This window comes from Tasmannia lanceolata, unplaced genomic scaffold (genome assembly GCF_043159265.1).
Source record: "Tasmannia lanceolata isolate RefF3 unplaced genomic scaffold, GAP_Taslan_0.1 ptg000011l, whole genome shotgun sequence".
NCBI classification, from domain to species: domain Eukaryota; kingdom Viridiplantae; phylum Streptophyta; class Magnoliopsida; order Canellales; family Winteraceae; genus Tasmannia; species Tasmannia lanceolata.
Window position 1 is genome coordinate 27,509,456 of NW_027518688.1, and position 137,519 is coordinate 27,646,974.

The following is a 137,519-nucleotide window of genomic DNA, read 5'->3' on the forward strand; positions in this document are numbered from 1 at the left end:
TCAACCAAAGCAAAAGGTGGACTAAGTTATAACAATATGTAAGTGGGATACTTTGTCTCTTGTCCATCATACTAATGGATAGCAATTTGTGGGTAGGTTCCATTGTCTATCACACTGTTTACAAACCCCTGAAATAAATCACTGACTCACTGGAGTTGAATCGGTTTTACCTTGGCCAAGTTATGGTTAGAGTCTCCTACCAAGTCAGTCAAAAATTCATTTGATTAGTCTAAAAGTAAATGAGAAATTGGCCACATCAATTACTGACCTACTGTGGGAGCCCGAAATTGGGTGTCTACACCTACATTCGTGCCATTGTTTATGGTTTTAATCCAGAATAAATAGCCTCAATGATGGTGGAATCTAATCTCCCTTTTTTTCCACTGAAGACTGAAAAATGCTCACAAATGTCACAGGTAGTCTATGTATGGTTTTAATATACAATATATATAGCCTCAGTGAGGGTTGAAACTATTCTTGTTTCTTCCGATGAGGACTGAAAAATGCTCTCGAATATGAGAGTTGCACTCTTCATTATCATAGGTTACGTATTGGACAGATGATATTCACACTCCCATCTCTCTTTTTTACACTTTTTGATTAATGGATGTTGATTGCTTTTATGAAAATGTATCAGCTAATTATAAATATATAAAATAAAGAAAGGAGTGCCATTGTCAAAACAAGGGAGAGTGGATTTCACCTCCCTTTAACCTTTTTCTTAATTTACAGCACAATCAGAAGAAGAGGGGGTGTTATGAAGTAGATTGGCTTTGATACCAAGTAGAGAGATCCAGACCACCCAATGTGCAGGTAGTATTTAGGAAATAAAGGCAAGTAGGACACAAATTAGTGCACTTGCTGCCATTAGTGGGAGCAAATGGGGCCAACCCCTATGAAACTATAAGGAGCCCACTTGTATTAACAATAGTCCCAAATAAATGAACCAATGGGCGAGATGCACCATAATTTTGGTGTTGTTAATGTTATTGATGGGACCCACAACAATAAAAGAGGTGTTAATATCATATTTAGGTGGGCCCCATCTCTCCCACCAATCTGATGAATGAAGGACGTCGTCAATCCGCAACGATGCACCTTTTCCCCTCAATAATTTCTCCACAATTTGTTAAAGTGCAATCGCACACAGCAAAAGCTTGAGTGACCACGCGATCAAGAATAGAATGATAATGGGAAGCTGGGCCCACCTGATCCATCAGCTAGCTGAAAAGTCAAAGCACGTGGGCTCACTTCCAAGAGAAGATATTAAATTAAGGGAAATGATATTTACGCCCCCTTTTATCACCAGGGACACCCATTTGCCAGTGAACATTCACCTACTACTCTTCCCCGTTGGATCGTTTCATTATACATAGCACAGCAGCTGAGAATGTTCAGATAAATCCTGTCTTGGAATTTTTTACCACCCGAGTGAGAAATGGCGTGTTATTATTTTTTAGATAGTTTCTACATATTTAAGTGGAAAACCAATGAAGCTTATATGAGTTCAAATGTAATACTTAACAGGCTTGGACTTCAAAAATAGAGAATTGTAGTAAAAAGTATATAAAAATAGAGTAAAATTTATCATAGTTCAGCATCAGTTGAAGTTAATGTAAGGGGGAACAATAAGTTACATCACAATCTACTTTTATGCAATGGGTAATGCCAGTAAGGTCTAAAAAAATTAAAAAGAAAATATCAAAAAATCTAAATTTTAAGGATCTTTTGCTTTGTTAGAGTGTAGCCTTTTACTAGCCGGTTTGAGCTTTTCTGTTTTCTTTACTAATAAAGCATCACCATTCTTCAAGTAAAATCTACAAAGAACAGAAAATTCAAGGTGTGTACTCTGAACCAACTTAAAGTAAAACAACCAAAAAATATTGGATTTTAGCATCAATTGCCAGGAAGCAAGCACCCAAAGCTGGACACCATTGGAAAAAACAAGAAAATTGGAGATAGTGATGGAGAGAAGGGGGAGGGGGGGGGAGGGGAACAGAGAGATTATTATACTAGATAGTAGTTATAAGTGGCTCTTTCTATGTGCTGATCGTGCCTCAATTATTTGGAAGTCATTGCATCAAACTCAAATTCCTTTTTCCTTTGTGACATCTCCACTCTCCATTTTTCTATCCTATCACCTTTGGTTGGCCTTGTCGTTTTTACATGCACTGATATATCTTTTCCAACACCATGCAATATAATATACTCATTTAATTGTTTAATCTATATATCTTAAGATTTTCATGTCCAGATATTTAAAAACTATAGCTTGCAGTGTGAATTGATTTCTCACGATATCATGTGATAAACTGGGAAATACTATGCTCAAACATTTATAACTATGTGATCATAGAACTTAGAATGTGATATCGCAAGCCATTGATTAGATAATTGGTATTATCCATGTTAGAGTGTGGAAGATCTCACCGTTGGATCATCTAGGTGATAGATGAGGCCACTAAGCTAGAGAAGTAGTTAGGTTAGATTATAATTTTATCATTATCACCTTCTATATTTGTCTTAATATCTTTCTATGGTCATCTTTTTCAGTTTTCTATATAAAGACTCATTATGGCTAATTTTAACGCATTCAAGATTATGAAGAATCGTTTCCAACCAATCCATAGGTGTGATTTTCTTATTGTAAACCAAATGAAGGGTCTGGATAGCACTAATGTCATGTGGGTGTGCCATTATCAAACTTCTCGTAATGTTTCAAATGGACATTTAGTTTACATATCTCCTTATAATATCGAATTAGTTAATATCGATCCCTTCTCACTAAAAAGCCACCCCGTTGCTATCATGCTCTCATAATCACAGATTTGCAATCTCAACTTTATAACTAACCCCTGCACTCATTAAGAGGAAAAGGTGGTATTTTTTATTAACATGAGTGGTTTGTGATGCAATAAACAAAAGAAGCAGAACTTTCTACGCTAACCCACATTAGTCAAATAATAATAAAAATAAGGGATTTGCTAGCGTCCATCTCATAAGGCATTTAGTGGATGGCCTGTTGCATGTGAGCGCAGCCACACAGGCTCACTTTTCAGCAGATTTTGTCTTCATTCACGAGGTGGCTGCTCTCACATGCAACAGACCATCCGTGAAATGCCTTCTGCGGTGGACACTAGCAAATCCCTAAAAATACTAATGTGTAAGGTCGTCTTATTTTTGGTAGATAAGCTGGGATACTATGTATCTCAACCTTGAAGCAGTAGGTTCAATCCAGGCTTACCTACCAAAAAAATAATAATCTGTAAGGATGGGAGATGGTATTTCCAACAACTTCTTACAATTCTAGATGAGTTGTATGTGCCAATTATAAAATTCTAAAATGATGAGAAGGGTGGCAGATAATAGAGAGATAATAGAGAGAGTGTGTGTGTGAGATATTGGCGCCACCATGTTTTGATAATGGGACGAACTCACTTTGTTTGACACTCCACGGTATGATAATCAAGATCATTGATCTGTTTGACCAAAAATTGAGCCACATATGTGTTGGGTTTTACATAGTATACGAGGCTATCAAATATGGACACATCATATACATGTATATAGAGAATTCAGGCAGTTACCATCGTGATCAAACAATCAATCGTTGGGTTCTCAAAGGGACATATGCTGTTGAAGTGTAAAAGATTAGATAACACCTTCTCCAACCGCTTAAGTTTTTGAGTAATTGGTCATTTCACGTGGTATCATAGCAAACTGCCTAGGTTCAAAACTCCTTGATCTTAAAAATCCACATGAAATGGCCAACCCAAAAAAAAAAAAAGAGGCCACATGTGAAGGGGAGTGTTAAAGTATAAAAGATTAAATAACGCCTTCTCTAACAACTTATACTTCTGGAGTAATTAGTTGTTTAACATATAAATGTAATCCAGACCGTCAAATCTTGAAGAACATTATGGAGACCATGTTTTTGGTTCTATGCCGAACAGACGACACATGTCTATAGAGGTCTACATAAATTAATAGGTTAGCATTCTCGGTGAAGAGGAATAGTTTTTCTAAGTAAAAGAAAGTATGGCGGCAAAAGTACAATTAGGGCCCACATATTTGGATAATCAAGACCATTCATTTGTTGGTCCCCGCCGTGGATAAAAATCATCTCCATAGGATAATCCTAATCCTCCGATTTATATGGTGTGAAATGGACAGCTCAAACAGTTAAAAAATGAATCAAATGCACGCATTCATATATATTTTAAATTGTGTAAAGCAAGATACACTTTAGGTTGAAATGAGAAGATGGAACCTTTTATTTGCAATTTAGGAATGTGCAAGACTTTTCTTTTAGGGATATTAAATTCCACATACTTTACAACCCCCAACCTAGAACTTAAAAATATTCATCATGATGTAGTGACCATCTCGGTCTTGTGGGCGTTTCTGTTTCCCTTTCTTAATAAATTCTTTTTACCATTCAAAAAAAAAAAAAAAAAATACTCATCAAGATATTTTTACGATCATGCATTCATGCAAGTATAAAACAAGCGTGAATGTCAAGCAAGGATTAGCCACGTCTTTAGATAAAAAGAGAGACCTTTTGCTGTCAATAAAGAAAAGGGTGTATTGCCTTTAGTCATCCTAACTTCTTCAAATTCCCCTATTTCTTTGGTTGCCGGAATTTTTTTATTCTTGGGACTTTTGTGGAATTTCCGCAGAAAACCCACGTTTGGTTGGTGGGTCCAAAATAATCCCAGGAATCAAAATAACCCGCACGAAACCCCAGGAAGGAAGAAAAAAAACTCCCAAGAACCAAAAATAATCTTGCAGAAGAATTATTTGTTTTTTATTTTTTCTTCCCAACAGTTCAAGCAACCAAACAAAAAAATTTCCCACCATAGTCCAGTCAACCAAACATGGGATTTTTATTTTACCGGGATACTTCCAGGGAGTTTTTTTTCCCACCAATCTCCCAGGAAGTTTTTTGTCCCACAAAAATCCCAAGAACCAAAAAAATTCCGGCAATCAAACGGAGGTGATATCCATGCGTGGCAGTATGTTTCTTCCAAACATACTGCCATGCATGCATGAATCTGTCCAAGCTATGAGAAAGGGAGTGCAAATATCATTCCACTTAGGTCATGTTTAGGATGCAGGAAGAACATTTCTTGCGGAATAAAACTAATTTGAAGTGCGGTGATTTAAATTAACCTTCTGCATGTGTGTAATCAGACAATGGAAACTCACAAAATTCTAGAAAAATTTTCCTTGCCCCAGCTTAGTTATCAAAAAAAAAAAAAAAAAAAACTTTTCTATAAATTTTCTGCAATAAAAACAGGCCCTTAGATAAAATAATGTTCTTAATTAGTATTAGATACTCCCGTCATCTCAACTTCGACAAATTCTATAATCTATGAACTATACATATCTACCAATGTCTTGTCTTTTGTGGAATTGCCACTAACTTCTTTTGGCATTTTCCACGCAACTCTTTAAATTTGTTATTTGGTGTTGCAATTCTAAAAGACTTGGAAAAAAGAAGAAGAAGAGATGTGAGTCGGTGGGGCAATTCCCACTTCGATAAAAAACAATAAAGAACATTCCATCATTGTATGACATGTTTGGCAACAACGAAAATCTCTTCCTGATTTTTTTTTCTTGGAAAACGATATTCTATGCTTTGACAAACCACTTTTTAGGTAAAAATTATTCCGGGTTTCTTGAAAAGTTTTTACCTGAAATAATCTCAACCTAATAAAGGCATTACCAAACCTTGGGAAAATTGTTTTCCAGGAACAAATTCAGTAAAAAAATTGCCAAACATGTCCTTATAGACTTGAAATTGATATAAAAAATGGCACATGCATGAATGCATGGATTTATGAAAGCATGAAGTTGTAAACAAACATTCATGAATACATACATATCTACAGGCATACATACATACATACATACTTCAAGTCGAATTATAAATGTATGGCACTTACATATGTCACGAGATAAAAAGAAGGGCTTTTAATTCAAATAAAGAAAAGGAAATGACTTTGCTTCATTTTCAAACCCAACAAAACCCCCCCTCAGACTCAAGCATCGAGTAGTGAGAGAGGGAGTACTTGTCTTTACTATGGAAGCAGACTAAAAAAGTAGTCACGCTTATTCTAAAAGGAAAAAAACCATTGAAAACAACAAACACAAAGCTCTAAATCAATCAAACAAAACAAAACAAAACAAAATCCCCAAATACACATGCCTCAATTATTTCACTCTCTCACTTCAAAAACCAAACACATAAATTCCTCTCCACCCCCAACTCAAGTGCTTGCAAAACCAAAAGGAGAAACAAAACAAAAAAATGCTACTCTTAGCAGCAATAGTGCTGGCTGTTGTTATGCAACTCATGGGTGGCGGTAGCAGCACGGCCTCCACCGGACCGGCCATCGACTTTCAGTACTTGAAAGTGCGAGAAACAATCGACGGAACAAAAATCCGGCCATCAGAGGTGATGGGTCCTCAAAAATTCTCGAAAACAAATGAGAAAGAAGTCGATCGGAAGTGGCGGCTGAAGTTAGTCCATCGGGATGAGATCTCGTCGCAGAATTTTACCGGTCATCGTCACCGTCTCGACGAGCGATTGAAAAGAGATGTGAAGAGGGTGGCGAGTTTGACTCGCCGGCTGACAGAGGGCGGCACCGCCGGGGTTAGTTATAAGGTGGAGGATTTTGGGTCAGACGTAGTGTCCGGAATGGAGGAAGGGAGTGGAGAATACTTTGTGAGGATTGGGGTTGGGAGTCCTCCAAGAAATCAGTACATGGTGATTGATTCTGGGAGTGATATTGTTTGGGTACAATGTCAACCCTGTTCTCAGTGCTATAGACAATCCGACCCGGTCTTCGACCCGGCGACCTCGGCTTCGTTTGCCGGCGTGGCTTGCGGCTCCACCGTCTGCGGCCAACTCGAAAACGCCGGTTGTCATGCCGGCCGGTGCCACTACGAGGTCTCGTACGGAGATGGGTCCTACACTAAGGGCACTCTCGCCCTCGAGACCCTCACGTTCGGACCCACTATTGTCCGAAACGTGGCCATGGGGTGTGGCCACAAGAACCGTGGGCTCTTTGTAGGTGCCGCCGGGTTATTGGGCCTCGGCGGTGGCTCATTGTCATTCATTGGCCAGCTCGGGGGCCAGACCGGGGGCGCCTTTGGCTACTGCCTAGTGAGCCGTGGTACTAGCTCTTCGGGGGAGCTGGTCTTCGGACACGACGCTGTCCCAGTTGGGGCAGCGTGGGTCCCACTCTTAAGGAACCCACGAGCCTCTAGTTTCTACTATATTGGGCTCGCGGGCCTTGGAGTGGGAGGGATACCTGTACCGGTGTCCGAAGATGTATTCCGGCTGACGGAATTGGGGGATGGAGGCGTCGTCATGGATACTGGGACAGCAGTGACGAGGTTCCCGGGGCCTGCTTACGAGGCGCTGCGTGACGCATTTGTTGAAAGCACAGTGGGCCTCCCGCGGGCCTCAAGTGTGTCTATCTTCGACACGTGTTATGATCTGTCTGGGTTCGTGCAAGTACAGGTGCCAACTGTGTCGTTTTACTTTTCCGGTGGGCCGACGCTGATAATTCCAGCAAGGAATTTTCTGATTCCGGTGGACGAAGTGGGGACTTACTGTCTTGCATTCGCTCCATCTTCTTCTGGGCTTTCCATCATAGGAAACATTCAACAGGAGGGGATTCAGATCTCATTTGATGGGGCCAATGGTTTTGTGGGCTTTGGGCCCAACACTTGTTAGAAAGTAGAAACAAGTGCTTATGGTGCTCTTACCTGTAATGGTAATAGGTAGTGAGTGAGAGAAATTATGTAATTGTATAAGCTCGTCGGTTGAGTTTAGTGGATTACACTAGTTTTATGTTTTGTAAGAAAGTAAGATTTTCAGCTAAGAATGGTCAATATTCCTAGTGGAAAGGCTGTAAAATGATAAATCCAACTAAGAAACAGTGAGTATTCCAAGAGGAAAAGTTCACAAATATATAAGATTAAATTAAGGAAATCTATATCTAACGTTTCATGGAAATTTTCCTTGGTCCTTGGAAAGTTTCAAGTTGGACCCTGAATATTTTTTTTCCATATAACATTTTTTGTATCAAATTTTTTACCCATGATCCAAACAGTTCCCAAGAGAGTGAGGTAGCTAGAATTACAAGATAAATGAGAGAGAGAGAGAACCAAAGAAAGCTATATCTAAGAGAGAGCTAAAACGAGAGGTTAAATAGAGAATTATACCAGTCAAAACATTTGTGTAGAAAAAGCTAAAACCAGAGTCAAAATTTCAAAAGGCAAAAAGGTCCATTGCTTGGAAACCAGAGCACCCATGTATGAAATGAGAGCAACAACCAAGAGAACCCTTTACCCATGCACTTCTAATTATGGGCCTAGTGAGTGGGTGGTAGGTTTGCATCACTTGCACTGCTCAACACTCCCTCTTCTAGTGGAGTGCTCTCTCTCTCTCTCTCTCTCTCTCTCTCAAGAAAGCTGCTATTGGGTAGAATGATGGGCAAGGGAGCCACGACCATGGTGGTTCATAAGCATGTGAATTCCTTAGTTGGATTTTTGGTCAGCTTTGAATGTGACCCAAGTTAGAGACATTCAAGCAATGACTTTTACAAAGGGCTCTGCTTTTGGTGTTTAAAGTAGAAAGACTTAGTAGCCAACCCTCCACATTTACATGTGGGGTTATATCGCCTTCTCCTAGGTTTTGCCATTTACCCTTTATCCCCACAAAAGGTAAAGTTTGGTGTGAAATTGGAGAAAAGAAGGGAATCACCAAAAGCACAGAGCTAACTGACACCATGAATTGAGTTTTGCTTTGAGATCGGTATTGTTGAGGGAGGGATATACACCGAAACTTTCCAATGAAAGCACTTAGAACAAATCATCATATCTTGCCCGGGTCTTGCGATGTCTTAGAGATTAGGATGTCAGAGCGATATACACGGAATTTTCACAACACAACACCTAGTCAAGTCATCAGAGGTGATAGTGACTGAACGGGATGGAGAATGTCATAGATTGTCACGTTAGATTCTCTACATTTTCCATGATATTTACACGCAATTTTGGATAGATACAACCCATATATATTTTTAGAATTCACTTTAATTCATGGCCTCACACAACTCATGTTAAGTTGTAGAAGTAATGAAAGCATAAGAATGGGTGGGATTCCCACAAAAGTGGCTAGTATTCCCACCTTCATTCTCTCAAGTCTCATCTCAGATAGGGGGAAACGAAAAGAAAAATCAAAGTAGGCCCCACATCTCTCTCTCTCTCTCTCTCTCTCTCTCTCTCTCTCTCTCTCTCTCTCTCTCTGCATTTCTTAGTGGACCCGCATTTCTTAGTGGACCCGCAATACACACAGCAGAATGCCTCACAGCCTAAGAGGAATTGGCCACATTTGTTTTCTGTCGCGCACGATACATGTACCCCGACCATTGGAGCGAGTGATGGGACCCATCACTCCTCTGTTATGGTCCTGAATGGGGACTTGCTTAAGTTTTGGACTAGGTTGGACATGGGACAAGTTTAAACTTTAAAGGGCTTAACCTAACGTGATCCATCAGCTTTGGAGCTTTTGGTGTATTGGTTAGGTACCCAACATTTGGTGTCATAGCAGCCACAACGTCCCATGTTCGAGTCACGGCAGGAGTGACCATTGGAAAGGACTATCTGAAAAAAAAGGCCAGAGTGAAAGCCACCACAGAATGGCTTACCGAGGACAGCAGATGCGGAAGCATGCTGAAATGTTATGGTCCTGAGTGGGGACTTGCCTAGGTATGGGACTAGGTGGGACCTAACCTGGTATGGGACAGGTTTAAAGGGCCTAGCCTAATGTGTCCCATCAGCTTTAATTGGAGCTTTTGTCATATTCGTTAGGTACCTAACATCCTCCTGAGTTGTGAAATGGCGGAGCTGTTATATTTCCATGGAGATTGAAATCCTTGGTTAAACTCAGATTGAATACCTGCTTAGATAATTTTATCTTTTGAATAAAACCCCTGGTCTTTGATACCATACTTGTTCACTCGGGTTATTCTCTACATGAACAAAGGTGATTTGGAGTCGCTGAACAGGGGCTTACCTTATCCTTGTATAGACTTGCTATCCTATATCATGTCCAACTTTATTTTTGGGAAAAATATCAACAAACTAAAATTGGTGATCAACAAATAAGATAATTTCAAGATGCTCTTCTACTTCTCATATATCTTAAATCGACCCCCTATGTGTCTATCTCTCTCCTCTTTTTCTCTCTAACCCCGAGGAGAGAGAGAAAGACACATAGGGAGTCGATTTAAGATATTTGAGGTCGTTTTATCACTGCCTGGTCTTCAAAAAAATTGTCACGAGTTGCGAGAAGGTAAGGCGTCCATTGGCCTCTATAAACTATGCATCTGTTGGTGTCTATTTTTTGCTTTTCTGCTTTTTGCCCTCAAGCATGGGAGACGACGGGAGAATTTTTTTGTGAAGTTTTCACTTTCACAACTGGTGAAAAGGGTGTGGAGGGGAAATAGGGTGAGGAATTATCATGTGCCAGAGAAAATATGCATGCAAATGCATGGACCTTGCTAGTCCAGCTTATTAGGGCATTTGATTATGCCATTATAATTAAACACGTTAACAGGAATTTGTTTGCTAGTCAGAGTAATAGGAATGATATATAAAAGATGCATGATAGAAAGGAATGGAACTCTTGCAATTGATCTTCATTGCTAATACACGAAAGAGGGCTCTTTACACTTTGCTCAGTCAATGATTGTTAGATTTGTTCGAAATATAATCTTGACCACTTGACTACCCATTGTCGTGGAACTTTTTACTTGATGGAGCTTGCCATGCACCCATTGAATGTTCCTACCTTGGAACGTTACTTGTTAACTTCTACATTGGGAGCTTGCAACAAAGACTTGACTACATTGGAAATCTACTCTTGTGGAAGTTAATGGCCTAGGGACTTAGCTTTTATCTTGGAATTGTGCAAGTCAAATATTTACTTTACATTGGTTAATGTGTTAGTGGTAACTTAGGGAAGCTAAGTTTAGTTAAGAAAAGCTAATCTCTGATTTGAAGTGTAGAGTATATTTTGGGCCATGTATCTTCTTCATTTGTAAGTCATTTTAGTGAAATTTGAAGTTTATTGAGTAGTATAACAACTTGGGCTTCTTTCTTTGTATGTTTGGAGTCAAGAGAACAATTTTCTTCTCTTGAATCACATTTTCTCGCTCCAACCTAGTTGGTTTCATCCCAACATGATTGAGGTGGTTTGGTACTAATAGGAGTAGGGAATTTTTTTTTAGATGCAATGGGGAGGGGAATTCTTTTTAGTTAATCGGGGAGGTTTTTTTTTTTTTTTTTTTTACTTTTTGACTTTTTTGGTGTGTGTGTGTGTGTGTGAGAGAGAGAGAGAGGGAGAGAGAGAGAGAGAGAGAGAGAGAGAGAGAGGTGTTATGGATATTAGGGAGCAAATAGATCGTTTTGTGGTTCGCGAATTGGAATCAAGATAATCCAAATGTTGTTTAGTTGATCAGAACCACCATCCAAGGTGATCCCATCCATAAGATTTGTCCGGTATAATTTGGGCAATCTTTATGACTTTTTAAATGGTCTGCCTATGTTTTGGATTCTTTGGTGATCGTCTATCTCCTTCAATTAACTCTTTCTTCGATTCCCAGTACTGGATTGCACGCTTCGAATACTTTGTTATGCGTTCATGTGTGATGAATTACATTTAGCAACTATAGTTAATTGTGAATTACATTTGGCCCTTTTGAATGTTGACTTGACATAGTTAATTGTGATCAAGATTTATGGTTCTTAGTTTTTCCCTCTTCCAAAGCGGGGTCTTGATTGGTTGCTTGTCCTTAAACTGTATCCCGAAATAGTAGGGCAGACCGTTTGGATTGTTAGATCCACCCAAAAGCAAAGATCCCACATCAAAAGTTTACTATGGTGTGGAAGGGCCTTTTTTTAACTGGTTAATCTTGATTGCTAAAAAAACACAACCCTGACCAAGGTAGTCAAGCGGCCTAACACAATACCAAAACTAGGGGTGTCAATGGACAATGGAACCAAATGATGGACCATCCGAGTTCCTCTAGGGTTTTCTCTTGGGTTTTTCTCGGGTCACTCACTTGTACGGTCTTGGTTGAGAGGACAAGGAAAGGGTTGTAGGTTTGTGGGTTTGGGTTTAATCCATTATAATTCTAGTATATTGTTTTTCTCATAGTGGAAGATCGTGTTTCTCGCACGTGAATGTAGGCATCTTGCCGAACCACTTAAAATCTTCGTGTTCATCTTGTGGCTTGTATTTGTCTTTACTTTTCCCTTTATTTGTGCATGATCGGATCGAATTTGCCCTGTGGATTTTCCCAACAAGTGGTATCAAAGCCGGGGCATGGTAACCCGAGTGTGCCCCCAAGGACGGAAAAATCCCTCGGAGAAGATCTCAGTAACCCTGGTGGTGTACTTCGGATGATGGAAAAATCCCTCAGAGAAGAACTCGTAGTTCACACGTTGCTCCTGCGTGGAGGGGCGAGATTATCCACGTTGTTGGGGGTTCCACGTGAAAGCAAAGATCCCACATCGGAAAAGTAATAGATGTGGATGGCCTTTATAAGGCTAGCTTTCAAGAGTGAGCTTTACCCGGGGCATGGACACCCAGCTACATCGTATGTGGCAATCAGATCACTTCATTCCTTCAAATGTGAAGTACATCAGCACCTTCTCAGTCATAGTCATAGATACACTGTAGCTGGGCATCCCAAGTAACGAAAAGGGGCGCATTTATCATTGTCCATGAAAAAACACGTTTTTATTGAGATTAATCCCACCCCGTCACAAAAATGTGAAGGACTTATTTCAAGGGATGCACCTAGTATGGATGTGAAACAATCTCTTAAAATATTCTACAAAAATGAAGTCTACACAATCCAACAAGCTTTATTTAGGAGTTCTGATGTGATGCAGTGCTAACTAGACCTGGCAAGAATTGACCCGGACCCGCGGGTCGACCCGGCCTGTAATTTCCGGGTCAGGGTCAACATTTTGTGACCCGTTTCTAAGTTGACCCGTGGGTGCCAGTAGAAGTGAAACAAAGTAGTTTTTCAGTAATTGTCATATTTCTATATCTTTCCTTTGTAGTTTTTTCCGTAATTATCATATAAATGTACCTTTTTTGGTACTTTTTTCATAATTTATCTACTTTAGAACACTTTGTCTATAATTTTCCTCCAGTTTAATACCTTATGATTATTATTGCTCGCCACATTTCCAGAAATAGTATTTTCGTGCAGTTTTCACCACCTCTACTAAGACAAATCTCTCAACACATACAATTGCAAAGGATGAGCGAGAAGTAACCTTTGGAGAAGGTGGCTAGCAAATACCTATAAAAATCTTGAAAAAACAGAAAAAACAAAAATTCATTAAAAAAAACCGAGTTACCCGCGGGTTGACCCGGGCCCGTACGGGCCGGGTCAAACCCGGCCCAAGCCCGCCTGTTTGCCAGGTCTATTGCTAACATGGCAGCCATGTTATGCCTTGGTGGCTTTGGTGGAGTTCCCATAGGTAGAGACCATATGACCAGTATGCTCAGCCGCTACCTATTCTTAGGGCTGCAACTCGAGCTGGGTTTTACCCGACCCGCATTGACCCGACCCGAAAATAGCCTGGGTTGGGTTCAAGTTTCTCGGGTTTCGGGTCAAGCCGGGTTGAGCATCCAAAAGCCCGCATGAATCTCAGGTCAAGCCGGGTTTGAAGGGGCCCGACCCGACCCGACCCAACCCGAGTTACATAAGTTATAGTATGTATTTTTTTTTTCTATTGTTAGTTAGAAGTTAAAAGTGAAAACCCACGCACACACTGTTATAGTATGTGAGTGTAATTTTTGCTTCTATGAGTTGAGTTGATTCAGCATTGTTTGATTGTAATTACAGCATTGTTTGATTCAAGTGTAACGTGAGTGTAATTACATCATTGTTTGATTCAAGTGTAATTTCTGCCTCTATGAGTTTCGTTGCCTTGCCAAACAAGAGTTTTCCTTGAAAAATTGCGTCAACGTGAAAAAGCCAAACCCAACCTGAGATATTTCTCGGGTAGGGTTGGATTCTCCAAAACCCGACGCGCCGACCCGAGTTGCAGCCCTACCTGTTCTTGGGAAGTTATAACAAGATTCTATTTCTCGACTTCATTAATTCCAATTTCCTGACATTCAAAATGTTAGGAAACTGGCGGAATTATGGGCGAAAATAGTGGGATGCTGTCAGCAACAGCCAGTTGGACTTGGTGATGGACAGCCCATCTTGACCTGCCACTCTTTTTAAGTCCACATAGATGGCAAGCGACAGAGATTGACCAACAGTTTACATCTCATGGAAATCAAACAAAAGTAGGAAAGAGGGTGTCTTGAATAATTGGGTTGGAGAAAAGAGTGTAGTTTGGAACAGAAAAATGATGTCCTTTGTGGCTATACTTAGAAAAATGGGTCACGCTTAAGAGTGTGACAATGAAGACTAACAGGCCAGTGAAGCTCTAATGACAAGTCATGTGCATCTCGCCGCCCACTGTAACTAACGGTGCCTGCGGGGCATTTACTCATGGTGACCCCATTGGGGCTGTCCACCACTAGAACAGAAATGTAATCCTTGGATAAGTTGTTCTTGGGATTAGCTATCCTGCTCAAGTACTATGTTTGTTTTAAAATTATCTTGTCTCCTGCTCTTCAATTTTGTTTCATAATATTATAACCAAGAGAAAAGGTTTGCTGAGAAAGAATGACATGCACAAAATCAAGAAATTGTTCCAAATATTTAGGATTAGCCTTAGCTTAATTGGCCAACATAAACAACAGAAGATAACAAGTCTATCCAAGTCTCGATCCGAGGTTAAAATACAATAGTCGACATAAACAGAGGATATCAAGTCTATCCTATGGTGAATAGATGTCGATGCCTATTAATTAGGTCTCTTACATCATCCTAAGGTGGATCTGCACTCGTAACGACTCCCCTCTATTGACAGATGCAAGGGCTCTCTTTATACAAGAGTCGGAGAAGAAGGGCCCTTGAATAGATCCATCTCATTTTTTAAGTCGGTTGAGAAACTGAATTCGGCTGCACTTAATGGGGCATCCATGCTCATGGGTTTCCAATGGCACCTTTCAGTTTAGCATTCGTCTGGCTTTTAATAGTTGAGAAAGGGGTAAAATGAAGTATGGGAGTGAAATTATTAAAGCAAATGAGGGCAAGACATTTACTTCAATCAACCTTAATTTTATTTATCCACTTCAAGGGAGAAAAACGCGGTGAGGCCCGATGACAATTGACAATTAACAATGTACAAAATTTGGATCAATCAAATGTGGACCCACACCATTATAATGATCCAACGGCGGTAGTTGAACAATGCCCGACTTGAAGCTCATTAGTGTGGTCACCATCAGGAAAACCATCCCAAAGGCATTAACATGTGACATGTGTCTTACCCGCTCTACTGATGTTCATGTCTCTTTTTGTCGTCTAGTGCCACCTCAGAAACCCACGCCACGTGCAACTACTCCTCACCACTCCTTAAAAAATTGTCGATGCCACCTCTCAATCAATCCAGCCTAATACTCGGAAGTTCAATCTACTAGAGAGACCTGCTAGGAAGACACACCCATGTCTAGGAGATCCCTGACCTACTAAAAAAATTCCTATTGGATTTTGATAGAAAAAAGGAGAAGATAAGGGACGGGACAAGCATTTATTAGATAGGGGCGTCATTATAACTGGAGATAGAGGGAAGAGAGAGAGCATTATTCCCTAGAAAATTACATGCGAGACTTACAAGGTAAAGTTGATATCACCTCCATTTTTCCACTAGCAACCAAACGAAGCATAACAGCCTTATATATTGTGCCACATTTACAACATCACATTAATGACTTTCTTCGTGATTAAATTACGCTTATGCCGTGATTTTTTTTCCATGATAAATCAGTGTCTCCGAGTGAAGATGAAGGTGAAGTGGCTAAAAATCCGGACACAAAAAACAGACTAGTGTCTCCAGCTATGAGAAGTGGAAAAAAAAATAAGGAAACAAAAAACTCTCCTCAAAATGGGAGACTTTTTCCTGATTTTTTGCCACTTCTCATCGCGGGAGACACTAGTTTCTTGTCTTTTGTTTCCAGATTTTGCCACTTCACCTTCATATCCACATGGAGAAACCGTTTTATCATGAAAAAAATTCTTAGTATTTTCATCAAGGAAAATGTTATCAGCACTACTAAATTTTGATGAGGGCACTCCTCACTTTATTAAAAGTACGATATGGCCCGCACCATAGGATGATCTAAACCGTCCATTGGATGGGCCACAGCCTCAATAGGTTATGACCCAAAAATCATTTCCATAGGTTGATCCTAAGCCTTCGATCTGAATGTTAGAGGGTTGATCTTAACCCCATATAGATCGGGGGGTTAAGATCAACCTATGGAAATGATTTTTGGGGCACAACCCATTTAGGCTGTGGCACATCTAATGGACGGTTTGGATCATCCTATGGTTCGGACCATACCGTACTTTTAATAAAGTGAGGAGTGCCCTCATCAATATACAGTAGTGCTTATCAAGGTTTGAAATTTCGACCGAAATCCGAACAACATGTACACCGAAATGGCCGAAACATACAAAATTTCGACCGAAATTTCAGTAATTTCGACCAAATTTTTGGATGAAATATTAATATTTTATTCATTTACAAAATTTCAGCGGAAATTAATTTCGGCCAAAATTTCTGCCAAAAAACCGACATTTCAAGCGGCTTTACCCAATTTCAACTGAAATGTCAAGATTTCGGCTGAAATTTCGGTTTCGCCTAGGTCCGAAATATATGCCGAAACTGAAATTTCAAACGATGGTGCTGATAACATTTCCCTTTAATAAATGAAAACCGCAATCTACACGGGTACACATGGCAATATTAAGAGGGCTGTTATGGACAATCCAAAAACAAATGTGTCTTCCCATCATTTACTTATCAAGATGTCCACGTCAACAATGCTGTATAAGTGATCCACGTGGACCAATCAGATATCCCCCGCGATCAACGCAGGATAAAGCATGTCAAATGAAGGGATTGGTTGGCACTCACCCTATATCTACCTATAATAGAAAGAGAGGACCGCATAAGTATGTGCCTTTGAGTAAAGTACAAAACACAAAAGGATTTCAAATTCAAGGAGAGGGAGGCCAAGGGGGATCCAACTAAGAGTGATAGCCGACTAAAAACTAGCCCCATTTGACTCTGAGATTTTGAGTTTGGCCTTTTGAGAAAGCAACGAAAACCCTTCATGTCCAGCGTTACTTTCAAGAAAATCAGGGCCGTAGAGATATTGACCACCACCTTGTCTTCCCCCTAACATATTTTACAGTAGTTAAGGGGAATTTTATCATTTGAAAACTTCGTGTATGATGTGGTTAGTACAATCCTCATTAGTTATTGAAGAGAAGGGAAAAAATGAGGAAAGAGAATGAATAGAGCTTGAGGGAGAAGCCCAAAAGAGATTGCTAAGAGCACAAAAAGAAATCCAAAATAATTATGAAAACCAATTTAACCTTCTAATTAAGAAAGGGAAATAATATCAGCACTCTAATGTTTTGATAGAGCGGAAGCTTCTTGTCATTTAGGGGTCGTTTGGATACGTGTATTTTAGAATCCATGTTTTAGTTTGAAAACAGTGTAAAAGAGGGTTCATGATCAAGCTCTTGTGTGCTGTCCTGACAGTGTTTCTTGGATTTGAAGTAAGAAAATTAGGTTTTAGAAATATCTCTCGCATCCTGAGATTTTTAAAACCTGGAAACATGGGATGATCTGCTACGCTCTTGCTGGCGGAAAGAAGGGCGAGAAATCAGAAACGACAGCTGGTCCACTTCTTCTCTTGTCTCTCCTCTACCGTTTTGAAGAAATCCCAGACTCTAAAATCCGCCTATCCAATTAAAAGGGAAAAGACAAGCCAGGACCACAGAGGTATCAAAACATTGCAGTGCTGATATCATTTCCCTTACAAAAACAAATTAAAGAAGGCATAAAATTTGTTTTAGAGCTTTTCCTTTCAGCCAGTCTTTTTTTTAAAATAGAAAATGAGCAAATATTAACTATAATATTCCCCTTTTTTTCTTTAATTAAGATCACAAGCAACTTTACAGCTATAAAAAGGAAGAAAGGATCAAATTAGCCTTGCAATTGGTATTTAATGAACATATAACAAATAATAATAGTAATGTTTCAACTTTTCCTACAATAGAAATAGTAAAATAGCATGAATAATAATTTTAATACTAATAATACTGTATTCGGTAATCTGCAAAAGAATAATAATTTTATATTTCTTTTTTTAATATTATATTTCTATAATTTTAGTGAATTAATAGGATATAGAGATTAGGGCTGGGGCATTTTATTGAGGATTTTAAGATAGTGAATTTGAATCCAAGACGGTCCAACGTTCAAAATGAATTTAAAAAAAAAACTCACGCGTAGACACAATCGTGGCCATGTGAACAGAATAATAAATAAATAATGCAAAAAAAAAAAAAAAATCATTTTTCCTTATATTCGTCAGACTATAAAATGAAAGGTCCAAGTTCAAAAAGACTCCAACCATACTCTTTGCTTTTCCCTTTTTTTACCCCCTTTTATCATTATACCTTCCACCCTGCTTGAAGGAACAAAAACCATACTTGATTTGGTCTTTTCTTTTCTTTTTTATTACTTCTGCCACCAGCACCACTCAAAAATCCATGTAGTTTCAACAATCCAACCCAAAAAAATTCAGACCCACTTCCAAGATGCAGAAACCTAGATGGGTTTTTCAGCTTTTCATCATCCTGTTTTCTGCCGCTTTGTTCTCTCAAACCCTAGCTCAGACTTGCTCAGAAGCAGATAGAAATGCTCTACTCAGCTTCAAAGCCAGCATCTTGGTGGACACTGCAGGCATTCTTTCTTCATGGGTTGGGGCAGATTGTTGTGGAGCTTGGGAGGGGATTGAATGCCATCCAACAACTGGCAGGGTCACTGGGTTGCAATTGCAGAGAAACCAAGATCAGGAACCTATCCTTTTCATGAAGGGTGTTTTAGCTTCTTCTCTGGGTAGCCTTCAATTTTTGGAGGTGTTGGTGATAAGTGGAATGAAACAAATCAAAGGCACCATACCTGAGAGCTTCTCAAAGCTGACCCATCTCACTCAGCTGTACCTTGAAAACAACATGCTTGAAGGGTCCATACCTTCAAGCTTAGGTGAGTTGCCCCTTCTCCAAAGCCTTTCATTGACTGGGAACCATTTGCAGGGACAGGTGCCTCCAAGTTTAGGACTCCTCAACAACTTGATCCAGATAAATTTTGGGAAGAATTTCCTGACTGGGACAATACCACCCACCTTGAAAAACCTTAACAAATTGCAGGCTCTTGATCTTAGCAACAACCTTCTCTCTGGTGGGATACCTGATTTTGTAGGGCAGTTTCAAAATTTGACCTACTTAGATCTTTCCAATAACCATTTCTCTGGACAGATACCCATTTCCATATGTAATTTATACAATCTATTGGACTTGTCATTGAGTAATAACAATCTGACTGGTGCTATTCCAAGTCAGATTGGCAATCTAAAATCTCTTAGCAGCCTTTCTCTGAGTAATAATCTTCTCACAGGTCCCATTCCAGAATCATTAGCGAAAATACAAAACCTATGGAACTTAAATGTTTCTAGTAACAGGATTTCAAATCCTTTGCCTAGTGAACTTGCCCTTGCAAAGGGAATCCCTTCTCTTTCGTCCATAGACTTATCCTACAACAACCTACATCTTGAGACTATTCCTGATTGGATCAGGAACAGAGAGCTAACAAGTGTCCATCTTGCAGGCTGTAACCTCAAAGGAGACCTCCCAAATTTTCCAAAGCCTGCTTCCTTGAATTCTATAGACCTTTCCAATAATTATCTCACAGGCTTCATTCTTGATTTCACAAACATGTCGAGCTTACAAAAAGTCAAGCTCTCAAACAATTTGTTGAGAGCTGATGTTTCAAAAATTGTGTTACCAGATGGATTTTCCTCCCTTGACCTACATTCAAACCAATTATATGGGTCAATTTCAAAGCTCTTACAGACCACCAATAGCTTTTTAGAGGTTCTAGATCTCTCAAACAACAAAATTACAGGGGGGTTTCCTGAATTTCCAGAAGGTTTGGGCTTGAAATGGCTTGATTTGTCAAGCAATCAGATTACAGGGCAAATCCCAATTTCAATTTCAAAACTTGTTGAAGTGGAGAGGCTAGACCTTTCAAGGAACCGGATCAATGGCACCATCCCCACAGGTTTTGGGCAGCTATCGAGATTAGATTGGATGGACCTCTCAAGCAATGCACTCACTGGCAAGATCCCAGATAGCCTCTTGGGTTTGAAAAACATCAAGCATGCAAGCTTCAGGGCCAACAGATTATGCGGTCAGATTCCACAAGGAAGACCTTTCAACATTTTCCCAGTTGCTGCTTATGCCCACAACCTGTGCTTATGTGACAAACCTCTGCCCCCCTGCAAGGGAAGAAGCTAATAACACTAAGCTGATGAGAATAAGTCAGTAGAGTGCTGACTCAGCAATCAAATATGACATCATCAACCATGTCGGCACTGTCAAGTGAGAAAGCAATGGGTCAACACAGGTAGGACAATATCATGCCACACCACATGTTAGGTAAGAGGGTTGGGATTCTGTCCATTGTGACAATTCAAACCTAAATCTTCTCTTCAATTATACTTTCCCAAATTTCTTTTCCTTTGCTTTCTATTATTGCATATCAGAGCTGTAAACAGTTTTATTTCAACGTAATTGAATTTCCACATGTTCACCGGCTTCTTTTCTTATTATATATTTATATGATGTAAAAGGGCACTGAGGATATCGAAGTTGTATTGGAATTCCATAAATTCAGCTACATTATTTGAGCAAGGATTCAAAGATCAGCATACAAGAGATCCCAAGAACTAAAACCAAATTGCATTCAAAGAGCTAAAACTAAAACCCATATTAAGAAACCAAATTGCATTCAAAGAAGATCCCATCCAAACAAAAAAAAATCTTCTGAACATCGATAGTTTCTTTCAAAATTTACAGAAGTAGGCAACAGACATTCTAGGGGAAAAACTTAAATGCCCTCTGGATAAATCTATCTGCTTCCTATTTTTCTTTATCCACCACCTGCCTCCTACTCTTCCTTATCTGAATCTGAACCCCCTTGTTCCTGCTAAAGAGAAATCCACAAGTAGTAAATAAAACATGTATAGAGGATGAAAGAAAATTCAAGTATCAGTATGTAAAGAAGTTCCTTAGCATACTTCTTTGTTTCCAGCATTGAATTTCTCCATTGCCTTCTCATACTCTGCTTTACGTTTAGCAGCTACCTCAAGGTAAGGTTTCTTTTCCTGATATTGAAACAGCAAGAAAAAGATTGTATCATCCAGCCAGAAAATAAAAGATATAGGCCCGAAAATAATAAGAAAATTGATGAAGAGACTCACTTCATCTGTCATAGATTTCCATTTCTCACCGCCTTCCTTTGCCACCTTTCCACCAATTAGAAAAAAGAAATACATATAACATTAGAATAAACACAAGTGCCAATGAAATGGACATATATGAAAAAAGAAAATTTCATAAAAAGAAAAAGAAATAAACTATCTGAGGATAGAAATTATACCACTGCAACACTCTTTTCATCAGGATTCGCCTCTTTGAATGTTTTTCTAAATCCATCCCTGTCATTAGATAATTAAATTAATAGAATGTAGATACATAGACAGATAATTAGAAAGTGTCTTTCATATGTATAACCACACATACATGCATATGTACATACAAATGCCCAAGCAAATGCATACATGCAAACATTTTTCTAGTAGTGTTGCAAGGGAAAGGTACTGCCTAATTGGTCATGACACAAATAAGCAAAGAAAAAGAGAGACATAGTGGGGGAAAGTGGTTGAAACCGGACTTCCTAATGGTTCAATTCGAGAGGAATCGTTACTCTCCTAAACAAAATTTCCTTTGTTGCTGTAAATTTCTCTTCCCCATTTCATTGCAATACAAATACTTAAATACAAACACAAAAGGTGTGGGACAACAACAATCCATTTACATGGCATAAGTATATAACAAGTAACCAACACCTACTTACATGACACATAACAAGTAACTAACACCCATAAATCTAAAATGCATAATCCTACAATAACTGCTTTGTAACTAAATCATATACATCATAATGTAGAGCAAGATGTGGCCGAAGAAAATCCTAGTTGACTCGGCACAACGCTGTCGAGAACTTGGTTGGTGCAGTTTTATTTTTTTTGTATTTTTTTATGAAGATAACAATTTTATTAAATAATAATGGATTAGATGTACACTTCAGGGGGTAAGTATTCCCCCATATAAAATGATTTCTAGAAGCTCCTAATTTGGCTAAGTGATCAACCAATTCATCGGCACTTCTAGGGCAAAACACAGAACGCGGCCAAGGTAAAAGGGAGTTGACTAAGGGTAGTCGACGCATTCGCATGGGAGTTTTAAAGCTAAGAATTTCATGGTAAATTGATAAAACAGACATTGAAACATAGAAATTCGTATATAAAGTGGGCTTTCTTAGGATCTACATACCACACCCTAGTGTAATGCAGGTTGGGACCAGGGGTTCCCATTATAATTTTCATAGCATCAATAAAATTGTCTAACTTTCAAAAAAAAAAAAAAAAAACATACTACACCATAGTCATTCATTACATACAGTATGATGTCTGGCATTTTTATATGAATGCTGAAAAACTTAATAATTTTGTTTCCCAGAAACTAAGGTTCATATGAAAGAGCAAACGCTGGAAAGGCAAGCAGGAATAGAAACATAAATGAGAGAGTAATGAGAGATGTGTACATGAAAATGAAGAAGGCTGTTGCAGGACGCTTAGGCATGTTAGGGTCCTTCACTTTCTTCTCCTTCTTATCTTTCTTACCCTTTACCTCCGAAGATCCCACTTTCTTCCTATCAATCAGCATTAAAAGAAAATGGCAAAGGAAAAGCGCGGAAAAATCCAGCAATGTTAATTTCCATCTTTTAACGTTTGGTCAAGGATAAAAAAAATGGCAAATGAAAGGAATACATTGAATAAAAATAAAAGTACCTCTCTCCTGGTTTCTTAACTTCAGTAACATTTTCCACAACTTGAGACTCTGAAAATGAAATTAAATAGGTTAAAAATCTTTAAAGAGAAAAAAAAAAGTGGGGAAAGTGTTTACAGAGAAATGAAAGTTATGAATACCCAAATTCATCTTAATCTTGGAATCGAGACTGCAATTGTGCATATCGATAAGGCCAACGGGAACGTCTTTGTTGCAGGCTTCGCTGTGAAATTTAGGGGAAAATGGCCCGAACAGACCCATTTCATGATTAATCCAGATAACTAAAAAGATAAAACGTACATCTATTTTAACAAAAACGTTTAGTGCAAAGGATTCTTGAAGAGAGGAGAGAACACAGGGAGAGATGAAAAGGGCAGTGAAAAAAATAAAAATAAAAGAGAAACCCTAAAAAAGACTGAAGGAATAAATACCATTTAGTGAAAGCGCTTCCATCCTTGGCACGTTTTAGGGATGTAGACTCCACTTCTACCCTCTTTCTCGTCCTTGGAGGGTTTGATTTCGAAGAAGAGGGCGCCATTACAGAGAGAGAGAGAGAGAGAGAGAGTGGTGAGGGTTCAGCAGCTTTTAAAGAGAGACTCGTGAAATTTGAAAATTTTCATTTGGCGGTGAGAAATCGCGCGGATGTTCTATTTTGGACGCGGATCGAGAATGTTAATTTCATTCAAAACCGTCGATTTGATTCTAATTTACGGCGCGGATTAAATCTGTTTTATTTTCCCGCTTCGGGCCGTACGGAATTCTCGTTAACTTGGCGCCGGTTTATTTTTGGGGTCCCGAAGGCGAACCGGTCGGGTTTTTTTCGAATGTGAACCGTTGGATGTGTATTTGTTGGAGAGAAATTATACTACAGTGCACAACCGTGCTGTCACGTGCGGCCAACAAATAGAGTGGGCTCACATTATTTGGGTGATCTAAACCATTCATTTGCTGGGCCTGACATAGATTGGATGATCTGACCTACTTATTTGTGGAGATTAGAAACTTCCACAGATCGAACCCAGTCAACGGTAGAGGTGCAACTCGGGTCAGTTTCAACCCGAAAAGATGGTCGGGTCGGGTTCAGGTTTTGGTTGACTTTTTCGAACCTGGGTTGAGTTTGGGTCGCGTTTGGTTTGAGGGTTTCGCAACCCGAACCGAGTGAAACCCTATGATTTTTTTATTTTTTTAAGCTTAAAAGCTCATGTCGGGTTGGCCTCAACCCGACCCAAGTTGCACCCCTTGTTAAGGGTCTTGACTAGGGCTAGCAATTTCACCCGGGAAAGCGGAGATTCACCACGCCCCACCCCGCTTGGGAGGGGATTCCCCGATTTGAGTGGGGAAGGGGATTTAAAAAATTCCCCGGTGCGGGGAAGGGAAAAGAGAAGGGGATGGAGTTGGCCCCACCCCGCATTAATGCCATTTTTTTCTTGTATTTTTTAAGTGTTTTTTTTTTTGGAAAACTACTAGAAACCCCTTGGATCAAAACATATCTACAAGATTCCCCCAAAATTTTCATAATTTTCATTAGTACAGTTTTGTCCCTGAAATAGCTTTTTATGTTTTCTTTTACCCATAATTCATTGGGCATTGTCCCTCATTATATTAGTATATTACCCTTAGAAATTCCTAAAATCTCTCCATCGAACCATTACTGTAAGGCAACATTAAATTCTTTGAAAATCTCCCTCCCCCAAATAAAGGCAACATATCTCTGATGAGTGATGAGATTTTATATGGTGTGCACTTGGATAGTCCATTATTTTTCAAAAAGTAATGTATGGGCTACGCCATAGGATGATCCAAACCGTCCATTTGATAGGCTACAATTTAAAAGTACTTTACAGGCCACACCATAGATCATCCAAACCGTCCATTTGATGGGCCACAACGTAAATAGATTGCGGCCCAAAAATCATTTCCATAGGACGATTGCAACCCTCCGATCTATAGAAGGTATCATAATATGCAATTCCTCTATAGATTAGAGGGTTGGGATTATCCTATGGAAATGATTTTTGGGCCACAACCTATTTACGTTGCGGCCTATCAAATGGACAGTTTGGATCATCCTACAATGTGCCCATCAAGTGGAAGGTTTGGATCATCCTATGCCTATGGTAGTATGGTGTGCTCATCAAATGGACGGTTTGGATCTTCCTATGGTGTGGCGCATACAATACTTTTTGGCAAGTGGGATTGGGAATTAGGGATCTGCTAGGGACTATTGATCAATTAAATGAATCTGAGAGCAACCACCTTTGTCCCCAGGTTAATAAAATGAATAAGACAAAATCTTAGCCTATGTGTGGGTTGTGTGGCTACTCTCACATGCAATAGCCAAGCCGCAACATGCCTGAAGTGATTGTCCCTAGCAAATCTTTAATTTTAAACCTAACATTTAACAAAGTAAAGTGAGAAAGTAAAGTGATTGTTCCCGAAGGACGCGGGGCGGGGAAGGGGAGGAGATGGGGATTAGATATTCCCCGCGGGGAGGGGAAGGGGAGGGGGGGAATTCCCCGCAGAGGAGAAGGAGTCGGGGACCCCAACATTCGGCCCCGACCCGCCCCGTTGCCAGCCCTAGTCTTGAGTATAGCTAAAAAAAGCTTTCATAGCATTAGATTGAGGCGCTCCCCCCTTCTTATGGGGGATGGGACCCACAGGGGATAGCTTTGATCGAGGAGTTGGGCTTTTCTTCACCGATGTATCGATTACATTTTTGTACATATTAACTCGTTGGTTCAGAAGATGGATTGGACTTCGTTCCTGGTTCATTGCCTATCACCAACGGGAGGAAAGTACCGGCTGAGAGGGAGAAGAAATGATCAGACTATAAGACTCAACTCAGCTATTACGTTAGCAGGGGGCAAACATTCAGGCCTGATCCGTTGTCAATTAAGACCAAAGGGACCTTATATTCATTGCATCAGACAGTGAGGTTGAAAGGTCGGACATGGTTGGATTCTTCAACGGATAGTTTGTCATCTGGGTAGTTTGTCATCTTTAAAAAATGTGCTGCTATTCGATCAAATATCAAGGCCTACATCGATCTACATGCACATTCACCGTATAAAATCTCCCATTTTCAATATCAGAAAACACGGGAATTTATACATGATGTGTGGCTGTGTAAACTCTAATTTTTCAAGAAGTATGGTACAGCCCAGACAATAGGATGATCCAAACCGTCCATTTGTTGGGCCACAACGTAAATTGGTTGAGCCCAATAATCTTTGCCATAGGATGATCCAAACCCTCCTATCTATAGTTTCTATAATGTGCAGTCCCTCTATATATCGGAGGGTTAAGATCATCCTATCAAAATGATTTTTGGGGCACAAACTATTTACGTTGTAGCCCGACAAATGGACAGTTTGGATCATCCTATGGTGTGGGCCATACCATACTTTTGGGAAACAATACCACAGAACATATAAAATCTCCAAAAAACACATTACCTGATTTATTTTTATAATAATAATAATAGGAAATGGTTTCAGAGCTCGAGCTCAGAAACCACGACTCCCATAGCTGTTTGTTCACCTCATATTTTGTATTTGGATTTGGAATTGATTTTTGAATACAAAACGAATAGATCCGCCAGCTCATGTTGAGGGAGACAGAGAGGGAAGGGGGTACTTCCTAGTGGAGGGGAGAGGTTGAGGAGCAAAGAGTGTGAAGGCAACTGCCAGATCTGTGGATTTCCAATTACTCATTTCCACAGCATATTTGGAAATCTAATCTTTTTCACTGTCAGTCACTAATTTGCAAATCCAAGGAATTGATCCGGATCCAAATCACAACGCAAAATGGGCTGCAAATCTGAGAAATCCAAATCAAAATCTTCTCGGCATCCAAACCGGCCCAATATTGAGATTGAGGTGGCTTTGATATTCCTTAATATGATATGGATGCATAGATCTCTTCCGTTTGGATGAAGAAACCAGATCTCTTGGATTTTCTTGAAACCTTGTGACCAAAGTTGGAACTTATTTGGATTCTAAAAACTCTCGTTATTGAGGACCAAGATTGCAATTTCAAAGTTGAGGAAGAAAAAATACATCACAAATTTAGGGGAATAATAACCCCCCTTGGGACGGATAAAGTAACCCCCCCCCCCCCCCCCCCGCTCTTTCCCTCAAAGAAAAACGTTATAGGGGTTGAATTTATCCTCAACCAACGAACCATTCTCACAGAAACCGTTGGGGGTTTGTGGAGAGGGGAGATATCAAATTTAATTGGCAGGAAGTCTAACCTTCTTCTAAACTGATCTTTTTACTACCTAGACAGATAAAGATATGAATAAAGAACCACCTTTGAAACACACAAAGAAATAAAAAAGACCTAGTTCCACTTCTTGTACTTATAACACAAACGGAAGGAGCATGAAGAATCTAGTACTGTAAAAGAAAATGGGAAAAAAAGTAGGGAGATATTCCTCAAACTCAAATCTGTGTGCTAGTACATGATGCCTCTTTTTCAGGCGAAAGAGGTCTTCATCAAAACCTCAAGATTTTTGCCTGTTGAGAATCATCATTAGGGATTAGCCATGCCCCATTTATATTTCAATGATACTGGTATTGGTTATTCTTCAATTCCAACCCAAATATCGACCGAAAGGGCTATTGCTAGGATTCGGTAAAACATGATACTAGGTGTGGACCCTTGATCTGAGCCCACGGCTCTAAGATCCAATCGGTTATCGTGGGCTACAAGGAGGCCCACTTTGAACGGATGATCTATATCATTCATGTACTCATCCTCGACATGGATACATCTTTCGCCCAATAGGCCACCCCCCCTAGAACTATCTTAATCATTTTAAGTAACGTCCATAAATTGAAGGTTAGGATTATCCTATGGGGCCCATTTTTGAGGCAATGGCTAATCAACGATATCAAAGCCGATACTTTTTGTTGTGATTAGACCTGCATGTCATATATCCGGCCCTTTGGGCTACTTGGGACACCCACCAACAGTGTATCAATGACTACAGAGGGGCTGATGTACTTTGCGTCAGAAGGATTTCAATAGGTTGATTGCCAAGTACAATGTTGCAGGGTGTCCCAAAAGAGGCGGATATATCACTTCCCTCTATAAATCTCCTTTATATAGGCTTGAAATTTAGTTAATATTATTTTAAACAAATGTGGGAGTATATAACAATGCAAAATTTAACTAAACTTCCAAGTTAAATTTGCACAACAACACAACCCATGCTCCATCATTGTTGCAAAGAGGGAGAAGAAAGTTGGACTTTATAGTCTCTTTCCTAATCGTCTCCAATGGTATTGTGTAGAAGATCTAGATGGTATTGTATAAAAGATCTAGATTGTTCATATGGTAGCACGGCCAAATGATATCGGTTAGACAGTGTTAACCATCCAACTCATTGGAATTCAGACAACAGTCCATGGGCCAGTCCCGAAGCCCAATACATAGAACGAACAAAACAAGACAAAGATGACCCAATGGGAATCCTAAGGCCCACAGTTCTTAAATTTGCTGGCCCTTAAAAGCCCAAAAGGCTCCATTAATTTCTACTACAGTAAATATTTTGTCAGTCCAATACGGTGACTTACGGAACGGAGATAACAAAAGCAGAACGATACCACAAGCTTAATTTCTCCCCGTTGCAGTGAAAAGAAAAACTATTCTTAATGGCCCAATGGGTAATCCTAAGGCCCACAGTTCTTAAATTTGCTGGCACTTGCAAGCCCAATGGGCTCCATTAATTTCGACTAGGGAATAAGGTAACTGCCCTTTGCAATCGCATTTCCTTTGCTGCCTTTGAAGTTCGAACCCAGCAAAGGTAAGGCCATAGCTCATTTCACTCTCCCAAAAACGAAAGAGCATTTTTGTAAAGCCTTGGTTCTCTAAGGCTTAGTGCTTGTCGCTCATTTTTGTATAGCCTTGGTTCCCCTTCTCTCGCTTGTTCCGAGTTGGGCTGGTTTGTTTTTATTGTTCTAACTTTTTCTTTATCTAATAAATCGGTAGGGGTCCCCATTAAACCCCAGCTTACCCATCCGAAAAAAAAAAAAACGAAAGAGCATTGTCGTGGTTTCGGAAGTAAGAATCAAATGCACGAGATGTATCCAAATGAACAAAACAGATGACTGAAAATTCAAGCACCATTAAGAAAGCCAAAATAAAAGCTGGATTTTGTGGACCTCTTACAAGCAAGAAGGCAAGGAGATTTCTTACAAACATTTATTTTTCAAATAGGCAAATACCCACAAAGGAAATCGAACTGGAGCTTATTTCTTGGTCAACAGGAAATGGCTTGGCCACAGCTTATCTGTAACAGTACTCTCTCTCTCTCTCTCTCTCTCTCTCTCTAAACTATCTACAGAAACCCAAATCTCCTATTTGTCTAAAACAATTAAAAACACCATTAACAAGCTCATAGAGAAGCGGAGGAGTAAAAGGAAGAGAGCCCAGTAACATCAAAAAGCTTTCTCTTTAATAAAATGCCCTCAAAAACTCCATTTACAAAACAAACAAACAGACAAACCTGGAACTGCCCAAGAGACAGAACACTTAGTACTCCTACTAATTCCTACTATATATTGACAAGTCAACAAAGGAAAGCAGAGCCACCCTCATCAAAATTAAGAGCATAGCTAAAAGGGTCATACTTGAAGCTAAACCTTCTCCTCGAACGCCCTTTCACTTGTCTCCGAATCTCAGCTCGAACCCTCCAAAACAAGTGAATGCATCGCTTTTTCCCGCAGTCGAATACCACAGTTGGTTCCAACAATGCTGATATCGTCCTCGTCCCCATTTCTAAAGAGAAAAAAAGTAAGAAACAAAAATATTCAAAGCTGTTGTTTTGAAAGTGTTGGAGAAACAGAGAATTTAAAAGGATGGGGGGTTTCTATATATAGAGAAGGAGAGTAAAAGGAGATGTGTTTTTGGTTGGAGCTCAGAAAGGGTGGTCACATGGCGTGGGGGTGTGTGTTTAAAAAGGTAAAAGTGGGTTAGCTTGTTGTGCAAGTCGAGGGGGTGAGAGAGCTTCTTTATCTTTTTGTTTTTACTTTTACAGTAGTGTCACTGCTGCTACGGCGCTGTCAAAACGAGGCTTGTGGTCACATAGAGAGGGGTGATTGGACTTAGAGGCGGTTTTTCAAAGAGAACAGTGTAAAATATAAAAAAAGTTTGACCTTCTTCTTTTCAGAAACTCGGTGTGAATTTTGGACTTTGGCCTAAGTTAATAACATCCACGAGTTATTATTGAATAATATATCTAAGTTTCTTCCCTACGGGCCACCCCCTCTGGTGTATTTATGAATACCTGATTGGCTTAATCAGGGAGTTTGGATGATCAGATAAGAGCATGGGGCCTCTCTCAGTAAGAAATTAAGGGTCCAGATCATTTTTAAGAAACACAGAGAAGATCAAATGTTGAGCGAGGAGAAATGGGGTTATTGCCTTGGGGAGCTCAAATTCCGGTATTTAAAATTGGGTTCGGGTTTTGTGGGCCGTTGATGGCAGGGATGTCCGGCCTCGAGCGACGAGTACGCCGGTCGCATCAGAAGGCAATTGGTAACCGAGACGAGAGGTCCCTATCAACTCTCTTTATTGTATTTACCCAATTGCCGCTCTTGATAGCTCTCTTTCGTAGTATAACAAATTCCACCCCTCTTCCCCCCTCATTCACTCGTTTCACCAGCAAAAGGAAAGTCCATTTATTACCAATACCCTTCAACACTTTTCCAAGACTTTGATTGGGTTTTAATTCTATAATTATTACTCCAATCTTTCCTTATTTTTGGCTTCTATCAACGTGTCTCTGACTGATCTGAACCGTTCATTTATTTACCTTCCGATGGCTCAAAAAATAATGCTGATCAACGACAAAAATTACATGCTCTTTGATGTTGAGATTGAATTATTGCCCATATTTTTATGCCACACAAGATTCAAAGCAATGTTTATCAAATGGACGGTTCCGATCAATCAAATCAGACCTACTATTCCATTTTGGGGGGCATCACTGTGTATTATAAATTATAATCATGATTTTAAATTTCGATCAAAATTTCGGATTTCAATCAACACCGAAATTGAAATCACCAGTACTGGATTTCGGCCGAAATTTTGAATTTTTTAATATTTCATCCGAAATTTGAAGAAATTCAACCCAATCAATTTCTTTTTTTTTTTACTATATAGCATTTTCCCCAAAATTCGGCATTAACTAAAATATAATTTTTTGGGAATTGCTAGCGTCCATGCTTTTGTCTCCATTCACGAGGTGGCTGGTCTGAAGTGCGACATACCAGCCGCGAAAAGCCTTTTGCAATGGACCTTAGCAAATCCCTAATTTTTTTAATGCTGTATACCATTTCGGCCGAAATTCAGTTTCCATGGGGGGCAAAATGATGAGAACGAAATTTTGTTCAAAACTTCGAAAAAAATAATACTTTTCAAATACTAAACGACAAAAATGCTTCCACCCATCTTATTAAAACATTGTACTGCTGAAATTGTTTCCTTTTAAATATCAAGATATATCAGCCCATATATAAGAAAAATATTGGTATTGACACTCTTCTTATATCAATATTTATATAGACTGATGGATCCATCTATAGTGGTAAAAGATGAAATACCACCCGAATTAGTAGCTTGCTAGACCAGTTTCCTTTGCCTAGGAATTAAATAAGGCCACGTTTGGACACCCACAAGATCAAGATTTAGATTTAGATTTCTCACATTTGCAGAAATTTCGTCCTAACAAAACGGGATTTCATGCAGCAATACCAAATTTCGCCCGACGGTTTCTGATAAGTCTGAAATTTTAGTAAAACCATGGGTAAGACGGCTCTAATCATATCCACAAGGTAGTTTTCATAATGTTCACTCCAAAGTAGAGTAATTGGATTTACATATAGACTGTTCTTCAACTTTATATTTAATTGTGAATCTGTGATTAAATATTGATTATAAATGCAATCTAAGTCACTGCAAGATTCACACAAACTTCCTCCTAAACCTTTTTTTGGAAATCTTTTATTAAGCATAATATCAGAGACGTGAAGTGACCGAGACAGGTTTAGGAGATGATGAAGATGGTTTGATCTGTAAGGACACGTTTTTAAGAAGAGAGTTGTGGAGATGCAGTAGAAGGACATTTTTGTCTTTTGCAAACTTTCTCTCGTACACTTTGACCGGGGTCCTGATCATCGCCATTAAATGCAGAGTAAAAGAAAGATGACGGGCTTTTATTAAAGGAAAGAACCAACAAAGGGGATTCTGGTGGAATTTAAGGATCCGTTTCCGTTGTGGTGTCATAATCCACCTTTTCCTTCTCTTCATAAAGAGGGTAAAAGTAAGTGGAGGCTGGAGGTATTTCGATGTATTGTTGTAGTGACTGGTGAGAGGAGGGGGGTAATTGGGGAAAGAAGAAAGATGGGTGGGAGAGCAGAGTTTGACGTTGAGGGAGGGGGGAGTGAGAGAAGAAGAAGATTTTGATTTTTCTTGTGTTTTTGCCGAGGATCGACTTTTCGCTATCATCTTTGTTGGCAGACAACTTCATTTTTGCTTTTACTCACTGCTGGAAGCTGGCATTCCCATACCCTTTGTTTTGTTGCGCCCATCCTCACCTTCCTTGGAAAATGCTAAAAAGCAAAGTCTCCTTACTAAAAGACACTTAGTCGGAACCAATTCTACACTATCATTGTACTTGGATTCGCTGGGCACCTATAACGCCCATGTATTAGAATTCGGGATAAGGCTAACACCTTTTTGTTGAGAAAATCAGTCAACAAGCACAAGATGAACCCTAAGATTCACGAGGTTTGGCCAAGATGCTTATGTTGGGAGCCGCATAGAACCCACCTTTAAAAATGTTTTTCCCTCTTCAGAGGCACACCAGGGTATACAACTTGTTGGGGCCCAGGTAGAACTCAACCTTAATAAGCTAGCCATTAAAGGGAGGGTGTTCAAGTCCCTTTATAACCCCATCCACATCCATCCACTTTTCCGATGTGGGATTCTTTGCTTTCACGTGGAACCTCCAACAGCCTACGTCCACCCACAAAGCAAAGATATAATGTTCTGTTGTAAGAAACAAAATTACAAGGATTACAATTGATTAAACAGAAACCCACTCTTGCAATCCTTTCCCTAGCTCTAAAATTTCTCCGATCAAATTTCTCTGCCTTCACATCTCTCGTCCGAAAAATTTTCGATTCTTTCCTATTCCAATGCATCTCTTTTCTTTGTCGGCTACGCACTTTTTCCTTTACAATTCAGCTCCCAGCATCCAAACGGAACCTAAATATTACTTATTAGTTGTGTTGTACTTGGGACATGATGTCATTTTACTTTCCTTCCACTTCTACTTAACATGCATCCTGATGGAGAATCAATTTAGCTTCTTGTTGAGGAATAATAAACGAATACATCACGGGAATAGGATCATATGATCACAGGTTAGACTTATCTCATCAGAAAGATGAACAGACCCTATCAGATCTTTTCAGCCAAAATGCAATAAGATGATCTGGACCGCTCATCGTTTCATCCTGACAAAATGGATATATCATGGCTCAAAAAAATCATTCCAATCCGATAATCTTATCCGTTGGGGCTAGAATGCCATGTTCAAAAGGCTTTGAGTATTGTACGATCGGATTGACTATTGACTATGGCCCACGTGATGAACAGTCCCAACCTTCCCTTCCCTTCTATTTCGATATTTCAAGGTGGAAAAGGATGGTGAAAATTGGCCAAAGTACACTACCAAACGTCTCAATTGTAATCTTGTGCGTGTGCATTTTGTAGTCATGTTTCTCTAAGACCAGACAGTCTGTGGCCAAACAAATCAGATGGTTAGGATTCTCTTCTGCAGGAGGAATTATTATATATCCGCGTACCAACACATTTTCCCACTAATCTTTCGTCCGAGAAAATACTCATACTGCTATCTGGATTGCAGGAATTTTCTTGAAATGTCATATTTTTTTCAGACATGTAAAAAAAGAGAAATTAAGTGATAAATGGGCCTATAAACTCGTAATCGATCAGCAGATTCTTAAAAAGTGAGCCGCTGTTGGATCAAATATCAAGGATGGGTTAATGAGTAAGTGTTTATACGCCCATTCATCATATAATTTCTCCGGAAAAGAATAACTTGAACCAATCCTATTAAATTTACTTAGAGGGAGCTTCAATTTATGATAATATCACTCAAAATTAACAACAATCATATAGTTCCCTCCGTTTCCCAACCTAATTTATCTAATTCAAATGATTTTGATTGCCAATTTTCATATTTGTTAAAACTTAAAGCCTGGAATAAGAAAAGAAAAGAAATTCACAGGAAAATGGTGTGCATTTTTACCTTGTATTTGGTGTCACTAAATCAATTATCTCTAAGGGAAATTCTCTCAACCACCTGATAGTTCTTTTTTCCTCTTCTCACGCCATTTCCTAAAAAAACCCAGTTATATTGTGATTCATGTGATTTTCGTAAGGCACATCCAATTATGGTTTTAAATTTCTACCGAAATCAATAATACCCGAAATGGTATTTTATTTCGTCCAAAATTTCAGTCGAAATTTCATTTTTTTCCCCAAAATTTCACCCAAAAACATGTTTTTGTTTTAATTAAAATAATATTTCACCGAAATTCGACCTAAATTACTGAAATTTCGGTAATTTGGGCCGAAATTTATATTGAATAAAATAGTGTTGTTGTGGTTTGGCCGGAGCCGAAATTTCGATTTTGGTGGGGTCCGAAACCGAAATTTAAAACCATGAATCCAATGATTAATGCAATCAAGGATCATCTATACTCTGTATAACAAGGAAAATTGCTCCTATACTATGGAAATGATTTTATAGGGCACAACCCATTTACATTGGGCCCATCAAATGGACGGTTTGGATAATCCTATGGTACACATATACATGATTGCTGTTCTAGTTACAAAATTGCCCTCCTTTCGTTACATTAATTTCAAATTAATGAAGGTCGAAAATCTCTCACTATGATTGAAACCGTTGATACACATGATTAGCGACACAGGTGTGTCATCCTGACCGTTCACTGTTTCAGATTTGCCCCAGGTATTGCTCCTGGCCCACACCTCCTCCCATAGGCTTAAACATATCAAAACAGTTGCTGTGTTTGTTTGGGGTCCTCAAAAAAGTAGTCTAAAATAAAGGGGAGTGTTTAATGTTTTTTAATACCCCCATGATATAGAGTCAGTAGAAGGACACTTTTGTCTTTTCCGAACTTTCTCATCCTATCAAAGAACCAAAAGCCTGATCACAAGGGCATTTTGGTCTTTTAGCGGAAGGCAGAATTTAAGGATCCGTTTCTGTTCAGTCATAAATCATAATCGTGGAGGCATTTTGTGGTGAGAGGAGGGGTAATTAGGGAAAGAAAAATAAATGGTGGGAGAGCAGAGTTGACGTTGAGGGATAAGTGTGGTGGTGGTGGCAGTGACAGAAGAAGAAGATTTGATTTTTCACGTGTTTTTTTTGCCGAGGATCGACTTCTCGCTATCATCTGTGTTGGCAGAGAACTTCATTTTTGCTTTTACTCACTGCTGGAAGTGGAAGCTGGCATTCCCATACCCTTTGTTTTGTTGCTTCTGTTTTGTTGCTTTCATCCTCATCTCCCTTGGAAAATGCTAAAAACAAACTCACTTTTAATCTCCTTACTCATAGACACTCATTCGGACCCATTTCTACACTATCATGTACTGATTCGCTCGGCACCCATAACGCCCGTGTATTAGAATTTAGGATAGGGGCCGTTTGGATACGCCAGGTTTTTAGTTTGAAAATAGTGTAAATGAGGGTTCAAGATCAAGCTGCTATATGCTGTTCTGACAGCGTTTCTCGGATGTTAAATGAGGAATTCAGGTTTTAAAAATCTCTCTTGCATCCTGAGATTTCTAAAACCTGAAAATATAGGAGGGTTTGCTACTCTCTTCTTGACAGAAAGAAGGGCAAGAAGTAGAAAACGAGTAAAAAACAACAGCCGGTCCACTTCTTCTCCTGTCTCTTAGCTACAATTTTGAAGTAAAAAACGACTGCTGGTCCGCTTCTTTTCCTGTCTCTTAGCTACAATTTTGAAGAAATTCCGGATTCTAAAATCCACGTATCCAAACGGCACCTAAGATTCTATGTTGGGAGCCGAGTAGAACTTACCCTTAAAAGTTTTTCCATCCTCAGAGACACACCAAGGTTACCACGCCCCGGCTCTGATACCACTTGTTGGGGCACGGGTAGAACTCAACCTGAAAAAAGCTTAGCCATTAAGGGGAGGGTGCCCAAGCCTCCTTATAAGCACATCCACATCCATCCACTTTTCCGATGTGGAATTCTTTGCTTTCATGTGGAAGACGTAGAACCCCAAATAGCCTAAGTCCGCCCACAAGCAAAGTCACTACCTTCCAAGGGTAAGAAAACAAAATTACAAAGATTATAATTGATTAATCAGAAACCCACACTTGCAATCCTTTCCCTTGCTCTTGATCAAATTTCTCTGCCTATACATCTCTCCCCCGAAAATTTTTTGATTCCTTCTTATTCCATTGCTTCATTTTCTTTGTCGGCTGCGTACTTTTTTCCCTTTACAATTCAGCTCCAAGCGTCCAAACGGACCCTATATTTTGTTTGTACGTGGGACATGATGTCATTTCACTTTCCTTCCACTTCTACTTAACATGCATCGAAATGGAGAATCAATTTAGCAACTAGTCTATTATAATATAGCAGGATGGGGGTTTCATTGTTCATGCTGACGTGGACAGTCTCCGGCATCCGGGCTACGTGGCAAGAAAATTCAGGTTTTTAATGCCAAAACCCCTTTTTAAATTAACCAAAGCCTTGCCGAAACGACGGCCGGCTTTAAAATAGGAAGTGATATAGTGGCCCCCGTTTCCCTTTCCGAGATCAATCGTCTAGGTGGCGTGAAAATACAGCTTTTTAACACAAAAATCCTTTCTTAAATTATCCATCCAAAAGCTCGCTGAAACGTGGGCTTTAAAATACAGCTTCTGATCAGAGGTGAACTATGTAAATGTGTGTTTCATTGTAGATGATCATGGACTTGCTTGCATAACATGAGGAAATAATGTTTAGAAAAAGAAGAGCAGAGACCGCCAAGGACAGGAAAAAAGAAAAACTAGGAGGAAAGCCATTAATAATGATACTTCCACGAGATTTCAGCAATATACTGATGGGCTATTGTTTATCCAGAAGGAACTCACTGCAGCTCAGCTGCTCTCACTACAATTCTCTCTTTGATTTACTGTTTTACTGCACTAATAACTCGGTAGTTCATAATCGCAAAGGGGAGACCTAAGAATTAAACCATTTTCTTTACCTACTAGTTTTCTTTGATTTTGACATGTGATCCAATTTTAATCGGAGTTTGGTATGTAATGTTCTATGGCGAGCATAAATAAATGCACACTAAGACTTCAAGTAAGGGAGTAACTCATATTCCTTACAAAAACTAACCATCAGATCGCATTTAGAGTGTACATAGTGTGTTTAATAAATAGATGTCATCTTCCATCTTGATTTGTTCTTCAACAAATTCTCCATGCTGCATCATCTTCCAGACACTTAGGTATATTTATTTAATTATTAAGTTCCTCTTGGCCTTTTCTTTGTCTTTCATTAATATGGTCATATCTTTCTCTTACATGACTGCCCAGGTGTACATATGCACCCATACAAGTCTGAGGTCAAGTCCACCCACTCGATCATACATGTGGTTGGCTTTAACATGGAGATGCCTTAGCCTAAAACTTGAAAATGTCGACCGAACCCTAACTTCAATCAATCATTTAATTGCAAGACACAAATTGGATGATTAGTATCATTGGCTTAAGCCATGCTTGGAAACCATAAGTTTTTTTTTTCCATGGAACAATAGCATACCAGAGTTCAAAAGAATGAGCGAGAGAACTCCACACAAAATACAATTTATTTTTTTCCCTTGTTCTTATAGCCACTTTCACCCTCTCTTCACCCATACCCTCTCAAGTCTCTTCTTCTCCCACCCGCGCTTCACCCATGCCCTCTCAAGTCACTTTTCACCACTAAATAAATTATTATGCCATGGAAAAAAATTCATGTTTGCCAAACATGACATTAGTTTTACTCCTTAGGCTAAACCATCTTTAGAGTGGAGCCTACTAGATGGTTGATGGCCAAAACTCTGTGATATCATATAGGAAGGAATGATATATAGATTGAACTCACTGTTCTCTTATTTGGGAAAATGCCACTGCATACTTACAGTAGGAATTAGTGGCTTATCTAGTGCTTCATGTTGTAAAATTAGAACAACTCTAAAACAGAAACAAAACAGAAATGACATAAAATCACCTCACGAGGCCTAGGTTGAGGATTCCCCAAGCTGTCTTAGGCCATGATTTCTCCCTTGCCTTCATGAGCAAGACTCTTCCCCAAGCAATCCATCCTTCCCAAGACATCCTTTTATCCCAAGGGCTCCCCCACTCCAACATCAACCTAACACCCTTCTCAGCCTCTCTCTCAGCCTCCTCAAACCTCCCTCTTGCCAAATACGCCTGACCCAAAACCACATGAGGCTCCCCAACAAATGGGTTCTTCTCAACACACTTCAAAAGCAACTCCTCAACAACCTCCAACCCTCTCTTGGTCCCACCACAAACAGCTTCCCAATACAAATCCCTGGCTACCCTCTGCTCTCCTGCATCCAAAACCTTACTACAATTCTCAAAAACAGGTGGAATCACAAGTTCAATCTCCTCATCTCTATCATCTTTATCAGTATCATGTTTCAAACTACCATTGGAGAAAGACCCACAACCCCTTTTCCTCTCTTCAATGAAAATCTCCTCTTCTCTCACAATCAAATTATACAGAGCGCCCATCCTTGATATTGAATTCATCCACAACCCAGGCTTCCCTTCGCCCGGCCACAACGTGGTGGCAGATTCGTCCCCGGAGAATTCTAGCCGCCCATCCGCATTATCGAACAATTGATCTTGAAATCCAAAGAGCTGATCACTGAAATCCGCCATGGTCATGAGTAGAAAGACGGCCATGACCCGCCTTGACACCGAAATGTCCTCCCCCGTCTTGATGTGCTTGACGGTAATCCCTTGGGCTGGGAGGATGGACTGTAGTTTCTTCCTCCAACCTGCTGAGAATAAATGATTAATTAACACATCCTAACAGCTTAATCTTTTGGAGTAAGTGGTTGTTTGTCACGGCCCAGGTCGGAGTCAAAACCCAACAACTCCTAGATATTAAAAATTCACAGGTAAAACCTAATAACTCCATGATAATAAAAAATCATGTGTAATGCCAGCCAACCCTGTGTACGACGACCCGAAAAAAAAAAAAAAAGGGCCACACGAGTATTGAACTATATACGTGAATAACACAAACTCTAACAACTTAAGTTTTCGGAGTAATTGGTTGTTTCACAAACCTTCTTCGGACGAGAAAAGTCCCTTCTCCTTGGCGTTTCTGAGCGAAATTTCAGATAATTGTAGGTGTTGGACGAGTTCTTTGTCGGAGTAATGGAAGAGAAGGTCATCGTGAATGATGGGTTGGCGTGGGACAATGCAGAAGAGGTGGATTAGGCGCTCGGCGGACCCGCCAACGAGGCTGCGGACTACATCACGGCCGGTGGAGGGGTCGAAGATGGCGAGATTGACGTAGGAATTGGAGTAGGCTGAGTGGAAGAGGCCGCAGAGGGCGACGGAATCGGGGGATTTCCAGAGTTTGAGGATTTTGTAGATGTCGATCAGGTGTTCAAGGAATGTCCCATGCTTGTGCCAGCACTCTCCGGCGCCCACTGAGCGGAGGACCGAGATTAGGGAGGGGAGATTTGGGTCGATGGATTCGAGCTCGCCGCGGAGGAATGGGCGGGCGGAATCGAGGATGGACTGGATTTGATTTTGAGGAAGAGATGAAGCCATTTTTTTCTATGAGAAAGAAACTGCTGATAAAATACAGAGATCAAATGGGTTTTTTTTCTTGCTATTTTTTGTGTGGAATAGGTGGGAGATGAGATGTGCAGATTTGAGGGCCTTGAGGGAGAGAAAATGGCAATTTATGGAGAGAGAGAGAGAGAGAGAAGAGTGCAGAGGTAGAGACGTGGAAGGTTTGAACTGTGCAGTGTAACTACTCTCTGGATGGATAGAGACGACGGAGATTCATGCGGTTGCTGTTTTGTTGCGTGGAATCCCGGATAAATCATTTTGGCTGCTGTTGTTTCTTGGTTTGCCTAATCAAACGACCTCTATTGATCGGACGGCTAGGATCATACTATGGAAATGAATTTTGGGGGCACAACCTAGAACCCATCAAATGGACGGTTTGGATAATCCTATGTTACCCACTGTTCTCATCAAATGGACGGTTTGCTGTTCTCATAGTCATATATCATACATTTTTAAAAAGGACAGTGGTACCCACTTCATAGGTTGGGCCACAACTTAAAATCAGTGGTTCCATCATCTCCATAGAAACAAAAAAGCAAAATAGCTGATTTTATAATGAAAAATTACCAAGAAAATGTATTAAGTTATGACAATTAAGAAAAAAAACACGAAAATAATGCTCAAAGTTATGACAATTACAGGAAAAAATATATATTTATACCACCCTCGTACGTTTTTGCAGGTGATGTTACGTTTTGCAGGTGATGTTGACATTACATATGGCATTTTTGAGATTATGTTGAAATTACGAGCATTAACGAGCCGAGCCTGGCCTAACGAGCCCGAGTTAGGCCAGGCTCGGCTCGGCTCGTTAAGGGTTCGAGCCGAGCTCGAGCGAGCTTCTGCCCGAGCCAAAATTGACAGCCTTAATCCTAACCCTTCAGTCGGTAGAGGGATTGCACAAATTATATGGGCTGCCTATGATATTTAGAAGGGAAATGATATGTTGGCTCCCTTGTTTTCACTTGGGATACCCTCTTCTAATGTAAAAACCAGCAGTCATAAAAACACTAGTGGGGGCTGTCCAATGTAAGAAAAGGGGGAAACATATCACATCCCGTGTTTCATTTCAAGGTTAGGTGAACAGACAAGGGTCCCAGCCACGATTCCACAAAGACACACAAACCTCGGCAGCTTATAAAAATTCAAAGCAAAATCCCAATGGACAACTAACTGCCCATGACCAAACATGACCTTAGTATTCTCCCTCTTAAAGAGATTATTCATAAAAGTTTACCACGATAGGGTAAAGAGAGCCCATAATGAACATATTAAGCTGAAAAGCGTGATTTAATGCTAAGCGCCAAGCATTAATGTAGAATTTGTGGTATTAAAAGATGCAAAAGCAAGGTAAGTACCCTGAGAGTTACTAAGGGAAGAGTCGGTCCCTTTAAAAAAAGTTATCTTCAGGAACAGCTACAAAGGCTTCAAGAGACAGTGGGTCGAAGTATTAAGAGGAAATAGAAAGATTCGTATGAAGAGGTCCTCAACCCTATGATCCTTAGATTTGGAAGGGAATGAGAGGGCCCAACATCAAAAGGTAGTTGAACGGTTGAACCTACATAGCGAAAAGGGGAATAGTTTAAGATTATGACCACAGATTGTGAGTGCCAAACCGATTATTGGATTCAGAATTACTTTTAAATTTGAGTCCAATAATTGCTTTCGTACTTACAATCTATTGTCATAATCTTAAACTGGCAAAACCATAGGCCCTGTTTGTTTTGGATTTTGAGAACCGATTGTGAGTCCAAAAATTGATAATTGGACTCAAAATTAAACATAAGTTCGAGTCCAATAATCAGTTTTGGACTCACAATCAGTTCTCAAAATCCAAAACAAACAGGGCCTATAAAAGGTTTTAATAGATCAAAGGGCCTAGGATTATCTTATCAACGTCGTTTGCCATTTGGATCAACGGATCTAATCACGCACAAGAGGCAGAAGTGGGGTCCATTAGTGTCTTTCAGGAAGGAACATAAAAGCCTCGCTCTGCTGGGCATTTGCCTTCATGCATAGGCCCATTGAAGGCCCTCCCTGCACTAAACACAGCATATCTACTGGTAGAAGCATGTCCAGCATCCAGATCATGAACTTGAAAGACAACCATAGTCTAGTAAGGATCTCTCTACAAGCATCTCAATGCTGCTTGATAGTCTAATAAGGAAAATGGTCATTCAGTTAATCAGCACATACATCAAATATAAGCTCATCAGAAAAGTTACTTGTTTTGACATAATGATTATAGGATTAAATATTAATGCTGCAACCTGTTTGCACAGCTTCTATAAGCGTTGCAAGGATAGAATACGGATTTGACATTCTTTTGATGCTGTAAATACTAACCGCAAGGTGTTAAGGACTATATAACATGGGAGAAAACCAGTATCCAGAGAGACAGTAGTTCTTCACGCATGCGGAAACACATGAAAAAGGGGCAACGCGAATTGGGAAAACCGCTTTTTTAGGAGATGGGAGAAGGTATGTGACCGTTTCTTGAGAGAATTTCCACCAGCATATTTTTTTTATGAACAGAAGATAATCATAAGTTCCAAACTATGGTTAGAAACTTGAAACCCAAATAGTCTCAAAGAAGTTCCAAGTTTGAATATAGCCAGAACTCAGTGAAGTACTCAATCGCGAATCTTGAGTTAAAAGATGCTTATTCTGAACTCTCATCGCACATGTTCTCAACTCAGAACTCAATTGAGACTCTCAAGTACTTGATTGTGGTTTTGAGTAACCTGAATGTTTTCGAGGTTTTCGAGAACATGTAGTTATCCCTTTTAACTCTACTGAAAGTCCTGAGCAAGCCCAGTCGACTCAGTGAATGTCACAAGTACTGGATGGTGTTTTCAGGTTGTAATTTGCAGCAAAGGCCCACCATCTGTGATGTATGAGAAAGTGAGCAAAATACTTCCAATGTATCTGATTTTTTTTTTTTGAAAGATGACAAAGAATACTTATACCATGGAAATTACAATGGGGAGCAAGGGTCCCGGCTTGCATTTACACAGTATTATGGCCAGGAGTATACTCCTGAACCATCAAGAGAAACAAGTAAAAACTACTCATAATTACATCGAGATAAAGTATAACTCATCCAACCTACCAACTCCCACCAACATTACAAAACTACAGACCTCATGGCTACCCCAAGCGAAAAACATTCCCCAACCTCCTTCCCACTCACCCAAAAGGAATTCTTCTTCTCTCCAAAACACCATAGGGCAAGTACATGTACAAAAGGAGGATATCACCCAAAGCGAAAGACTGGAATTTCTCAAGCTAAGGGGAATCAATTTCAAAACAGCTACTCCACTGCTTCCATGATCGAAGTAGTACCTAAGATAACCAGGCCTGAGAAATTGGAGCTTTAGTTAAGATCTTCATCGTTTCATCCACTCACGTGCTTCCTCAGGGATACTGAACAAGACGAACTCAATCAAAGTAGAACAACTCCTGAAGCGGAGAGCCAAAGACTCTCTCAAACTTATCATGAACCTTCCGTACTAGCATTCTTCCTATGGCCTCTTCCGAGAGTTTTAAGACTCCTTTAAACTACCAAACAATCAACACAAAAATCTTCCTCCCTTTAATCCTAAATTCACGGCAGAAGGTTATGAAAAGACTGAATTGGAAGAAGAACTTAATACTTAAGTCCCCCTCCCCAATCTTCTTTTCAGCCTCTTTTGCTCTTACATCTTTCTCTTCCTTGTCTCTTGCCGCCATTGCTAGAAACATATCTTTGGTTGCCCCCAAATCTTCATCGTATTCAATCCCAAAAACATCCCCCTCACAAGTCATCGAATTCTTCCGAGAACGACCACGACTTCCTGACTCTTCTGAACTATCCAATGTATCTTATCTAAAGTCAGCGATTTGTAAAGTTTTTTTTTTTTGGGGGGAGAGAGAGGAACAACCTCCAGAATAGAACTTCATGGAAGAGAAGGTCAAACAAATAAAGCCTAAGACTCTGTATTTTTAAATGCAAAGCATTTTCAGGTTTGCCAAAAGATCTGCTTTGACCAACGAAGAAAGTAGAAAAAGGAGAAAAATAACCAATAAAGAAAATCGCTACTGGAAAGCATCTTTCCGCAAATCCAATCTGGAACCAACTATTCTAACAGCTCCAATTGTTCAACTTCGCCTGCAAAGCAAATTTGAAGTTCAGTCATCTCCGAATACATTTATATCCTGAGTGCACATAAAACACGAAAAAAAAAAAAAACACTTTCCATGGGGTTTTTACTTGTCCCAACAATATTGTAACTGTGGAAGAGTATCTTGTGCACTGGATCCTGTTTCGTAATGGAAAAGCAGTTAACAGACTAAAATATAAGTCGGACCATATTGAAGAGGTCAGGCAAGCATGTAAGCATCTGCCGACACTTTGGTAGACCAGTTAAGACTCATCTTACGATCCTCAAAGCTGTAACTAACATTCTCTTGTATGTGTAGAACTTTGAACTATGAGGTCATTTTAAGGCAGAATATGATAATAACTGAATAACCGTACAATTCACAGTTCAAAAACTTATATGGAGGATGAGGTTGATAGATGCCCAAGAAAGTCTTGCTCAGGACCCAGAAGCCAATTTGCTGCATTTTGAAACCACAGGCTGCTACAAATTTATCTTCTTATTGATTAATGATCTCACGCTTCCCAATTTCTGATAATTTGTGAAAAGACTTGGTGGCAAGAGTTATGTTATAAACGCTACCAGTGCCAAAAGATCACATAATAAGTGAGACCATGTCTATTAAGAATTCCAAAATACATATATTCTCCAAGATATTGAGACACTTAAAAAGCAAACTTCCTCTTCTGAAGAACAAAAGATAAATGTTTGAATTTAGAACGTGAAAAGCTGCTTTAACCCGACCTGCAAGGATCAATTTCGTCCTGGATTTTCTATAATTCCCAATTTCTCAGAAAGAATCAGGTGCTTCACATGGTGAGTCACTAATTTCTGAACAATGATGGGAATATAATTCGCTCAAAAGAACATCCTGTTTCAAGATGTGAATCAGCTCTGATGATCTCTTCTTCCACAGGAATTCCTTCTTTTTTTTTTGTCACGGATTGAATGTCACCATCCTGCTTTCAAGAAATATTCGTGCATAAAAAATTACTCTTAAAAGAATAGGAAAAAAACTCAACATAATAAATCTCAATTGGGGTAAAATGGAAGATTAGCCTAAATTTGCAACGATGGCCAAATAAAGATTTGAACTTTAACAAGTGAAAAGATCATCCTTTAGAGTTTCCATCGGAATGCAAAAATTGGAAATGCTAAACCCAACAGCAACATAATTGTGAAGATGATAAGGTGAGTATACTTCATCATTTAATGAAGCTGCAAACATGGTGAGTTTTGCGTAGTCATCTTCACATAGGTTTTTTTTTTTTGAAAAATGACATTTGTATTCATACCATGGAATATACTTGAGGACCAAGAGTCCCACTATAGATTACACAGTATGATGGTCCAGGAGCATACTCCTGGAACCCAAAAGGAAAAACATAAAAGATTACACGGTAACTTTCTCCAAAGGGCAGCATATAAGCTTCCTCCAAAACATAAAAACTACATTTGAACTAACTCCAACCGATTCACAGACTCCTTCAACAACTGAAACTCCTGATACATGAATACTTCCTGCAATCTGCACTGTGTACCCTCAGAAATATCCCTCAACTAAATCACCATATAGACCCCGTAAGCAGCATTTTAAAGGAGAGCCCAAGGATTTTATATGTCTTGAAGTACATCAAGAACCTAAAGCATTTTTTCACCCACTTGGAAGGAATGGCTATCTAAGGAAAAAAACTCCCCTGAGCAGAGAAGGACCCAGCCCCTCAAGCACACTCAGATACACCACTCCGCAGCTCCTAAAATTTCAGAAAGAAATTTTTAACACGGGCTTCCAGCCCCCACCTGGATTGAACCTAAGCAGTTTTAAAATGCTTGCTCTAATTGGTGATTTGCTGGACTTTAGCCTCAGGAGCTTAATTCTTCACTCTATTCTAGAACAGCTGCATGCCTTTCTAAAACCAGGCAACGAGGTGGAAATATGAAGGAATGTTGTAACAATATCCCAAAACGCAGATATCAATTACTCAAAAAATATTGGTCAAAATGGAAAAAAAAAAAGAAGAGGTAATGATGCTTTCTGTGGTACCATATCAACACAAAAATGACCTGATCAAAAGATACCATAAATTTAGGGGACTAATATCCACACTACCATATTTTGATAATGACACTATTCACTTTGTTTTACACTTTTCTATTAGCTTTCACTCTTTTTTATTAGCTTTCACGATTGTTACGATAATCAACATGCCATTAACATCCTATCAAAGTGCAAAACAAAGGGAACGGTGCCATTATCAAAATATTCCAATGTGGATATCTGTCCCTAAATTTATGATGTAGATTCCTCTACATGAGCAGTCCCTTAAGCCATAATCAGGCAGAATTCTCAACCATTTTATCTATGATTTGTGGACACGGACACGAGTGTCGCGTGTCGACACGGACACAGAGTGTTGGACACAGCAAACACCCAAAATTTAGAAACGGGGACATGGCTAAAATAGAAAGTATATAGAATCTAGATTTGTGGATATATATTTGTGTGCCGAGTTTCGATGCGGATATGGGGTGCCTGATATGGCAACCCCTAAAAATCTAGAAATAGTGGCACGCTATATGTACATACATATAAAGTTACCGACACTTCTAGTAGACATTTAAAAGTGTCGAAAAGAGTGTCAGCATGACAATAAGTTCTAAGTGTCGGCCAAATCATAGCATTTTATCAAAGAACAAACTAATCACCTAGGCTGTTGCTCCCAGATAATAGAAATTCCATATGGGTTCTGAATGGCCAGCTGAAAATTCAAAATTGAGCGATGTTGCACATATAGTGCTCTGCTTTCATTGCACTTGAACCACCTCCACTCCAGATGATCTTTGTATGAAAACAACTAAAATGGATAAAGAGACGCCACCAGGATTATGCATCCATCAATATGCACCTTCAGATGGATGTCCTAGTTTGTACTGTAAATTTATTTTTCCCGTCATTTTTTTTCTCTTGACATCACAACTACAAATCCATTATGCTGCAAGTTACTTCCACTACCTATTATTTGATTAGTGAAAAAGAAAATCCAAAGGAGATGTACTTACTCGTCTCCATAAGTAAAAATCCAGAAGGGTCCCTTCTAAAGTTCGGGTAATAGTTTGTAGTTCATAATAAAGTCAAGTTTTATAATTAACGAACACAAAAAATAGATGATAAACAACAAATTCAAGAAATCTTCTTAAACATCACAATAAAATTTGTCTATTGACTCCGAATTCGACTGAGTATTGATTCCAAATTCGTATTTTAACGGAGATCAGAATGATCAATTCTGGAGATTTCTGGCAAAACTGGTTAGATTTACAATGAATTATTTGAGCTAGGTCCAAGCTTTGGGACAATGAAAAACACTTACCGAAAGGTACCTCAGGATTAATGTCGAAATCCAAGAGACTTGGAAGAAAAGTTTGCACAAAGCCATTGATGTAGATTGGTCTGGATGACCGAGCACATTAAATAATAGAGTAATTTTCATGTCCGGTTCATTGCACAGGGTTATCTCATCATGTTTTAGGATCTTCTCTATCTAAGCAAATTCTGTGAATATGCACTTTATCTGTGCAAGATGGTTGTATAAGAACCTCCTGAAGAAAAAAGACACCCTACTTCAGCCACAAACAGCAGATAAGAGTGTCATGAGAGAAAAAACACCTATAATAGTAAAAAAAAAAGCACCTATAATGGTAAAAATAAATGATTAATTAACACATCTCTAATAGCTTAATCTTTTGGCGTAATTGGTTGTTTCTCACGGCCCAGGTCCTGGAATCAAAACCCAACAACTCCTTGATATTAAAAATTCACAGGTAAAACCCAATAACTCCATGATAGTAAAAATTCACGTGTAAGGCCAGCCAACCCTGCGTACGACAACCGGAAAAAAGAAGAAGAAGGGCCACACGAGTGTTTAAGTATATACATGAATAACACAAACTCTAACAACTTAAGTTTTTGGAGTAATTGGTTGTTTCACAAACCTTCTTCGGGCGAGAAAACTCACTTCTCCTTGGTGTTTCTGAGCGAAATTTCAGATAATTGTAGGTGTTCAACGAGTACTTTGTCTGAGTAATGGAAGAGAAGGTCATTGTGATTCGTGAATGATGGGTTGGCGTGGGACGATGCAAAAGAGGTGGATTAGGCACTCGGCGGGCCTGCCAACGAGGCTGCGGGCTACATCACGGCTGGTGGAGGGGTCGAAGATGGCGAGATTGACGTAGGAATTGGAATAGGCTGAGTGGAAGAGGCCGCAGAGGGCGACGGAATCGAGGGATTTCCAGAGTTTGAGGATTTTGTAGATGTCGATCAGGTGTTCGAGGAATGTCCCGTGCTTGTGCCAGCACTCTCCGGCGCCCACCGAGCGGAGGACCGAGATTAGGGAGGGGAGATTTGGGTTGATGGATTCGAGCTCGCCGCGGAGGAATGGGCGGGCAGAATCGAGGATGGACTGGATTTGATTTTGAGAAAGAGATGAAGGCATTTTTTCTATGAGATTTTTCTATGAGAAAGAAACTGCTAATAAAAGAGAGATCAAATGGGTGTTTTTCTATAAGAAGCTACCAATAAAAGAGAGATTCAATGGGTGACGTTTGAGGGGTTTCAGGGAGAGAGAAGATGGCGATTTATAGAGAGAAGAGGGGAGAGGTAGAGACATAGAAGGCTTGGACTGTTAGTCTTGGATAGAGACAATGGGTTTAAAGATTGGCGATCAGATCAATGGTGTTTACTGCGTGGAGTCCAGGAAAGCAGAACGTGTGTTCTAATAAGACAGGAGCGTCATTATCAAACCAAGCTGAGAATCGTTGATTTGATAAGCTCGCGGCATGATCTGGACCCTTCATTTGGTAGACCACACTGTCGATATGGCATCATCTGAACATTGCACTTGTCACGATTAACGACATAGGTATGGTGCTTTATTAGTGTATTATAAAAATAAATGAATAAGAGCCAGCGATCCAACGGTTTTCCATTCAAAGAAAAAAAGATCCAACGGCTTTAGTTATTTGCTCATTGTCTCATCTACAATCGTGAGTGCGTAATGTTAGGTTAAATTTGTGACGCAACTTCTCAAATTATCCTCTCCTTGTCAAATATATGTGCCTAGGAAATGATATTTCCCTTCCCCCCCCCCTCCCCCCTTAAACGGATAAAATCCCCCCCTTTAACAATTTCTGTGAGAATGGTTCACTGCTTGAGGATAAATTCAACCCCTTCAACGTTTTTCTTTGCCTTTAAAAACTTAACGAATAACGTTGGGAAATGTTATCAACACTACTGTATGTTAATGAGAGTACTCCTCACTTTATTAAAAGTACGGTATGGCCCGCACCATAGGATGATCCAAACCATCCATTAGATGGGCCACAGCCTAAATAAGTTGTGCCCCAAAAATCATTTCCATATGTGATATCATAATCACATATAGGAAGGAATGATATATAGATTGAACTCCCTGTTCTCTTATTTGGGAAATTGACACTGCATACTTACAGTAGGAATTAGTGGCTTATCTAGTGCTTCATGTTGTAAAATAGGCACAACTCTAAAACAGAAATGAAATGAAATCACCTCACAAGTCCTAGGTGGAGGATTCCCCAAGCTGTCTTAGGCCATGATTTCTCCCTTGCCTTCATCAGCAGGACTCTGCCCCAAGCAATCCATCCCTCCCAAGACATCCTCTTATCCCAAGGGTACCCCACTCCAACATCAACCGCACCCCCTTCTCAGCCTCTCTCTCTCTCTCTCTCTCTGCGTCGTCAAACCTCCCTCTTGCCAAATACGCCTGATCCAACACCACATGAGGCTCCCCAACAAATGGGTTCTTCTCAACACACTTCAAAAGCAACTCCTCAACAATCTCCAACCCATTCTTGGTCCCACCACAAACAGCTTCCCAATACAAATCCCTGGCTACCCTCTGCTCCCCTGCATCCAAAACCTTACTACAATTCTCAAAAACAGGTGGAATCACAAGTTCAATCTCCTCATCTCTATCATCTTTATCACTATCATGTTCCAAACTACCATTGGAGAAAGACCCACAACCTCTTTTCCTCTCTTCAATGAAAATCTCCTCTTCTCTCACAATCAAATTATACAGAGCACCCATCCTTGATATTGAATTAATCCACAACCCAAGCTTCCCTTCACCCGGCCACAACGTGGTGGCAGATTCGTCCCTGGAGAATTCTAGCCGCCCATCCGCATTATTGAACAATTGATCTTGAAATCCAAAGAGCTTATCACTGAAATCCGCCATGGTCATGACTAGAAAGACGGCCATGACCCGCCTTGACACCGAAACGTCCTCCCCCTTCTTGATGTGCTTGACGGTAATCCCTTGGGCGGGGAGGATGGACTGTAGTTTCTTCCTCCAACCTGCTGAAGAATAAATGATTAATTAACACATCTCTAATAGCTTAATCTTTTGGAGTAATTGGTTGTTTCTCACGGCCCAGAGGTCCTGGAATCAAAACCCAACAACTCCTTGATATTAAAAATTCACAAGAAAAACCCAATAACTCCATCAAAGTAAAAATTCACATGTAAGGCCAGCCAAGCCTGTGTATGACAACCCGAAAAAAAGAAGGGACACACGAGTGTTGAAGTATATACATGAATAACACAAACTCTAACAACTTTAAGTTTTTGGAGTAATTGGTTGTTTCACAAACCTTCTTCGGACGATAAAAGTCCCTTCTCCTTGGCGTTTCTGAGTAAAATTTTAGATAATTGTAGGTGTTGGACGAGTTCTTTGTCAGAGTAATGGAAGAGGAGGTCATCAAGGATGATGGGTTGGCGTGGGACGATGCAGAAGAGGTGAATTAGGCGCTCGGCGGGCCAGCGAACGAGGCTGCGGACTACATCACAGCCGGTGGAGGGGTCGGAGATGGCGAGATTGACGTAGGAATTGGAGTAGGCTGAGTGGAAGAGGCCGCATAGGGCAACGGAAGCGAGGGATTTCCAGAGTTTAAGGATTTTGTAGATGTCGATCAGGTGTTCGAGGAATGTCCCGTACTTGTGCCAGCACTCTTCGGCACCCATCGAGCGAAGGACGGAGATTAGGGAGGGGAGATTTGGGACGATGGATTCGAGCTCTCAGCGGAGGAATGGACGGGCGGAATCGAGGATGGACTGGATTTGACTTTGAGGAAGAGATGAAGGCATTGTTTTTCTATGAGAAAGAAACTGCTGATAAGAGAGAGATGAAATGGGTGTTTTTCTATGAGAAGCTACCAATAAAAGAGATTGAATGGGTGAGGTTTGAGGGCTTTCAGGGATAGAAGAGGGGAGAGGTAGAGACGTGGAAGGTTTGGACTGTTAGTCTTGGAGAGAGACAACGGATTTAAGATTGGCGATCAGATCAATGGGTTGTTTCTTGCGTGGAGTCCCAGGAATGAAGAACGTGTGTTCTAATAAGAGAGGAGTGTCATTATCAAACCAAGTTGAGAATCGTTGTTTTGCTAAGCTGATAGCATGATCTGGACCCTTCATTTGGTAGGCCACACTGTCGATATGGCATCATCTAAACATTGCACTTGTCACGGTTAACGACATAGGTATGGTACTTTATAAGAATAAATGAATATAAGAGCCAGCGATCCAACGGTTTTCCATTCAAAGAAAAGAAGAGAGATGAATGGATTTTTTTATTTTGTGAGGAATAGGTGGGAGATGAGAATGGGTGGATTTGAGGGAGAGGAAATGGCAATTTATGGAGAATAGTAGAGACGTGGAAGCTTTGGACTGTGTAACTACCCACTCTCTGGATAGAGACGACGGGTTTTAGATTGGCGCTGAGATTCATGCGTTGCTGTTTCTTGCGTGGAATCCCGGATAATAATTTTGGGTGCTGTTTTTGGTTTGCCTAATCAAACCTCTATAGATTGGACGGCTAGGATCATCATATGGAAATGATTTTTGGGGCACAACCTATTTACATTGGGGCCATCAAATGGACGGTTTGGATAATCCTATGGTACCCATATATATGATTGATGTTCTAATCGAATGGACGGTTTGTTGTTCTCATATATCACATCCCTTGTTTCATTTAGAGGTTAAGTGAACAGACAAGGGTCCCAGCCACGATTCCACGAACACACACATACCTCGGCAGCTTGTAAAAATTCAAAGCAAAATCCCAATGGACAACTGCCGATGACCAACCACACTCTAAGTTAGTTCCAAAACAATATGAGGATATGCATGTCATGAAATTGTCCCTTTCCAGTTTTTTTTTTTTTTTTTTTGATTAAAAATTTTACTCAAAAAAACAATTACCGGAAAGTTGTCTACCAAACTTTGTAAAATTAGGTTTACAAGAAAAATAAATTTCGAGAAAAATTTTCAACGTTGCCAAACATGCCCTTAGTATTCTTTATCTTATGACTACAATAGATGAAAGAGATTGCTTATAAAAGTTTGCTACATAGGGTAAAGAGAGCCATAGTGACAAATTTACTCATCTGCCATTGGTATGAGAAAGTTGCTCATCTGGCAATCCTTACGTTCTCATTATAGGATTTAAATCGAATTGTAATTAACTCAGCTTTTCCATTAACAGACAGCCAATTGAGTAGTTAGGATTATCCAATTATAGCAAATTCACCAGCCTGGTCACCCCCTTTCCCCTAACTCTCCTTGAGATATAGGGTAGAAATATCTAAATCATACTGTGCCAGAATATGTGAGATACCATCGTTGGATTGGGTTGAGATTCACCGTTGGATCATCTTGGTGGTAGATTAGGCAAGTTGGTTAAATGGGGTAGCCTAGATAGATTAGGCAACCACATAAGATTAGCAATCGATAAGAATGTGTTAAAATATCTGATTGCGAATCTTATGTGGTTGCCTAATCTATATAGGCTACCCCATTTAACCAACTTGACTAATCTACCACCAAGATGACCCAATGGTGAATCTCAACCCAATCCAACAATGAGATCTCACATATTCTAACATACTGCCAGCACATGGGTCCGCCTGCTAAGGAGCTCACAATAATTGATGTTCAAGCACAGTAACATTTCCATAGTTTGAGTAACACTAACAGTGGGGCACTTACACGGTTGCGAAGATGACGAGGACCTTCCTTGGGTGGATGCCTATAAAGCGGCTGAATCTGTTATGTCGCCCACGGCTGACCTCTGCGAGATTGCAGCTATTGGTTGCAGTGGAGGTCATCGAACCAAGGAGATGTTTGAACACCTTGGTTCGGAGCTTCATTTCTCTACAAGTTTTCACCCACAAACTGATGGACAAACCGAGAGGGTGAATGCCTTGATAGAGTGCTACTTAAGGCACTTTGTGAGTGCAAACCAGAGGGATTGGGCTAAACTCCTTGATGTGGCACAATTCTCCTACAACCTACAAAGGAGTGAGTCCACGGGACAGAGTCCCTTTGAGGTCATCACCGGGCAACAACCACTCACACCACATACGATCGTCACTACCTATCAAGGGGTGAGCCCAGGAGCATATCATATGGCCAAGTCTTGGAAGGAGCAAGCTGATATCACACGCTCCTACCTTGACAAGGCTAGAAAGAGGATGAAGAAGTGGGCGGACAAGAAGAGGCAACCAGCCGAGTATAGGGTTGGTGACATGGTGATGGTGAAGCTTCTCCCTCAACAATTCAAGGCCTTCAGGAAGGTTCACAAATGGGTTGATTCGAAGGTATGAAGGCCCATTTCCAGTTGTGAGCAAAGTAGGCAAGGTTTCATACAAACTCGACTCGACCTACCTCCTAGCTTGAAGATCCATCCGGTCTTCCAGGCCAGCTTGTTGAAGCCTTATCATGGAGACGAGGAAGACCCAAACAGGAGCAACTCTAAGAGGGCACCTCCGATTATGACCAAGTCTTTTGACAAGGAGATTGAGGAGGTGCTTGCAGACCGAGTCGTGAGGAGAAGGGGAGTACCACAAACCACCCAGTATCTGATTAGATGGAAGGGACTGCCAGAAAGCGAGGCTAGCTGGGAAGCATAAGAAGATTTGTGGTAATTCGAAGACCACCTACGGCGCTACAAGGAAGCGACGAGGGCGTCGCTAGAATAGGTGGGGGAGAGTGTAACGCCCTGGACTAAGTGGATCATCCACAAGCAAAGGAGATTTAAAAAGAAGATCCTGGAACACTCTAGAACCTCCAAGAGTTCTCTAGGTTTTCTAGAATAATGTAGAAGAGTCTAGAATGTCCTAGAATGTTCTAAGCATCTCTAGAATTATGTAGAGTACTCTAGAATCTTCTAGACTCTCTAGAATTATGTAGGTTATTCTAGAACCTTCTAGAACTTGGTAGAAGGGTAGAAGGCTCTAGAAGTGGGAGTGTGTGAATATTCTAGAAGAGGGTTAGGAATTTTGTAAAGAATGTAATTGAAATATTCCTAGGATAATCTAGAGAAAGAAGTATGTAGAAAGGGATCTAGAATGATCCCTTAAGGCTTATAAAAGGGGAAGGGCCCCTCATTTGTGAATAACTTCAGAAACTTGTAAGCTCTCTCTTCTAGTGCAATACAACTTCTCTATTTTCTCTTGTGTTCTCTCTCATCTACTTAGGTTGCCCGCTTCCTCTTGATAGGCTGATTTAGCATCACCAAGGGGGTGAAAAGTGCTAAGTGCCGGCACGGTTGGCTTGGTAGGGTCCAAGGCCGTGACACCCAGTATCATTCAACTAATGTATCGTGGGGACCCTATGTAGCCAACTAGATGAACGGTCTAGATCACATAACGGGTGTGGCATATCACACTGGAATCACCGAATGATTCATCTCAATAAGAAATGAAGATTGTTGACCTTGAGAATGAGCATCATCGTGAGGCGACCCACATGGTTTTGGTCCCATTCCGATCGGACATCCTACGCTCAAGATAGATAACTACAAAAATCAGCAGTATAGCTTTTTTTTGGGAGAACCCTTTACGAGGCTTAATGGATAAAGACCTAGGATTATCTTATCAACGTGTTCGTAAGGGCATTTGGCCGGACTTACTGTTTGGCATTTGGATCAACAGATATGACCACATTCACAAGGCAGAACCGCAGAACTGGGACCCATTAGTGCCTTTTAGGAAGGAGCATAAAAGCCCCTCTGCTTTGCATTTGCCTTAGCGCTTGAGCACATTGGAGGCCCTCCCATCTTCCATTTCATCCAAGCAGGATCAGAAGTATACGACTTGTTAGGTAGAATGCCTTTTGTTGTTGGTTATCAACCTACCCTTAGTACAGAAATGGTTTCTTTACAAGAAAGAATTACTACTCCCAAAGAGTGGGCCAAGTATTTGGCGGCAATTGCAGTGGCGTCTTTATCTCTTCACATTCATACACAGCATATATCTATCAATATTCACTCACCATGTTTCTTTCCTTTGCCACTAATTTTCATTGAAAATTTCTTATCGTAGATTTTTTTACACCTCATTTATAGCATGGGTGGGGCCCACCATTTTACACCTTTGATATGGCAGGGCCTGCCATCTCTACCCAAATCCATGCATATGGCGGCGCTCACCATTTTGCATTAACGAGTGGGCCCATCACCTCCAATCTCCATCCAAATCTTGGTAAGGGGTAGGGCCCACCATTTTACGCCAACTCCAACTAAACCCCATGTATCGGTTGGGGCCCACCATTTTACACCACGTTTAATTTGATGGTGTGGAGCCTATTCTTATGCACCCATGCATAGCATGCGCCAAGATTGCTAGTACTTGTAGAAGCACGTACAGCAACAAGATCATGAACTAAAACAAACAACCATACCTATTTCTACAAACTTACCCGAGCATGTGAATTGTACATCCAATTCCACACGTGAATTAGGTGCTAAAAGCTACTCACTTAACAGGAAAAAGAGACATGGAACTCTCTAAAAGCATCTTAATGCTACTTGATAGTCTAATGAGGAAAATGGTCATTCAGTTCAGCAGCACATACATCAAATATAAGTTCATCAGAAATGTTTCTTGTTTTGACATAATGATTAAGATTAAATATCACCGTCGCTAAATGTTTGCACACCTTCTACAAGCCTTGCAAGGATAGACTCCTTTTCAGCATATGGATTGGGAAAACCTCCTTTTCAGCATATGGGAGGACTTACGTGACTGTTTTTTGAGAGTATTTGCACTAGCGTGTTTTTTTCTAAACAGAAGATAATCATGTGTTCCAAACTCAGGTTAGAAACTTGAAACCCAAATAGGCTCAATGAAGGTCCAAGTTTGAATAGACTCAGAACTCAGTGAAATACTCAATTGAGATTTTTGAGTTAAGAGATGCTTATGCTGAACTCGAATTGCAGAAGTTCTCAACTCAAAACTTAATTGATACTCTCAAGTGCATGATTGTGGTTTTTGAGTAACCTGAATGCTTTTTGAGATTTTTGAGAAGATGGATTTATCTCTTTAACCCTACCGAAGTATTGATCAAGCCCAGTCGACTCAGTGAATTTCACAAGTACTGGATTGTGTTTTCAGGTTGTAATTTGCAGCAAATGCTCACCATCTGTGATTAATGAGAATGTGACCAAAAATACTTTCAATGTATCTAAAGTCAGGGAGTTGTAAAGTGAGAGAAACAACCTCCACAGTAGAACTTAATGGAAGAGAAGATCAAACAAATAAAGCCTAAAAACTCTGTATATTTAAATGAAAAGCATTTTCAGGTGCGCCAAAAGATATGTTTTGACTAAGGAAGAAAGAAAAGAGGAGAAAACTAACCAATAAAGAAAATCGCCACTGGACAAAAACTTTCCACAAATCCAATCTGGAACCAACTCTTCTTACAGCTCCAATTGTTCATCAACTTCTCCTGCAATGCAAATTTGAAGTTCAGTCATCTTTTAATATATTTATATCCTGAATAAATACAAAAACATGAACAAATACTTTCTAAGGGGGTTTCACTTGTCTCAGCGATATCACAATTATGCAAGAGTATCTTGTGTACAAGCTCCTGTTTCATAATCAAATAGCAGTTGGCAAACTGAAATATAAGTCAGATCATATTGAAGAGGTCAAGCAAGCACGTAACTATGTAAGCATCTGCCGACACTTCGCTAGACCAGTTAGACTCATCTTATTTTTTTTTTTGAAAGTTAAATTAGTTAGACTCATCTTATGATCCTCAAAGATTTAAGTAACATTCTCTTGTACCTATAGAAATTTGAACTATGAGGTAGTTTAAGGCAGAATATGATAAGAACAGACAACCGTACAATTCACAGTTCAAAAACTCATAGGGAGGACGCGGTTGATAGATGCTCAAGAAAGTATTATTCAGGAAGCCAGAAGCTGATTTGCTGCATTTTGAAACCTTAGGTGGCGACAAATTTATCTTCTTACCGATTAATGATCTCATACTTACACAATTTCTGATCATTTGTGAAAATAGTATATTTTCTGATAATTTGTGAAAGAATTGCTGGTAGCAGCTATGTTATAACGCCACCAATGCCAAAAGATCACACATTAAGATATTGAGACACTTTAAAAGAAAACTTCCTCCTCTGAAGAACAAAAGATAAATGTTTGAATTTAGAAGATGAAAAGCTGCTTTAACCAAACCTGCAAGGGTCAACTCGGTCCTCGATTTCTATAATTCCCAAATTTGCAGAAAGACTCAGGTGCTTCATAAGGTGAGTCACTAATTTCCAAACTATGATGGGAATACAACTCGCTCAAAAGAACACACCTTTTCCAAATGTGAAGCAGCTCTGATGATCTCTTCTTTCACAGAAATTCCTTTTTTTGTCATGTATTGAGAGCTAGAATTACACATACAATTGTTTTTCTTTGCCACGCCAACAATTGGGTTCGATGTACTTGCATCAATTTTTGCAGGACGAAAATTAAATGCTCTTTATCAAGTTGAATGATTTGACATCTCAGTCTCAATAGTGGTAGTTATTAGAGCCGGGCATTGATCTTTTTGTGTCAGATGTCCTGGTGTTTCAATGGTTAATTTCCCTGGAGTTGAGATGAGTTTCGAAGGAGTGGCTTCCAAAAAAATGAGTCAACTGAAGATCATTTTGGCAGGGGAACTTATATTAGTGGTAACAAAAGAAACAATTCCCTTCTTTGGGGGGACATTATCAATCTTGGCAGTCTTCACTATCAGAAGTAAAAAAAATAAGGTGTAGCTGGGATCTGTTTCTGAGACTAACTTTTTGAGAAAGTAGGCTACGGAAAGGCAGAGAAAAGTGGGAAAAAACTCAATTTCTGATTCAAGTAGTTTTGTCGGTGATTCAATGGGCAATAATTCCGCCATTATGGTACAGCTCTGGTGGTTGAGTGGCTCTGGTAGCAACGCTTCTGGAATGTCACCATCCTGCTTTCAAGAAATATTTATGCATAAGAAATCAATCTTAAAAGAATAGGGGGGAAAATTACTATAATAAATCTCAATTGGGGCCAAATGACAGATTAGGCTAAATTTGCAAGGATAGCCAAATAAGAATTTGAACTTCAACAAGTGAAAAGATCATCCTTTAGGGGTAGTTTGGATATGCGGATTTTAGAATCCTGGATTTCCTCCAAATCGTAGTTGGGAGACGAGAGAAGGAGACCGACTGCTTCACTCCTCTTTAGAATCTTGGATTTTAAGTAAGAAATCCAGGTTTTAGAAATCTCTCCCACTTCCTGAGATTTCTAAAACCTGGAAACATGGGATGATCTCCTGCGCTCTTGCTGATGGAAAGAAGGGCAAGAAAACAGAAAATGACGGCTGGTCTCCTTCTCTCGTTTCCCAATTACGATTTGGAGGAAATCCAAGATTCTAAAACCAGCGTATCCAAACGGCCCCTTAGAGTTTCCATCAGAATGCAAAAAAATGGAAATGCTAAACCCAAATGCAACATAATTGTGAAGATGATAAGGTGAGTATACCCCATCACTTAGTGAAGATGCAAACATGGCCCTGCAGCCCTAGTGTTTTGCATAATCATCTTTACTTGGGATTTAAGGGAACATAGAGTGAACTTAAGCAGTTTACAAATGCTTGCTCTAATAGGTGATACCGTGATATGCTGGACTTCGTCTCATAAGCTTAATTCTTTACTCTGTTCTAGAACAGCAGCATGCCTTCTAAAACCAGGCTACGAGATGGAAATATGAAGGAATGTTGTAACAATACCCCAATAAGCAGATATCAATTACTCAAAAAATATTAGTTAAATTGAAAAAAAAATGTAATGATTCTCTGTGCTACCATATAAATCCAAAAATGACCTGATCAAAAGAAACCATAAATTTAGGGGACTAATACCCACGCTACCATTCAAATGTTTCTTTTGGATAAGTTTATCTTGAATTGTCCCTTGCTCATTGGTATTATTTTATCTAAGAACAGAGGTCAATCTGAATAGAGAATAGCAAGTCTGTCAATGGATAAAATCACTATCCCATACCATTCCTTAAAATAAAAATAAAAAACTCACGCTACCATATTTTGATAATGACACTATTCAGCTTGTTTTACAATTATTTTTACTAGCTTTTGACGACTGTTACAATATTCAACATGCTATCAACATCTATCAGAAGTGCAAAACAAAGAGTAGAGTCAATATCAAAATACATCATTGTTGATATTGGTCCCCTAAATTTATTATGTAGATTTCTGTCATAAAAAAAGCAAATCCATTATGCTGCAAGTTACTTCCTCTTCTCTATTACCTGACTAGTGGAAAAGAAAAACCAGAAGATACATACTTATTCATCTCCATATGTCAAAGCCTGGAAGGATCCCTTCTAAAGGTACCTCCGAATCCATGTTGGTGAAATCCAAGAGACTTGAATGGAAAACTTCGCGCAAAGCCATTGTTGTAGATTGGTCTGGATGACATAGTACACTGAATAATAGAGTAAATTTCATGTCTGGTTTATTGCACAGGATGCTCTCAGCACGTGCAAGGATCTTCTCTATCTGAGCAGATTCTGGGAATATGTACTTTGTGCAAGATGCTCGTATAAAACTCACAAGAGTCTCAACTTTCAAACCTGTTTGAATCCTATTGCAAATTCTTACCCTTTTCAAGCCCGGAAACCCTTTTAAAAGATCCATAGTCTAAATCTACCATCAAATCAGAACCTAAACCCTAGAATTATCTTTCTTTTACCTACCTAAATCCTTACCAAAGATCTGGACAGCAGTTTCCTTCAATTTCCAGGTTTGCAAAAATTACCAAAATACCCCTACGGCCTAAATCTGGACTGTTTTGAATTAATTCCTGCTGCTAGACATTTTTTTTGTTTTCTTCATTGATTATTACTAATTTCTCATGCTTTTGTTACATTTAATTGATAGGTCTTATATTATCTTTTAGTTCTTTTAATTGGTTGCATGTGTAGGCCTAGTTTCGGACTAATCCTTCTATTATCAATTCATGTTACGAATCTTTATCGCTTTGATTGATTTGTATAAGGTTTAGTTCATACTTAATTATGATCTTTACAATTATTTATGCTATTTAGGTCTCATTATTGTTGTTGTCCATAGATTAATTAGGTGTTAATTCAGCCCTAGGTTAGTTGTTAAGTGTTCTTTTAGATTTCCGCGCAAACCCTAAATTGTCCTAAAGTCTTAATCACATTAGGAGTGTAAGATTTTCCCTAAATTAGGTATTGTCATGCATCATGACGACTCCCAAATACAATTAGAAAGACAACCAACTCCAAATTGGAAACAACAAAACCAAAAAACATATTCACATTTTTATAGATAGATCCCACTTGGAACTGACAAAAACTTGCATATACGGTACAAATAAGTAAATGGAAAACAACACAACATATCAAAATGTTAAATGGCGTGCAAATTTCATACCAAATATATTGCAAACTTCCAGCAATACGCATGAAAAACAATTCAAGCTACATCTACGCACGCTGCATGATTAAAAAAAAAAATGATACATAAGTAATATGTAAACAATTACATCTAATAGAATTCATTCAACTAACATTTTCTAATACACAATAACATGAAACCCAGTACAATTAATGACAAATGAACAAGAAACAATTACGCGTACATTCAATCATTCATAAATTTGCAAAGAATATTAGTTACCTGATCATGATCAGTCCTGGGCCTCTTAGAAGGAGGAGGTGGTGGCATCTGAAAATCGGTAGCATCGGTAGGAGGCAACCTAAGAGATTTACAAAAAATATTATATAATACAAATGCAAATGATAAATTTGCAAAGAAAAATAAACATATTACAAAACTTATAAAATATTACCTGTGAGCTCTCACCAACACCAAGTGATGATAAGTACGGGCCAAGCTGGGAGTGCATTTGTGTAAACATTCTTTGCATCGCCTCCACTGTCGTCTGTAGCATATCTATTTGACTTAGTGCTGCAGATAGTTTAATCTCCTGCGATGCAACCTTCGCCGTAAGTTGCGCCTGTTGAGCCTCATACTGTGCTCGTATACGGATCTCCTCCGCTGAAGAACCTCGACCGGTCTCCTCTGCTGAAGGACCTCCATTGGGTCCGAAAATAGTCCTCGGGGTAACTCCCCCTCCAAGTCCTAGCACACGACCATGAGAATCTGGACCCAAGACCTGTGCGACAGGGTCGTCTCGACGAACATTACTGCAGGCATCTGATGAAGATAATGACTGACTCTGCTGGGCCTTTATTATCTCCTCCTATAGATTATGAATAAATTGTGCACAAACTTGTAAAAATTCTAACACTTGCACATTAGTTACCTTATACATAAATAAACCTATAAAACTTACAAATTTCTGACGGGCAACCTCGATGCTGAGCAGCGCCTCGCCCTTTTTACAGTGGAGTATCAGCCACATTTCAGTCCGATCAAGCATACTTCCATCTTCCCGCTTCTGTGCTCACATTAGCAAAAATTGAGTTAATATATCAATATTAATTGTAAACAAATTTAAAGAAAGACCGCAACGAATACAAAGTTATGTTACCTTTTCTTCACGCAACCGAGCAGCAGACTTCGAGCCTCCGTATGTAGGCATCTGATTCTTTGCCCGATTTCTTTTATTTATCTCACTATGTCTCTATATTGTTCAAAAAATGATGTATATGAGTTATTATTCATTATTAATCGTAAGAACATAAATAAATCTACATTTCAGTTTTCACATACCTGGGCCTCAGGAGTAGTCCAATAGTGGCACAACTGCTGCCAATCCTCGCTCGAGATATAATCTGGTCGAGCAACCTCCTGCGTCGCAGGAGTATCACCCACTGCTAGGGCTGCCATCTTCAACTTGTTCTTTCTTTTTCGCCAACACTCATTGACTTTAGAAAGGACATACAGCTTTCTAGAAGCATCCCTCGTAAATTTTTCCTGTCCAGAAGTCTATTCAAATTAAACAAATACACACATATCTATTTATAATTTATTTTTTTTAATGACACACATATCTATTTATAATTTTTTTTTTTAATGACACACATATCTATTTATAATAAATACAAATGCTATATTCATACCTGACAAAGGCTGAAGATCAAGTCTTTAGACTCATTTGAGATCCTTCTCCAATCTTTAGTAAAGATGGGGACAATATCCCCCCTCTTCGCTAATGTCCCAACGAAGGTGCAGAAATCCTTTCCCCGGATAGTAACTGCCTGGCAGAATTCATTGAACCCTAAGTCGTGATAGGGCTCTCTCCTGCCCCACGTCGAAGCTGCAACTGTGGGCCCTCGACCCCTCCTCGTGGAAGCAGCTAAAAAGAAAACATCGTGAATATTAATCTTCAAATATTTTGTCTTAAACCAACTAATTAAGAAGTAAAAAATAACAAAAAAAGAGGATCGTGTACGTGCCTGAGGCTGCTAAAGATCCCACCTCCTCGCCTGGAGTCTGAGGCTGACACTCGGCAACCTGATCGGGTGTAGGTTTAGCCTTGGTGGACTGGTCAACCTGATCTCCTCTGGCAACCTGATCGAGTGTAGGGTTAGCCGGGGTGGACTGGTCAACATGATTTCCTCCTACTTGTAACCTACGGCCCCTAACGGATCTACGTCTATCCATCGTATGTCTGCTTCCACCACATAATAATTCATTGATAATACACACAAAACATAAATAGATTCAATAACTATTTCATATATAAGAATTAATTTTACCATGCATGATCTGGATTTCTAAACTAAATTAAACTTGAACTTCTAATTTAACCTTGTAATCCACTAATCCAATGCAAATTAAAACTTTTAACACAACTTAACTAAAAATTCTCCACAAACTAGAACTCCTAATCAAGACCAAATAGATAGATGGGCTGATTTTGATAAGGACTTGGTATATTTAGTTTTCCAATGCGATAAAGTTACATAGTGTCTATTTTTTCTTTGATAAAATAAGGGGTATTTACATGGGTTTGCCTTGGTATCATGTTCATACCGTCATATTGAATGATCCCGGCCAGTTACTTTCTGTCCATATAATACATACAGTTCTAGTTTCTGGTTGGGCCGGTTCGATGACTCTATACGAATTAGCAGTTTTTGATCCCTCTGATCTTGTTCTTGATCCAATGTGGAGACAAGGTATGGAAAAAAAAACATTTCGAGTGAGTAGATGAAATAATCGGATCTAGAAAATTATGGTATGGGATTACCATCAATCGGATTGTTTTTTAGTATATTAAGTAAGAGCGAACTTACTATTTTTAGTAAACATGAACTTACTGTTTTTAGTAAACCTGAATTTACTATTTTTTAATAAATTCAAACTTATTATTTTTAATAAAAATGAATTTAATATATCTAATGAATACAAATTTACTACATTTAGTATTTTTTATAAAGACACACAAAGGTACTTTAATGCTTCCGCCTCTAACAGTTTTGATAATAATAGAGCCCATAATAATTTGTATAATAATTTTCATTATTTTTTTACTCCAGAAGAAAGCAACCAACCCCTAAAGAGTGCATTAGGATGGAAACCCAAATTGCAATTTGGGTAATTTTAGATTGCAGTTTACACAAAATGGCAATAGGGGTGCAACTCGGGTCGATTTTTTGGAATTCAGGTTGAGGTTTTACCTTAAAATGGGGTCGGGTTCGGGTTGATTCCAGTTCATTTATTAGCAAAAGCTAAACCCGACCCGACCCAAGTTGCACTGTTCAGCACGGGGATAAAAATCGTTGGATAAGTGCTCCTGGAATTGGCTATCCTGGTGGGATAAGTTTATGTAAAAATTATTTAGTCCAATGTTTACTACTTTTGTTCTGCTGATATTTTATCTAAGAAAAAAGGTCAACATGAACAGTGGATAGCAAGCCTATCCAGAAATAAAACAAACCCCTTGCTATCCCTATGGAGAATGCTTGAATCCTCCATTTACATCAAGAACAGCCCCAATGGGTAGGGTATACTATACAAGCAGGGTATCCAATCCTAAGGAATTTTATCAAGATAAAATTACCCTAACACGGTCACGAATCCCCTGGAAGAGCTCATCCAATAAATTCTATCCCTATGGAGAAGAGCCCCACTAAGGCCCAAAATCCAAATTGCACCTAAATTTCATTTTTGGTGTACAGCCAAACCCAACCTAATCAGATCCATTGTTTCAGACAAGGAATGGTAGGAAAACGCAACTGAATGAAAAGAAGCAACCAAAAAAGGTATGATCATTTAAAAATCAAAATAATCCTAACCAAGATAATTAAAAAAGAAGAAGATCACAGACCTAGTGCTACGAATTTATACAGGAAACTATAAATTTATTGAAGATTAAAACAAAAATTGACTGAGAGAAAAACAAACCTGGAGATTGGCACACAAGTTAGGGTTTTGATGGGAATAGAACGTGCCCTGATGCTTTCCCGAGCAACCTAGAAATAATGGGAAATCGAAAGAGATGAAGAAGATTTTTTCAGAAGAAACCGATCTTTGTTTGAATTTTGGGGATTTAGGAGAGGGTAGAGCCGAAAAAGAAAATGCAGGGCAGCTGGACCGACCCAATGTGGGAGTGGGACCACTGTTGTAGAGGAGCGCCACATTGTAATACAATGAGGTCGCGCTCTAATCTATTGTAGAGGAAAGGTCGTTAGGGACTTAGGACCCAACTTCATTGGGATACAATATGGCAGATCCCACTAATGCATGGTGGGTCCCTACCTTGATCTTGTTGGGTATATGTTCAAATATATGCCCATAGATAATGGTCCAGGTGTTTGGGCCCATATGGGCTAAAGCCCATAACCTCTTATTCTCTCATACTTATCCCTTCAATATTTATTCTTTGAATAAATAGGGGCTTGAGGCAACGTGTTAGCATTCCACTTGGATGCAACCCACGTAATGCTTCAAGCAAACATTCCACCGACTCTCTTTTCTTCTCTCTGCCTCTAACAGATCTGAATTTGTTTTACAACTGGAAGTGGTTCATATAGTGGTTGTTTAGGCACTTATGTTAAGTCTGGCACCTCTGTTGGTTAATGCTTGAGTAGTCGAGCCAAATTGAGTCATGGCGATCACTTTGCAATTTTGTGTCAATTCCAGTTTTGAACTATCACGGGCTTGTTTCGTAGCTCTCGATTGAGTGGAGACCCGACGCGGCTTATATATAAGCCGATTTTAATAGCAGGTCTAATTTCGCGATGCGATTCTCTCTTAAGACAAGGCAAGAACGAGGAAAGCTGATAAGAAGAGAAGAAGAGGAAAGATGAAGACAATAGAGATTGAATTGAGATAAATGGCACTTAGACTTGTAATGGTGCATCCTATGTTTTCATGAACGCCAACTAATCAAAGCAGCTTTTAATTGACTTGATGAGCTAAACTTGGGACCAAGGTAAAACCGAGTTGACCCGGTCAGGTCTGTAATTCAAACTATCGGAGATCAGCTTCTAAACCGTGCATCAATAATTCTATCTGACTCACATTGTTCTAGAAGAGTGTCAAATGGCCAACTATCTGCTTAGGCGATTGATGGGACTGAGAATCCGGCATCTAGACATTCAGTCAAAGTACACCAACCTATTCGTTTACATGACAATGCTGTGCAAGGTAACACGTGGCTAGCTCTACTGGTTTTGAGTGCCCTTTATTTGTAGGTTTCCTAGTTTTCGTGTAGATTTTTTTGCTATGTTTCCCATAGATTTGTAAGAACACGCCTCTTTTGAATGTTTCTTTTCTTAAGATGATGCCCTCTACTCCCGTTTCTATGCTCTTAATGGTGACATTTTCAATGTAAAGACAAGGAGCGAGCGTGGTCTTATAAAGAAGAGAGGGTGACCACATTTCCTCCTGTCACTACTCTTTACTGTCCTCTTCATTTCCTATGAAAGATAAAAACTTTGGTATTATCGTGAGAGGATCTAATATTACAAGCTCAAATCATTGTAACTAAGACATGACATTGGCAATATCATCTTCCTTGCCCCACCATGATATTCATATATATGTATTTTGAGTGAGTTCTCCTTTCGCATAGAGCCACGTGTGCCCTAACTGCGACAGACCACGACTAGCGCCGACAACAGCCAGGCACTATCGATTGAAGGCGACCGAATGAGCCTAAGGACAAAAATTACATTTTTGTATTCTGTGGTTGAGGGAGAGGTTTTGAGCCATGACATGGGGTCAGGAGATGTGGCCGGCTCAACATGATGTTGGGCCGTGGTCCTTTCCCTATTGAGTCATGAGTAAGTATTGAGGCCATGAGTTTGATCTCAAGTTACAAGACACATCAAAGGAAAGGAAAGACTGAAAGAGGTTTGCCGTGATTTCATGGTAGCTCGAGGTAAAGTTTGAACAACGATTAAACAACTTAAGGTCCTCCTTTTGGATGTCACCAAAATTGTTCTTAATTTATTTGCAAATAATGCCTAAGTTTAATCGTTTCCAATGGATGACAAACATAGCGATTGTGGAAATGCTGGGAAAAGGGTGCATATATCATTTTCCTGTTAAAAACAACTTACTCTGGTACATTACACATTCTCCTTTGATTTGGGGTTCTTTTCATTGGCTGTTACTTACTCGTACGAGCCCCTTAAAATTAGGCACTTCCACCCATATGAGATATGAGGGTGGTCCGGTTCATAACAACAAGAGATAGTAACTCAATGTATAACGTGGCACCACCACAACGGTTTTCGGTCCCTATGAAATCCTTTTCAGGAGCAACGGCCAACCGTCCCTCTCGTGAGTCCTGCCCCGCAAGGAACGTAGAACGAAAAAGAAAAATGAGAAGACGCCACGTGTCTATTAAAAATAACTTTGCTTTTGATTGCCCCTCCTTTCCTCGTCTAGTCTATGATGAGGCCTGATGACGTCAGCGTCTCTAGAAATGCCACGTGGTGTCCTCTATTCCAGGTGTACAGTAGAAGATTCAAGGTCGGTGGGTAGCTAGTCCTCTCCTTATCAACTAGTTCATGTCGTTATTAGGTTGTGGGGTCCCACTCTAACGGCCCCACAACCCCTGCCTCACTAAATTTCTCCCTTGCCCATCCAAGCCACTCTTAAATTTAATGACACGTGTGCATAAACCCAAATCAATCGGCCATATTTACCCTTTTTTTATTTTCAGTACGGGATCCCGTTTTAGAAGTATTTTCCAAATGAAATACTATGAAAACGGAACCCAAAACAATGGAGCGCAGAAATCATTTCCCATGTTTAAATAAGCCTTTCCCAACAGCTTAAGCTACTGGAGTGACTGGTAGTTTCATGGAATGGCCCTGCTGAAATACCTTCTTTGATGGCCCCTAGCAAATCCCATAGTACGCATATTAAAAAACACGGGCTGACACCCCGCCTCACACCGTCACTATACCTTCTCTTTAAACATTTTGGGGCTGTTTGGATATAAGGATTTTAGAATTCGGGATTTTTTCAAAATTGTAGCTAAGAGACAAGAGAAGAAGCAGACAAGCCGTCGTTTCGTACTCGTTTTTTACTTCTCGCCCTTCTTTACGACTGCAAGAGAGTAGCAGATCCTCCCATATTTCCAGGTTTTAGAAATCTCATGATGCAGCAGAGATTTTTAAAACCTGAATTTCCCACTTAAAATCCAAGAAACGCTGTCAGGACAGCATACAACTACTTGATCATGAACCCTCTTTTACACTGTTTTCAAACTAAAAACCTGGATTCTAAAATCCGCGTATCCAAACGGCCCCTCTATGTTTTCTAAAAAATCAACTTAGATCACGGCTATTGATATGATATTGGCACTACCATGTTTTTGTTAATAGGGCCATGGTTTTAAATTTCGGATTTCAGTGGAGACTGACACCGAAATCAATCAAAACCGAAATGGTCATTTATTTCGGCCGAAATTTTGGTTTTCCCGAAATTTGACCCAAAAAAAAAAACTGTTTTTTTAATATTTCACCGAAATTTAATAATGAATAAAATATTGTTTTCGGGTTTTGTACCAGATTTCGACCGAAATGATCGACACCGAAATCAATCAAAACCGAAACAGTCATTTATTTCGGCCGAAATTTTGGTTTTGATTGGCCATGTCCTCAAAATCTTCTTCATAGGATGATCCTGACCCTCAGTTCTGTCGATTTTTAAAAATAGATGACAGTGTACTAATTTCCATAATTTTGTATCATAAAAAGGTAGTTTTTTTCCTAGTCATCTTAAAAGTGTTGACTTTTTATGTGAAAAAAGTCTTTGTAATTCAAATTTATAATTGGGTGTTTTTAGTCATTATATGTATGCTTTTGGACTTCTCATTCAAATTACTTGGGCTTCTCTCCAAAAGAACTAAAGTCATGAGAAAACTTTAATCCTAGATGGGAAGTGTGAGAGGATGAGAGTGGCCATATATATACTTTCACTCTCTTAGCCTTGTGAACAGGGGCGATGCCACATGTAAGGAAAGGGGGACAATTGCCCCCCTTATTTTTTGGGAAAAAAAAATATACCTTTATTTTTTAATATTTTTTTATACTTACCCCTTTTTAAAAAATATGCCCCCCTTTCCAATAATCCCTAAGATAGAAAACAAGTTTAAAATTTTAATGTTACCATTTTTATCTCCCTTCTTTGTGCAAAATTTACTATAATTTTTGCCCCCTTGTGCAAAATTTTAGATAGAAATTTTTTCTATCTTAATTTTAAGATAGATAAAAAATTACTATAATTTTTGCCCCCCTTGTGCAAAATTTCTGGCATCGCCCCTGCTTGTGAATGAGCAAGAGGTCATGGAGATCCTACGCGCACGGATCGCCCACTTGGGTCCGGTGGGCTTTTGATCTTACCACACGCGCGCGCTGCCCGGCCCGGTCACGCTCGTGGCCCAAGGATTTTTTTTTTCTATTATTTATTTTTTCTCTTTTTCTTTTAATGGTTCAAGAGTTTATTTTGTTTTAACTCTTTTTACCATTTGAGATTCCTTAATCGTGGTTTAGTGACCGTTTGAGAAACGTCTCTCACGCACTAAAAGAGTGCGATGTTTCACCCTAACGTGTCGATTGCTTTTCAATAAAATCGGTTTTAGAGAAAACTGAAAGATATCCTTGATGAATTCTTCTTCTTCTCTGGTTTTTTTATCTTTTTCCCCCAAGCTTTCTGATCAAGGCTTTTGGCACATATAAGCGAATTCTTAGGCATCCAGGCTGCGTGAGTGCACACCCTTAGAGCAAGAGTTGTTGTATCCTGGAGGCATACGCCGAGACGCCCATCTGCACCATTGATTCGTCATAGTGGGGGCGATATTTGCCTTAAGGACAGCGAAGATCCTTCGTGCCTCAACTCGATATGTGGTCTAACTATTTCTCTATTTTATTACAATTGATTCTTGCAGAATAATTACTGTTGATTTCTGTCTTCTTAAGTAAAAGGGTTAATTCGTTATAAGGTATTCTCGAATCCTAAATTACAGATTTGCAAATCATTTTCTAACAAAAAGAACAATATTGTAAGAACCGGTTCTGTTGTTTGTTTTTTGTCTTTAAGAAAAGTTCCACTGGAGTGAAAGAGATGCCCACGACTATAATACATAAATGTAACATCAAGGATTAAACTAATTGAAGTTATTAAACATTTTCTTTCCCTAGAGAAAAACTCCTGACGCAGTTCTTTTAGTTTTGAATTCAACACCCACAGTTTTGTAAACATATTTAAAAATTTTAAGCCCTGTTTGTTTTTTATTTTGAGAACTGAATGAGAGTCCAAAACTGATTATTGGACTCAAAATTAAGGGCATGTATTGGCAGCCATGAAAAAATCTAGGAAATATTTGTTTATCTAGTGTAAGAGATGTAGAGACGTGGGAGAGAGAGTGAGATTTGCGGAGCTATGAGTGAGGAAAGCATGGGATACGGTGGAAAACAGGGAAAATAAAAATCTATTTTAAATAGAGAATTTTATTTCTCTGTTTCGAGCCCCATCACATGCTCTCTCTCTATAGCTCTCTTACATTAGATAAACAAATATTCCCTGAATTTTTTTTTATGGTTGCCAGCCAAACTTTGCCTAAACGTAAATTTGAGTCCGATAATCAGTTTTAGACTCACAAAGTCACAATCAGTTCTCAAAATCCAAAACAAATAACGCCAATAGATATCCTATCAATGATTATTAAAATTCGATCATAATAATCAACCTTGGGTCCCACATATCACACATGTATATGTATAATTGAGATCATTGGTTGTGGGCCATCATGAGACAAATGAGATGGTTATGCATGGTTGCATGTGGGCCACCATGTGACTAGGGATGCTTTTAATATGGAAGCTTCAAATGGCTTAGAAGTCACATTTTGATCTAAAAAATATTTAATGACAGAGGCACTGTCCATACTCTCGTTAGCTAATCATCCTTAACAATCTTATTTGAAAATGTTCAATGAATTGTGATACTAGTAAAATAGTTTGAGATTGTGAAGCAAATATGACCTTTTAAAGTTGACGCGAAGAAGCTTCAAATTTGACTCTCTCTTTGTCTTGAACAAAGTAAAAGAAGACAAGATTTTTGTTATCCCCTACACTTTTTCCTCAACTTTAGTGAAAATGAATAAAATAGTATCGGTCTAATAATTAACTTCACCATGGAACAGGAACCTCCCATTATTTTAAAGATAAAGAAAATTACTGGGTTGACTCGGGGAGCATCTCTCGAGTTAACAGGGATGATAAGGTTCATAAAAGGACTCTAGAAAAAAAAAAATTAATTGCATTATTATCTTAACTTATTTTATTTTATACTAGCAAAAAATCCCGTGCGATGCACGGGCTGACAAAGAATTGTACATACCACATCATAGGTTGATCTAAACCGTCCATGTGATGGAACACAACATAAATAGGTTGTGCCCGTAAAATAACTCCATAGGCTGATCCTAGCCCTCCAATCCATAGAGGTTTCGATAATTGTTGTTCCTCTTAAGGTGCCCAGAATTCGTCAATATTTTTACAGGTGTCCTGCATTCGTAATATCAAACTTTCCGTAATTTGACCCGCACATAGTGAATAAGGAAAAGTAGTTCCCGATTCCAACCCGACCCAACCCGATTTGCAATTTCCTCAACCCGACCCAACCTGATTTCCAATTCGGGTTGGATTGGGTCGGGTTGACCCGATTTGATATGGTACCAATTGTTGACCACCTTAACTAAAGGCGGGTTGTTTTGGATTTTTAGAACCAATAGTGAGTCACCAATAATTAGTTTTTAACTCAGAACTGGTTCTCAAAATCCAAACCAAACAGGGACTAACAATTAACAAAGGGAAATGCTATCCGCACTACAATATTTTGATCCTCACTTTATTAAAGTACGGTATGGTCCGCACCATAGGATTATCCAAACCGTCCATTGTGGACTGTGGAGACTATTTCAGTATTGAAAAAGAAAAACACATGTACAAAACTTCTTCAGATGGAACCCAAATTCGGGTTTCGGGTCGGATCGGGTTGCCCGACAGCCCAACCCGACCCAACCTGATTTCCAATTCGGGATGATTTTTCCCAACCCAACCCGATTTGCGAAAAAGCTTAACCCGACCCAACCCACATTCGGGTTGAACCCGACCCGCGTGGGAACATATAAGTAACAACGATGGTTTCAAATTATATATAGTGCTAATGTCCTCACTACCATATTTTATAATGGCACTACTCACCATATTTTGATGACCGCACTCCTCACTTTATTAAAATGCACGGTATGGCCCGTACCATAGGATGATCCAAACCGTCGATTAGATGGGCCACTGCCTACATAGGTTGTGCCCCCAAAAATAATTTTCATAGGTTGATACGAACCCCTCGATCTATAGCGGGTTATATGCTGATCCAAACAAACAATGTGATGGAACACAACATCAATCGGTTGTGCCCGTTAAATCATTTTCATAGGTTGATCTTAGCCCTCCAATCGATATAGGCTGATCCTAGCCCTCCAATTGATAGAGGTTTCCATAATTATTGTTTCTCTTCAAGTGCACGGAATCCGTCAATATTTTACAAACGTGCTGGTAGTTCTTTCGTCATTGTCATATGTCTTTACCTCTTCTTGGTAGTTTTTTTTTCGTAATTGTCATAGACAAATACCCTGGGTCGGTACTTTTCGTATGTAAATTACGATTTTACCCTCAAATAATTTCTCATAGAGAAATATGTTAGATAACAGCAAAAGGGATGTGTAAATCTACCGAAAAAGAAAAGAAATTCCTTTTTTCTCAAGCTATATAGTAGTAGATTTAACCTTTTGTGTTGTTCTCTAACTCTGTTTTTTGAACAAGACTAGTGCGCGAGATCATTTAGTCTTGAATCTTGATTGACAAAAACTATTATTATTCAAAGCACGCTTGGCATATGTGCTTGGTGATCGGGATTGTTGATCTACAGTAATCTTAATATTAAGATAGTGAAACTCATCTACTCTCAACACAGGTACAGTGCCAAATTACTTTACTCTTTTGTTTTTTCTTCTACTCTCAACACAGGTACAGTGCCAAATTACTTTACTCTTTTGTTTTTTTGTTGTATGTATATGTATGCGTGAGTTTAAACCCACATCACCTGTGACGCCTGCTTAACTCATTTTCAACTTGGATGCGATTTGCTAGGGTCCATCGCAAAAGGCATTTCACAGCTGGTCTGTCGCATGTCACATGTCTGATCAGCCACCTCATGAATGAAGACAGCAGCTGTTGTCTCCATTCATGAGGTGGCTAGTCTGACATGGGACAGACCAGCTGCGAAATGCCTTTTGCAATGGACGCTAGCAATTCCCAAAATTGGAAATAGACAGGAGGAGACAATAATGTGACCATTTTACACCTGTAAAAATACTTACTTATTAATATAAGAAGCTACTGATTTGTGCACTACCATGTTTTGATGATGAGCAGAACTCATTTTGTCCTTGTTTTAATTGGCTGCATGAGAGCTTTTGGGGAATTTTATAGCTTTTGACAGGTGATTAAATAATAAAAGATGAGGTGACTTGGGCTTATTATTAAAACATGGTAGTGGCAGTATCAGTAGCCTATATGAATGAATATAAGAATGCTAGATTAGCGTCTTAAAAAACGCAAGGACTGCACATGAACGACCCGTTCTCCATTATCACACATTAAAGGAGTCTAACTAACGAACTCTAAACTGTAGCCTATCTTTGAGAAAAACTACATAACAATTAATTTAAGCTAGGTAAACAAGAAATTAATAAAGTATTTGTATGAATATTTCTCCATTACAGATGTTACATACTATATAGCTTTACTAGCCATAGAAATTTACATCTACATGAACTTCAATCGCTATAAAAAAAAATTATATTATTAAGTCTTTAATAGATAACAAGGCTACTGATATTGGCACTACCATGTTTTCATAATTGCACTCAGCTTCCCTTTTCATTTTTAATTGGCTTCTTCAGTTTTGGGGAACTGTTAATAACCTTTTGGCAGCTGATTAAATAGTAAAAGACAAGATGAATCAGTGCATTTATAAAAACATAGTGGTGCCAATATCAGTTACCAATCGCAATTAGATAAAAATTTAGAGAAAAGGGTTATGTGCTCGAGTGCAGAAAATAAGGGTGGGGCCACATTGTTGGGGTGATCCTAAGCGTTCATTTGAAAGGCTCCATCATGAATGGAGGGTGCGTACCAAAAATCAGCTGCATTGGATCATCATAAGATGTCCATTTGTGAGGGTGAAAATGGACAGATACTACTGCCCATTTTTCCACCCTACAAATTGACCCCGTAAAATGATCCAATGGAGCTGATTTTTGGAGGGACCTTTTCCTTCCAAATGAATGCTTTGGATCCCCGACAATGTTTGGCCACCCCTGTTTTTACCCTTTAATCAAAAATTAAAGGAGATCTAGTAAGACCCACAGATATAGGGATGGGGTGTCTATTTTACGTCTGTCACACAAGCCAGCAAGAAAACATGAAGAGGTAAAAAATGAAGGCATATAAATAGAGGGCACATATAAATAGGACCACGCCCCTTTCCAATTTTGTGTAGGATACGCTTCTTGGGATCTAAATCTGAGGAGGCAGGCACCCACCTCAAAAATCCTTCTTTTAAAAATATCAATTCAGGCGCCATTCGGACGCTATGCTAGCGGAGAAAATTTTCCAATTCTCTCTTTTATTAGATTCCAACTCTTGAAATTCTCTGCTCCTCTTCTCCGTTTCACGCCTCCCGACCAGTATCTGCTCCACTCTTTCTCTTTCTAGGGCTTCGAACCAGTGTTACTTCCAAGCTGAAAGGAAGATTTTTATTAATTTTTCTGATTCTAGACGGTTCTAGAGGTATGATTTCAATACCGAATTCTTCCTTTATCGGATCTCGATTTTTATTTTGCACTTCACACATCTTCTTTGATGTTTATTTTTAATTCTTCAGATTTTCTGGTTTTGCTTGTTTAATTATAGTTGTTTTAGATGTTTTCTTGTAGATTCTTCTTTTGGTTTAATTATGTCTGTTGATCTGTTCTACTCACTCCAATCATCGAAAAATTCTTCTTCTTCTTCTTTTTCTTGCTTAATTCAAACACTTTATTATTAATCGATTGTACTCACTCCAAGCATAAAAAAAAATCAAATTTTTCCTTGCTTAATTCGAACAGTTTGATCTTCTTTCTGTTTACTTTAACAACTCTACCTCACCTGACTCAAAATTCGTCCGATCTATGAATTCGGAAACCTACATATATCTACTTTTACTCCTTCTTTTTTTTCTTGCTTGTTTCAAGTCGTTTGGAGATCCTTTACTCGCATTTCTTTTAGATTGATGATTTTTTACTGTTATGAATGTGTCTGATGTGATCAATTTGCTTTCGGTTTCTCCTTTTTGCTTGAACTCTCTTTACTTTCACGTTTTCTCCGGAATTTTGAGTTTTATTTTGAGACATTGTCTTCTTTACCCTTTATATTGAGGTCAATTTGCGAGGTTGGTTTTACTTGCGTTTTGAATTTTATTGCCACAAGTCAAAGGAACCGGACTTTGGGGTTAAAAGTTGAAAAAAATATTGCTTTTGCGTGATTTTCTTCCCCTTTCCCTCTCTTTTTCATGTGCTGACCCGTGAAGTGTTTCTACAGAGATCAAAAGAAGCTTTGACGTATCGATTGAGCTTTCAGTAGGCGAAAAGGTGAGCAAAAATTATTTCCGGTGCATTTCTTTATTGATGTCTTGTCTCATTAGTTAAATTTGGGTCACGAGCAAAAATAACAACAAAGAAAGAAAGTGAAATGAATAAATAAACTCGTGAATTTGACTACTTTTCGGCAATTTTTGAAATCAAATATCACTCACATGTAGCCTCTGCACTCTTGGTTGGCATCTGATAGTTCCTTTCTATGATTTAGAGTGTTTTATTGTATGATGGGTGCCACCTATGCTCAGTGTCTTGCATTTTTAGGAGGAGAATTCTGGGCAGCAAAAAATAAGAACAGGGGGAAGAGGAAAACACTTATATGGGCCGCGTGATTTGCAAAATTTCTGTCCTTTTTTACCATGGCTAGAAACAGACCCTTGTATATTAGTTGTGAACTGCTCTGTTTGCATTTACGTGATCCCTATCTTATGTGTCATTTCTTCATGATGTCTTGTTTCATTTGGAGTAGGATTTCACACACGCAAAAGGAAAAAAAATAGAAAAGAGGAAACAACAAGGAAAGAACTAATATGCGTATGTGAATTTTGACTATGTATGTCTCAGAAAATCTAAAGAACTAATATGTGCATGTGAATTTTGACTATGTATGTCTCAAAAAACCTTAGGTAACAGCCTTCGAAATATTATATGCAAGTCACCAGCTCTGTTGATTGGCATTTGGTTAAATGATCCTCTCATGAGTTGTCGACTATCAAAGATTTCTATGTTATGTGTTATCTCTGCTTTGTCACTTGTTTCTTTAAAAGTAGAATTTCAGTTATTCCAATAAGATAGAAGAAAAAGAAGTGAAAAGAATAATATTTTTTATTGAAAAGAATAATATGGCCTTGAGAATTTTGAGTGTTTATGTGAATTTTGGTTGGAAATTAATTAATCCTCTATATGATTTGTTGGTCTGGAGTTATATATCATATGTATTGTGTCTGCTTCTGGAAGCTTCCCACAGGCTCTATTTGGATGCCTAAGCATTCTTTGGGCAAGTAAAGTCCATGGAGGTGGGCAGGATTTTGGATGCAATTAAACCCCTGTTAAAGCCATATGCTTTATTCTATTTGGATTCGAGTTAACAGAGAGAGAGAGAGATTCATGCAATTAGCATCCAAACAGAGCCTTAGTTTTAAGTAATGATATGAATTCCCTCAAAGATTTTTTATTCCAAATTTTGGTGATCTACTCTTAAGTTACTGTGTTGTTATGCATTTTTTCTTCATTCTGCTGTTAATTAGCCAGGTTGAATAAAAAGTTCAAATGTTGCTACTTTTTCCACTCACTTTGGTGTGTTTGGATATATTAGAGAAGAATGCCAACTTCACGACATTTTCCACTCTTTTATATGATTGCAGAAATAGGTCCTAGAATATGGGATGCCTGGTATCAACCCAAAAAGATAGTGGCGGAATAAGAAGAAGGCCGGGAAATGTGGGGGAGATGGCCGTATTTGTTCCTGGCTTACGCATCCCTAAAACATTGGACTTTTCTCAGCCCCTCAGTGACTTGTCCAAGAGTTTGGCAGAACGTCTCTCTGCGCTTAGAACTCGAATAGTTGTCATGGCTAGCCAAGAAGCTCCTACAGCCACAAAGCCAAGGAGAAAAACAGCTACTCAACATGGTTTGTTGAATGATAACAACCCCTAAGGTCATTGCAGTTGGACTAAATATAATGCTGATAAAGTCAAATGGATTTTATGTTTGCAGGAGGTTCAACGTTGGCTGATCTTCAGCAGGCTCTTGAAGATTACTTGCCAGTTTTATTAGGATTAGTAAAACATGGTAGCTTGAGCCCAGCCCTTCACCTTAAACTTCAATCACTTATTGCGCAATGACATATCTATTCGTTTATGTTTATTCTTTGACATCTGCCTGACTGATGTACAGGAAGCCATCTAAACAACATGGTACAGTTTGTATGGGTTAATCAGGAGGATGATGCAGAGGTGGGTATCTGTGCGTGTGCGCGCGCGCGTGCGTGTGTGTCTATGTGTGTGTGTGTGTGTGTGTGTGTGTGTGTGTGTGTGTGTGTGTGTATGTATATATATATATATATATATATATATATATATATATATATATATATATATAGAGAGAGAGAGAGAGAGAGAGAGAGAGAGAGAGAGAGAGAAAGAGAGAGAGTTTCTTTAATGCTTGAAAATTTACTCATTTTCCCATCTCTCTTTATTCCTTCAGTTAGAAGTAATACTGCTTGTTATTTTCCAGGAAACAGCCATGTCAAATGCTTGGTATGAGGTACTGTCAGTTCTACACTTGATGGCTATGCTATCCTTATCACAGGCCAATTTATTGCTTCGTCCTAAAACATCTACAGATGGTTATCAGCCAAAAGTATCCGAAGGTGGGTATTTGGAGTTGGACCTTGTGCTGCAAATGTTCCTTTTGTAATATCTATGTTTGTTTATATTTAAGTGAGGCAGGACATTTTATGCCCCTGTTCTCTGTAATACCTATGTTCAAAATCACCCTCGTGAACTCAAACACCATCTTCTCACTGAAAACCTGATAGTGACTCGGCTACAATCTTCAATCAATCCATATCATTAAATAATTTAAATGTTTACAGGAAGTCAGGAACAAGCACACACAAACTATACTGTTTCATTACTTAGTTCGCCCCTGAAAAGTGTTTGGCTGTTCTTTCAAACTCTTGTGGTATGCTATACTTGGCAATTTTGTAAAGTAATTTATTTCGATGTGTGATGGCTGTTAAATGTGGAGTTTGATACACTAAGATTTTAGGTGGTATCTCAATGTCATTGCAGCCTCTTAAGAATTTCAAGAAAAATCTGACAAAATAATAGGCTGGCTTATGTACTTATAAAATATTTAATGCACGGAACTTTTGCAAATTAACTAGTGGAGAGTTTGGAAATTGTAAAACTTTTGTTTGGGAAGTTCAATCTGTATTTGGTGTTGATAAAATGTGTTTCACTGTAGTTTTCATTGTCATTTCTATAGTTTTTTTTTTTTTTTTGTACATAAAACTAACTTATTAGCTTGATCCTTTTTTATCAATCACGAGTGGAAATTCTATGTTCTCGTCCCACCTGCAGAGGTGTAATTGTTTCTGGCATTAACTGTTCCTGCTAATTATGATATGGAGGGCTTATAATCTACCCTTTATCTGTTCTTTTTCTTTCACAATTTTTGTTTACATCCAATGCACATTCTCATTTTCCTCTGTTGTTTTGCATCAGAGAGCAGAAAGACTTCGGTTGATATTTTCCTAAAGGCAGCAGGATATTTGGATTGTGCTATTCGACATGTTCTCCCTCAGATACCGCCAGAACTTAGGTTTATGGCTTACCATTCTTGTTTGTGTACCAACCTTTAGTTTTTATGTGCCTGACTTCTGAATTTTGATGAAATACTTTATTTGAACAAAATGAAAAACTGATCGAACTGCATGTTGATGTTAAAGTATGTTTAGAGTTTAGGATTATTATTGCAATCATGTTCGTGAAGCATTGCAAATATCTTCACTGCTATGACCATTCTGTAACTGTAGGAGAGATCTTCCAGTGGACCTATCAGAAGGAATGATGCGAGCTCTTTCTCTCCAAGCACTAGGACAGGTGAGTTCTAATTTCCCGTCATCCGTTGATACTGTAACAATCTAGCTGGAGTTCTCCTTTTCAGTGCTATCCTGCAGGAAACATTTGCATTCTTCATCCTCTCATTGGAGTTTATGAATGCCTGGTTCCTGGTTTAGTGCTTATCCACTGTAACGGTTGTGTTTGATTTCACTAATACTCTTTTTGGGTGGATTTTAATGCTTTTGTGTTTTGTCAATACCAGGTATTCATTTGAGTGTATATATTTTATTCTAATATTGGCGTATTAAGAAAAACTTTTTTTTGAATGATAATATTAAGAAAAACTTCTGTGACCGAGATTCTGAATTTTCAGTGAATAGATGATGCATTTAAAATAAAAAATTGACACGTCTGATGGTTCATAGTCGTGTACTACTACTGGAGTATATAAAGAAGTGTGCAGGGATACCGGTTCAAACTTTAGCTTCTAGTAAATGAATATATGCCTTGGTTTACTTATTCTGAAATGTTTATGTTATGAATTTTAGTTTCATAAAATCTTGTATTAATATATAGAATGATTAGAATCTATTTCATTCTTGAAGTCCAATTTTCATTGGGGTGCATGTTGAATCTTTCTTGCTTCTTCTAAAACCAGATAAATTGTTAGACTTTGTTATAGAAACAGATAAATTACTCTCTCTCTCTCTCTCTCTCTCTCTCTCTCTCTCTCTCTCTCTGATCTTTTGATATTTTCCTTTTCATTACTGATTTAGGGTGTTGATATTCAACTTGGAATGGCAATTGATAGTACTAAGGCCACCTTGGCAGTGAAACGAAGGCTTGCATGTGAGATGGTAAAGTACTGGCATCAGGTATTGACACATTCTTTATTTATCATCATCAAGTGCATCATGCCAATAATGTGGGGCTTTTACACCTTTATGCTGATGATTCTCTTGTCGGTTATACCATATATGAGATAACTTGTTCTTCTGACTTGTTTGTTAGTTGTACAGTTATTTATTGTGTTGAAGGTACCTAACCAATCATATCAGCCTCCCAGCTTGTACATAGTCTTGATTTGTGTTAGTTGCATGGCTTTAATCCCACATTTTCTATGTAGTTTTGTGCCAGAGGTTTCTTCTACTTGAATTTTTGGAATTTTTACAATCATCTTCTTCTCAAGAATGAACTACCAGCCATGTGTGGTACTGTGGATTTCCAAAACATTTCCCTCTCAATTTTTTCTTTTGTCATGCATAACCTTGTGTGTGTTTAATTTATATCTACCTTTTCCTTAATTTGCTGTTTTTTCTCTTCTTTTTTTTCTTTAATTTGTTGCTTTTTGTCTTGTTCTCATTTATGCGTGGCTTCATTTATTTGAGTGTTTTCTCTACATGGAATAAAAGCAAGCTTTCATCCTAAAATTTGATTTCTGTAAATTGTATTGTGGATGTTTCTGTTATCTAAGTGTTGTCTTTCCATGGGAAGCTTGCCTTTGTTTTTTTGATCGGTAAGCTGGGATCAAACCTGAGACCTCAAGGTTGAGAAACAAAGCCTCAACCGTTTGAGCTACAGGCCCAACCCCTCCATAGGAAGCTTTGCTTGCCCAACTCTTTCCTGGAAGTTTTGTTAACTTCAAGCACTAGTTATACACTTATTCTAGTGCCTGATTTCATTTCCACGCACCAATATCGCTGGAATTCCTCAGCTCGTGTTCTTGTCACCTACCTTGTTGTCGCCACTTATTTCCCTGACCCTGCGAAAACTGTTCAACTGCACCGTCTTCAGTAGTTCAGTGTAGTGCATCATGTCTCTGTTTTTGTAACCTCTCTCCATAACTACACAATTGCAAGTCCAGAAAGATTTTTTAAGGCTTTGCAAGATGAGTTGGAAGCCAGGAGAGAAGTAATATCCTTCCTTTATTCATTTGAAACATCCAATCTTGTGAATCTTTTGGCGAGGAAAAAATTTCTAATATTTTTCTGCATAAAATTTTAATAATTTAGAACAACAATATCAATGCTGAGATTTATCCGCTATCTTGACTAGATCGGGCAGGAGCCCATCCGGTTGGATGCCTCCAGGGATTTTTTGGTCTTTTTAGAAGATTCGGCATTTTAGAAAGGGTTTTCTCAGGAATTTTCTTGTCCTTTCTTCGGAAAACATTTTCTTGGGTTGTCTTCTAGAGTTTTTAGGTCATTATTTTTTAGAAGAACGGACTTGCTCATCATCAGAGTGTTAGACTGTGTTCATTCGCATCCCATGCAAAATGAGGTGTTAACAAGTTTTATCTGTCCCTCCAGTTACTTTTAGTTCATTCACACGCTCATTGTATTGGTTCCTTTATCATCAGTTATGTTACAACTTACAAGTTTGATATGTATTGCTTAATTATAATCATTTGCAATTTCTTTTGGATGGCATGCCTATAAATGTGGAGAAACCAATGTGGTGCTGCACGATTTTTTTTCTGTTATGCTAAGTAATGCTATTTTCCTCAGGCTGAAGAGAACATTATGCACCTTCCATTAACGAATGGTTGGGGGGGAAAGCATCAACTCTTTGTTAAGTGGAAATATCTTGAAGCAAAGGTATTTTTATTGGTATCTAGTCTTCTCTTCTCATCTATTCTATCATATACCATTCTAGTTATTCATCAGGTTCTTTTACACTCATTCATATTCTTTTTTTCTCCTGATTTCCGGGCCATTACTTATTTTGCAATCTTGAATGCTTGTGATTGTTGAAGATTTTATGCCGTTTTTGTTCTATTTGGAAGTTAGAACTTTAGTTGAATCATGTTTTCTATAGCCAATTTAATATTGTGAAAGCACCAATAATACAGTATTATACACGTAGAGACAGGCTGGATTTAAAACTTTAATTTCAGGAGTAAACATGATACTACATCCTTGCACATTGCCTATTATCCCTACCTCCTCAATGATCAAATGCTTTAAAAAGAAAATGTGTGGCATGATTATGATTATCATATCTTTCCTTATATGTTATATATTAGAAGTGGTTATCACATTCAAGCATCACAAAAAATACTACTGAAGTGGTGATAAACAGCAGCATAATTTTCGGTAAGCACGATCTGGATTTACCACCCCTTATATTATAGAATCTAGGAGTGAGGTGGTAAGGGAGGAAATGTTGGATTCAATATCCAAGGACTTAAAGGCATTTTCATCAATGTGTTATTGAGGCACAAGGGAAATATAGCTTTCACCATTTTCCATCTAAGGGAAATTCTGAGTTTCTTGATCCCCAAAGGATTTTTACTAATTATCTGCAAGCAGCTTCCAAACTCATAATTCAAAAGAGCATTACTTATTTGCTTCTATAGGGGTAGCCCTTTGATTTGGAAATAAATAGGGGGGTGTTTTTGGTTTGGCATGGAGGTAATGTCCAAAAGATCTCGTACATAACCTTTACGTTGAAAAAGATACTATAGATCACTTTCACATTATACTATGTCTTCACATCATTTATGGAGCGGGACAGATTGAAACAGGAAGCTAAGGAGCCAAGCATTGCACTAGAGACAAATGTCCACCTATGGGTTCCTCTAAAATTGTTGTGCCTTTTTTTTTTTTTGACACCAACAACATGACAAGCCCCTTTTAGGAGAACACTGATGGCTTTGAACATTGATGGCATTAGTGTTTGGGTGTTTTCTCTTGAGCCTTATGAGACGAAATTCTTGCATATGGTTTTTAAAGGAGGCCCCTTTTTTTTTTGATGACGTAGGGTGTCCCCACCCCGCTCCTCCAACCTTCTGTGGATCCCCCCCTTGGTATACCTATGTAGTAAACCAAAAAAAAAAAAAGATTTAGCTTCCTAAGGAGAGCCTGTCATGGGATGACAATTGGTCTCCCTTGCTTTCATTTATAGGCCTAAAGTGGGATCCACAGAAGCTTGGAGGAGCGGAGAGCACTCAAGAAATCTAGAGAGGTGTCCTAGAGTGCAAGAATGTAGATATTTCTAGAGATATGTAGGAGCTTTATAGTATTCTTGAGGTTCCTTTTTGGAGATGTATATGGAGAATTCTAGAGAGTATAAAAGTTTCTAGCGTGATCCTGGACCATTAGATGACTGCCATATGACATGATCATGGCCATTGGAGCAGGAAAAAGGGACCCTATATGTAGGGGTGAGCTCCTCGTTTGCAAATCACCTCTAAAAACTTGTAAAAGTTCTTTACTAGAGACCAATAAAAATCCTTCCATTCACACGTGTGTTTCTTCTTCTTCTTTTTTTAACTCTTTCTTCTTTCCTTACGCGAGCCAGGATCAACGAAAAGAGAGTTAGTCTACTAGTGAGAGCAAAGAGGAGGAACTATGGGTCTTTCCTATGACTCATCAAAGCAATCAAGGGCCAAGCAATGATTACTAAAACCTTAAAGAGAGATTTGATGTACATGGATGTGTGCATCAACGAAAAGGCCACAAGGACCTTGGTGGATACAGGCGCAACTCGCAACTTCATGTTGCAGGAAGAGGCCAAGTGATTAGGCTGACAACTTAGCAAAAGAATATTCATCCGTAAAGGTCGTAAACTCGAAGACCTACCGCATCAATGCACGATAGCCAAAGTCATGGATTTCAAGATCTGTGGGTGGAGAGGGGTGTGTCGACCTGTCAGCATTTACAGTGATGACTTCCACAAATCTTCGGCATGGAGTTCCTATGCACGCGCGAAGGTAATACCAGTGTCCCATCTTGGAGTTGTATTATGGACTCGTGCATGGTCCTCATTGTACAAATGGAGGAGGGTAACGTTGGGAGTGTCTCAAATGTACAATTGATTAGTGGCCCTACGAAGGAATGAGCGAGTTGGGTTACAAGGATTGGCTACTAGAATTTTTCATGGGATGATAGGTGCTCTCCCTTAATCCCATTTTATAGGCCTAAAGGAGGCTCAATACAAGCCTGCAGTAGATAATATTTCATAAGTCTAAAGGAGTGAAGACTCATGGAAGGCTTGGAAGTACGTAGATATTTGAAGGGATGTGTAGGATTTCTAGAGTATTCTTAAGATTTCTTTGTGCATGTATGGAGAATTCTTGCGAGTCTAGAAGTTTCTTAGGTGGTCTTCGACCATTACATGATTGTCATGTCTATTTTTTTACAGCTTATTTTTTTATTTGGGCATGTACAACTTGTTGGACATAACAACTTGATTTCCATATGGCATGATCAGGAGCACTGGTGTAGGAGGGAGCCTAGCTCCTCATTTGCATTTCACCTTTGAAACCTTAGAAATTGTAAGCATTCTTACTTGAGAGCGGTACAAGGCCTTCCATTCACTCTTATGTGCTTCCTTAATCTTTTTTGGCCTTGGTCTAGGATGGGTCACTTGGGTTAGTCTGACTCGAGGCTAATGTTAGGGCATTGCATGAGCATCACACGAGTGCAAGGCCAAGGATTAGCAGGACCGTGACAACTTGGTCATAAATACTTATATATAGCCTTATTAAACTCTTCAGGCTAACTGCTTAATAGAAGGTTTTGAAACCAAGTACTTCCTCGCGGGAAAGATTTGTATAGGTAATTATTGACACTATTTGTTCATAACTTCATAAAAGTAATTCTATAATGTTCTCTTTATTTGTGTACATGTTGGGTTGAACCCTCTTTGTCATTTACTTAATGTGGTTGGTCTTATGGTTTCTAAGTTGACTTATTTGACGTAAAAACTTGTTACAAAAAGAATCTTCCCATTTGATTGTAGAAAAAGGCAGGCTTTTATGGAAATGGAGTTTGGACTTGGTACTTGGAGCTTGAACAAACTAGTAACTTGAGCAAACTAGTGAACATCTGTGTTTCCAAATTGGTCAAAGTGTGCTCATCGCTTCAGATGTATATAAACATAAGTAGATCATTAGAAAAAAGGAAACTGGACCTCCTTTCTCTGGTGTATTTGCGAATCTGAATTACATATGACGTATTTACGAATATTTTTTCCAGGCTGCTGCATATTATTATCATGGGTTAATCCTCGATGAAGGGAACACGGAGAAATCTCATGGGATGGCTGTAGCTGCTCTGCAAGCAGCAGAGGAGTTCCTCAAAGAAAGTAAAAAATCATGTGAAGCCTTCAACGCAGCCCCTCCAACCTCAAGGTTAGTGAGACAACTATTTTGGAAATCATTGTAAACTGCCAAAATTACAATTCACAGAGAATCATCTACACATAACTCACATCCTTTAACTACCAATGTTTTTTTAGGAATCCTCCTCTGTGGGGTACTATGAAATATCTCTCTGAGAAGATCCCAAGAGACGCATTAAGCAAGGTGCGCATCAACCGGGATCTATACAATCATGAAAAGTAAGTAAATTTTAATTTGAATTGTGATCGCCAATGCATGTATCTGATTTTCCCTCTTTTGATTCAATGCTTCCATGGCTTGTATAAGCATATAGTTCCATTTCACTTGGCCCATGTTACTTGTGTAACAAATACACGTGGTTTTCTTAATTTCCCTCCGTTTCATGTGGTAGACATCTCCGCTATTCAAAACTACCCAAATTACCAGGATATGAAAATACTATGACATATTTTTTATGCTAATAATGTAAAATAAGGGATTATTCTGAACATATATAGAAAGAGTCAAAAGACCATTCATATTAGAAAAACTGATCTTGTTTTGATCCTTTCACAGATGAAAATATTTGTTTGATCCTTTCACCCCTCTGGTTAATTTCTGTTCATATATAGTTTCAACAGCAACATTTTATTCCATGCCAAAAAAGCGAAAAATGGAGGAACTATTTTGGTGGAGAACCCTTCCACATGCATTTCTGCTTAAATTAGCCTTCTCTCTGAAAATTAATTTGGTCACCTTTCTCTTTCCATCTTTAATTAATTATATCTTTGCAAATTTAGTTACCGTGTTATTCTGTTATTCTAGAGAAAAACCTGGAGTTTTAAACTTTTATTCGTTTTTTATGACATAGGGTATTCCCACCCAATTTTAGGGCGGGACTAGTCCCTATGGATGCGTGCAATCACCCGTAAACGACACGCATCGGTATAACTGCAGGGGGATTTGAACCCCCTTGTCACTGGGGAGCATACCCATGACTTTAAGCCAAAGAGCCACACCCGTCAAGGTTTTTTTTTTAAATTATTTGTGGAAACTCCCCTGCATGTGAACTGCATATATGTAATAGCAACGGGCATACATGATACATGTAAGTGCATGCATGCTTGTGCACACTATACATACGTTCATTCAGAGACAATGCAAAACTAGAGGCGCGTTCTTAGATTGACCTCCACATATATAAACTAAGTCACACATCAGCCACAAATTCATGCATACAGATATAGATGTGCACACAAATATATACATATATACATAAATTCATACACATATAGATATCAGATGATATCTATATGAAATGGGGAGTGGTGGTTCGAGCTACTGATGTGGATGATGTGCCACGCTTGCAGGATCATTGAGACAGCGCCGGCCCTGCCGGATTTTGCTTTGGCTCTGAAACCCGACGAGTATCAGCTTCCCCAGGTGGATCCCTCATGGAACGAGGAAGATAACCAATCCAAAAGTCTGTCTGAGCGAAGCTAAGAGAACCTTTCATCATCGGGGAGAATCCAATCAGCAAAACTCGTAGCAAGTCCTCTGTTGCCACATGTGCATTAGATCCATGTCACGGGTGCACTCTTTTTTATTATTTTTTTCCTTTATCTCCTTTTGTTTCCTTCCCTTTTCTCATAATAGAGATAGCTTGCATGAGGTGGGAGAGCTTTGTGTACGAGTGAGTCCCTCTTGTTCTTGTGTAGAATGTACATCTTATAAGAAAAAAATAATAATTCTCATTTAACTAATGTGGAAATAAAATTCATTGATCTTTGGTGCATAAAAATGGCACGCACTAAACACCAGAGCAAGCAGAGCTAACTCCCTTAAATATGATTATGGATGTTCAACACCAGCGCTTTAACATTGCTTTCCCAGACATTTCCTTATTGGCCTTGGACAGAGAGGCTAAAGTTTGCGATTACTTGGAAACAAATGGGGGTGGACGACATGATTGGACTCTCAAGCTTAGAAGACTACTGAAAGGATCATGAGATCAATAGTTTTGCGTGTCTCCTTCATCTTTTGCAATCGTATTATTGCCCCCCACTCAGATCTGAGTACAGGGTTTGGTCTCCTGACACTTTGGGTTCCTTCTCAGTCCATTTCTTTTTCCTCAAATTGGTCAGTGAAAATGCCAAGGCGTTTGAATTCTCTTGCATATGGCGGTCTGTGGCCCCCTGAGGGTCTCCGCTTTTGCCTGGACAGTGGTTAATCGAAGGATCAATACTTGTAGTAGGCTTAAGCGGGGCACCTCTCTATGATGTATTCTATGCAAGCCTGCTGAGGAATCCATCAAGCATCTCCTTTTACTTTGCCCTTTCTTTTTCTCTATTCGGAGGGCCATAATCTGATGCTTTGGTTTTTCATGGGTACTCCATCGCTCCATTAAAGCCCTGTTCATTTAAGATTATGCCAACTGATTGCGAGTTAAACCAATTATTGGACTCAAAATTAAATGAACTCACAATCAAACGAACAGGGTCTAAGAAGACCCTTTTTTTATTGGGCGTCTGCCCATTTGGAACGATGGAGCGTATCCTATGTCGCCTTCTTCCCCATGCTATTGTGTGGCACAGTTGTGTGTGTGTGTGTGTGTGTTGGGTGGGGATTTTCGAAGACAAAGAAAGATGTGCCGGGAAGATTATATCCAACATTAAAGCAGATTCGGTGCCTTGGGCACGAGCAGGTGGTATTACCACTCCTTATACCACGGCTAAAATTATCCGAAGCTGGAGGGCAATTATATGGGAAAGAGAGTAAAAGTGGCCCTGCACCTCAGTGGACAGCACCACGCATTGGCTCTCTCAAGTTGAATTCTGACGGCAGCACAAAGGGGAAACTGAACCGGCATGAACTGGTGGCCTCATTTATGTTGAAGGTAGGACATGGAGGTCTTTCTCCGGCCCAATCGGCATCTTGGATTCAAATGAAGCGGAAGCGGAAGCTTTACTTTGGAGGCTGACAGGCGGTTGACCATCCATCCTTTCCTTGGGCCAAAGGTTCGGTTCGCGCGCGGTCCGTGGAAATTGGCAAACGCAATCCTGAAAATCCGCTACTATTGTCGGAGGATCTCCCCGTCTTTCATTCACCCCGCTCGGCAAATGGCAGAGGCTGATATCTTGACGAAAGAGGGAGTTGCTCATAAATAAAAAGGGATCGACCTAGTAGTGGTCGGTCTTGGAGACCGAGATTCAAGCTGTTCAAAATTTGTGGAACTAAGGCCCCTTTTCATGTTAGATTTTGCGAGCCATTTTTAGTCTAAAACTGATTATTTTTAGTCTAAAACTGATTATTGGACTCAAAAGTATACACAATTTGAAGCCCAAGAAACAGAGTTCGTCCCTGGTGATTCTGTTCTACCCACTCCAAAATTCAGACAACGAGAATGGTTGACGAACATAAACCTAATTTGTTAAGAATCAATAAGGGCCAAGATTATAAATAAAGTCGGTCCTCCCACATCGACCACCCTTGAGCCCCACCTGTCCCACAGTAAAATGATCCGGCCATTGGTTGATTAATGCAATTGATAGTTGTCGCAAGCTTTCCTTCTACTGGCCTTCGGCCCTTCTCGCTACAGGGTTCGCCCCTAAACGATACTGATCGCTTGATGGAGATTGAGACACGCCCCTCAAGTTGGGTGAGGGGGTGATCAAAGAGGCAATCAAGTAGCCAAGAGAAACATGAGAAGCCGCTAAGTTTCGCATCAATGCTATTTTACAAGATAAATCAAGAATTATTGTTTCTCGATAGCATCTATGCTTGCAATTTTTCAATAAAACAAGGATTCTCATTCCCCTTTCCAATAAAAACTTGTTTCTTTGCTATTGTGGGTTTCCTAACAGTTTCTATCCCATTGTCTTCTACTTAAATCTCATTCCAAAACCCCCACAACACGGACTCGGGAAGAGAATTGGCCCTAATACCAAACCCCTCCCACACCAAATAACATCCTATACAGAATACCAAAACGAAAACAATACTCACTTGCTATCAGTGAAATCAGCGTCAATGACATCACCACCATCAGGTGCTTTGCCACTAGCAGGCCCAGCATCCGGCCCAGGGGTAGGCCCAGCTCCAGTTGCACCGGGACCAGGCTGGTTGTAGAGAGATTGGCCTATCTGCATCACCTCCTGGTTGAGTGCATTCATGGCGTCTTTCATGCCTTGAGTCGATCCGGTCGACATGGAATCTTTGAGTTCTTTAAGTTTGGCCTCCACCTTCTCCTTGACAGGACCAGGGATCTTGTCTCCCAGCTCTTTCAGTTGCTTCTCTGTCTGGTAGACGAGGGAATCTGCCTGGTTCTTTGTGTCTATGGCATCCCTCTTCTCCTTGTCTTCCTTCGCAAACCTCTCTGCCTCCTTCACCATTCTATCCACCTGAGTTGATTTGACATTCAACGTTTAAACTATGACAGGCAAAACTAGAATATAAGTAACACTAAAATCTACTCTACCCAAACCTAGTCATGCACTAAAAAGCCAAATAGGTCACATTATATTTTCCCCAGAACCTGGGCTTTTTTGGAGAAGGTATTAAGGTTGCAAAAGCTACTTTCTCCATTTTGCTATTTTGTCTTTGAGAAAAAAAGCTACTCTCCCAAGTCCTAACTCAGGGTTAAGTTTCAAAAGGTGATCACATGTAATCTGAATACTAATTTAAGTGATCTATTTGCAATTCTAGGAGTATTAGGAAACGTACCTCATCACTGGGCAAGGTGCTGGCACCTGTTATGGTGATGTCCTGCTTCTTCCCGGTGCCCTTGTCAACAGCAGTGACAGAGAGAATGCCATTGGCGTCAATGTCAAATTTGACTTCAATCTGAGGGACACCACGTACAGCAGGTGGAATCCCATCAAGGCGGAAGCTGCCAATTGATTTGTTGTCTCTCACAAACTCCCTCTCCCCCTGGAGAACATTGATCTCAACACTTGTCTGCCCATCAGCTGCTGTTGAGAAGACCTCAGATTTTGAGGTGGGTAACGTCGTATTCCTGGGAATGATCTTTGTCATGACCCCACCCAAAGTCTCCAAACCCAAGGATAATGGTGTTACATCCAAAAGCACAATATCACTGACATCTCCAGCCAAGACCCCTGCCTGAAATTTGAGGAAACAGTCATACAATAAGATGGCGGTCCCATAATACACATGCATGATTTACCTGACATATTCCTCATGGGTAATGGTAAAACATCGTCAACAAGTTGGCGCTTCCATAATTTTTTTACAGCCCAGTGCTCACAAGAATCAACTGAAATCTATAAAGCGTGTAACTTTATATGGGCAATTATAAGACAACACAATGTGTCAGACACAGCGAGCCTGGAAAAAATTGACAGATGAAAAAATGTAAAACAAGGGATTTGCTAGCCAATTTCGTGGAAAGCCATTTCACGGCTGGCTTTTGCATGTGTGAAGAGCCACCTCAGATGAATTAAATGAATAAGACAAAATCTGCCAAAAAGTCAACATGCGCGGCTGTTCTCACATGCAAAAGCTAGCCGTGAAATAGCTTTCCGCAAAATTGGCTAGCAAATCCAGTAAAATAATATTGGAAGATGATATGATATCAAAAGATTAGTTCATAAAAGCATAAGAAACAGAAAAATGTCTATCTAAACAAAGAAAATTTTTAGCGCAGCAGGAAATGACATATTCAGTAATTCAGGTACTAACGAAATTAGGTAGCTCGGGAAAATCATGACTTGTCGGGTCTTCCTAAAAGCAACATCAAATTAATTTTGGGAAAATTACATTTACACCCCCTCTAGTTTCTGACACATCCACTTCTACCCCTATTGTTTAAAACGTGACAACTACAACCCCCTGTGGTTTCAATTTGTGTAAGGTATACCCCCTCAGGTGACGAGTCGTCCACAGATTGAAGGGTTAGGATGATCCGATGGAGCTGATTTTTTAGGCACACCCTATCTATGTCAGGGCCCATCAAATGAACGCTTTGGATCATCCAAACAATGTGGGCCCACTATGTTTTTGGTAGTGTTCGGATTCGGGAATGGGCCCACATTGTTTGGATGATCCAAAGCGTTCATTTGATGGGCCCTGACATAGATAGGGTGTGCCCAAAAAATCAGCTCCATCAGATCATCCTAACCCTTCAATCTGTGGATGAACCGTCAATTGAGGGGCCTAACCCTTCAATCTGTGGATGAACCGTCAATTGAGGGGGCCTACCTTATACAAATTGAAACTATAGGGGGTGTAGTTGTCACGTTTTAAACTACAGGGTAGAAGTGGATTTGTCAGAAACTAGAGGGGGTATAAATATAATTTCCCCAATTAATTTTTAAAAATAATGACAAGATTATCGTAGCCTTGTCAATTGTGCTCACGATGAGCAGGCAGCATTTATAGAACTGGAATGCCCCGTGGTTACACAGGTTGCAACTGATTCCATTTTATATGTTTCTCCCACTAAACTACGTTGAAAAAAAACAGAAGGACAAATTATTGTGCTTACATATAGCCTTTTGCCAAAAAGTTAAATGCAGAAATAGCAAACACATTACATTCTTTTGATGTAACTCGATGACTTGCTAACAATCAATTGTATTTAATTGTGCATGTTCATGGCACTCCTATTACTGACTCTATAAGTCACAGAGAGCCTTAGTTTTCACTAACAATAATTTCAAACAGAAGAAACAAGAGCTTTCAGAGAGAGCTCAGACAAAGATAAATTGCAGATGATTAAATGACTGACCTGAACGGCAGCACCAAGAGCAACAACTTCATCAGGGTTGACAGTGACATTGGGCTCTTTCCCGGTGAGCTTCTTCACTACTTCTTGAACAGCTGGTATTCTCGTTGATCCACCAACAAGGATCACCTCATCTAAATCCTTGTAGGAAAGCTTTGCATCCCTCAAGGAATTTTCCACAGGAGTCTTAAGCCTAAGCAACACACAAGAGAAATAAATTCCAGCGTAAAAATCAGAAATACAACCATCACGAAATTAAAAGTGGTAGTGTCAATCACAAACAATAATGGGGTGTGCCTAAATCATTTGAAAAGTGGGAAAGAGGCATCTTCCCCTAAAAATGAAGAACAAGCAACCCAACTTACATCCTACAGGGGAATTCAAATCGGTTTAATAAACTCCGGGCAAATTCTGATGTTTTGGGGCAGCAGTCATAATAATTTCGAAGTGTGGATGTTATGGCCTTCCCATTCCCCCTCGGTGAGGAAAATGGGAGTGCGTGTACTACTGTCAATTTGTTGTTCCCCAAATAGTCCTGACAGTATAAATGAGGATCATTAAACAGGAAACTACATATACCTGTCCAGCAAGTCTGAGCACAGCTCCTCAAATGTGGCTCTTGTAAGGGTTGTCTCAATGTGTTTGGGGCCATCTGCAGTTGCGGTAATGAAAGGCAAGCTGGGAAAAGAAGAGGCTCATTCTCAGTAAAACACAGTAAATAAAGAGAGAGATGAACACCCCCATCCATGAGCTCACCAAAGCAAGAAGGTATATTACTAACCTAATATTTGTCTGAGTCAAGGATGATAGCTCCATCTTGGCCTTCTCAGCTGTTTCAGTGAGACGCTGAAGAGCTTGTTTGTCCTTAAGAAGATCGATACCTTCATCTCTCTTGAAACTTAAAGCAAGCCAATCTACAATCCTCTACATGAATGAAAGATGCACAAGCAAAAAAAAACAATAAGAGCAAAACAAAAATAACCATCTACAATACCACATGTAATTGGCAATAAATTGTTTTTATAACAATGGAACAAAATTATCCAACCTTGTCAAAGTCATCACCACCCAAGTGTGTGTCTCCGGAGGTAGAAAGCACCTCAAACACTCCATCACCAACCTCAAGAACTGCAATAAAACAGGCAAGCATTTGAAAAAAAAAATAGAAATGCTAAGTAGAGTCCAGATTTAAGACAATAAGCTATTACAAGTAATAAAAGCTGTGCTTCATTTCACATGCATGTGCAGTTGTGCCCATCATAGTCACAGATATCTGTCTAACGAATTTCTCGAGAAGGGTGACTCCTTGGATTTTATTTTATTTTGTTATTTTCAAGCGTATATTGCAAAAAACTGCAAAATTAAAAAAAAAAATTAAAAATATAAATATTTTAAAACTGAGACATAGTATATGGAATGCAACTTTAGTAATGTAAGGAGGCGGGACGACGATGTAGTGAATGTGACTGGACAAGAGGTATCTAAGAGTGATATCTTTCGCTCTTGGTTCAATCCTACATAAGGAAGGAGAGATTGAAGAGGATGCTAACCACATAATAAGAGCAAGTTGGTTGAAATGGAAGCATGCTTCAGGAGTTTTGTGCGATCGTAAAATACCTACCAAGTTGAAGGGAAAGTTTTATAAGACGGATGTGAGGCCAGCCATGCTGTACGGCTCAGAATGTTGGGCCACCAAGAAGCAGCATGTGCATAAGATGAGTGTCGCGGAGATGCGAATGCTTAGAGATGGATGTACGGCCACACAAGATTAGATCGAATTAAAAATGAAGACATCCATAAAAAGGTGGGGGTGGCACCAATTGAGGAGAGAAGATGAGAGCACCGCTTAAGATGATTTGGGTATATATAGCATAGGCCTTTGGATGCTCCAATGAGAAGAAGTGACTCGTGCCAAGTTGATGGAGTAAAAAGAGATAGGGGCAGATCGAAAACAACTTGGGTAGAAAGAGTGAGGAAAGACTTGAGGGCTAGGAACATAACAGAGAACATGACCTTAGATAGGATAGGATGGAAGAAAATGATCCATGTAGATGACCCGAGCTAGTGTCTGGTTTAGACTTAGTCAATTTGAGCCGAGTGGATCCTTTCACTTTCTTCATGAAAATTTTCTAAAGGATTCATTAGCCGACCCCAACTAGTTTGGGACAAAGGCTTAGTTGAGATCAGTTGTAATTTTAAAATATATAAAATATAATATTTATGAAAATATAGGGTAACAAATAATATCATAAATGTATCGCAATATTTTTGCGGTAAAATATACAGTAATGAGACATCTCAATATTTAAAAAAAAAAACTAGCAATAATTTTGGATTTTAATATCAAAATAACACAAAATATCGTGATGTCTTCAAAAATATTAGAGATATTTGTGACTATGGCGCACATACATAATGACATTTCAAAACAAATAGAAAACTCAATGTGGTCTGGAGCGGATGCCATCACCACAAACACAGCTCAAATTGCATAAACTCTATAAGCAATATAAATGGACTGCAGCTGGCAATTTGAGAAGCAATACATGAATGAAAAAGTCTTCCTCCTATTCACACGATAAAGAAAGCAGCTAATCATCTTTTCTACTTCCGTTTTATTTATTTATTTTTGAACTGCAGCACTAATTTTTAATGTATCAATCACTGTTTAAAAAGTCCTGGGGTCTTCAATCAGTTTTGACTTGGATGAGTTCTCATCCAAGTCCGGTTTTTGCCCTATCAAGTGAATCAAAAACTCCTTTGACTATCCCAAGTTAACGAAGAGTTGATCATGTCAATTATTAATTCGCCTGAGCTGACTTCCTTTTACCTTGGCCATGTCTATGTCAAAGAACGAGTTTTTAAAACAAGGGAAGAATACACTTAGACCCCCTGTGGTTTCTGACACATTCAACTTAACCCCTAATGTTTAAAAAGTTACATGTAGACCCCCTGTGGTTTCGATTTGTGTAAGGTAGACCCCCTCAGTTGACGGTTCGTCCACAGATTGAAGGGCTAGGATGATCCTATGGAGCTGATTTTTTGGGCACACCCTATCTATGTCACGGCCCATCAAATGAACGCTTTGGGTCATCCAACCAATGTGGGCCCACTGTGTATTTGGTAGTGGGCCCAAACCCCATACCCGAATCCAAACACTACCAAAAACACAGTGGGCTCACATTGTTTGGATGATCCAAAGCGTTCATTTGATGGGCCCTGACATAGATAGGGTGTGCCCAAAAAATCAGCTCCATAGGATCATCCTAACCCTTCAATCTGTGGACGAACCGTCAATTGAGGGGGTCTACCGTCTACCTTACACAAATTGAAACCACAGGGGGTCTACTTGTAACTTTTTAAACATTAGGGGTTAAGTTGAATGTGTCAGAAACCACAGGGGGTCTAAGTGTATTTTTCCTTTATCAACATGACCAGCTGAATACTTCTGACACTGACCAGTTACAATATGTATTGTGCCAAATAGCAAAAAAATATTCATTTTCATAAGGGTGTTACTCATCATGGGATACAACATACATATAAAAAAATTAGGAACCATAACGAAAATTAACATAAAAACGGAATTCAACAACATACTGAAATTAGCATATAAAAACTCAGATGCTCAACCTTTGAATTGAAAATATGTAGCACAAACGACAAAGAACGATGATGCTTAACTATAAAAGAAGAATCAATGTAATATCCAATACCAATACAATATCAATGTCATATCATATTGTGTCAGAATTTTCCTATACAAAACATTCCCACTCTGTTGCCTCCATGAGGTACAAATCAACTGTCATGGGTGTAAAAACACTGTTTAAAAACTCCCTGGGTCAATCATCAACTCGCAAGAGTTGACTCCTTTTTACCTAGGCCAGGTTCTCATTTCCCCCTACCAAATCCATCAAAAACTCCATTGACTGGCAGCGGTTAATGACAAATTGATAGCATCAATCATTAATTTTCCCTAGTCGACTCCATATCACCTTCTTCAAGCCTTGTCTGAGTTGGAGTTTTTAAACATTGGTGCAAACAAACAACCTTGCCAGAGGTTGGATGGAACAGCAACTTTCCTTTAGTCAAACTTACAACCTAACTTGTAAAAAGAAAGGAAGGAAAAACCAACTGCAAGACCAACTATCTCTGCATATTAAATGAAAGAATACATACCCCTATCTGCTCAATACAGGTTTTCTTTGCAAATATATTTGAAATTTATTCAAACGAGATCATAAAAGACTACATGAAACTCCTACAATAATTTATTTTTTTCCAAATGATTCGTGCTCAATATGTAGAGTACATAAATAATGTGCCAAACGATTTACACATGACGTTAATTTAGACCCACGAAGAACTCAAAAGATGAGCTCCCATTATAGTCAGCTTGAGTTTGATAACATAACAAACTCCACATTAAATAAATAATTATAGTCCAAACTACAAGTCAAGGTTGAAATGATTTTCAGGAGTACTCCAAACCCGAATCCGATTCTTGTAGAGTCCTAAAAGGTGCATTAACCTGGACGAAAGAACTCACGAACAGTTCAAAAAAGAAAGAATTGGACAAACTTAGCATTTAAAAAACGAATTGGACAGAGTTGGGTAGGAATTGCACAGCAGTTGAAAGATTAGTTGTTTCAACTAAGTATATGAATAGGATGTGCAAATACGATATGAAAATGCCAATTCAGCTAAAGCCTTAAAAATGACTGAAACAATGCAACTGCCAGTGAAGTTGTGAATGCCCAAGGAATTCACAAGCAGCTAACCAAAAGAAATGAACAGAATAATTAAGGACTTACAACCTGATACATCAGGTTCGAAAATCCGAAACTGAGAGACAAATGGACACTATATGAAAATATGTGACAGTAAATAATTTTTTGCATGATTAAATGACCCTAATCAACATGGTGAAATGTTGAGCATCCCAAACCATCCATTAGTATGGTTTACTAAACCGTGCGATACACACTAACTAAAAATCAGTATTAGAAATTTCTTCCCATAGGCTGGACGTGTATGTAGGCCAATTTCGTGTACAAAGGCATTCCCATAATGCCTACAGGGGTAGCAAGGGTCATACATACACACACGCACCTGTATGTGTGTGTGTGTTGGTATTTGTAGAACAATGTAGATTAGCTACTTAAAACAATAGGTCAAGCAGTTGAACTGATTTTGAATGAATCCCCATGATGTATCTAATTTTCAATACTGAATACAATTTCAGGTTCTTACGAGTTTCAAGCAAAACATAAAAAATAAGGAATATCATCATGTATGCGACAAAAAGACAAATGGGACAACAATTTAGGTTCTGAATAGCCTTGATACCTGAAACATCAAATGTGCCACCCCCAAGGTCAAACACTAAAATGGTCTCATTATTCTTCTTCTCAAAACCATATGCCAATGAAGCAGCAGTAGGCTCATTGATAATACGAAGAACTTCTAAACCAGCAATACGACCAGCATCCTTTGTCGCTGTCCTTTGGGAATCGTTGAAGTATGCTGGCACTGTAACAACTGCCTTAGTGACCTTATCATTTAAAAACTTCGATGCATCATCCACAAGTTTTCTCAAAACCTGAACAGACCAAAAAAAGACAAAAAAAAACATATCTTCCTGTTAGGTAAAAGGATAAACAAAAAAATCCCGGTCCGAATACTGGAAAGTGGAAACAACGACAAAAGACGAGAAAAAGGCCTAAAGAGATAATAGTAAGTATTTTTAACTACCCTTTATTAAAACTCTACAAAAAGACTGATCTCTTCTAAGTCAAAGAAAATACACAATTATCAGAATGACACACTGTGTCTTATCCTCGTGGAGTAGTAGTGAGAGCCAAATCAAAATCATCAATTGCTGGAAATCGAACCGAACAATCAGATTAAAAAAAAAAACACACAACTTCCTACAGTCTTCATCATGAAATACCTCCCATTTTGCCTAGGAAACTCATCAAAAACTGAAATATCGACAAAAAGATCTCAGTTGCACTCATCATTACGAATTGCATATTTCTCCTGACATATAAAACTATAAGACCTAGGAAAACAGGAAATAAAAAGAATAAAAAGATCTCCCCCCAAGATAAAGGCACAATAACATTAATTAACTACACTCTTTGCTACCTCGAAAGAGATTCCAGAGCGGATAATGACAAAAACAATAAATTAAAGCTAGCAGGCCAACGATAATGATACAAAAAAGAAAGGGTAATGCGCAAGTTAGCGAAACCCTAAACCAAAAATGTAGGATCCAAACAACAAACTATAAGGTGCACGTTAGCAAAACCCTAGTAAAAAAAAGTGTACCGTTCAGAAAAAACCTAACAAACCCTAAAAAAAAATATCGAACCTGAGCAGAGATCTCCTCGGCTGCGAACTGCTTTCCGATAGCTGGACAATCAAGCTTTACATTTCCATTATCATCCCTAACCACACGATACGACACCTGCTTCGATTCCTCATCCACTTCCGACATCTTCCTCCCAATAAATCTCTTCACAGAGAAGAACGTGTTCTCAGGATTCACCACCGCCTGCCGCTTTGCGATCTGTCCTACCAGCCGATCCCCGTTCTTCGTATAAGCCACGACCGACGGAGTCGTTCTCTGGCCTTCGGCGTTCGTCACTATCGTCGGTTTCCCTCCTTCCATGGCCGCCACCGCCGAATTAGTCGTCCCGAGATCGATTCCGACCACCTTCTCATTCACGACGCGAACAGGACCCACCGATTCCCTCCGGCCGCGCGTCTTTATCTTCAAGAAAGCGGACCTAGGCAGGCCCAAGGAAGATCCGCTGCCGTTTAATCGCTGGCCGAAGAACACCGTTCGATTTCCGGTAGTCCGATTTCCGGTTCTCTTCGAAGTGGCGAATCCGGCACCGCCGAGAACGTGAATCTGTGCCGAAGATGACGCCATCGAGACCGAAATCTAAGTAGATCTTAGAAATGGATTTCAAGCTCGGGAATTGGAGCCCCTAACCCTAACCCTAGATAATCAGATGGAATATGAAGAAGAGATGTTGGCTAAATTTGTTCTTCGGAAAATGATATCTGCACGCACCTACTTAGGTTTTCTTTTTCTTTTTTTTCAGTGTTCCTGGCTGCGTTTTTCTTCTCTATGGAGTGAATGAATGTTGCGTGGGAGAAGATAAGAGGAGCGAGGAGCGAGGAGCGAGGTCGAGGGCTTCGAGAGCGAGAGGGTTAGGTGTTGACACGTGTGCATTCTAGAAAGTTCTCTGCGGTTGAGTTATTACTGGCCTTAGGATCGGGGAACTGGGAAGGATCTAGTTACTTCGTTTCTAGTCGATTAGGGTTACATGTTCTTTAGGCTGATACTTGCACCTAGGGGTGTAAACGAGCCGAGCTTGCCCAGCCTCGGCTCGGCTCGTTAAGCTCAAAAGCTCGGCTCGGGCTCGAACCAGGCTTGGTCAGGCTCGGCCAGGCTTGCGAGCCTTACCGAGCTCAGGATATATTAAGTTCACACCCTCATCTTCCCTGGACAGCCCTATCTAGTGTAATTTGACTACTTTTTTTATACTATGGGGGGGTAGTCCAAGTAACAAATGGGGTTTCAAAAATGAAGTGACATATTTTGCCTCCCCCTTTCACTCCATGGACAACCCTTTTAGTGTATATATTAATATATAATATATATATTTAAATATATTAAATTCTTAACGAGCCGAGCCTGGCCTAAATCGGGCTCGGCTCGTTAAGGATTCGACCCGAGCCCGAGCCAAAATTGACACCCTTACTTGCACCCCATTTTCTTCACCTTGTCACCACTCACCGCCTCTTTTTTTGTCTTCACGAGACAAAAGTACCCCTGAATTTTATTTGAATTTCGTTTGTTGCTTGTTTTGTCTTTGTATTCATTTTGATTCGTGAAACGTTTTACATATGGTTGAGTAATGTTGAGAAATAAAGGAAATGGAAACGAGTCCTAGCGCTCGAGTGAGTGGTGAAAGTTAGCCATTTAGGTTTAGTGGGGTCATCTCTTACAAATACTTTATAAGGGTGTTCAGTTGCGTGTAGGAAACGAAAAGGAAACGGAAATGACGTGGCAGAAGGAAACGGGAAGGAAAAGAAACCGCTAAGAAAGCAGTAGAATCCGCATTCAGTTGCCAGGGAAACGGAAAAGAAACAACACATAATATGTTCTTTACCATATATAAAGCAAATGACACCCTCTAAGTCTTACCAAATAGTCCACTAACACAAATGAGAGGGTGCCCACCTGTAAAACAAAGGAAAGCAAATCAGATTCAAAAGCCTAAAAAATAAGATCCGAATCATTTTTAAACAAATGAGAGGGTGAGAATCATTCATAAAAAATAAAATAAAAACACAACAACCTCATAGGACCCTACACAGGATGGTGAGAATAACTCGTAAAAAATAGAGACAGCAACCCTCTGGATCAAATAATTTTTTTAAACATGGCAGAGTTGGTTATTAACAAAAACCCATTTCCACAAATTCCTATTTTTTTAGACGTGGCAGAGATTGAAGCCAAAAACGAAAAAAAAAGAAAGAAAAAAGATTGAACCCCAAACCCATTTCCACAAATTCCTACCTTCATGCCCAAGAAAAACTTCAAAGTTTAAACAACTCAAAACCCAACAAAAAGAAGAAGAATGGAGAACAAAAAATTGAGGCCAAAAAAGAAGATTAAAACCCATTTCCACAAATTCCTACCTTCATGCCTAACATACAGTTCAAAATTTTAACAACTCAAAACCCAACAAAAAAAAAGAAAGGAGAGCAGAAAATTGACGTAAAAAACGGAAAAAAAGAAAGAAAAAGAAAAGAAAGATTCAAGCACCAAAAACGGAAAAAAGAAAAAAAAACAAGATTCAAACATACCTGTTTGTTGCTGAGGACTAGTGCATGAGGAGAGAGATTTCCGCCGACGAGAGGAAGAAGATGAAGTTTTTAGGGCTTCTTTGTGGCGTGCGAGAGAGAGAGAAAGATGAGGTCTTGTCTTTTATTTTTTAGGGCTGATGTTCTCGTTGAAGAGTGTTTATATATATATATATATATATATATATATATATATATATATATATATACACACACACACACACACACACTTAAAATCGCGACGAGAAAGGTTTTCCGCGGAAATGGGATGGACACGTAAGGCTCATCGGATTCCACATCAATATTTCGTTTTCCTCACGCTTTCTTTCCAGTGACAACAAAACGACCACTTTGCATCGTTTCCACGGAAAATATGCCCATTTTCTTTTCTGTTTCCGTTTGAAACGCGCAACTGAACAGGCCCTAATAGAAAGAATATCTGCATCCTTTGATATTTGAAGTAGAAACCTTGATCATGAGACAAGAGATAGTCAGTATTCCACGTAAACGAGTTTCAGCCTTTCCCACCTTTTTGGGAATTAATTATACCCTTTTTGTGATACAATTTGGTCCAAATCCATTTATCTGGCAGGCCTTGCTATCCATCGGCCATGCATCAAAATCCACTTCCAATGAAGGATTCTAAGCCTCTAATTTGTTGAAGCGTCCAATGAGAGTGGGTTTTGCTTAGGAAAAAAGGGTCCATCTGAATACCTCATATTTTGTATTTAGATTTGGAACTGAGTTTTGAATACAAAATAAATAGATCTGCCAGCTCATGTTGAGGGAGAAATACGGAGGGGGGTACTTCCTACTGGAGGGGAGAGGTTGAGGAGCTAAGAGGGTGAAGGAAACTGCCAGATCTGTGGATTTCCAATTTCTTATTTCCACAGTATATTTGGAAATATGATTTTTTTCACTATCAGTCGCTGATTTGGAAATCCAAGGATTTGATCAGGATCCAAATCACAACACAAAAAGGGCTGCAAATGTGAGAAATCCAAATCAAAATCTTCTCGGCATCCAAACGGGCCCTAAAGGATTTGAATAAGTGGCCTCCACTTGAACTTTTGGCTGTTTATATTTTTCCTTGAAGACTATGGGCATCTATCAATCTATCACATAAGAACCACCTCAAAAAATGATCCCTATTTACAAATAAGATGATTTAAATTTAATCTTATTGGCGAATGAGATATTAAGACCTATTTGGAAGCCATTCCCCCTCCTCTTATTGACATTGTCTCTGTATGGGTGCATCTGGAATGTACTATCAAAGATTATAAATTTTACCATAATTTTAAATGAATTGGTAGGGGTCTGCCAATTAGAGTGGTTAACAAGGAAACTTTCTCAACATCGCTCTTCAAGTAGAGAGAGAGAGAGAGAGAGAGAGACTATTTTTAGATTTTTGGAAACCTATTGCATAAAAGTGGAAACAAGAGGTGTATGGCAAGACACAAGAGAGGAAAGGGGGGGGGGGGGGGGAGAGGATTCCTAACCTCCTTTACAAGCATGAGAGAGCGTGGAGATTTCCCACTAGATATGATTCCCAGATAAATGACATTTCACATTGGAAGCATAGTTAGCATAACGCCAATTTAAATAGCATTTTTTGGGGAAAAAAGAACATTTTAATGGTTTGCCATTTAATACTACTCCCTTTAAAACTTTTATAGTAAAACGTTTTAAAGATGTTTAAAAGTAAAACACGCTTTAAAACACATTTTAAAAGTGTTTAGACAACTTTCCAGCTTTACCCCCACTGTATTTTGTAAGTTACAAAACTTACAACTACGTTTTGCTGACGATGATGTCTACAGGCTATTTGTGAAGATAGAGCCTCTTAGGCCCATTTGGCTATGCGAGCCCATAAATGGGCCCGTTTAAACCCGCCGCCCACGGAAGAAGAAACGACTAATTTGCAGTTGTGTCATTGGCGGGGTTAAGGGTTTGATATCAGTCCGGATTCTGTTCGTTAATAATAATAAAAAAAAAGAATCCATCATTTTCATATCTCTCTCTCTCTCTCTTTCTCTCTCTTGCTGGTCCGATGGAGGGTGGGATTGCGATGTTTGAGAATTTCATGCGGCAAAACTCTCTGAAATCTCTGTTCCTGGGAGGGAAGAGAAAGTCGGAGGGAGATGAAAACGAGGACTCTCCCAGACCTATTCCTCAGCTCTCCCTCATTTCCAATTCCGTCGTTGCTCGCTGTTCTAGGTAATCCCTTTTTTCTTTTCTTCTTCTCTCAGATTCGATCAGTTAGGGCTTTTTCTTTCCCTTCATTTCCTTTTTTGTAGTAATTACATTCTAAAATGCTTTCTTCTTTTCAACATCAATGCCTTCTCGGAATACTAGGGAATTCAAAAATAATTACCTTATTTGCTACTGATGACTGATGTTTTAATGCTTTACTGCTATTTCCTTATCTGGTTAGTGCAAACTGTTTTATAATTATCAGTACTGTGCTCGCCTTTTATACAAGTGTTTCATGTGATTTCAGGATTCTTCTTCTCTCAACAGAAGAATTGCAGCGCTCTTTTGAGTCTGAGATGTCTGATCATGTTAAACAACCTTCTTCCTATGCTAGGAATCTGTTAGAGTTCTGTTCTTATCAAGCACTTCATGTTGTCACTCAACGTCCCGATCATTTGGCTGATAAGGACTTCCGCCGCTTAACATATGATATGATGCTTGCGTGGGAAACCCCTGGTATTGGGAATGTGTCCTTGCTCAAAGTGAGTTATCTGATAATTGTAACAAATGGATATTCAATAAGAGGCTGACTTTTTTTGCCATTCTTCTCTTGACCTGGTTTCCACATATTCACAAACATTCTCATGTTCTACTTTCTGTACATCTAAATTCTAATCATCGGTATCTAAGTCTCATGCTTAGATGTTTATTATGGATACTCCCGTTGCATGTGAATTAAGACAGAGTTCTTTTTTATTGTTTTGGGCCTTGATGAGGCAGCCACTTTTTTGTTCTTAGGAAGCTGCTTCACATGGTAATCCTGTAAATGATGATGAGGATGGGGGTTCGCTGTTTTATACTAATTCATTAAGCATGGCTGTTCAGGTTGGTTGTTATCGCACCTTTTCTCCTTACCAGTGTGAATGAAAAGGAATTGTATGGTCTCCTCTTGGGATCTCTCATGTATGTATAATTATAGCTGATATTCAATGGGGTTACTGCTTTCTCTCTTTATCAGGTGGACAATAAGAAAACTGTTGGAGCAGAGGCTTTTGCTCGAATTGCTTCTGCTTGTCCTGCTGTAGCAGATATAATAACAGCTCACAATCTTTTTGATGCACTCACTGGCCCTTCAGGCGGGCAGCTTCATTTTCTCATATACGACAAGTACCTTGGAAGCCTTGATAAGTATGCTTCTAAAGTCAGTTTTTTCTTGGCTGTACAACTCAATCATATTAGACGATAAAAGGGACAATGGACACACGTACATGCATAGGAACCTAACCTTTGTAACAAGGATCTGGGTCTTTTTTGTTTCTCAGATTTTTTTTATATGGATCAAGCATCATCATGTAGTATTTCCCTGCCTGCCTAGGTACATCTATGAATCATTTATATAGTATTTTTTCCATCTTTTAATTTTGGGTATTTTGTTTTATAAACATTATGTTTATCTGATATTGTAGGGTAATCAAATCTGCAAAAAGCGTATCTGGGCAGTCACAAGTTTCAAACCTTCGACTTGTTGAGGGAGAAATCATCATAGATACGGATGGTACTGTTCCTACCCAGCCAGTTCTTCAACACATAGGTGTCTCTGCATGGCCTGGTGAGGCACATCTAACCCTAACAGTCGACTATATTCCCTGTATATTTGTGCTTTCTTTGGTTTGAATGCTTTCCTACTCTTTAAGCTCATGTATGGACATTGCTATATTTTCTTTCCTCGTAATCTTTGAGAAACTTGTTGCAGGACGCTTGACACTTACCAACCATGCTCTTTATTTTGAGTCATTTGGAGTTGGTTCATATGATAAACCGGTCGTATACGATTTGGCACAGGACTTGAAGCAGGTCATAAAGCCTGAATTGACTGGACCACTGGGCGCTCGTCTTTTTGATAAGGCTGTGTTGTATAGGTCAACGTCTGTGTATGTTTTCTGTTTGACATATTTTGGTCTTCCCTGCACTTTCAATTTATCTTGGTAACTCTAACATAGACACTGACATCAAAACTAACTGCAATCTTTTACAGAGCAGAGCCTGTGTATTTAGAATTCCCTGAACTCAAAGGCCATTCACGTCGTGACTACTGGTTGTCAATTAGTCGTGAGATCTTGCATGTTCATAGATTCATTAGAAAATTCAATCTCAAAGAGATTCAACAGACAGAAGCACTCTCAAGGGCCACTCTCGGCATCTTCCGATATCGTGCTGTGAGAGAGGCTTTCCATACGTTGCCATCTCATTTTAAGACTTTACTGGCTTTCGAGTTAGCTGAACAACTTCTAGGGGGAGATATGATCTTGGCAACTCTGTCAACTCGCTTGGAGCTTTTGAATAGTCAATCCCAAAAGCATGATGTTGCTGTTGGGGCTTCATCAAAAAATGAAAAATTGCGGCCTGGTCTGTCCCCATTTTCATTTCTGACACTTACTAGACTTGGCTTCGTGTTACGGAAAGAGAAGCACGTGGCTGAAGGAACAGCATTCTTGGCTAGCGATGTCTGTGTTGGTGAGAGGAATCCTCTGGAAATGGCTGTGGAACAGTCACAATCTAACTCTAGCATAGCTGAGGTAGCACGGGCTACTGTGGACCAAGTGAAAGTGGAGGGAATTGATACAAACATGGCTGTGATGAAGGTATTTTGTCATGAATATTCTGTTTATTTTTTCAGCTGAGTTTCTGTATTATAAATGATGAGGGTGAGCCTTGGTGCAACGGTAAGGTTGCTCCATTGTGACCTGGTGGTCACGGGTTCGAGTCATGGAAACAGCCTCTCTACAAAGCAGGGGTAAGGCTGTGTACATCTAGTCATCCCCATACCCCGCGATGGCGGGAGCCTCGTGCACTGGGCTGCCCTTTTTTTTTTATTGTATTACAAATCCGATCAGGACGGGGCAGTCCATTGTTTGTGATTCTTCAAGGATTGAAGAACCAACAAATAACTGTCTCTGTGTAGAAAATGATGACATTCATAAGATGCAGTTCCTTTTCCTTGTTAAACAGAAGAAGGCATGTGGGTTCTTGACTTCTTGTCATTTGAAAACTTGGTGAAACTCAGCATTGACACTGGACTCTTGACTGTTTTTTTTTGAAAGATAACAAATTTATTATATCAGAAATCACCGAATACATGATACGGGGACAAGATGTCCCCGATACAGATTACAATGATTACTGAATACAACCGCATAACAGCGTATTAAGGCACCACACCATGATGCATATCCGAGTACTCAACTCTGGCCTCAGACAAATGGGTGCCCTCCTTAGCTAGAGAATCAGCCATTGAATTAGCCGTGCGTCGCTTGTGATGAAATGTCGGTCGAATAATGCGAATGAGATCACAGATTTCATCCAAAAAAAAGGAGAGCCGCCACGGACCGGAGCAACGACTCATGGCCCAAGCGATGGCAATACTGGAATCCCCTTCCACAATGAGAGGCCCCAAGTTGTTGCCTGCGTACCACTTGAGTCCAAATAAGAGAGCTCTTGCCTCCGCCTCATTGGCATCACATATGCCTAAAGGCCCTGAAAAAGACATGATAACCATGCCCTCTTCATTCCGAACAACCCCTCCCATGCCTGCCGGTCCCGGATTTCCGAGGGAGCTCCCATCAAAATTAAGTTTGAACCACCCTGTAGGTGGTGCTTCCCATTTAGGTGAGATTGTCTGCCTGGACTCTTGACCCGTGATGGATGAGCTAATCAGGGAAGTTAACTTTAAGCTGGAAAGTTCTAACTTCTTAATATGGGAAACAGGAGGAGGCTTAGAGTGTGACAAAAATTACCGCTCTACTACAATACTTAATAAATTGTTTAAAAAGTCCGCTAATACTACAATAGTTAATAAACTGTTTAAAAACACGGCTATACTACAATACTTAATAATCTCTACTCAACTCAACTAAGCCTTTGTCCCAAACTAGTTGGGGTCGGCTAATGAATCCTTTAGAAAAATTTCATGACTACAATACTTAATAAGCTGTTTAAAAAAATCGTTAATTTTTTTAAAAAAAAGCTCTGAGTCAACCATCTACTCAACCAAATGGACTTGGTTTTACATTGCTTAAGGTTTCATCCGAGTTCTCTGGCTCGCCCTGTTAATGAAAAATTATCTGCACCAATCATTAACTTTCGTCAGCCGCTTTTACCTTGATCGAGTTCTTGTCCGAGTCCAAGTTTCAAATTCTGCTTAAAAGACAATGAATATTCATTGTAGGATGGCAGACTAAAGAATCTAATCATTTGCTCACAAATCTATCACCTGAAACTGATCTCTCTTAGCTGGTTGGAGTTTCTTCCAACCAAGGGCTTGGAATTGGAGTTTATTCCAGCACCCCTCCCCGTCGAATATATATATATATATATATATATATATATATATATATATATTCGATGGGGAGGAGCAGTTGCTCTTTGCATATTGGTAAAAAATATGCAGTCAACATAGCCATTGAGCATTCTAGCATATGTTTTGGTGGGAGTGCAGCAATGTTGTTGATTCTGTTAAAGTCTAAAAGATAAATAATGCCTTTCTCCAAAAGCTTAAGCTTTTGGAGAAACTGGTAGTTAACATGGTATCAGAGCCAAAGGTCTCGAGTTCAAACCTCCCGGATAGCAAAAATCCACATGCGATGGTTGGCCCAAAGTGGGACCACATGTGCCACGTGTTTGCCAAGTGGGCCACACGTGTGGGGGAGTGGTAAAGTATAAAAGATAAATAACGCCTTTCTCCAAAAGCTTAAACTTTTGGAGTAACTGGTAGTTGACACAAACTACTATTCTGATTGCAAAAACTGCATTTGGTTTTGCTGTCTTGGTAACATGGGTTCCTATTGGAATGGAAAAAGTAAAATACTAAAATGGTGATTGTGATTCTGGACCATCAGTTCTTAAGTTGTAGATATGCTTAATAGATTTCCATGCCCATCTCCATAGATGGTAACTTTGGTTGGTTTTTCTCGTGGGCAGGAACTACTTTTCCCGGTGGTTGAATCAGTTAGACGGCTTCAATTTTTGGCTTCTTGGGATGACCCTTTAAAATCAACTTTGTTTTTGGCGTTGACCTGTTATGCTATTTCCAGGTAACGTTACTCATAGAGGTCAAGTTAGCTAGTTTGGATATAAGTACATTTATCATTCTGTTCCATCATCAACACCAGGATGGACTCACTGTAAGCATGCATAGTTTAGATATGATTGTTTTACTTGAGAATAATTAGCATCGTATGTAGTACTCCATGGATCAATACCCACTTTAGAAAGCATGCATTTAATTTTTTTAAATAATTTCTCTATGACCTCAACTTCAGATATTTAAGTACCCCCTTGTTATACCTGTAAATATTTATGTATTGAAGAATATGAGAAAAAACAAAATGTGGAGAGGTTCATTTAGAAAACGTAGAGATGAATTCATATGATATGCCTTCATTAAGTCAAAGAATGTATTACACTGACTTATATACTACGATCTATAAAGGAAAAAATGCCCTTAATGAGGCTCTTTTGGATACATAGGCAACTTGATCTCTACTATGAATATACATGGGCATCACCTCACCGTCCTCCATGAAGTGGGAATCAATCTTGATGTGTTTAATTTTGTGGGGCTCCATATCACCCTTTCAAGAGCATTGATAAAGTCCAAGACCAAGGACATGAAGCATTTTTTGTTGGATATTAATGAGAATCCAGAGCCCATGTGGCAAAGAGGCATGACTTGACCATTAAAGACAATGGGGTTCATCGGGTGTGGTAGGCAATTGAAACAACGACACTTACCGTGTGTCAGAGGGACTCAGGGGCCTGGGAATCGACATTGGAAAGCAAAAGGATTAAAGCTTAAAGCACAATTGGTTTGTCTTTTTTTTAATGGCAGAGAATTTTATTAAAAAGGAAAAGGGGAGAACCTCGCGACAGAGATGGTCAATACTATGAAAAGGAAAGCAGAAAAAAACAAATAGGAAACACAAACAACCAAGACCCTCAAGGAGTGAAAAGATCATAGGTTGCCAAGCTAGCCAGGCTAGCTTGTCTGTATCCCTGCTAGAGCCTATCTCCTAACACGCTGGAAGCGAACCCGGGCACTCGCCTCTCGGTCATGGATCTCATCCATCATATGCTCAAATCTACAAGGATGAGGGTGGCTCCCATTCATCCACATGATCACGTTAAGGGAATCTTCCTCCACAATCAATCTACCTAAGTCTGCTCTCTATGATCCTGATACCCTGTAGTACCGCCTCAATTTCACTTAATTGGAATCCATGATCCCAATCGAGCCCAAGAAAGTCCACCTGGTGGTACCCATCTCGTCCCCTAAGGAATCCTACACTTATTGGCCCATGGTTGCCCAAACTCAATCCATCAAAGTTCAGCTTCACGGGAGACCCACCTTTGGGTAGGGACCTCAATCTTCTCCCAACCAAATCTCACTCCAGCAGCATCTGAGATCTAGAAGTAAACCTGAAGCAAGGAGATGATTTGTCAATTGAAGAAATTATGCTTACAAGGGCCTGCATGTACAGTTTTAGGAGGCCAGAAGGGTAAATTCCACTAAATCATATTGAATCAAAAGTCAATCATATAAAAAGTTATCTTGTGACATATACTTTTCAAATCAAGCCAATTTTGCCTCAGAATGCCCTAATCAAGCAACTAATGCATCGAAATCAGTGGCAAAATAATCAAGCAAGCCTCTTGGCTAAGGATGCGCAACTGAATGAAGAGGAGCAACAATTTAGAAAGATGGTCCCCACCGACCCTCCAATCTGTAAAACGACACAATGGACTACTCAGGAGATTTCTAGCATGTACTCAAACTCCCTACTTCACCTTATGGACTCCAGCTTGCCCTTAATTCCCACATGATTTTCCAGAAGACCATTTAAATTCTGAAATTACCCCAAACCAATCCTTTCCCCACAAGCCTTGTACCTTACCCATGTTATGATTAAATTCATGACTCTGGGCAATCTTGCAAGCAAGCATGGAAAGGTACGTCAACCCATGTAAGAAACATGCAAATATACACCAACTAAGTCCCCAACAATGCCAATTTCAGGTCTTCATTACTTTCTTGGCAATAGTGAAAGTTAGGTTACTCTTATCCACTCATGTGTCACGGGCCAAATGTTTGAGCAGCGGAATAACCCGTGCGGCGCCCTAACATGCACGAATGCTAGGGCAAGCCTTCAATCGTGCAAGGCTTTAAAGGCCCTACACGCCAACACCCCTTGATGCTTCGAATGTACACACAAACTCTAAGCTGTTCAACATGCTACTTGGCTCAGATCTTGACATGCGCTTCTAGATACCCACACTCATGATCAGCCTGTATCACGAGTACATCGAACATAAGGCCTTGGGGACCAATGCAAAGTCCATCGAGTACGAGGCATGACAATGCCACACACCAATCTGCCAAGCGCTGGGGCTTGGTCATCCAAGGAGCAAGATGCCCCATGGACTGATCCGCAAGGTGTACACCTCGCGAGGGCAACCAAGGTCGCCCCAGCACGAACTCATGGAAGCCCAGAGATTGGCCTGCCCACAAGACGTACCGTGGTGCAGGAGGCAAACAGTATAGTTAGCCCCTTGCACCGGTCCGTACGCGCAATGCATGTGGGAACCCGACCCAACATGCATTGTCTTTGGCCCCCATCCTCAACCAAAGAAACTGGAGCATCCCTGTGGATAGCTCGCAGTCCGCACCCAAAGCTCCCTTAGGGCACGCCTACGAGTTGAAGTATGATTTCCTGCTGTGTGCGTCAGATGCACAAGCAAGTCCTCTTGCAACCCATGAGCAAACCGCCAAGGTTCCTGCCCACACCTGCTGAGCCGAACGGGGGAGGAGTCAGCAAGTCACGGGGTCAACTCCTCCTATAGAGTTTGGCCAACCAACCCCCTCAACCACCAGTGGCAACCAAAGGTGCTATAAATGATGACTTCTCAAGACGCAACGAGACGAGGTAAGTTTGGATTTTAATACCGGTTGTGTCCTGTCCTGTTTTCCGTGATACTCCCCCACCTGATAACGTCGACGCCCTCATCGACACTGAGCGCTCTGTGAAGCTCAGTTCCACAATAGCAATGACTTCTCAATCTTGAAAACACCTGCCACTGGTACTTCGACAATCAGCGCATTTTGACTTCTACTGCATACCACACCGCCTCAAGTTCTGCCAACCACTGCTTTGTAGCTCTGCTGGAGTTATCTTCAACAACGATGGTTTTCTCGGACTCCATCAAACTAGGCGAAGGTTTTCTGACGGTACCTACAAACGCTGCGGAAGGTTTTGGCTAACCTACAACCGGATAGCGTGCCATCACTTTCGGCACGGAAGGTTTTGGCTAACCTACAACCGGATAGCGTGCCATCACTTTCGGCACGGAAGGTTTTGGCTAACCTACAACCGGATACCGTGCCATCACTTTCGGCACAGAAGGTTTTGGCTAACCTACAATCGGTGATGATGGATCTGAGCACTCCACCATATCAGTCCTGCCTCCTCCTGAGGCCAAGAATTCCCTGCTGGGATTAATCAGCACAACGCACCTGCTACCCTTCCAAGTGCATGATCATATGGGGAACCAACTACATCCCCAACTGCGATGCTTAGTCTTGCTTGCTTCGGTTCAACGTCATAGTACTTGATTTGAACAATCAACCCTTATGCCACAGATGGTCTCCTTGGGCACTCGCGGCTAGTACTCACACTGCTAACCACCCAAATCTTCCATCATTCAGATTGAGCTGTCCTTTCAGTTTCGACAAACACAGAGATTCTAAAGCAGCAAGAAACACACAAACATGCCATGTCGTCCCATACCAACACAGTCTGCCCATATATCATCTGAGCAAACCCATTGTCGATCTAAGCGGCCTTGGCGTCCGTTCCAAGGTCTTTCTGAGATGAGCATCACCCGTGCTCGATTGTGACTGTGAACTGCCATCCAAGTACTTCAGTCATTGACCAGCTCTTCACCCTGAGCATGTCTGCTAGTTCGTCGAGGTCACAAACACCTTCACCCTGCTGGCCCCAATATGGACACCCTTCTCGCGGGTGCTACCTTGACCCAGGTTCGTCGGTGCTTCCTCTTCACCCTGAGAGCATACTGCTAGTTTGTCAAACTGGTTATGCCATCACACTGAGTAAGCAAATTCACTTTGGTGAGCGCTTTGGTGCAGACACGTTCAACACCTCATCTGATAGGGGAAGGCTTATGCCAGCAGCCAACCCTTTGTCATAGCAAGCCCTTAAGGCCATATGCAAACACATCGATGTTTAGCCAACACTGCCATGGAGCATTCATAACTCCCCAACTGCCACTTCCGATCTCACACATCGGTGGGTCAATGAAAGATGCCAACCTGTTCGCTGACGGTTGCTGCTCTGACACTGTATCAAGCTTCGAGCAAATACCTCGAGCATTGCTTGAACAAACACGGATGGTACTAATCTTTCCAGGCCATCGCGCCTCTGTTGCGCGACTCAAGTAGAATAGGGGAGAGTTCACAAAAAGGAACATACCCACGCAATTTCAGCTCTTCTTCGGCTGACTAATGGACTTTCAAAGTGTTAGATTCAAAGACATCCGCAACTTAGCACTTGCAACTTGGTGTGCTAACATTCAAGTTCTTTCCAACTCTGCTACAACTGAAAGCATTTCCCGTTCTTTTGTACATAGCAACATGCACTAGAGATGCACTAAACATAGCCACAAACACTGCAACTTGCTGCAACTATGCCAGCACAGACACCAACTGTGTCATAGCTCCTTGACAAACTCTTGCCTTCACAACCTGCTATGATCTGTCACTTCATACCATCTGATACCAACTCTCAAAGCACACTATGAATTCATAGCTTTGACATTTCGCTTTGATACCAACTGTCAAGGGCCAAATGTTTGAGCAGCGGAATAACCTGTGCGGCGCCCCAACATGCACGAATGCTAGGGCAAGCCTTCAATCGTGCAAGGCTTTAAAGGCCCTACACGCCAACACCCCTTGATGCTTCGAATGTACACACAAACTCTAAGCTGTTCAACAGGCTACTTGGCTCAAATCTTGATATGCGCTTCTAGATACCCACACTCATGATTAGCCTGCATCACGAGTACATCGAACTTAAGGCCTTGGGGCCCAATGCAAAGTCCATCGAGTACGAGGTATGACAATGCCACGCACCAATTCGCCAAGCGCTGGGGCTTGGTCATCCAAGGAGCAAGATGCCCCATGGATTGATCCGCAAGGTGTACACCTCGCGAGGGCAACCAAGGTCGCCCCGGCACGAAGTCATGGAAGGCCCAGAGATTGGCCTGCCCACAAGACGTACCGCGGTGCAGGAGGCAAACAGTATAGCTAGCCTCTTGCACCGGTCCGTACGCGCAATGCATGTGGGAACCCGATCCAACATGCACTGTCTTTGGCCTCCATCCTCGACCAAAGAAACTGGAGCATCCCTGTGGATAGCTCGCAATCCGCACCCAAAGCTCCCTTAGGGTACGCCTATGAGTTGAAGTATGATTTCCTGCTGTGTGCGTCAGATGCACAAGCAAGTCCTCTTGCAACCCATGAGCAAACCGCCAAGGTTCCTGCCCACACCTGCTGAGCCTAACGGGGGAGGAGTCAGCAAGTCACAGGGTCAACTCCTCCTATAGAGTTTGGCCAACCAATCCCCTCAACCACCAGTGGCAACCAAAGGTGCTATAAATGACGACTTCTCAAGACGCAACGAGACGAGGTAAGTTTGGATTTTAATACCGGTTGTGTCCTGAACTGTTTTCTCGTGACATATGTCTCTAAATCTTGTGGTTGGGAGATATCCCAACCAAAAGATAAGAATACCTTGAACAATTGGATACCTTTTCACCTCCACATCGACAAGATTACCCCTGAAACCCTATTTTCACCTATCAAAATGGGTAATTCTCTCCAGATTTCTCCACTTACGAACACACTCAAACTTGTCTACTCTAACTAACAGGATAAAATAAGGGAACTTAAAGGGTTTTTAAGGCTTCTTTAAGTGAGTTTAAAAGGGATTTAGGTGGTGGGCCATGGTAATGGCCAATACGATAATAGATGGTGTGGGTGTGGGCTTAAGTGATGCTAGGCATTGGGAAAATGTTAGAAAGGTGGGTCACATGTTGACGTGGACATCCTCCACATGTAGGATGCAAAATATATTACTAAACATAGAAATAAATCCCAAATAAAAGTACTAAACAAGTCTCATGAAAAAAAATTAACTAAAATAAAATTTGTCTGATGGATCACATAAATCTATAGCTCTACATATAGAAAAATGAGCACAATACCTGAGTTGGTGTTTGATGAACAAAGAGTTGTCTAGTTGGCTCCTTTTATGCTCTCTGCTTTTAGCGTATGATGAAGCCTATCAAACCAAGCTTATTGTGCCTGCCTAGGGTCATATATAGCCTTCTGCCTGACGAAGCATATCGAACCAAGCTTAAGGTGCCTGCCTAGGGTCATATATAGCCTTTGTTAACTTCCATATATAGTTGCCTTTGTTTTTTTCTGAGAGAATAGTTGCCTTTGTTTTCTATTTCGTATCCATCTATACTTTCAAGCACCCTTGCAAGAAAGCATTTTTAACATCAATTTGAAAAGAGATCACTAGAAAGTGTTAGCTAATATTACAATCAATCAAATTGTGGTGGTTTTAACAACAGGATTAATCGCCTCGTCGTAGTCTAGTCCATGTTGCTGACTATACCCTTTTGTTCTCAAGAGAAGTTGGAACGGGCATCAGATTTATTTTTCAGAATGAAAATCCATGTATAATGAGAAATTTCAACAAAGATAAAGTAAAATTGTGATCCAAAAGAGGAGAAATAGGGGCAAGATCCCATACATCAGAGTGGACATGTTCAAAAGGCAAGTAAGTGTGAATGTATTACGCGAATGAAATTGTAGTTCAACATGATTTCTGAGTTACAACTAGAACATCGTTAACATCGTGAGAGAAATATCATTTTAAATCACACTATTAATGAAGCCAATGAAACTGCTGATTCATTGACAAAAGATGGCATTAGGTGGAAGTTTCTCAGAGGGGCAATATCTTCCCCATTTGTAGCTATTTTCTGGGCTGTTTATGCTCTTCTGTACATTTTTCCCTCTTTTTAATGAATATTTACCATAGGTAAAAACACGATGTTTGGGATTCAAATCCCCATCCTTTTATTTATATATATTTTATTTATATCTATCTTCTCGTCTTTGACCTGATATTGACTTCTGTGACTCAAATACAGCTTGCCCAGAGAGAAATGAAGTTTGTTGACATTTCCCATCATCTATTTGAAATTCAATCTGCGTAACCATTTGTTATGCCCCTCTTTTGAATCAGCTGTGTTCTTATGGAATGCCTTTTTATTTAAAATTATCCAATTCAACCACTAAAAACAGCAATCTAATGAAACAATACTTTTTGACTTCCAGGGATTGGATCAAGTACATATTGTCCTGCAGTTTTGTATTCCTTGCAGCTCTCATGATGTGGCACAAGCATCGCAGTAAAGGGAAGCCATTGGAAGCCTTCAAAGTCCGACCTCCCCCAAGCCAGAACCCTGTGGAGCAACTTATAGCTTTGCAGCAAGCTGTATCTCAGTTTGAAACACTCATTCAAGATGGAAATATTATTCTCCTCAAGCTAAGAGCTCTCTTATTTGCAGCATTTCCACAGGTTAGTTTCTTATTTATACGACCACAATCTTTTACTTTGGTTTTGAAAAGCAATTAAGCTATACCTGATCTTTTAGCTTCTCCAGTATGTTGGATAAGTAAAAAATCAGTCCTTTAATAGCAATGTAAACTTCAATATATTCAACTAACTCGCTGATGTTTCACAGAATACAGTTTTCTCTCAAACTGAGTTCTGAGTCAGTAGTGATTTTGAAACATTGGCTATAAAAATATGCAAATATTTAATGAAGCATTTTCTATTTGGCAAGACAATAGCTTTGCTTTTGAAACTTGGTATTTCATTGATTTGGAATGGAGTAAGCAAAGTCGCAACACTCAAAGGATGTGCTTTTAAATTAATGACTCGTGTCTTATTATATGAAAACAGTACCATCTTCCTTGGTTAAATCATTCATGCACATGTAACATCCAAACATGCTGAAAGTCGTATCTGACAGTACATCCGTAAAACAGAAATGAATCAAATCAATTTCTAAGATTTTCCTTATGTCTGTATATGGAATATACATTCCATATACATAATGTTCGGTGTAGTAGTGAACAATACAGAACACCCAGACTAGACATTGTAAAATGCAGGCACTGACAATTCACTTTCAACATTTCTCAATCATTTCTCCTGAAAAAGAAAAACATCTCTCAATCATAAGTAAAGCTAACTTTAAAACCACTTACCATCATGAAACCTCCTGTCATTGCATTATTGAGGGAATTATATGAGTGGGTACAATAATTAGGACTCGTTTTCTATGGCAATCAATTTGCATAGTAATATGATGGCATCAAGCAGCAGTCTTCTTGTTTTTGGATCATCTCATGAACATTTTTTATGTTTCTTGTGTCCTCTATTTTTCCAGGCGACAGATAAGGTAGTTCTTTTGTTGATTTTCATGGCTGCCGTGTTTACATTTGTGCCCATGAAGTATCTGTTCATGTTAGTATTTGTGGAGGCATTTACGAGGGAGATGCCGTTGAGGAAAGAGAGCAGTGATAGGCTGATAAGGCGAACGAGAGAGTGGTGGTTCAGAATTCCAGCAGCCCCTGTTCAGCTCATCAGACCTGGTGAGAGTAAGAAAAAGAAATGACTAATTCTGTTTACTGGAGAGAAATTTGGGCATTGAGTGATTTAAGTGAACAGTATATTTTTTTTTCCATTTTCAGCTCTTCGTTTCTAATTCATGTTGTATATAATTTGCTTGCCTGTCGGCCTGTTGCTTTGGATCACAGCAACTGTTTGCCGGGTCACTGGAAGCTGGAAAGAACAAGCTGACAAAGTTAATTAAGAGCATTTTGATCATTCTAATGATAACAAGCAAATTAAGTTTTCAGACCCTCTCCCAAATTTGTGTATAAAAATGGGTGAATGAAAGACACTGACCTGCTCTGATAGATTCCACCTTCTCCTCTGGATTATATAACTCATTCCATTTATGTGCCAGTGTGCCACAATTAAGAGTGCAGCAAAAAATAATAATAAAGTGGGGTCCACATATTTGGGTGATCTAAACCATTCATTTTTTGGGTGAAAGTGGCCCAAAAATCTTCTAATGTAGGAACTTCAAAGATTGGAATGTTCGATCAGCGGAGAACTTTCTACATTGGAGCCCAAAAAAATGTATGGTTTAGATTAGGATCTAGTTGAGTGTACGGGATCCGTGGGGCTAATTGGACACAAAACTTTGTGACTGGTCCTGATTTTGGTTTGTGCTATTGATTTTTAGGCCCATTGAAATGATCACTCAAATTTCATATGTGGGTTCCACTATTTTTTTAATAAAAGGTTAGGATCTAGTTGAGTGTACGGGATCCATAGGCTAATTGGATACAAAACTTTGTAGCTGGTCCTGACTTTGGCTTGTGCTATTGATTTTTAGGCCCATTGAAATGTGATTCTTAGGATCAGAATGGCTTTAGCTTATAAATTGTTGTTCTTTTGGTTACACAAAATCCCAGCAGCCGTTGGGATTTTGCTTGGATTTAGGATGCCGTTACTTGTTTGATGCCAATATTGCCTTGAACTCCCCAAGTACTCATTGGGATGTCTGCCTAATAATTATTGCATGTCTATTGAGGTGGTATTCATGTATCCTCATAAGTTTCAAATCAAATTTCACAAAGAAGGTAGAATTTTGCTTGAAAAAATCTTGAAATTGTGTTTTTTTCTCTCTTTCCCCCTCTTCCTTCTCTATATTGGTAATGACACCCCCACATATTTCCCTACTCTCTGAGTCCATGCTGCGCAACCAATACTACTTACTACTATTTGCTGAGGTAATTCCAAGCAAATCCAATGCTTGCCCCCTCCCTGGTTGACTACTTATTCCAATACTCTGAGTCTATGTCGCTCATCTACAACCTTAGAAAAAATATAAACTTGAACGGGCAAAAGTACAAGTAGGGCCTACTTGTTCAATGATCCCAAACATGTATCTGCTAGGCTCTCATCTGATGAGCCCCACCTTAGATATATTTCAATTTAATATAGACAACTTGGAAAGATGAAAACAATGGCAAAATAAAAACCTCCAAAAAAATTAAAAAACAAAATTACAACTTAAAAGCCTCCACAAATCAAAGGGTTAGAATCATCATATGGAATAGATTTTTGGGCACAACCTATCTATAGGGAGGGTATGTAAGTAATCTTTATTTTTTATCTACTACTTTATTGTTTTATAAGTGGTTTATATAATATGGATGTGTATTTTAATATTTGGCCGCGCCCCAAAAATAAAAATTAAAAGTGGGGTCCCCATATTTAGATGTCATTCATTTGTTGGTCACCACCATAGGTTGGCCGCGCCCCAAAAATATTCTCCAAAAGTTGATACAAACCCCCAAACACATAATAAAATTCAGTGTAACATTGACGACCTAGAAAGTAAGAAAAAAAATGACAAAGTTAAAATCCTCCACATAAAAAAACCCTTAACGAATAAAGGGCTTAAATCATCCTATGGTGAAAATTTTAGGGGCACGACCTATCTACATCAATGCAAGTAATTTTTATTTTTTATATAAAACATTAACGTTTTATAAGTGATGATATTATATGATACATGAGTTTGTATTTCTATGAAAATACATGGAGCCTCACAGACAAGGTGGGTGAGGTAAACATATTAATAATTCATTTTATTTCAAATTTTCTGACATCTAGGTGGGATCCTGATTTGTGGTAGCTCTAGATCAGGTCTTGGCAATGGAGAAAAAGTGTTAGAACAAGCCTGAATGAAGACCCTTTTGGAGAGAAGTTATGCAGGATTGTGTAGGCTTGTGTATGTATGTAGTATGTAGCTATTTCTGGGGCTTATGTGTATGTTCTTGTTTGTGGGGTCATGTATGTATATGTTCTATTAGTCACAACTTATGTAACAGTGTGAGAGTGGTCTAACCATCTTGTTCTTGGTGTGAGGTCTGTGAGGATTTTAAACCATCTTGTTCTTAGTGGTTTGTAAAAATTCTCAAGTCCAGACCGTTGTACGGTTTTGATTACTTCCTATGGTAGCAAAGCCGAATTGGAAGGAGTCGCAGCAGCGGCTAGATCATGCTGGGTATGTAGAGGACGTTTGATTCTGAGTCTCGAAATTTATTTGGCACATTGTTAACAAGATGGCTTAGAAAGTTTTAAAAAATGGCAATAAAAACCTCAAAAAAGTTAAAAACAATACAACTTAAAAGCCTCTACGAATCAAAGGGTTAGAATCTTCCTTTCGTAAAGTTTTTTGGGCAAGAACTATGGTACAAGGAGGGAATTCAAGTAATATTTATTTTTTATCTACTATATTGATCTATAAGTGAAGATTTTATATGATACTTGGATGTGTAATGATATTTTATTTCGACGTAAATACATGGACTCGAAGACAAAGGTCGGTACATGGGTGAGAGCAAATCATTACACGGAGTGGGCAGCTGAGGTAAAATGTACAGTAATTCATTTTATATCAAATTTTTTGACATCCAGAGAAGTCAATCCAGATTTACGGTAATTGTAGAACAAGCTTGAATGGGGACCCTAAAGCACCACTAGGTTCTTTTGAGTCCCAACTTATGTATGTTCCTATTTGTGGGGCTAATGTATGTTCTTGTTTGTTGCGCTCATGTATGTTTGTTCTATGAGTCACAACTTATCTAACAATGTAAAGGTCTGTGTGAGTGGTCTAAACCATCTTGTTCTTGGTGTGAGGTCTGTGTGAGGATTTTAAACCATCTTGTTCTTAGTGGTTTGTAAAAATTCTCAAGTCCAGACCGTTGTACGGTTTCGATTACTTCCTCTGGTAGTAAAGCTCAAAGCTGAATTGGAAGGAGTCGCAGCAACAGCGAGATCACGCTTGGTGTGTAGAGGACATTTAATTCTTAGTCTTGTAATTTATTTGGCACATTGTCAAGTACCCTTTTTACCTCCTTGTTAGTTCTCATTTTTTTTGTCTTCAGGAATCTTCGCTCACAACTTCTTGAATATGTTCACGCAATTGAGAGTAAAACTGAAAGTGGCTATTAAGGTTAGTTTAAAAACTCTTTCTCATCTGTTTTAGTGATTTTGCAGATGATAGCGTAATATTTTTGAAGGTTTTCCCGTAATGTGCAGGGTAGTTGCTGTTATTTGTCTCTTGAAAGCTCACAAGCTGCCATCTGAGGCCTATGATTACTTTCAATGGGTCCCGGGCTACTTGTCTAGGCCCTAACCCACGGTCGAACCATATAGGTTCATTGACCCTAACCAATCCCTTAGCAACCCATACAAGCAAGGGTAACCATCCTAGGGGATTAGTCAAGATAATATTAGGCATAGATCTTTTAGTTTCGCATTGAACCTCACAAGGTTCATTGTTAGGGGTGGGGTTCTCCACAAGATCGGCTAGGCAATACTAGCCCTAGGTTTCAGAGGCCCTGGCCATGCAGGGTAGCTATACAAGCATGGTAGAATTATCCATGCATTGTAGCCAGGCTGCACGGAGGTCTGTTCGTTTGAGATTATGTCATCCTATTATGAGTCCAAAATCAATTATCGGACTCAAAACTAAACATAAATTTGAGTCCAACAATTCGTTCTTGCGCTCACAGTCGCTTGGCATAATCTTAAAAGGTTCAAAATAACAACAACATAAAAATCTCCAAAAATAAAAAAATGACAACATAAAAACATCCCACAAATAAAAGGGTTAGAATAATCTTATAGAGAAGATTTTTGGGACATGGAGTCTTTATTTATTTTTATAAATGGCGGTTTTATATGATACAACAATGTATTTCAATTTAAATGCATCCACAACAAACCAAAGGATTAAAATCATCCTATGGTGAAATTTTTAGGGGCACGAGAGTATGCAAGTAAATTTTAATTTTATTTATACAAAACAGTATTTATTTACAAGTGATGATATGATATGATACGATACATGAGTGTGTATTTCGACGTAAATACATGCCAACAAAATGTAAAGTGGGGCCCTTATATTTTAGATTTCATAAACTTTTGCTCCTCAGCATACAGGGAGCACATGCCCCAAAAATCATTCAAATTACCCTCTGATCTATGTAACATTGACGACTTAGAAAGTTCAAAAAACAAAATGACAGCATAAAACCAACCAGAAGTAAAAGAAAATAATAGTAACATAAACCCCTCCACAAATCAAAGGGCGATGATATTTTCAGCCCCCCTGCAGTACGCATGCGCCCCCCGTTAACGCTTTTTTATGTCCGATCACGTTCAAAGGGGAGCGTACACGTACTACAGGGGGAGTGAAAATATCATTGCCCAAATCAAATGTTTAAAATCATCCTCTAGATATAAGATTTTTGGGGCATGACGTACGTACAACGAGTGAATGCAACTGATCTTTATTTTTTGTCTACTACTTTATTGTTTAGATGGTCCCCACCGTAGGTAGGCCATGCCCCAAAAATATTCTCCAGATGATGATCCAAACCCTCGATCGGATATATAACATGATCAGTACAACATTGATGACCTAGAAAGTTCAAAAAATGACAGCCTAAAAACCGCCACAAATAAAAAAAATGCCTCAATAAAACCCTTCACAAACCAAAGGGTTAAAATCATCCTATGCTGAGGTTTTAAGGGCTACAGCCTATCGAACCTGAGAGAATGCAAGTAATTTTAATTTTTTATCTACAACTTTATTGTTTTGTAAGTAATGATATTATATGATGAGGATAGAGTTGCTAAGCTTAGCTGCGCTCGAGCAAAGAAACAGGGGTGGGCCACATTTTTTGTGGTACCTTTCATGGTTAGAGTGTCCACCAAAAATCAGCTCCATTGGATCACCCTAAGGTGTCCATTAGCTTCATTCGTCTATTTTCAGGAATTCTCACTTCCTTAATCCTTATTAATTCTCCTTTTTCGTCTATTTTCAGGAATTCTCACTCACGACAACTGAAAGTGGCTGGTAAGAGACTAATATTTGAAGGTTTTTTCTCTAAATGTGTAGGGGGGTAAAATTATACAAGCAGAGAGTAATAGGGTTTTAAACCAATGAAAGGCAGTCAATCTCCATGGGGGTGTGTGTAATCACCATTGATGGTGTTTTCCACTGGAGGCTAGGGTGTGTGTGTAATCACCGTACCTGCATAGGTCCCTTACTTTTAGATGTGATTCATTTGTTTGTACCACCATATAAGTAGGCAGTGCCCAAAAATCTTTTTAAATTGATGATCCCAACCCTTAGATATATGGACAGCTGGAAGTGGGGTCCTCCTATGATGGTCCCCAGCATTGGTGGTAGGCCGTGCCCCAAAAATATTCTCCAAAAGTTGATACAAAGCCTCAAACACATAATAAATTCAGTGTAACAATGTAGACCTAGAAAGTTAAAAAAAAATGACAACATTAATCCTCCACAAAACCCTATAAAGGGCTTAAATCCATCCTATGGTGAAAATTTTAATTCAGTGTAACAATGACGATCTAGAAAGTTAAAAAAAAAAGGAACAATTACCAAAGGGGAACAAAAATTAGGCAGAATTATCAACTGGACCCAGGCTTTTCAGAAATTACCAATGGGGGACAAAATCTGTCTTGTCATTAAAAGCTGGACGAAAATGCCCTTTTCTTAAGCAAAACTTGATAATCCCATATTCCCATTCGGAATTTGGTAACCCCATTTTGATACTGGATAACCCCAACCCAGAGACTTGAAAACCCCCTTTCAAAGCTCCAGTACACTTGGGCAATTTTAAGGGACTTGATAAGCCCATTCGTAAATTGGTAACCCCATTTTGATACTAAATAACCCAAATCCCAAATACTTGAAAACCCCCTTCCAAAACTCTAGTGCCCTCGGCCAATTTTTAGGGACTTGATATGCCCATTCGGAAATTGGTAACCCCATTTTGATACTTGATAACCCCAATCCTAGAGATTTGAAAACCCCATTCCAAAACTCCAATACCCTCGGCCAATTTTCAAGGACTTGATAAGCCCATTCAGAAATTGGTGACCCCATTTTTTATACTAGATAACCCCAATCCCAGAGACTTGAAAACCCCATTCCAAAACTCTAGTATCCTTGGCCAATTTTCAAGGACTTGATCACCCTATTCGGAAATTAGTAACCCCATTTTTTATACTAGATAACCCCATTCCTAGAGACTTGAAAACTCCTTCCAAAACTCTAGTACCCTTGGCCAATTTTCAGGAACTTGATAAGCCCATTCTGAAATTGGTAACCCCATTTTGATACCTGATAACCCCAATCGTAGAGACTTGAAAACCCCCTTCCAAAGTCAAAACGTGTTTTATATGCCAAAGGGTATTTTCGTCCGGCTTTTACTGACAAGACCTTTTTTGTCCCCCGTTGATAATTTTTGAAAAGTAAGGGTCCTATTGATAATTTTGCTTAATGTTTGTCCCCCATTGGTAATTGGTCCAAAAAAAATGACAACATTAATCCTCCAAAAAACCCTGTAAAGGGCTTAAATCATCCTACGGTGAAAATTATAGGGGCACGACCTATCTACAACAAGACAAGTAATTTTTACTTTTTATATAAAACATTAACGTGATGATATATCATGAAAATACATGGAGTCTCTCACAGACGAGGTGGGTGAGAGCAAATCAAATATAAGGGGAGACTTTGGCAGCTGCTTCCGTCCACTTTTGGTCCTGATTTTGGTCACACACCTTGCTCTGCTTCCGTCCGGTGTAGAAGAGGATTATATCATGCCTCTGTTGCTCGCCCCATCTCCCAACGCTACGGTGAGTTTCTCTTTCCCTTCCCCACTTTACATTTCTTGTCCCTCTTTTTCAGTGGACAATCAGGATTATATTATTATTTGCAGTGGAAATCCGGCCCTCCTTTACTCCTTCTCTCTTCCTCTTCAAAACGGGCTTATTCAGGCCGGGTGTTTAGTGTAAAGGCTTTTTTCAATCCCGTCGATGATCCCATTTTCAAAGAAGCTTTCAAGGTAACTTTAGTATATGCTGCCTCTTTCTTCTTCTAATTTTTCTTTGTCTAGTTATTCTATAAGAAGAGCCGATTCCCATCTAATTCTAATAATTACCCGAATCTTCTGCTTATTTCAGCAAAAGGGTCCTTTCAAATTTTTATTTTTCTTCTTTTCCCCTTTCCTTTTCTTGGGTGAATCACACGGGTCAACCTGTATGTTGGCAAAATCTTTTTATGGAAATGACTGAGAATTGAAGAATGAATAAGAGAAGTAAGCAAGGCAAGCCGAAGCTTTCTCTTATAGACTCTATTTCCCCACTTATGTAGGTGGCTTCACGGAAATAAATCCCGAGGATACAATGCTTACATCAAGAACAAGGGCTACACCCCAAGTTCAAGACAACCAGTTTGCCCACTTAGAGAGAATCGAAGAAAAAGAAGAAAGCGTAAATATTAAAAAGAAAAACAGCAAACAGAAAGAAGAAATCTCAGAGAAAGAGAAACAAAAAAATGGCTAAGTGCTGGAATGTTTAAAACCACTGTCTTTGGGTGTCTTTTATAGATAACTAAAAGACACGAAAGATACCCCCAAATATCCCTTGAGACACCCCTTTCATGGGCAGTGGTGCCATGACCATTAGGCCACGACCGTTAGGCTAGCCTTAGGTTTAAACGTTTCTAGCATCCAATGGTTAAACTCGCTAGCCAAATCCTGAAAAAATTGAAATTTCGATTTGAAGGGATACGACCTTTCCAACGGTTTGATTACCCCTCTTAATCTTTCTGATTTATTTATTTATTTCTTATATATTATATTAAAGGTAAATCGTTTCTGAGCTCAAGCGGTAAAGACTCTAAATAGGATGGGTGCCTATGTTGTTTGGGTTATGTTAGATATTGGTTTTGTAGGACCTAACATAGATAGGGTGTCCCTAAGAAATCATCTCCATAGGATCATGATAAGCGTTGATTTGTTGAGGTTTAAAATGGACGGCTAGAAAATGGGTCCATTTTGTGCCTGTACAGATCGGATGGTTAGGATGATTGTATGGAGATGGTTTCTGATGAACACCCAATCTATGTCATATGCTATGGAATTAATGGGTTGAAGGAGTCAAACAACAGGTAGATGGTGTATTTATAGTGGCTAGCTCAGATAGACTATATGAACTTGAACTCAGATACCGCGCCCCCTTATATTAATCCCTAGGCTAGCCATAAAGGCCAAGCCATGGGGCCTCACATATGTGAGGAATCATGTGAGAGAAGAAAGAGGCGAAGGCCATATTTATAGCCTCTTCCACCCCCTAACTCTTTCACCTAACCTATGTGGGACTATTAGTACCAAGTGCTTTCTATCATTTTCTCTCTTTACTTTTAGATTTTGTCTCTTATGTATTTTGTTTTATTTAAAGTTACTTTTTGAGTTTTGTTTTTTTTTCTCTTATTTTGCAAAATACACCAACAATCCTTCACTATTTTAAAAATAAGGAGAAAATAAAACCAAAATTAAAAGAAAAATTCTCAATCAATATATCAAGTAGAACTCATTCTATCACTGCAAATGATAAGATGACATTCATCCATAACTTCTCAATTGGAGTTTTAGGACAGTTACAATACCCAATATATTGTGGGCACTGGTTCCTGGCTTCCTGCTTTTATTGCGCTTTTATATTTACTTAGGTCATATGCTACCTCGTTTCGCAAGTGCTCTAGGACTATACCAAACTAGTTCGTAGGAAGCGACTTTCTACTTCCTTACTTGAATAGGCAAACTTATCAAGAGAACTTTCGCAACAACTTATTCACCCCATCAAAGCTATAAGTCTGTTAAGAACTTTTAAAGTTCAGGCTCACAATATGTTGCGAAAGTAGATAGTGCATTTACCTCAGGAATGGGATGTTTAATAAGAGTCATCTCGAATACTTTTATGGGTTTTAGTGCACTGGAAATATAACCTCTCGCTAAATTTCTCAAGAGACACCACTTTGATGAAATCTTTTAAACTCCTAATGTGAAGGGTGGTCGCATACTATTTTGTATTTGAAAACTCTCACCATTAGAGAGTAGGTTTTCACTCGGATGTCCCACTTACTGGTAATAACCCCATTCCCCTCGAGTTTTGACATATTCGATCTCTTGGTAAAGATTTAGTACGAGGGTCTGCTAGCATTTGGTTTGTTGGAAGATATTCCAACAACACTTTTCCCTTTTTTACTAACATTCGAATATAGTGATAACTTATTGAGATATGCCTCGATTCGCTTGTAAAGCGTTTATTTCTTGCAAAATGCAAAGCTGACATGCTATCATAGTATAATGGCACTGGTTGTAGTGGCTTTTTAAGGAATGGTATATTCCTTAACAACCGCCTCATCCACATAATATCTCTACCTGCAGGAGACATCGATATGTACTCTGATTCCATGGATGACATAGGAATACACGTTTGTTTCTTAGAAGACCAAGAAACACTGTCTTTGAGGTAAATGCACTGTCTACTTTCGCAACGTATTGTGAGGCTGCACTTTCAAAATTCTTAACAAACTTATAGCTTTGGTGGGGTGAATAAGTTGTTGTGAAAGCACCCTTGATAAGTCTGCCTTTTCAAGTAAGGAAGTAAAATGTCGCTTCTTATGGACTAGTCTAGTATAATCATAGAGCACTTACGAAACGAGGTAGCGTATGACCTAAGTAAATAGAAAAACGCAACCAAAGTAGGAACCAGTGCCCACAATATATTGGGTATTGTAACTGTCCTAAAACTCCAATTGAGAAGTTAAGGATAAATGTTCTCTTATCATTTGCAGTGATTGGATGAGTTCTACTTGATGTATTGACTGAGAATTCTTCTTTTAATTTTGGTTTTATTTTCTCCTTATTTTTAAAATGGTGGGGGATTGTTGATGTATTTTACAAAATAAAAGAAAAAGACAAAAGTCAAAAAGCAACTTTGTATAAAATAAAATACATAAGAAACAAAACCTAAAAGTAAAGAGAGAAAGTGGTGGAAAGCACTTGGGAATAATAGTCCCACATCAGTTAGGTGATAGAGTTGGGGGGTGGGAAGAGTCTATAGATATGGCCTTCGCCTCTTCCTTCTTTCACAAAAGTTCTCACATAGATGAGGCCCTGTGGCTTGGCCTTTATGGATAGCCTAGGGAATAATAATAATAATAATAATATATATAAGAAATAAATAAATAAATAAATCAATAAAAAGATAGATATGGGTAATCCGACCATTGGAAATGTCGTATCCCTTAAAGTCGAAGTTTAAACATTCGGGTTTTGGCTAGCGGGTTTAACCGTTTGATCTCAACGGTTAGAAACGTTTAAACCTAAGGGTGTCTTAACGGTCATGGCCTAATGGTCGTTGACGTTGCACCACCGCCCATGAAAGGGGTGTCTCAAGAGACACTTCGGGGGGTGTCCTTCGTGTCTTTTAGTTATCTGTAAAAGACACTCAAAGATACATGTTTTCAACATTCTAGCACTTAGCCATTTTTCTGTCTTTCTTTCTATGAGATTTCTTCTTTTTGTTTGCTGTTTTTCATTTTAATATTTACGCTCTTTTTCTTCTTCGATTCTCTCTAACTGGGCAAATTGGTTGTCTTGAACTTTGGGTACAACCGTTGTTCTTGATGGAGGCATTGTATCCTCGGGACTTATTTCCGTGAAGCCACCTGCATAAGTGGGGAAATAGAGTCTATAAGAGAAAGCTTTGACTTGCCTTGCCTTGCCTACTTCTCTTCTTCATTCTTCTATTCTCTGTCATTTCCATAAAAAGATTTTGCCAACACCGTATCGAACATTGAGAGCCCCAGTGTGAGTAGGACGGTTTTTCTTACTTCAGCATGGTATTTCTGTTATTTAATTCAAGATTGGTTTCTGAAGTTAGAGGCCTGAATCTTTCTACAATGAAAAATGGTGTTGCAACCAACTTTTTTAATACTTGCCACCCATCTTTTTTTATTTAAATCAATCTTCTTGTACGAAAGAGTGAGGAATTCTACAAAAATATTGGCTGGAAAGGACCCAAAACAAGTGTGTGGCAATATAAGCTCTCTTCAAAAATACCATGAAGAATTTGGCTTTGGAATTTCCTGAAACACCTTTGTGAAAAGTATATTGTCACAAATCATGAGTCATATACAAGGACATTTTGTTCAATTAGAAAACAGGAGTCTTTTTGTCACTGTTGAATATCCTTCTTAAAAAGGGACCATAACTCAAGACAGGCATCCACTCATCCATAAACTCAGCTTAGCTGAGTTGGTTCATAACTCAGTCTAGTTTTATATGCTAACGACTTCGTAACTTTTTCTCTGACATGTGAGCTTGCAAATCTATAGCTTCTTCTTTCAATTCCATTTATCTGAATTAACCTGATCGTAGTTAAATCCCTTCAGGAACCTGTTGCCTTCATGAGTGGGGTGTTTGCGGGTTTTCTGAGGCTTGATTTGAATGAAGACCCTCTTAAGGAATGGCTGACTAGGACTGTTGAAGCTTCTGGTATTACAGAGGAAGAAATTGATAAGGACACATCAAATCTGGAAGAGGATGCACCGCAACAGATAGAGATTGAATGAACCTTGTTATTTCCGCTGTTATTCTGTATATTGAAGTTTGCCACTGGGCATGATACTTAAAAAGTATAAAGTACTGCTGTCTAATAGGATATTTTCCTTTCATGGGTTTATGCATTGACTACACCACCATGTTGCATCCCCTAGAGTAGAGAATATTCTCGTTCTTTGCTGGAGTTTGTGGCACAATAACTCTAATGTTCACGTAAACATTAGACATATCAATAAGGTTTAAAAGGATTAGTTTTTATAAAATCATGATCTTCATCTATTGATAGCAAATGAAATATGATGGTAATTTATTTTATTCTTCATCAGATATGATCACTAGAATGGAATGAGTTGAATTTAATCACCATACATGATGTGATGGATTACATAGATGATTTTGTATTATGATGTATGGACTGAAATGAAAAGTCATTAAACTAAAATATTTAAATGAATGGATAAATTAAACTTCCTTGTGACTAAAACAGGTATTATTACTGAGCCAGACACCAAACATTTGGGTTTGCATTTACAATTGTTGGTGTTGTATGTTTTTAGACTGGATTGATGTTCAAAGTAAGACGAATTGCTTGGTTGATTCATTATTATGGACTACTTGACTAAAATTTGAGTTATTATGAATAAGGTGGATCAAGTTGAACATCAGACTTTCATGTTTTCTATATATGGATTTTGATGAGGTTGATTATAGGGAGGGATGGCAGATATCATGAATATGATTATTGCGTGGTTGACTTGATATGAATGTATTTGGATTGAATCAAATATATCCACTTGACTGGAACATGAATGTTGCTATGACTGCAGGGATTTAGCTAAACATATCAAGTTGAATAAAATATAAATATGCACATCAATGTAAGGATTGATTTGTAAGTTAACATTTGGGTTTCCATATCTGATATACAGTTATTGCTGAAATTGACTGGTTTGGATGGTTGATATCGTATAGATATATATTTTTTGAATGATTGGATGGTTGATACCATGATAAGATAAATTGCAAGGTTTATTTGATGTTGTGAATGCAGGGGTTGAATTGAGCATACCCATGTAATGTGAATATTATTAATAATGCATCAATGGAACTGAAGTACCAAACATCAGGCATTTGGTTTGGGTTTTAATATATGGAAAAAGAGGTGGTTTGCATGGATTTAAGTCCCTCAACAGAGTGATGGGACACCAATCCAGTGAAATATTATAGGACTGTGCGTCTGTGCAGCCCATCACTTCCTCCAATGGGAACAGGCTGACCACAATTTCCATTCTCTGCACAGACCACTAGACAAGTGATTTTAGATTCTCTGGATATGAATGGTTAATTTCATAATATCAACGTATGGATTGAATTGAACATCCGATATTTGGTTTTCATATACAGTGGTGGGTGAAGTTGATTATATGGATGATGGTGTCATGATAGGGTGAATTGCTTAGTGAACTTGATGTTATTATGTATTGATAATTCTAGTTTTAGGAGTCTGTTGATGCTGTGGCTCTGTCCCACTTATTGCAAGTACTTAATATGTTGTTCGTCTGAAGAATCACACTTCTTCCTGTCTGATTTCCTTGGTCTTGATCTAGTGTCATGAGACTCTTGATTTGCTGACACTGGTAAAATCAATTGAAATGATGGTAAATTCTTTAGAAAATTTTATGCAAGATGTTAAATGAGTAACACCAATATTTCTCTTTTACAGGTAAGGATTGCTTTTTGGTTTGCTGTCAATCATGACTAGTAAGATTCTAGATCTTGTAAGCATATGTGATTCTATTGGAGAGGAGCTCTTTTGTATTTCTATAATCTATGTTTTGTAAAAATTTCACGGCAAAAAAATATAATAAAGAAGCAGGTATTGTGTTGGTTATTGATGGCGTTATTGCTAATATTTGAACCCGATACCTTGCTATGACTTTGCATTTATATTAATAGGTAAGTATTCTGTCTTTGCATTCAGAATCAACCAATTTTAATTGCTAGTTCATATTTTATCCTCATTTTCATTCATAAATGTGAACAATAATTTAAATTTTGATTGATTTACACAAGAACAGAATAAGTGGTTTGAGTGCTTAGATATTAGGATGTTGAAAAAGATGCGAGCCTATCACCAGAAGGCTAAAGCATTTGATTCATAGCAAACATTGAATAGAATCAGCATGATAATCAAGGTCAACGCAAACAAACACGACTCTGTCGATAGGTTCATTAAGCACCTCAGTTGAATTTCCTTTCAACCGCAAACAGAAAGAAGAAATCTCAGAGAAAGAGGATTGCTGGTGTATTTTGCAAAATTAAAGAAAAAAAAACAAAAGTAAAAAAGTAACTTTGAATAAAACAAAATACAAAAGTCAAAAAGTAACTTTCATGGGCGGCATCACCGCCCATGAAAGGGGTGTCTCAAGGGACACTTTGGGGGTATCTTTCATGTCTTTTAGTTATCTATAAAAGACACTCAAAGACACAGGTTTTAAACATTCCAGCACTAAGCCATTTTTTTGTTTCTCTGTCTCTTTGAGATTTCTTCTTTCTGTTTGGTGTTTTTCATTTTAATATTTACGCTCTTCTTCTTCTTTGATTCTCTCTCAGTGGGCAAATTGATTGTCTTGAACTTAGGGTGCAGCCCTTGTTCTTGCTGTAGGCATTGTATCATCGGGACTTATTTCCGTGAAGCCACCTGCATAAGTGGGGAAATAGAGTTTATAAAAGAAAGCTTCGGCTTGCCTTGCCTACTTCTCTTATTCATTCTTCAATTCTCTGTCATTTCCATAAAAAGATTTTGCCAACATACGGGTTGACCCAGTGTGATTCGCCCAAGAAAAGGAAAGGGAAAAAGAAGAAAAATAAAAATTTGAAAGGACCCTTTTGCTGAAATAAGCAGAAGATTAAGTAATTATTAGAATTAGATGGGAATCGGCTCTTCTTATAGTTTAACTAGACAAAAAAAAATTAGAAGAAGAAAGAGGCAGCATATACTAAAGTTACCTTGAAAGCTTCTTTGAGAATGGGATCATCGACGGGATTGAAAAAAGCCTTTACCCTAAACACCGGGCCTGAAGAAGCCGGTTTTGAAGAGGAAGAGAGAAGGAGTAAAGGACGACCTGATTTCCACTGCAAATAATAATATAATCCTGATTGTCCACTGAAAAAGAGGGGCAAGAAATGTAAAGTGGGGAAGGGAAAGAGAAACTCACCGTAGCCTTGGGAGATGGGGCGAGCAACAGAGCCATGATATAATCCTGATTTTCTACGCCGGACAGAAGCAGAGCAAAGTGTGACCAAAATCAAGACCTTACACCTCTTGCTACTTGCTACTGATTCACTGAATACTTTCAAATGCAGCTGAGTTCAGCTCATCTTAGCCCAGTTCAATGGACATTTTAGGCAATATTGGGCTCTGTTAGCAGCTCAATGCTTTAACGGGCTGTCCAGATATAGAGCATGTGGGGCTCATCAGATGAGGGCCTAGCAGATACATGTTTGGGATCATTGAACAAGTAGGCCCTACTTGTACTTTTGCCCGTTCAAGTTTATATTTTTTCTAAGGTTGTAGATGTGCGACATAGACTCAGAGTATTGGAATTAGTAGTCAACCAGGGAGGGGCAAGCATTGGATTTGCTTGGAATTACCTCAGCAAATAGTAGTAAGTAGTATTGGTTGTGCAGCATGGACTCAGAGAGTAGGGAAATACATTGGGGTGTCATTACCAATATAGAGAGGGAAGAGGGGGAAAGAGAGAAAAAAGTACAATTCCAAGATTTTTTCAAGCAAAATTCTACCTTCTTTTGAAATTTGATTTGAAACTTATGAGGAGACATGAATACCACCTCAATAGACCTGTAATAATTATTAGGCAGACATCCCAAGGAGTATTTGGGGAGTTGAAGGCAATATTGGCATCAAACAAGTAACGGCATCCTAAATCCAAGCAAAATCCCAACGGCTGCTGGGATTTTGTGTAACCAAAAGAACAACAATTTATAAGGCATTTTTTATAAGCTAAAGCCATGCCGATCTTTGTACCTGTGCAGGGTTAGATGCAATATTTGTTCTCACCCATCTACCGACCTTTGTATTTATGTCAAAATACACACTCACGCATCATAAAATATTACACATCCAAGTATCATATAAAACCTCCACTTATAGTAGAGAAAAAATAAATATTACTTGAATTCCCCCAAAAACCATTGATTTGTGGAGGCTTTTAAGTTGTATTCTTTAATTTTTTTTGAGGTTTTTATTGTCATTTTTTAAACTTTCTAAGCCGTCTTTGTTACATTTAAATTTATCTAAGGGCCAATTTAAAAAGATTTTAGGGCACTGCCTACGTAGGGTGGGGACAAACAAATGAATCGCATCATATGTGGGGGTGGGCTTTGATAAAGTGGCAATTTTATAAGTAAAGTGCACCCCCTGATAAGTGGGGTGCACTTTAGGTCATGTCCCAAAAATCTTCTCTTTAAGATGATTTGGACTTGAGGACCACATTTTACATGTTCGTTCAACCGATTGGGATCCCAAGAACCAATTATTGGACTTAAATTTACGTTTAATTTTGAGTCCAATAATTGGTTTTTGGGATCCTTGTTGTATATAAAACCGCCATTAAAAAAATAAAGATTACTTGCATAAAAAGAAGAAGAAGAAGATGAGGGGCTCCCACTCGATAGGGAGCCCAACAACCAGTTATTGGACTCAAATTTACGTTTAATTTTGAGTCCAATAATTTACGTTCACATCTCAAACGAACAGATTTGCTTGCCTACAATACATGGATAGTATTGCCTAGCCGATCCTGTGGAGAACACCACCAATGGTGGTTACAACTTACACCCCATCTATGAAAATTGTGAGGTTCAACACGAAACAAAAGATCTAGGCCTAATAATAATTTAGGGGTGCAACTCGGGCTGGTTTTTTGGAATTCGGGTCGGGTTCAGGTTGATTCCAATTCTTTCTTCAGCAAAAGCGCAACCCAATAATATTATCTTGATTAAACCCCTTAGGATCCATGGGTACCCTGCTTACTAATATTATCTTGAATAAACACCCTTAGGATCCGTGGTTACCCTGCTTACTATTATCTTGAATAAACACCCTTAGGATCCGTGGTTACCCTGCTTACTATTATCTTGAATAAACCCATAGGATCCGTGGTTACCCTGCTTGCTAGGGATTAATCGGCTAGGCCCCGGGCCTCTAGGGTCAATAAACCTATATGGGTCGACCGTGGGCTAGGCCCCGGGCCTCTAGGGTCAATAAACCTATATGGGTCGACCGTGGGCTAGGGCCTCATCCCGGGACCCATTGAAAGAATCATAGGGGGAGATATACCTCAGATGGCCTTGTGAGCTTTCGAGTGACAAATAACAGCAACTACGCTGCAAAAGTACAAGTAGGGCCTACTTGTTCAATGATCCCAAACATGTATCTGCTAGGCCCTCATCTGATGAGCCTCACATGCTCTATATCTGGACAGCTCGTTAAAGCATTGGGCTGCTGAAAGAGCCCAATATTGCCTAAAAAGTCCATTGAACTGGGCTAAGATGAGCTGAACTCAGCTGCATTTGAAAGTATTCAGTGAATCAGTAGCAAGCAGCAAGTAGCAAGTAGCAAGTAGCAAGTAGCAAGAGGTGTAAGGTCCTGATTTTGGTCACACTTTGCTCTGCTTCCGTCCGGCGTAGAAAATCAGGATTATATCATGGCTCTGTTGCTCGCCCCATCTCCCAAGGCTACGGTGAGTTTCTCTTTCCCTTCCCCACTTTACATTTCTTGCCCCTCTTTTTCAGTGGACAATCAGGATTATATTATTATTTGCAGTGGAAATCAGGCCGTCCTTTACTCCTTCTCTCTTCCTCTTCAAAACCGGCTTCTTCAGGCCGGGTGTTTAGGGTAAAGGCTTTTTTCAATCCCGTCGATGATCCCATTCTCAAAGAATCTTTCAAGGTAACTTTAGTATATGCTGCCTCTTTCTTCTTCTAATTTTTTTTTGTCTAGTTAAACTATAAGAAGAGCCGATTCCCATCTAATTCTAATAATTACTTAATCTTCTGCTTATTTCAGCAAAAGGGTCCTTTCAAATTTTTATTTTTCTTCTTTTTCCCTTTCCTTTTCTTGGGCGAATCACACCGGATCAACCCGTATGTTGGCAAAATCTTTTTATGGAAATGACAGAGAATTGAAGAATGAATAAGAGAAGTAGGCAAGGCAAGCCGAAGCTTTCTTTTATAAACTCTATTTCCCAATAAGTCCCGAGGATACAATGCCTACAGCAAGAACAAGGGCTGCACCCTAAGTTCAAGACAATCAATTTGCCCACTTAGAGAGAATCGAAGAAGAAGAGCGTAAATATTAAAATGAAAAACAGCAAACAGAAAGAAGAAATCTCAGAGAAAGAGAAACAAAAAAATTGCTTAGTGTTGGAATGTTTAAAACCTGTGTCTTTGAGTGTCTTTTATAGATAACTAAACGACATCAAAGATACCCCCAGAGTGTCCCTTGAGACACCCCTTTCATGGGCAGTGTTGCCACGACCGTTAGGCCAGCCTCAGGTTTAAACATTTATAGCATCCAACGGTTAAACCCGCTAGCCAAATCCCGAAAAATTGAAACTTCGATTTGAAGGGATACGACCTTTGTCTAATTACCCCTCTTAATCTTTCTGATTTATTTATTTATTTCTTATATATTATATTAAAGGTAAATGGTTTCTGAGCTCAAGCTCAGATAACTAATCTGAGGTAGAGACTCTAAATAGGATGGGTGCCTATGTTGTTTGGGATGTTAGATATTGGTTTTGTAGGACCTAACATAGATAGGGTGTCCCTAAGAAATCATCTCCATAGGATCATGGTAAGCGTTGATTTGTTGAGGTTTAAAATGGACGGCTAGAAAATGGGTCCATTTTGTGCCTGTACAGATCGGATGGCTAGGATGATTGTATGGAGATGGTTTCTTAGGAACACCCAATCTATATCAGATGCTATGGAATTAATGGGTTGGAGGAGTCAAACAACATGGTAGATGGTGTATTTATAGTGGCTAGCTCAGATAGATTATGTGAGCTTGAACTCAGATACCCGCCCCCTTATATTAATCCCTAGGCTAGCCATAAAGGCCAAGCCAGGGGGCATCACATATGTGAGGAATCATGTGAGAGAAGGAAGAGGCGAAGGCCATATTTATAGCCTCTTCCACCCCCCTAACTTTCACCTAATCGATATGGGATTATTAGTCTCAAGTGCTTTCTATCATTTTCTTTCTTTACTTTTAGATTTTGTCTCTTATGTATTTTGTTTTATTCAAAGTTACTTTTTGACTTTTGTTTTTTTTCTTTTATTTTGCAAAATACACCAACAATCCTCCACTATTTTAAAAAAATAAGGAGAAAATAAAACCAAAATTAAAAGAAGAATTCTCAGTCAATATATCAAGTAGAACTCATCCTATCACTGCAAATGATAAGATGACATTCGTCCTTAACTTCTCAATTGGAGTTATAGGACAGTTACAATACCCAATATATTGTGGGCACTGGTTCTTGGCTTCTTGCTTTGATTGCGCTTTTATATTTACTTAGGTCATATGCTACCTCGTTTCGCAAGTCCTCTAGGACTATACCAAACTAGTTCATAGGAAGCGACCTTCTAATTCCTTACTTGAATAGGCAGACTTATCAAGAGTACTTTCACAACAACTTATTCACCCCATCAAAGCTATGAGTCTGTTAAGAACTTTTAAAGTTCAGGCTCACAATATGTTGCGAAAGTAGACAGTGCATTTACCTCAGGAATGTGATACTTAATAAGAGTCATCTCGAATACTTTTATGGGTTTTAATGCACTGGAAATATAGCCTCTCGCTAAATTTCTCAAGAGACACCACTTAGATGAAATCTTTTAAACTCCTAATGTGAAGGGTGATCGCATACCATTTTGTATTTGAAAACTTTCACCATTAAAGAGTAGGTTTTCACTCGGATGTCCCACTTACTGGTAATAACCCATCCCCCTCGAGTTTTGACATATTCGATCTCTTGGTAAAGCTTTAGTAAGAGGGTCTGCTAGCATTTGGTTTGTAGGAAGATATTTTGACAATACTTTTCGCTTCTTTACTAACATTCGAATATAGTGATATCTTATTGAGATATGCCTCGATTCGCTTGTAAAATTTCTTGCAAAATGCAAAGCTGACTTGCTATAACAGTATAATGACACTGGTTGTAGTGGCTTTTCAAGGAATGGTATATTCCTTAACAACCGCCTCATCCACATAATATCTTTACTTGCAGGAGACATTGATATGTACTC

The 137,519-nt window shown here is 39.3% G+C and overlaps 8 protein-coding genes and 2 pseudogenes across 17 annotated transcripts; 5 read left to right on the top strand and 5 right to left on the bottom strand.

The window, feature by feature from the left end:
- The first annotated feature begins 6,198 nt into the window (after window positions 1-6,198).
- On the top strand, window positions 6,199-8,005 carry LOC143886348 (protein ASPARTIC PROTEASE IN GUARD CELL 2 pseudogene; annotated as a pseudogene).
- Window positions 8,006-18,631: 10,626 nt separating this feature from the next.
- LOC143886886 (uncharacterized) lies at window positions 18,632-20,898 on the top strand. The gene has a single exon (XM_077391052.1). It carries the CDS (start codon window positions 18,840-18,842, stop codon window positions 20,595-20,597), a length of 1,758 nt encoding a protein of 585 aa, XP_077247167.1. The 5' UTR covers window positions 18,632-18,839; the 3' UTR covers window positions 20,598-20,898.
- Window positions 20,899-20,943: 45 nt separating this feature from the next.
- Window positions 20,944-23,804, bottom strand: LOC143886887 (high mobility group B protein 7-like). 2 transcript variants are annotated; one of them, XM_077391055.1, is made up of 8 exons: window positions 23,645-23,804; window positions 23,354-23,436; window positions 23,216-23,264; window positions 22,969-23,076; window positions 21,742-21,799; window positions 21,563-21,607; window positions 21,380-21,466; window positions 20,944-21,285 (listed from the first exon to the last, which is right to left on the bottom strand). In XM_077391055.1, the coding sequence occupies exons 1-8, from the start codon at window positions 23,749-23,751 to the stop codon at window positions 21,250-21,252; spliced, it is 573 nt and encodes a 190-aa protein (XP_077247170.1). In that variant the 5' UTR covers window positions 23,752-23,804; the 3' UTR covers window positions 20,944-21,249. The 2 variants fall into 2 exon arrangements, with proteins under 2 accessions (XP_077247170.1, XP_077247169.1); XM_077391054.1 differs by having other exon boundaries at window positions 20,944-21,288.
- A 14,630-nt stretch (window positions 23,805-38,434) lies between these two features.
- On the bottom strand, window positions 38,435-40,369 carry LOC143886888 (E3 ubiquitin-protein ligase). 2 transcript variants are annotated; one of them, XM_077391056.1, is made up of 2 exons: window positions 39,668-40,369; window positions 38,435-39,376 (listed from the first exon to the last, which is right to left on the bottom strand). In XM_077391056.1, the coding sequence occupies exons 1-2, from the start codon at window positions 40,158-40,160 to the stop codon at window positions 38,571-38,573; spliced, it is 1,299 nt and encodes a 432-aa protein (XP_077247171.1). In that variant the 5' UTR covers window positions 40,161-40,369; the 3' UTR covers window positions 38,435-38,570. The 2 variants fall into 2 exon arrangements, with proteins under 2 accessions (XP_077247171.1, XP_077247172.1); XM_077391057.1 differs by having other exon boundaries at window positions 38,435-39,373; window positions 39,668-40,356.
- Window positions 40,370-44,606: 4,237 nt separating this feature from the next.
- LOC143886889 (uncharacterized) lies at window positions 44,607-65,361 on the bottom strand. Of its 7 annotated transcripts, XR_013253938.1 has the most exons (13): window positions 65,112-65,360; window positions 63,158-63,372; window positions 62,822-63,057; window positions 62,472-62,687; window positions 62,290-62,382; window positions 62,092-62,196; window positions 61,585-61,998; window positions 61,413-61,491; window positions 61,167-61,228; window positions 57,062-57,152; window positions 49,911-50,723; window positions 47,708-47,926; window positions 44,607-45,285 (listed from the first exon to the last, which is right to left on the bottom strand). XR_013253938.1 is itself a non-coding variant. In XM_077391058.1 (9 exons), exons 2-8 carry the CDS (start codon window positions 63,363-63,365, stop codon window positions 61,438-61,440), a joined length of 1,326 nt encoding a protein of 441 aa, XP_077247173.1. In that variant the 5' UTR covers window positions 63,366-63,372; window positions 65,112-65,361; the 3' UTR covers window positions 58,535-58,670; window positions 61,413-61,437. The 7 variants fall into 7 exon arrangements, 1 of the variants encoding a protein (XP_077247173.1); XR_013253939.1 differs by lacking the exon at window positions 49,911-50,723; XR_013253940.1 differs by lacking the exons at window positions 49,911-50,723; window positions 61,167-61,228 and having other exon boundaries at window positions 65,112-65,361.
- On the bottom strand, window positions 49,907-52,585 carry LOC143886890 (uncharacterized; annotated as a pseudogene). The gene is made up of 2 exons (XR_013253944.1): window positions 51,017-52,585; window positions 49,907-50,720 (listed from the first exon to the last, which is right to left on the bottom strand). The product of XR_013253944.1 is annotated as an uncharacterized LOC143886890 (transcript).
- Window positions 65,362-74,764: 9,403 nt separating the features above from the next.
- Window positions 74,765-87,389, top strand: LOC143886892 (uncharacterized). The gene is made up of 13 exons (XM_077391061.1): window positions 74,765-75,085; window positions 75,875-75,924; window positions 77,295-77,560; window positions 77,647-77,721; window positions 77,827-77,885; window positions 78,166-78,301; window positions 79,161-79,257; window positions 79,472-79,538; window positions 80,276-80,374; window positions 82,007-82,096; window positions 85,481-85,635; window positions 85,743-85,844; window positions 86,976-87,389. Exons 3-13 carry the CDS (start codon window positions 77,311-77,313, stop codon window positions 87,106-87,108), a joined length of 1,263 nt encoding a protein of 420 aa, XP_077247176.1. The 5' UTR covers window positions 74,765-75,085; window positions 75,875-75,924; window positions 77,295-77,310; the 3' UTR covers window positions 87,109-87,389.
- A 1,914-nt stretch (window positions 87,390-89,303) lies between these two features.
- LOC143886891 (stromal 70 kDa heat shock-related protein, chloroplastic) lies at window positions 89,304-99,523 on the bottom strand. Its single transcript, XM_077391060.1, has 8 exons — window positions 98,730-99,523; window positions 97,703-97,955; window positions 93,399-93,478; window positions 93,132-93,274; window positions 92,930-93,028; window positions 92,354-92,543; window positions 90,328-90,726; window positions 89,304-90,005 (listed from the first exon to the last, which is right to left on the bottom strand). Exons 1-8 carry the CDS (start codon window positions 99,291-99,293, stop codon window positions 89,607-89,609), a joined length of 2,127 nt encoding a protein of 708 aa, XP_077247175.1. The 5' UTR covers window positions 99,294-99,523; the 3' UTR covers window positions 89,304-89,606.
- A 3,569-nt stretch (window positions 99,524-103,092) lies between these two features.
- LOC143886349 (polygalacturonase inhibitor (DUF639)) lies at window positions 103,093-117,508 on the top strand. Its single transcript, XM_077390294.1, has 10 exons — window positions 103,093-103,459; window positions 103,743-103,977; window positions 104,234-104,320; window positions 104,454-104,623; window positions 104,902-105,044; window positions 105,189-105,366; window positions 105,471-106,077; window positions 108,413-108,525; window positions 115,917-116,160; window positions 117,038-117,508. The coding sequence occupies exons 1-10, from the start codon at window positions 103,293-103,295 to the stop codon at window positions 117,263-117,265; spliced, it is 2,172 nt and encodes a 723-aa protein (XP_077246409.1). The 5' UTR covers window positions 103,093-103,292; the 3' UTR covers window positions 117,266-117,508.
- Window positions 117,509-124,215: 6,707 nt separating this feature from the next.
- On the top strand, window positions 124,216-129,445 carry LOC143886893 (uncharacterized). The gene is made up of 3 exons (XM_077391062.1): window positions 124,216-124,407; window positions 124,491-124,616; window positions 129,014-129,445. Exons 1-3 carry the CDS (start codon window positions 124,231-124,233, stop codon window positions 129,191-129,193), a joined length of 483 nt encoding a protein of 160 aa, XP_077247177.1. The 5' UTR covers window positions 124,216-124,230; the 3' UTR covers window positions 129,194-129,445.
- Window positions 129,446-137,519: the final 8,074 nt, after the last annotated feature.

Excerpts from the sequence above, each read along its gene's own strand:
- LOC143886886 (XM_077391052.1), top strand. The coding sequence starts at position 18,840 with ATGCAGAAACCTAGATGGGTTTTTCAGCTTTTCATCATCCTGTTTTCT.
- LOC143886887 (XM_077391054.1), bottom strand. The coding sequence starts at position 23,751 with ATGGCGCCCTCTTCTTCGAAATCAAACCCTCCAAGGACGAGAAAGAGG. Across the intron at positions 21,800-22,968 it reads ACAGCCTTCTTCATTTTCAT|GGATGGATTTAGAAAAACAT; the intron begins GTACACATCTCT and ends ATCTAATGACAG. Across the intron at positions 21,467-21,562 it reads GGAAATCTATGACAGATGAA|GAAAAGAAACCTTACCTTGA; the intron begins GTGAGTCTCTTC and ends TTTCAATATCAG.
- LOC143886888 (XM_077391056.1), bottom strand. The coding sequence starts at position 40,160 with ATGGCTTCATCTCTTCCTCAAAATCAAATCCAGTCCATCCTCGATTCC. Across the intron at positions 39,377-39,667 it reads ACTTTTCTCGTCCGAAGAAG|CAGGTTGGAGGAAGAAACTA; the intron begins GTTTGTGAAACA and ends ATTTATTCTCAG.
- LOC143886889 (XM_077391058.1), bottom strand. The coding sequence starts at position 63,365 with ATGGATAGACGTAGATCCGTTAGGGGCCGTAGGTTACAAGTAGGAGGA. Across the intron at positions 63,058-63,157 it reads GGGATCTTTAGCAGCCTCAG|CTGCTTCCACGAGGAGGGGT; the intron begins GCACGTACACGA and ends TTTTCTTTTTAG. Across the intron at positions 61,999-62,091 it reads AGGTTGCCCGTCAGAAATTT|GAGGAGATAATAAAGGCCCA; the intron begins GTAAGTTTTATA and ends CATAATCTATAG.
- LOC143886892 (XM_077391061.1), top strand. The coding sequence starts at position 77,311 with ATGGGATGCCTGGTATCAACCCAAAAAGATAGTGGCGGAATAAGAAGA. Across the intron at positions 82,097-85,480 it reads GGAAATATCTTGAAGCAAAG|GCTGCTGCATATTATTATCA; the intron begins GTATTTTTATTG and ends TATTTTTTCCAG. Across the intron at positions 85,845-86,975 it reads GATCTATACAATCATGAAAA|GATCATTGAGACAGCGCCGG; the intron begins GTAAGTAAATTT and ends CCACGCTTGCAG.
- LOC143886891 (XM_077391060.1), bottom strand. The coding sequence starts at position 99,293 with ATGGCGTCATCTTCGGCACAGATTCACGTTCTCGGCGGTGCCGGATTC. Across the intron at positions 97,956-98,729 it reads CCGAGGAGATCTCTGCTCAG|GTTTTGAGAAAACTTGTGGA; the intron begins GTTCGATATTTT and ends TGGTCTGTTCAG. Across the intron at positions 93,029-93,131 it reads TTGACTCAGACAAATATTAG|CTTGCCTTTCATTACCGCAA; the intron begins GTTAGTAATATA and ends TTCTTTTCCCAG.
- LOC143886349 (XM_077390294.1), top strand. The coding sequence starts at position 103,293 with ATGGAGGGTGGGATTGCGATGTTTGAGAATTTCATGCGGCAAAACTCT. Across the intron at positions 105,367-105,470 it reads TTGTATAGGTCAACGTCTGT|AGCAGAGCCTGTGTATTTAG; the intron begins GTATGTTTTCTG and ends AATCTTTTACAG. Across the intron at positions 116,161-117,037 it reads TATTTGCAGCATTTCCACAG|GCGACAGATAAGGTAGTTCT; the intron begins GTTAGTTTCTTA and ends CTATTTTTCCAG.
- LOC143886893 (XM_077391062.1), top strand. The coding sequence starts at position 124,231 with ATGGAGTCTCTCACAGACGAGGTGGGTGAGAGCAAATCAAATATAAGG. Across the intron at positions 124,408-124,490 it reads CCCCATCTCCCAACGCTACG|TGGAAATCCGGCCCTCCTTT; the intron begins GTGAGTTTCTCT and ends TATTATTTGCAG. Across the intron at positions 124,617-129,013 it reads TTTTCAAAGAAGCTTTCAAG|GAACCTGTTGCCTTCATGAG; the intron begins GTAACTTTAGTA and ends AAATCCCTTCAG.